The 144,179-nt window shown below is 43.7% G+C and overlaps 1 protein-coding gene across 1 annotated transcript; it reads left to right on the top strand.

The window, feature by feature from the left end:
- The first annotated feature begins 71,929 nt into the window (after window positions 1-71,929).
- Window positions 71,930-120,608, top strand: LOC134566026 (vomeronasal type-2 receptor 26-like). The gene is made up of 3 exons (XM_063425739.1): window positions 71,930-72,046; window positions 101,552-101,675; window positions 119,686-120,608. Exons 1-3 carry the CDS (start codon window positions 71,930-71,932, stop codon window positions 120,606-120,608), a joined length of 1,164 nt encoding a protein of 387 aa, XP_063281809.1.
- The last annotated feature ends 23,571 nt before the right edge of the window (window positions 120,609-144,179 follow it).

Genomic DNA, 144,179 nt, shown 5'->3' with positions numbered 1-144,179 from the left:
CCATAGACTTCAATAGGCAGGCGGATTTTAAAACCCACAGGGACTCTTTCTGGCCACAATAGTGATTGAAGGGGGGGGGGAGACCTACTCTCCTTCCGCCCCCGGCCCCCACCCCTGGGCGGCGGGTGGGGGCCATAGAGATAATGAGGGGAGGGACACCTACTGTCCTACCCCCAGGCCCCCACCCCTGTGCGGCGGGTGGGGGCCATAAAGATAATGAGGGGGGGACCTACTGTCCTCCCCCCAGGCCCCCACCCCTGTGCGGTGGGTGGGGGCCATAATGATAATGATGGGGGGTTGACCTACCGTCCTGCCCACGGCCCCCATCCCTGGGTGGCGGGTGGGGGCCATAAAGATAATGAGGGGGGGACCTACTGTACTCCCCCTCTCCAGCCCCCACCCCTGGGCGGCGGGTGGGGGCCATAAAGATAATGAGGGGTGGACCTACTGTCCTCCCCCTCTCTGGCCGCCACCCGTGGGCGGCGGGTGGGGGCCATAATGATAATGATAATGAGGGGGGGGGTACTGTCCTCCCACCCTGGCCCCAACCCTGGGCGGCGGGAAGGGGCCATAAAGATAATGAGGGGGGACCTAATGTCCTTCCCCCTGGCCCCACCCCTGGGCGGCGGGTGGGGGCCATAAAGATAATGAGGGGGGGACCTAATGTCCTCCCCCTCTCCGGCCCCCAACCTTTGGCGGCGTTTGGGGGCCATAATGATAATGAGGGGGGGCCTACTGTCTTGTGCGGCAGGTGGGGGCCCTAAAAAACAATAAGGGGGGGACCCCTTGAGGCCACAACCTCTGAGCGGTGGATGGGGGCCTTAAAAAAACAATAAGGGGGGGACCTACTGCCCCCCCGGCCCCCACCCCTAAGCGGAGGGTGGGGGCCCTAAATAAAAATGGGGGGACCCTAGTCACCTACTGTCCTCCCCCTCTCCGGCCCCCACCCGTGGGCGGCGGGTGGGGGCCATAATGATAATGAGGGAGGGAACCAACTGTCCCCCCCCCTGGCCCCACCCCTGGGCGGCGGGTGGGGGCCATAAAGATAATGAGGGGGGACCTACTGTCTTCCCCCTCTCCGGCCCCCACCCCTTGGCGGCGGGTGGGGGCCATAATGATAATGAGGGGGGGACCTACTTTCCTCCCCACCTGCCCCCACCCCTGGGCGGCGGGTGGGGGCCATAAAGATAATGAGGGGGGACCTACTGTCCTGTGTGGCAGGTGGGGGCCCTAAAAAAACAATAAGGGGGGACCTACTTTCCCCCCAGACCCCAACCCCTGAGCGGTGGGTGGGGGCCCTAAAAAAAAAATAAGGGTGGACCTACTGTCCCCCCCGGCCCCCACCCCTGAGCTGTGAGTGGGGGCCCTAAAAAAACCAATAAGGGGGGGACCTACTGTCCCCCCCTGGCCCCCACCCCTGGGCGGCGGGTGGGTGCCCTAAATACAAATGGGGGGACCCTAGTCACCCCCTCCCCCCAAAAATAATTATCCCCCTACCTACCCCCCTCACCCTAAAAATAATGAGGGGGGGACAACTTTAACTAAAAACAACTTACCATTCGATGTTTTCTTTCTTCTAAAATCTTCTTTTTTCAGCCCCAAAAAAGGGCTCCGCGCAGACTGAGCTCTGCAGGGCGGGGGAAGGCTTATAAAGCCTTGCCATGCCCTGCAATTAGGCTAAGAACACTCTGATTGACCGGTTTTAGACAATCAGTGTGCTCTTTGTCATTTTACACAGCGTGGGAAAATTCCAAAGATCTTTCCCACGCTGTGTAAAATGACACAGAGCACTGTGATTGGATGGCTTGAAATCCATCCAATCACAGTGCTCTGTGACATTTTACACAGTGTGGGAAAGTTCTTTGGAATTTTCCCACGCTGTGTAAAATGACAGAGAGCACTGTGATTGGATGGATTTCAAGCCCAACAATCAGAGTGCTCTTTGTTATTTTACACAGCGTGGGAACATTCCAAATAACTTTCCCACGCTGTGTAAAATGACACAGAGCACTGTGATTGGATGGATTTCAAGCCATCCAATCACAGTGCTCTGTGTCATTTTACACAGCGTGGGAAAGTTCTTTGGAATTTTCCCACACTGTGTAAAATGACACAGAGCACTGTGATTGGATGGATTTCAAGCCCAAAATCAGAGTGCTCTTTGTTATTTTACACAGCGTGGGAAAATTCCAAATAACTTTCCCACGCTGTGTAAAATGACAAAGAGCACTGTGATTGGATGGATTTCAAGCCATCCAATCACAGTGCTCTGTGTCATTTTACACAGCGTGGGAAAGTTCTTTGGAATTTTCCCACGCTGTGTAAAATGACACAGAGCACTGTGATTGGATGGATTTCAAGCCCAACAATCAGAGTGCTCTTTGTTATTTTACACAGCGTGGGAAAATTCCAAAGAACTTTCCCACGCTGTGTAAAATGACACAGAGCACTGTGATTGGATGGATTTCAAGCCATCCAATCACAGTGCTCTGTGTCATTTTACACAGCGTGGGAAAGTTCTTTGGAATTTTCCCACGCTGTGTAAAATGACAAAGAGCACTCTGATTGGCTTAAACCAGCCAATAAGAGTGTTCTTAGCCTAATTGCAGGGCGTGACAAGGCTTTATAATATAGACTAATTATCAGTCTGTGCAGAGCCCTCCATGGGTGAAGATGGATTATTTTTTTTTGCGCTTTTTTTAATTTTTTTTTTTATTGCGTCAGTTATTATGGTTTTTTATTTGCCCTTTTTAGGTATTTAGGGCCCCCACCCACCGCTCAGGGGTGGGGGCCAGGGGGTACCGTAGGTCCCCCTTATTGTTTTTTTAGGGCCCCCACCCACCGCTCAGGGGTGGGGGCTGGTGGGGACAGTAGGTCCACCCTTATTGTTTTTTTAGGGCCCCCACCCACCGCTCAGGGGTGGGGGCTGGGGGGGACAGTAGGTCACCCCCTTATTGTTTTTTTAGGGCCCCCACCCACCGCTCAGGGGTTGGGGCCGGGGGGGGCAGTAGGTCCCCCCCATTGTGATGTATGGCCCCCACCCACCGCGCAGGGGTGGGGGCCGGGGGGAGGACAGTAGGTCCCCCCTCATTATTTTTATGGCCCCCACCCACCGCGCAGGGGTGGGGTGGGGGGGAGGACAGTAGGTCCCCCCTCATTATTTTTATGGCCCCACCCTACGCTCACGGGTGGGGGCCGGGGGGAGGACAGTAGGTCCCCTCTTATTGTTTTTTTGATGACGAATAGGGGGCGGATCGAACATCGCATGTGTTCGCCCGCGGTGGCGAATGCGAACATGCTATGTTGGCCAGGAGCTATTCACCAGTGAATAGTTCGGGACATCACTATTTGTTAACCATGGACGATGATGGCAGATTTCCAATTCAATAAAACTATTTACATCGACTTGTTTAAAAAAAGTTTTGGTCATTAAAATATTATTTTGAATAAAAATATTTAAATCTAAAAAATCCACATTGTCTTGACTCACATTTTTTGTAAGTGTAATGCCCCAATCGTTCTGATTCAAATGTGTAAAACATTGGAGGAAAGTTTCTTCAGATCCTTTCCAAACAATAAAGATATCATCAATATATCTCCTATAAAGGACCAAGTTTGCGCCATAGTCATGCCCCTGGAAGACAAAGAATTGTTCCCAGAAGGACATGAAGAGGTTGGCATAACTTGGCGCAAACTTGGTCCCCATAGCTGTACCTCTGGTCTGCAGACAGAATTCCTCCTCAAACCAGAAGTAGTTATTTTGCAGAATCATACGTATCCCCTACAAGATAAAATTCCTTTGTAATTCTCCAAATGTCTTAGATGCTTCAAGATAAAAATTCACAGCTTCACACCCTTTCTCGTGTTGGATAATGGTGTACAAGCTGGACACGTCACATGTGGCAAGAAGATAGCCATCATGCCACGCAAAATCTTTTAAAATGTTAAGTAAACTCATCGAATCCTGCAGGAAAGCCGGGGTATTCCTTACTAAGGGTTGGAGATGATAGTCAATATATTGGGATAATAAAGACAGTACATAATTAATCCCAGATACTATAGGACGACCTAGAGGGTTCATAGGGTCTTTATGGACCTTTGGCAATATATATATATAACTGGAATCCTAGGGTGTTCTGGGTTTAAAAAAAATTCCCTTTTATCGAGAATCCCGTCCTTAAGACCTTTTTCTAAAAATATTCTAAGCTTATTTGTTATTTCTTCAGTGGGGTCTTTCTTTAATTTAAGATATGTAGTTGTATCTGTCAGCTGTCTATTAATCTCTTGTAGATACATATCTCTATCCAAAACGACTACCCCGCCCCCCTTATCTACAGGTTTAACAATAATAGATGTATCTTTTTTTAATAGCATCTATAGTTTTTTTCTCTTGGATAGTTAAATTGTGTCCAAACTTAGGAAGGGGTTTAATATTGTGAATATCGTTCAGACACAGTTTTTCAAAGACCTTAACCCCTTAAGGACCGGACTTTTTTTGCGATGTTGTACATTTGCGACCAGGCATCTTTTTGACACTTTTGTGGTGTTTGTGTTTAGCTGTAATTTTCCGCTCTCTCATTTACTGTTCCCATACAAATTATATATTGTTTTTTTCAGGACAAAAGGGGCTTTCTTTACATACCATTATTTATATAATCTCATGTAATTTTTTTGAATTTTATGTGAAAAATCTTTTACTCATCTACAAAAGCGAATGAAAAAAACTGCTAAATAGATTCAAAATGTTGTCCTGAGTTCAAAAATACCCAGTGTTTACATGCTTTTTGCTATTTTTTTGCATGTTATAGGGCTATAAGTACAAGTAGGATATTGCGGTTTCAAAACATACATTTTTAAAATGTATCAATAGTGACATTGTAACACTATTATCTGTCATAAATTGCTAAATAACACCCCACATGTACATATTTTTTTAAAAGTAGACAACCCAGGGTATTCAATATGGGGTATGTCCAGACTTTTTTATTAGCCACTTAGTCGCAAACACTGGCCAAAGTTAACATTCATATTTGTTTGTGTGTGAAAAAAGTAAAAAACTAAATTGAACGCTAATTTTGGCCAGTGTTTGTGACTAAGTGGTTACTAAAAAAGACTGGACATACCCCATTTGCAATACCTTGGGTTGTCTTCTTTTGCAAATGGTATGCCATCATGGGGGTAATTCTCATTCCTGGGCTACCATACGCTCTCAAAGGCAACGTAACCAACCTGGCCATTTTCAATGTAAAAATATTTGACCCATATATTTGACCCTGTAACTTTCAAAAACGCTATAAAACCTGCACATGGGGGGTCCTGTTCTTCTCAGGAGACTTTGCTGAACACAAATATTAGTGTTTAAAAACTGGAAAATGTATCACAACAATTATATCATCAGTAAAAGTGCTGTTTGTGTGTGAAAAATGCAAAAAAAGTCACTTTCACTGACAATATCATCGCTGTGATATGTTTTACTGTTTTGAATCACTAATATTTGTATTCAGCGAAGTCTCCCGAGTAAAACAGTACCCCCCATGTACAGGTTTTAGGGTGTCGTGGAACGTTACAGGGTAAAATACAGTGATAGCAAATTAAATTCTCTGTACTTTCGGCCTGGGTTGGCAGGCAGGTCCCTTAAATTGCAATCAATAAAAAAACTTAATTATGTAAAAATATTACATAAATACGCACGTAGAATTTAAATATATATGCATATTTATATATTTGAAGTCTACGTGTATATTTATATAATTATTTATGTAATTTTGTATATGGACATATGAATAGTTCGCATTCTTTTTATTTATTTATATATACATAGATATATATACAATTTCATTCTAAGTGTATTTTGATATAAATATATATATATTAATATCAAAATACAGTTAGAATAACATTTCGTATAGATATATAATTTTTTTTAATTTTTATTATTATTTTTAATTTTTTAAATTTAATTTAAATTATTTATTATTCGTATTTTATAATAATATATATATACACAATATATATAGTTATTATATATATATTATATATATATACGTGTGTAAATTAATTATAAGTGTATTTTTATATTAATATATGTACATATTAATATAAAAATACACTTAGCATGACATTATATATATGATATATAGACATATATTATAAAGGTATAATATATGTCTATATATCATATATATACACATATATAATAATATTTTTTTTATAACTTTATATATTTTTTTGATTTTACACTGATTTTACAGTTGCAGGGAGACTGCCTGTCAGCACAGACAGTCCCCCTGCAGGCAGAGACTAGGACACCTATTGTGACCATGTGGTCGCCCTGTTGGGCGATCACATGGCCACAGGGGTCCTAAACCGCCATGGGGAGACTGTCTGGGCTGCAGGCAGTCTCCCCACACCGGGAGCACCGCCGATAGCCGCCGGGGGAACGACGGCGATCGGGTAAGTACATTGGACGGTTAGGACGGTTCAGGACCGTCACCGGTCGGCAACGCAAAAATGCCGATGACGGTCCTGAACCGTCCTCCGTCCTTAAGGGGTTAATATTGTCTGTTTTCAAAAAAGTGGGGCAAAAATCTGATTTTTTTCTTTAAATTGGAGTGTATAATCCTTTTAATTGGAGTGTATGATACCAGATTTATGAGGAATCTGGGATCGTACACTCCAATTTAAAGAAAAAATCTGATTTTTATTAGGTACCGTATTTATCGGCGTATAACACGCACAGGCGTATAACACGCACCTCATTTTTAGAAAGAAATTCCAGGAAATTTCCCCCCTCATCCCATAGTATCCCCCCCCCTCATCCCATAGTATTCCCCCCTCATCCCATAGTGTCCCCCCTTTCCATAGTATTCTCCCCCCTTTCCATAGTATTCTCCCCCCTCCCATAGTATTCCCCCCTCCTCCCATAGTATTCCCCCCCTCCTCCCATAGTATTCTCCCCCCTCCCCTCCCATAGTATTCTCCCCCCCTCCCATAGTATTCTCCCCTCTCCCCTCCCATAGTATTCTCCCCCCTCCCCTCCCATAGTGTACTTTCCTCCCCCTCCCCTCCCATAGTGTACTTTCCTCCTCCTCCCCTCCCATAGTGTACTTCCCCTCCTCCCCTCCCATAGTGTACTTTCCTCCCCCTCCCCTCCCATAGTGTACTTTCCTCCCCCTCCCCTCCCATAGTGTACTTTCCTCCCCCTCCCCTCCCCTCCCATAGTGTACTTTCCTCCCCTCCCATAATTACTTACCTGTCCTGAAGCGTGGGCCGGCTTCACAGCGTGCACCACGGAACAGGAACTTTAATTTAAGGTTCCGGTTTCCGGCGGGACTGAAAGGAAGTGTGCACACTATTGTGCACACTTCCTTTCAGTCCCGCCGGAAACCGGAACCTTAAATTAAAGTTCCTGTACCGCGGTGCGCGCTGTGAAGCCGGCCCACGCTTCAGGACAGGTAAGTAATTATGGGATATCGGCGTATAACACGCACCCACGATTTTCCCCCTATTTTCAGGGGAAAAAAGTGCGTGTTATACGCCGATAAATACGGTATTTCATATTAAGTTTTGCTGCTGGGCTTATATATATAGTTTGTATAAATGCATATTTTTCATATGTTTTATATATATTTTTTTATAATACTCATTTTATATATTGTTTATACTGTGTTTTTTTTCCATATATGTCTTTATTATATGATAAGAGTAGAATGTTTTTTTATACCTTTTTTCTGTATTTGTTCTTTTTATATATATCCCTCCTATTATTATATGGGACTACTTACCACTTAAAAAAATGCCTCTTTGGCATCACGAGGGAATAATAAGAACTCTAAAGGAGTATGGAAAGAATGAAGGGACACACTGCCGCTACACAATGAAACCGGAAGTGACGCGACGGTCTGGAATTTGAAACAAGCGCGTCACAGGAAGTGACGCGATAGACTTGAATCGCACGTCACAGGAAGTGACGCGACGGACTGGCAAAGCAGATTTTCAGTATCCCCATTCACCGAGACACCTACGAGTGAATTATCTTGTGATGGATGTCTCGGGTAGAGAGGGAAAAGCTTTGTTTGTTTTTTACTTGTTTGCTCGATTTTATTGATTATTTATTTCTTTTCATTGCAAATAAGTTGGAGGCATTAATATAGCACTAGAGATGTCCGGACCGGATGTGTAGCCATATTGGAGGTAGCATTACACATCCGGTTTGTACCATATAAGGAAATGGGTGTGATTTTTGCTACATGTGTAGCAAATAATACAATTAAGTATCCAGGGCTCGAGTCCTGCAGGAACGCGTGGGAATGGCGTTCCTGCACTTTTTTTAGTGCAGGAACGCCGTTCCCGTTTATGGTCCTGCAGGCACTCAGGGGCGGCAAAAAATGCCGCCCCCAAATGTCCCCCTGTTCCCCCTGTCATGGGGGTCCCAAGAGGTGGCCGATCCCCCCCGGCCGGCTCTTGTCTTGCTGTCAGACGCGGCGAGGGAGCTGTGTCCTCTCTGCTCCCTCTCGCCGTGCCGTTTGCTGATGTTGGGAGCCGAAATATGACGTCATTTCTGGCTCCCGGCATCAGCAGACAGCCCGCGCGCAAGAGGGAGCAGAGAGGACACAGCTCCCTCACCGCGTCTGACAGCAAGACAAGAGCCGGCTGCACTGAGCCCCACTGGACCCCAGGGACAGGTCCACGCCAGCTCTCCAGGTAGGGAGGCTGGGTGGACATTTTTAAATTAAAAAAAATATATACAAATAATTTTTGTGTATGTGTGTGTGTGTGTGTCTGTGGGGTGTGTGTATGTGTCTGTGAGTGTATGTGTGTGTGTCTGTGTATGTGTCTGGGAGTGTGTATGTGTGTGTGTGTGTCTGTGAGTGTATGTGTGTATGTCTGTGAGTGTGTGTGTGTATGTGTCTGTGTGTGTCTGTGAGTGTGTGTGTGTGTCTGGGCGTGTGTGTGTCTGTGAGTGGATGTGTGTGTGTGAGTGTGTGTGTGTGTATGTGTCTGGGAGTGTGTGTGTGTGTATGTATCTGTGAGTGTATGTGTGTGTGTTTGTGTATGTGTCTGGGAGTGTGTGTGTGTGTGTATGTGTCTGGGAGTGTGTGTGTGTCTGGGAGTGTGTGTCTGTGAGTGTATGTGTGTGTGTGTGTGTGTGTGTGTGTACGTGTGTGTCTGCGAGTATGTGTGTCTGTCTGTGAGTCAGTGTGTGTGTGTCTGTGAGTATGTGTGTCTGTCTGGGAGTCTATATTTGTGTGTGTGTGTGAGTGTGTGTGTGTGTCTGAGTGTATGTGTGCACCTGAGTGTGTGTGTACGTGTTTATATATGCATGCAAGTTTAGTTTTTTTCTGGTGGTGGGGTGAGGGTGGAACTTGAGTGAGTTCCCACACTTTATTCCCCAGGACTTGACCCCTATAAGTATCCATGTTAAAACATATATAAATGACACTAGGCTCATTGTACAGCACCTGAGGAAGACCATATGTAAATGGTTGAAACGCATTGTGCATCTTTTATTTTATTTTATATGTAATAAAGATTTGTTAATACATCTTCTACTCCTGACTCCTGACTCCAACTTTCCACCAAATGGTTAATGCAACAATTGGATCCATTTGAGAGGAGGAAGAGTTTCTTAATGTCCTTGAAAGTGATATAAAGGCGATTTAAGTTCTGAGCCAACTTCCAAACAGCTCGAAAAAGTGTGAGTGGTTTCAGCTCATAAATTTTCATATCATTGTGACTATATACAGATTACACTATGTTCTGTTTTAGATATTTTCTCCATAGGAGATTTGTACCATGTATCACATCTAAACGCAGGTAACTAATTCTTTACCCTTTGGTGTGCGCTTTTACCTTTTTTGGAATTTCTTTCGCTGTATCCTCATGTAGAGTGGTCAGTAAATCTGTATTTTATTTGGTAGTTTGTTTGGCACTTCAAAGGTGAACAAGGTTAATAAGTGTGAAACTGCAGTTTCGGGGTCGTTAATAAGCAGCACACGCCAAATGCCGGGTGGTCGTCATTCGTGTATACATGTACATGAATGACCTAGGGAAGGTTTTCATGGATTTATAGCAACACAACAGTATCAAAGTAGAAAAAGGTACAGAACAGGTTGTTGTATATAGAAAATGAATATGGTGATTGCGCACACAGTAGATGATATTCTCGTATTAAGAAGATAATCCCTAGATTCTGTATGTATAAAAAAACATCATAGGGTAATATATCTTAACACAGATACCAATAAAAAATTCTTGGAAAAACTCACAATATTTAGAGCCTTTCTGAGTTGTCTCTAAACTGTAGTAGCAAGTACATCAATCAGATGTGGATGTAAGGATTCAGGTTCCTCAGAAAGTGTCAAAAGTCTTTTGTATTGGAAATCAGGAACCAGGTCACCAAAATAAATCAAAGATGGGTATATTTGTTTAAACAATTATGAAATAAAATAGAAAAAAAGCACAACGCGTTTCGACCCAGTGCAATGGGTCTTCCTCAGGTGCATATCTTGTAACATATACAGCAACATTTTTATATATGGCACAAATAACTAATATCAGTAAATCACAAACATTAACAGCTGTGTGTTGGTAGTCCATCCCATTCACCATATAAGGAGTGTTTCTGGCCATAATTCCTGTGTTTTCGCCTCTACCAAGATGTCCACCGTGTGGTTACCTCCTATGGAGGTACCTCCCAAGATGGCCGCGCGTTCATGCCGTCTTGCGGCTAATCACAGGATATTACCACTTCCGGTTTCGTCCGACTCCGATCATGTGATTCCGGGAGGCGTGGACGTACTGACTTGTCAATCATTACTGCGATATCGGAACAGTCTCATAGTCCCATATAGAGACAAAGTCCATATAAAAACCATGTGGAAAATAGGACATAAGGGGAGAAAAAAAGGGCATAAGGAAAAATACAAAAAATAATAACAATACACATCAAGAAAGCCATATTAACTTAACCAGCATAAGAAATATAAAATCAATATATAAATATTGGGATTCCCAATTGATAATATACAGAATATAAGATCAAGATATTTTTCTAAAACCTTTAACAGACAGAAAGGTAAGGGGAAAGATTTACAGAATTGTAAATATATTTATATATTTAACCCCTTGGGGCATAGGGTTTGGAGTTCAAATATTTACTCAAATTAAGAGCACTATTACCTCCTCTCCAATGTGTTTGTATTTGTTGAATAGCTGTAAATTGTAATTCTCTAGGATTATAATTATGTCTTTCTAAGAAATGGTGTGATACGCTGTGATTAATAAAACCAATTTTAATATTTCTGATATGTTCGTATATTCTCGTTTTTAGTGGCCTCGAGGTTTTACCTATATATTGTAAACCACATGTACACTGTACACGCTAGACTCGCAAGTGATAAAAGAGGTGATAATAAAATTATTTTTGGTTATATTGGACACAAAATTATCTTTCTTTTTTTTTACAGTTACATGGGTATTTTTACAGGCATAACAGTTACCACAATGATATAAACCTTTTTGGGTTTTTGACCATTTGGTTAGAAAGTTGGTATTCTTCTCTTCTTATTTTACATAATTTGAGGTTAAAATTTGCTTAAAATGTTTTGCCCCCCTAAAAATATATTTAGGCTTGGCTCCTATAAAAACATACATTTCATGTTCTTGTTGTAAAATATGCCAGTTTGTATTTACAATTCTTTTTATTGTGCCAATGTTACTGCAGTAGTGATGTCGCGAACATGAAATTTTCTGTTTGCGAACGGCGAACGCGAACTTCCGCAAATGTTCGCGAACAGGCGAACTGGGCGAACCGCCATAGACTTCAACAGGCAGACAAATTTTAAAACCCACAGGAACTCTTTCTGGCCCAATAGTGATGGGAAAGTTGTTTCAAGGGGACTAGCACCTGGACTGTGGCATGCCGGAGGGGGATCCATGGCAAAACTCCCATGGAAAATTACATAGTTGATGCAGAGTCTGGTTTTAATCCATAAAGGGCATAAATCACCTAACATTCCTAAATTGTTTGGAATAACGTGCTTTAAAACATCAGGTATATGATGCTATATTGATCAGGTAGTGTAAGGGTTATGCCCGCTTCACAGTGACAGACCAAACTCCCCGTTTAACGCACCGCAAACAACCGCAAACAGTCCATTTGCACAACCACAAACTCCACTTTTGCACAAGGTTGGATGCCAAGCTAGCCATGTCCCGTTCCTTGTCATCACTGATGTCATTGAAGGTCTCTTCCTCCACCCAGCCACGTACAACACCAAGGGTCACCGAAAGGTGACAACAAGCCCCCTGTATTTTTTTTTTTAAATGTACACTACTGTTACACCAGATATGAGTTACACTGGTGTGACACTGTGCCCTGGCAGGCCCTGAAATGCACACATGTGAAGGAAACTGACTGCTATTATTTCACAGTCAAATTTATAGGTTTTTTTTTAATGTACACTACTGTTACACCAGATATGAGTTGCACTGGTGTGACACTGTGCCCTGGCAGGCCCTGAAACGCAGACGTGTGAAGGAAACTGACTGCTATTATATTACAGTCAAAAAAGTTTAAATTTTTTTTTAAATGCAAGCTATTGTGACACCAGATATGAGTGGTGGCACTGGGACCACCTTAAAAATATTGGATATCGCTAAAAATCATGATCACTATATACTAGACATGTGCACTTCTACCTACCCCCTTCACCCTAAAAATAATGAGGGGGGACCATTTAACTAAGTACCTTTAAAAATAAAAATACACTTACCATTCAATGTTTTCTTTCTTCTAAAATCTTCTTTTTTCAGCCCCAAAAAAGGGCAAATAAAAATCCATAATAACCGACACAATAAAAAAAAAAAAATGAGCGCAAAAAAAAATAATCCATCTTCACCCGGCGAGGGCTACGCACAGACTGACCTCTGCAGGGCGGGGGAAGGCTTACAAAGCCTTGCCCCGCCCTGCAATAAGGCTCAAAGCACTCTGATTGGTGGGTTTAAGCCATCCAATCAGAATGCTCTGACAGGTAAATGAAGAGACTGACAGGTAAGTCTCTACATTTACACCGGCCCACGCTTCAAGACAGGTAAGTAATTATGGGATATCGGCATATAACACGCACCCACGATTTTCCCCCTATTTTCAGGGGAAAAAAGTGCGTGTTATACGCCGATAAATACGGTAAGTCATACAATTCACCACCCTCATTTTCTAAAAGGGTAAAAATTACTATGGGTCACTTTACCACCAGTGAAGTTCAGCCCACCCCCGGCTCCAACCAAGTGACTGAAATCCTCCAAGATGGCCCCAATATACCAGTGGTCTAAGCATCTTCCCACCTTGGCCTAAAAAGGGGAGATGATTCCACAATTAAAAATCGCTGCCATATACACGTCCACTGATAGGAGACGCGGAAGGTATTAAACTGATCAGAACAATACTAAACTCACCACTCCTATCTGGTGGCACATTAGCTTGCCCGCGCAGTGCCCCAAATTTCAAGTAAGAGGACCGACCAAGCATCTTCTTCCATCTCCCTGTTACAGAAATCACTGCCATATCCATAGAAATTGTACATAATATCCATATTGACAGGTGTCAATCCATACCTGCCAAGTGACCCTATGTAGGGGTAACAGTCTCTATTCTGCTCTGTGTCAGTGTGTATCATGGTCTCTGTGGACGGGGAACAGTCTCTATTCTGCTCTGTGTCAGTGTGTATCATGGGCTTTGAGGACAGGTGTCAATCCATACCTGCCAAGTGACCCTATGTAGGGGTAACAGTCTCTATTCTGCTCTGTGTCAGTGTGTATCATGGGCTTTGAGGACAGGTGTCAATCCATACCTGCCAAGTGACCCTATGTAGGGGTAAACGTCTCTATTCTGCTCTGTGTCAGTGTGTATCATGGTCTCTGTGGACGGGGAACAGTCTCTATTCTGCTCTGTGTCAGTGTGTATCAGGGGCTTTGAGGACAGGTGTCTATCAATATCTGCCAAGTGACCCTATGTAGGGGTAACAGTCTCTATTCTGCTCTGTATCAGTGTGTATCATGGTCTCTGTGGACGGGGAACAGTCTCTATTCTGCTCTGTGTCAGTGTGTATCATGGGCTTTGAGGACAGGTGTCAATCCATACCTGCCAAGTGACCCTATGTAGGGGTAACAGTCTCTATTCTGCTCTGTGTCAGTGTGTATCATGGGCTTTGAGGACAGGTGTCAATCCATACCTGCCAAGTGACCCTATGTAGGGGTAACAGTCTCTATTCTGCTCTGTGTCAGTGTGTATTATGGTCTCTGTGGACGGGGAACAGTCTCTATTCTGCTCTGTGTCAGTGTGTATCATGGGCTCTGTGGACGGGGAACAGTCTCTATTCTGCTCTGTGTCAGTGTGTATCAGAGGTTTTGAGGACAGGTGTCAATGCATATCTGCCAAGTGACCCTATGTAGGAGGAATAGTCCCTATTCTGCTCTGTGTCAGTGTGTATCAGGGGTTTTGAGGACAGGTGTAAATCCATATCTGCCAAGTGACCCTATGTAGGAGGAACAGTCCGTATTCTGCTCTGTGTCAGTGTGTATCAGGAGTTTTGAGGACAGGTGTCAATCCATATCTGCCAAGTGACACTATGTAGGGGGAACAGTCTCTATTCTGCTCTGTGTGAGGAGGAGGAACGGGAAATGAGTAGCTCGGCATCCAACCTGGTGCAATTGGGGTCTCTCATGCTGTCGTGCCTGTTGAGGGACCCTCATATAAAAAGGCTGAAGGAGAACGACCTGTGCTGGGTGTCCACGCTACTAGACCCCGGTCTCTATTCTGCTCTGTGTCAGTGTGTATCATGGTCTCTGAGGACGGGGAACAGTCTCTATTCTGCTCTGTGTCAGTGTGTATCATGGTCTCTGTGGACGGAGAACAGTCTCTATTCTGCTCTGTGTCAGTGTGTATCAGGGGCTTTGAGGACAGGTGTCAATCCATATCTGCCAAGTGACCCTATGTAGGGGTAACAGTCTCTATTCTGCTCTGTGTCAGTGTGTATCATGGTCTCTGTGGACGGGGGACAGTCTCTATTTTGCTCTGTGTCAGTGTGTATCATAGGCTTTGAGGACAGGTGTCAATCCATACCTGCCAAGTGACCCTATGTAGGGGTAACAGTCTCTATTCTGCTCTGTGTCAGTGTGTATCATGGGCTTTGAGGACAAGTGTCAATCCATACCTGCCAAGTGACCCTATGTAGGGGTAACAGTCTCTATTCTGCTCTGTGTCAGTGTGTATCATGGGCTTTGAGGACAGGTTTCAATCCATATCTGCCAAGTGACCCTATGTAGGGGGAACAGTCCCTATTCTGCTCTGTGTCAGTGTGTATCAGGGGTTTTGAGGACAGGTGTCAATCCATATCTGCCAAGTGACCCTATGTAGGGGGAACAGTCTCTATTCTGCTCTGTGTGAGGAGGAGGAACGGGAAATGAGTAGCTCGGCATCCAACCTTGTGCAAATGGGGTATTTCATGCTGTCGTGCCTGTTGAGGGACCCTCGTATAAAAAGGCTGAAGGAGAACGACCTGTTCTGGGTGTCCACGCTACTAGACCCCCGGTATAAGCAGACAGTGGCGGAAATGTTATCGAATTACAAGTCGGAAAGGATGCAGCATTTGCTAAATAAATTAAAAAGTATGGTTTACACAGCTTATAAGGGTGATGTCACAGCACAACGGGAATCTAACAGGGGAAGAGGTGAAAGTGATCCTCCTCCTCCTCCCACGACCACGCCATATCTGCCAAGTGACCCTATGTAGGGGGAACAGTCCCTATTCTGCTCTGTGTCCGTGTGCATCAGGGTGTCAATCCATATGTCAAGGTGTCAATATGTCATATGTCAGGTGTCAATCCATATCCATTGTGATTTAGGAATGTTAGGTGATTTCTGCCCTTTATGGATTAAAAGCAGACTCTGCATCAACTGTGTAATTTTCCATGGGAGTTTTGCCATGGATCCCCCTCCGGCATGCCACAGTCCAGGTGTTAGTCCCCTTGAAACAACTTTTCCATCACTTTTGTGGCCATAAAGAGTCCCTGTTGGTTTTAAAATTCGCCTGCCCATTGAAGTCAATGGCGGTTCGCGCGGTTCGCGAACAGTTGAGGAAGTTCGCGTTCGCCGTTCGCGAACCGAAAATGTCGGGTTCGCGACATCACTAGTTACTGGCTATGGGGGGATAAAGTATAATAAACACAGGTTACTGGCTATGGGGGATAATGTATAATAAAGACAGGTTACTGGCTATGGAGGATAATGTATGATAAACACAAAAATAAATAATACAAAAATAAATGAATGCAGAATTAATCTAAATTGTTTGTTGTCTAGGAAGTGGAGGGTCTGGGAGGGAGGGTCTGCTGCTGATTGGCTGGAATGTGTCTGCTGACGGTGAGGTACAGGGTCAAAGTTTACTCAATGATGACGAATAGGGTGCGGACCGAACATCGCATATGTTCGCCATCCACGGCGACCGCGAACACGCTATGTTCGCCAGGAACTATTCGCCAGCGAACCGTTCGGGACATCACTATACTGCAGTAATTAAAAATGAGTGGGATTTGTTTGTCTTGGTTAATCTGTTCCTTCTTTTTATAGTTTAATAACTGGGGTCTATCGAGATCTTTATCAATATGTGTTTGGAGATTATTTTCATCATACCCCTTCTCCAAAAATTGTTTCTTTAAAAAAGATGACTGTGAAATAAAATCTGTTTGGTCCGTACAATTTCTTCTCATTTGCAAAAATGTACCTCTTGGAATATTCTGTCACGGTAATATACCCCAACACGCAGGAATAGTCCAGATAGTCAAGAGACAAGAAAACAGGATTCGTCTTACCGGACCTTAGAATGGCCGGACTTAGACGAGTACAAGAAAAGACAGAGTCTAGAACAAGCCGAGGTCAAGGGGACGGAGAGACAGCGTAAAGTAGAACAAGCCGGGGACAGGTACACAGGAGGACAAACCGGCGGATAAACAAGCAAGGATAAAGAGAGAACGAGTCAAGAACAAAGCCAAGGTCAAGCACCAAAAAAACAAATGAACGCAACAAGCACTAAAGGGAACTGAACAGAAACCACGATAGGGCAAGGTGCAAAGGAAACAGGTGAGTATAAATACCCTAAATACCACTTTGATTGGCCCCTGTCATATCCACGCCCCCAAAACGTGAGTGTATGGGGAATGTGGCATGACATGGGCCAATGGGAGACTGATTCTAATTTTGTCTCCCACTGTCCCTTTAAGAGCGCGCCCGAGATGCGCGGTGCACTCTTAGTGTCAGACGGGACACGTGACCGCTTCTCGCGGTCACTGCCCGCCTGACTGATCTCGTCGTTGGATGAGCCGCGCGCGGCTTGTGCAGGAGCAGGACCGCGCACGGCGAGAAGAGAGGACCCCGGCCGGCCCCTGGAGAGGGTAAGTACTGCCACATATTCAAAAGCCAAGGGTCATGATGGCAGCGACTGGTTTCAATAAAACTGTTTACGTCCACTTGTTTAAAAAAATTATGGGTTTTAAGTTGTTGCTCAGAAACATAAATATTAAGATCTAAGAAATCAATAGTGGTTGGACTAACATTTTTGGTTAGTTGAATTCCCCAATTATTGGCATTAAGATAATTAAAAAATAAATTAAAATCCGCCTCAGATCCCTTCCAGATAATAAAAATGTCACCTATGCATTGCCTGTATAGGGCCAGGTTTGCACCCCAGTTATGCCCCTGGTAAATAAGTAGTCGTTCCCAATTGGACATTGAAAGGTTGGCATAACTGGGGGAAAACCTGCTCCCCATTGCAATACCACGAGTCTGGATATAAAAGTCGCCATCAAACCAGAAAAAAATGTTGTTTAAAATCATCTGTATTCCCTGAGTGATAAAATCTATTTGTAAGTCTATAAAATCTTTGAATTGTTGTAAAAGGAAAGTAACTGCCTCAATTCCTTTAGAATGTTCAATTATAGTATAAAGACTAGTAACGTTGCATGTAACTAGTAGATAATCATTATCCCATTTTTGTGTTTCTAAAATCTTTAAAAGGCTCATAGAGTCTTGTAGGTAAGAGGGGCATAGTTTGACTAGTGGCTGAAGAAAATAATCTATAAATTGGGATAAAGTAGATAAAATATTGTCTATCCCAGAGACTATTGGTCTACCCGGTGGGTTTTCTAAACTTTTGTGTATTTTGGGTAAAATGTATAAAACTGGTATTTTGGGGTATTTAGTCTGTAAAAAAGAAAATTCATTTTTATCTAACACTGTATTTGTAAACCTTTTTTCAGGAAACTTTCATATTTTATTTTTATTTCTGTGGTAGGGTTTTTATCTAATTTCTTATAGGTTGTCGTCTAATTTCTTATAGGTTGTCGTCTAATTTAATTTAAAAGTCTTCTTTACCTAAAATGACTATCCCCCCCCCCCCCCCCCCTTGTCAGCAGGTTTTATTACAATAGAAGAATAATTCTTAAGTTCCCATAGAGCTTCTTTTTCTCTAAATAACATATTTTGTTCATATTTTGATAAGGGCTTTATTTTATAAATTTCCTCCAGGCATGCCTTTTCAAATACTCTCATATTTCGCAACTTCAAATAGTGTGGATTAAAAAGAAACTTTCTCTTAAAATTAGTGTGTACAATTGTATCAATATTGCTAGTTTGTTCTGCACTTGTGTTTGTTTCTATATTCTGTAGTGATATATTGTCTTTATTAAAAAAAAAAAAAATCAAACATAATTTCCGGGTAAAACTGTTAATATCAACGAATGCTTCAAACTTATTCACAGGACAGCTAGGAGCATATTTAAAACCCTTTCTTAAAATGTTTTCTTTTGTTGGAGATAGGATAATGGTAGATAGATGAAAGATTCTTATTTCATTACCGTCACTTTTTTCTTTCCTGGTTTACTTCTCCCTCCTCTAGTTCCTCTTCTGACGTCTTTTTATAGGAGTTTTGTAATATTCTTTCCTCCTCCTCCATCCCGGCTCTAAAAACCTCCTCTTTTCTATCATCTCTCAAGCTCTCAAACCTATTTTTAATGGGAATTTGAAAAAAAATCCATCGTCATTTGGTCTTACTCTTGTTCTTTGGAGCTCTCTTCTAGGTTTAGGAGAGGTTGGTGGATATGTTCTCTCAACATGTTTGGGTCTAATTTGTCTTTTTTTTAGTGGGCTTTTAATTTTTTGTGGACTTCCGATCTTTGTTAGGGATGGTCTTTTTTCTGGTGTTGTTCCGTATTTGGACAGGTGTTCTAGGCATATTACTATAATTAGTGTTAGATCTCCTCTGGTACACATATATGTCTTCCTCATGTCTGGTTCTATATGGTTTGTTGGGAGGTCTTGATTTATGCTGATCTGTCGTTTTATTTCCTGGCATCTTTCTTACTCTATTATTAGCATAATCCTCTATATCGCTTTTATATTTCTTTTTCTTATTTCCAATAATAGAGTTTTCTAGTTTATCCAGGTTATTTTTTACTCGTTCAGAGAGCATATCGAAATCTTTAGTACCTACAAATGGTTCTAATTGTGTGTGTAGTTTTTTTTATTAATTTATCCAAATCATGTAGGTCTTTTTTTTTTTCTTTTTTTTTTAGTTTATGGTATATATCTGGAGTATGCAAAGTACTTCCACCATTCCAATGTCTTAATGATATGTACTGGTATATTTTTGCTGGAGGCTGTGGTAGCAGGTCCTATATGAAAGGAGTGACCAGAGTAATTAGCTGGATTAAGAATTTACCTTACCGTAACATCGTGACATAAAGTATAAATCTACTGGTTGTCAGAGTATTGCCCTGTAGCGCTAGCAAAGGTTGATCTGGAACCCTGAATAAAGGTAGGTATGAATCCAAAACGTTGATGGGGCACCATTGATTTGGAACTATTTACACTAGTTTTTGTTTGGTTTAGGGATAACACATTATAGTCTTGAGTCTTTATAAGGTAAGCTCTCTTAATGTAGTCGGGAGTGTAAGAGTTTGTGACAGTGAATTCTCCTGGCCTGAGAAACACAGATAAATGTTGGTTTTGATGAAGTGATTTGTTTGTGTTTAGAAAGGTGAGGTATCTATAAGATCAGAAAGTGACTGGAACAGATGACTGCGTATGGGTAATCTAGAGGGTGGAGGAATAGAACTCAGAGTCTTCGATACCTTTTTAATATTGTTTTAATCTGATAGGATTAAAGGAAACTGTGTTTGTTAGGCCATAACGTGAATATATGTTGTTGTATGGTGGTTAAGTATGATTTAGTTGTATTTAAAGACTATTTTAAGTGAAGGTGGCAAAAAGAAATAAAAGCAACCATTGTTTCCATAGAAAATGTGTCAACAATAGTAAACTCTAGCAAGAACTGATTTTTTTTTTTTTTTTAATACGTATTTTATTATTTTCATTTTGGGGAAATGGGGATACAGAAAGGAAAAAGGGGTGGATTAGTTAGGGTACACACTTTTCTGTATTTCCGCAATGGTTAACAATTGGTATAACATAAGACATTCCTTTTACAGTGGTTCGCATCAGTACAATGGTGTTCAGGTGTAAACATAGTATATTCTCAGTTGTATGATTTTGTTTAATATTATGCGGTGGGGTTTCTAAGTAGCTGTCTAAGCAGGTATTCTCACTTTCTGTTATATATAGCTCTTTCAATGGGTTGTTAGGGCGTTATTGTCGGTGAGCTTTTCAGAATGTCAGTGTTTTGTTTGTTATTCACAAGATGAAGTACAACTGAGTATGCAGATCAATAGCGTAAATTGTTTTGCCTCTTATCACTAGCGGATTGAGTGGTCCCTCAGATTAGGGTTAAAAACTTTGTGTGGGAGGGGAGAGGTATGAGTTAACTGGTAGGGTCGTAGGAGGGGGGTATCAGAATGTCATGTGATTGTACTAGTTCTGCAATTGCCGGAGTTTGGGTCTTGAGTATGATCACATGGTGTGCGGCTCCACTTTTTTCTATTTGTCCGTTGAATGGATCGCTAATGGTTTGGACCTAGTCCCTTCCCGCTCTCCGTCCAAACTCCCTTTCCCAACTCCTCCAGTTTATGTCAAATTCTTGCTTATTTTGTGAAGTCATTATTGCCATCTTTTCATATATTTTAAATTGATTAAGTTTAATCAGTAGCTGGGTCAGGGAAGGGCAGTCTGAAGATTTCCACCGTAGTGCTATTAGGTTTCTTGTGGCTAGCATAGTTAGGGCTGTAATTAGTTTCTGCCCTGGGGTTAAGTGATTAGGGAGTATGAGTAGCAGGCAGGTAGTTTTTGTTAGTGGAAATCTAGGGATGTCTAGTTTTTCAATACTTTGTACACATCGGTCCAGAGGAGTCGGATGTCGCTGCAGGACTACCACAAGGTTCCGATAGAAGTGTTGCACCTCCAGAAAGTCTGGGGTGTACTGGGATAGATACGATGAAGCCTTTGTGGGGTCATATACCAGTGGTATAGGAGTTTTTTGTGGGCCTCAATGTGCGTATAGCACTTGGTCCACTTGGACAGGTCATTGAGAGCACGTAGCCAGTCATTATCTGTCAGTTTCGCCTCACAATCTGCCTCCCATTGACTTTTATGTGGGTTTTTTTCATGGCTATAAATTCTTGCCATGATTTTTGGCATAGCGTGAGTGCCTTTGGTTTGGTGGGTGATGCCCAACACCTTTCTAGAATCAGATAAGAGGTGGCCCGGGTTGAGCTGTGTGTCTTTTGTGAGAGTGATGTGTGTGCCTGTAAAACACTTTTTAATTGTAGATAGGAAAAAATTGCTCGGCTCGGGATCTGCCACTGGGTTTGTAAGGCTGGGAATGGGATTATTCCTTTGACATCTATTAGTTCAGATATTTTGGTTATGCCTGCGTCATTCCAGTATTTGAGTGGGATGTCTGAAACAACCGCCTTGAGAGCTGAAATTGATTTGATTTAGGGGGGAAATGTATTTCTGTGACCCATTGTCTCCACAAAGACGTCCCACAGAGATATTGCAAGTTGTGTAGTTAGAAATAGGTCGTGCCGTCTGGCTCTAAATTGTCTGGGTGTCCATAAGTAGTCAGTTAGGGATTGTTCTTTGAATTGTGCTCTCTCAATTGGATTGTGCTGGGTTTGGCATGAAGAAGAATTCCTGTCGATAGTATCTGCTCTGTGGTATTGTTTGATATTTGGGAGACCTACCCCCATAATCGAGGTGCAGTTTGTAGGAGTGCTAAAGACATCCTGGGTCTCTTGCTGCCCCAAATAAAAGTGCCGCACAGTTTCTGCAGTGAGTTGTAGTACTGTGTAAAGATCCCAAGAGGCAGCATCCTAAAGATGTAGAGGATATGTGAAAGAATCATCATTTTATAAGTGTTGATTTTCCCTAGCCAGGAAAGCATTATATGCTTCCATTTGTTCATTTCTGTTTTGCATAGCATTAGAAGGGGGTTATAGTTTAGTTGTGAAGTGGTGGTATCTTCACCCCTAAGTATGTTAGGGAAGTTGATTTCCAATCAAACGGATAGGAGGCGTGAAGTGAATCTAGTAGTGTTTTTGGCAGGTTAATGGGCAGAGCTTGGGTCTTGTCCTGATTTAGGCGGTAATATGAAATACTACCAAATTCTTGCAGGAGGTCTAGCAAGTGAGGGAGGGAATGTGCTGGGTCTAATAGTGCTATAAAAATGTCGTCTGTGAATAGTGCTAGACTGTATGTCCTGTCATGGAAGAATGAGACAGCGCTTACTTAACTTATAGGCAGCAACCTTAAAAGGAATCCCTCAAACCCTTTAAAATAAGACAAGAAAAACAATAAAAAAGGCTGCACCACAATCAGTAATAAAAAGTCCAGTTAAAAGGCAAAAGTCCAAATATATTATCCTTAGAATTGGTCTTTAGTGATGAGGTCTTCTACTATTGCAGTGGATCCACTTTATATGAAAGATAAAAAGAGAGAAGGACAACCAATGGTGCAGTATGTAAAATTCAAATATAGACGTAAAGGAGTAATAATATAAAACTCACATTTGCCAGAGCTAATAACCAGCTCTGGGGTGAAGCGCATACAGCGGTTTAATCCCCGCTTGTGGGATATAAATGGATTCCTCTCCGTCACTGTTGTCCAATTCTCTGATAAAAAGAGACAACCAATAGTGCTCACTGTATGGTAATATTGATAAAAGAATAAAAGAACATACTTACAAGACAAGAGCAGACCAACTGCTCTGTGATGACAGCGTGGGTGGATTTATCCCCACCTAAGGATTTCTTTAGGTACAGGAAACTTCCAAAGATGTATTTCAGAGGTTGTACATAAAACCAATAAAAGGTGAATAAGATAATACTAAAAAGCCAGGGTAAAATAGATTATGTGTCTATAAAAAAGGTAATTGGCACAATAAAATGACCAAAAATACTTTAATATATATATAAAAGGACACAATATTAGATATCCATAACGCGTTTCGTCAAAAATACTTTTTCAAATGGAATAGCAGTGATACCTGGCTAGTAGGTGTTAAATAAGAACAGAATTAATTTGAATTTGGCACCAAAAATTGGAACATCCAATCAGAAATGAGAACAGAATTAAAACAGAATTAAAACATAAAATACATAAATAACTCAATGGATACATAGATAATACTACTATTAGATGATTCTGATACATAGAAATCTAAAACGAGGGTGAGAAAGTGTGTTTTGGAGTGATTTAAAATAGTTTACTTCAGAAGTAAACCGCAATGCAGCATGGGAGTTGTAGTAAAAATAGCCGTGAATTGCAGTAACTCAAAACATATCAAATTTATATGTATGTAAGAGCCTAAGAACTGTGTTTAATCATAGAATAATTGGGATACAAAAACGAGCAGGGGAAATAGAATAAAATATAACTTTGAATAGGTCACATGATGATCGGCACTTCCTCAATTCGGAAGTTAGAGCCGAAATGCATGAGGGAAATGTAGTTAACCACAAATCCACAATAGCAGCTAAATGTAATACAGCAAATCTAGCTGAATTAATCTCAAACCAATTAGAAGAAGGGGGTACTTACTATAAAACAAATATCAAACTAAAAAATCCTTTTTAGCAATTAAAAATCCATATTTAAAGGAAAAAATAGGGGGGAGTAAAAAGTCCATAATAAGAGAAAACAGAAGGGATCATCTTAAACATATAATAAATAAATAAATAAATGGATAAGACAATATAATAATAAAAATAATAAAATACCAGTATAAAATGCATATATATTAAATAACCACACAAATATATTTAAAGGTGCAGGCATCAAATGTCATAAAAAGTTGTGCAGATCAAAATCTGCATTCAAACCATGGGGTATAAGAGTCTGGAGTTTATACACCCATTCCATCTCTGTTTTTCCAAGCATCTTTTTTATGTCACCTCCACGCCAAGGTATAGAACATTTTGTTATACCAATACATTTTAATAGACGTGGATCTCTATTATGCATAATAAAATGTTTGGATACTGTATGGTTCAAGTATCCATTTTTAATATTTCTGCAATGTTCGCTCAGTCTTATTTTTAAGCACCTAGTGGTCATCCCCACATATTGGAGGCCACGTGGGCACTCGAGCAGATACATAACATTTTTCGTATTACAGCATATAAAATCATATATATTATACACTTCTTTAGTCCTATTTGACATGAAATTTATAACTTTAGATGGGTTAGAATGATCTGTAGTTTTACATACAATGCATTGTTTGCATCTATAAAAACCTTTCGTTTGGGGGAAAAAAGATAGATTTTTGGAAGGGGATTTTTTAGTAAAATTTGTGGTTAAGATAGATTTAAAATTAGGTGCTCCTCTAAAAACAATTTGTGGGTGAGTGAATATGATAGGGTTAAGTATCTCATCATGTTTGAGTATATGCCAATGTTTTCTTATTATTTTTTTAACATCATTACTTTTATTATTAAAATTAAAAATAACTGGAAGTGAAATTGATTCGTTGTTTTCTTTATTTTTGTACATCAGAAGTTCTTTTCGTTCTTTTTGTTTAACTATACTAATTGTGGTGTTTAGATCGGGTTCTAAGTACTTTTTTTCCATGAATTTATTTTTTAAAACTTCTGCTTGTTCGTTAAAATCTGGGAGTTCTGAACAATTTCTGCGGAGGCGCAAAAATTGACTCTTTGGAGCACTCTCAAGCCTGGGCTTATAATGGCAACTGGATCTATCTATAGCTGTGTTTACACATACTTGTTTAAAAAAGGTTTTTGTATGAAGTAGTCCCTTATTGATAAAAATGTTAAGATCTAAAAAATGAATAGATTCCTTACTGTATTCGTGAGTGAGAATAATACCCCTATTATTAGTATTTAAATGATTAATAAAATCAATAAGGTGGTTTTCTGGTCCATCCCAAATAAAAAAGAGGTCATCTATATATCTGAAGTAAGAGACTAGGTTTGCCCGCCATGTGTGATTTCCCCAAATCGCTTCGTTTTCCCAGTCTGCCATAAACAAATTGGCGTAGCTGGGGGCAAACCTAGTCCCCATGGCAGTACCTCTCTTTTGCAGATAAAATGAGTCTAAAAACCAAAAGTAATTATTATTTAAAATAATCTTAATACCTTCTATTATAAAATCAATTTGGATGTCTGGGATCCTAGCTTCTTTAGTTAAAATTTATTTTATAGCTTGGCAGCCGATATCGTGGGGTATAATGGTATAGAGAGACTGGACATCACATGTGACTAATATAAAATTGGTTTTCCAGGTAAAATCGTTTAAAAATTTTGAAAGCAACATGGAGTCTTTTAAATAAGATGGCATAAGTTTAACCGAGGGCTGAAGGAGGGTATCAATATATTGGGATAGGTTACATAAAAGTGAGCCTATCCCAGAGACGATTGGTCTACCTGGAGGTAGTGTTGTCGCGAACCCGAAATTTTCGGTTCGCGAACGGCGAACGCGAACTTCCGCAAATGTTCGCGAACCGGCAAACCGCGCGAACCGCCATTGACTTCAATGGGCAGGCGAATTTTAAAAACAACAGGGACTCTTTCTGGCCACAATAGTGATGGAAAAGTTGTTTCAAGGGGACTAACACCTGGACTGTGGCATGCCAGAGGGGGATCCATGGCAAAACTCCCATGGAAAATTGCACAGTTGATGCAGAGTCTGCTTTTAATCCATAAAGGGCAGAAATCACCTAACATTGACACCTGTCCTCAAAGCCCAGCCCTGATACACACTGACACAGAGCAGAATAGAGACTGTTACCCCTACATAGGGTCACTTGGCAGATATGGATTGACACCTGTCCTCAAAACCCCTGATACACACTGACACAGAGCAGAATAGGGACTGTTCCCCCTACATAGGGTCACTTGGCAGATATGGATTGACACCTATCTTAATGATCCCTAATACACACTGACACAGAGCAGAATAGAGACTGTTCCCCCTACATAGGGTCACTTGGCAGATATGGATTGACACCTGTCCTCAAAACCCCTGATACACACTGACACAGAGCAGAATAGGGACTGTTACCCCTACATAGGGTCACTTGGCAGATATGGATTGACACCTGTCCTCAAAACCCCTGATACACACTGACACAGAGCAGAATAGGAACTGTTCCCCCTACATAGGGTCACTTGGCAGATATGGATTGACACCTGTCCTCAAAACCCCTGATACACACTGACACAGAGCAGAATAGAGACTGTTCCCCCTACATAGGGTCACTTGGCAGATATGGATTGACACCTGTCCTCAAAACCCCTGATACACACTGACACAGAGCAGAATAGGGACTGTTACCCCTACATAGGGTCACTTGGCAGATATGGATTGACTCCTGTCCTCAAAACCCCTGATACACACTGACACAGAGCAGAATAGGGACTGTTCCCCCTACATAGGGTCACTTGGCAGATATGGATTGACACCTATCCTAATGATCCCTGATACACACTGACACAGAGCAGAATAGAGACTGTTCCCCCTACATAGGATCACTTGGCAGATATGGATTGACACCTGTCCTCAAAACCCCTGATACACACTGACACAGAGCAGAATAGAGACTGTTACCCCTACATAGGGTCACTTGGCAGATATGGATTGACACCTGTCCTCAAAACCCCTGATACACACTGACACAGAGCAGAATAGGGACTGTTCCCCCTACATAGGGTCACTTGGCAGATATGGATTGACACCTATCTTAATGATCCCTAATACACACTGACACAGAGCAGAATAGAGACTGTTCCCCCTACATAGGGTCACTTGGCAGATATGGATTGACACCTGTCCTCAAAACCCCTGATACACACTGACACAGAGCAGAATAGAGACTGTTACCCCTACATAGGGTCACTTGGCAGATATGGATTGACACCTGTCCTCAAAACCCCTGATACACACTGACACAGAGCAGAATAGGGACTGTTCCCCCTACATAGGGTCACTTGGCAGATATGGATTGACACCTATCTTAATGATCCCTAATACACACTGACACAGAGCAGAATAGAGACTGTTCCCCCTACATAGGGTCACTTGGCAGATATGGATTGACACCTGTCCTCAAAACCCCTGATACACACTGACACAGAGCAGAATAGGGACTGTTACCCCTACATAGGGTCACTTGGCAGATATGGATTGACACCTGTCCTCAAAACCCCTGATACACACTGACACAGAGCAGAATAGGGACTGTTCCCCCTACATAGGGTCACTTGGCAGATATGGATTGACACCTGTCCTCAAAACCCCTGATACACACTGACACAGAGCAGAATAGAGACTGTTCCCCCTACATAGTGTCACTTGGCAGATATGGATTGACACCTGTCCTCAAAACCCCTGATACACACTGACACAGAGCAGAATAGGGACTGTTACCCCTACATAGGGTCACTTGGCAGATATGGATTGACACCTGTCCTCAAAACCCCTGATACACACTGACACAGAGCAGAATAGGGACTGTTCCCCCTACATAGGGTCACTTGGCAGATATGGATTGACACCTATCCTAATGATCCCTGATACACACTGACACAGAGCAGAATAGAGACTGTTCCCCCTACATAGGGTCACTTGGCAGATATGGATTGACACCTGTCCTCAAAACCCCTGATACACACTGACACAGAGCAGAATATGGACTGTTACCCCTACATAGGGTCACTTGGCAGATATGGATTGACACCTGTCCTCAAAACCCCTGATACACACTGACACAGAGCAGAATAGGGACTGTTCCCCCTACATAGGGTCACTTGGCAGATATGGATTGACACCTGTCCTCAAAACCCCTGATACACACTGACACAGAGCAGAATAGGGACTGTTCCCCCTACATAGGGTCACTTTGCAGATATGGATTGACACCTATCCTAATGATCCCTGATACACACTGACACAGAGCAGAATAGAGACTGTTCCCCCTACATAGGGTCACTTGGCAGATATGGATTGACACCTGTCCTCAAAACCCCTGATACACACTGACACAGAGCAGAATAGGGACTGTTCCCCCTACATAGGGTCACTTGGCAGATATGGATTGACACCTGTCCTCAAACCCCTGATACACACTGACACAGAGCAGAATAGGGACTGTTCCCCCTACATAGGGTCACTTGGTAGATATGGATTGACACCTATCCTAATGATCCCTGATACACACTGACACAGAGCAGAATAGAGACTGTTCCCCCTACATAGGGTCACTTGGCAGATATGGATTGACACCTGTCCTCAAAACCCCTGATACACACTGACACAGAGCAGAATAGAGACTGTTCACGGTCCACAGAGACCATGACACACACTGACACAGAGCAGAATAGAGACTGTTCACCGTCCACAGAGACCATGATACACACTGACACAGAGCAGAATAGAGACTGTTCCTTGTCCACAGACACCATGATACACACTGACACAGAGTGTCCGCGTGAAATAGGGCCGTGAGTAATGACGTCACGGGTAGCCTGCCCATAGTATCGCATAGGGTGGAAGAACTGATAGGACATCTGAAACGTATTGGGATGGAGATGCTTAATTGTTCTCCAAAATGCTTGACACCACCCCATAGTGAATCTCTGCAAACTTTAATACCATCAGAGGAGGAAGAATGTGGCAGCCCACTGGGATTATTCGAAAAATTTCAAATTGATGATTTTCCAGACCCTGGGGTTGACATTAGTCCAGATTTACATCTTGTGACCCATGAGGATGTTCCAGGCACTACTTGTGAAATAAAGACAGATAATAAAGTGAATGATCCTTCTCCTTGGGACTTGCACCCTGTCGTTGAAGGTGGAGTAGGCAATGGCAAGAGCATGCTGTGGGTAGTCAGTGCAAACACTCTCTTCCCGGTGAATAATGAGGAGACTAACTATGATGACGTTATTTGCGTTGAAAGTAATGATGCCAGAGATCTTTTGAAACCATATGGAAGGAACGAATTGGTTAAAAGAAAGGCAAGAGACCACCTGCATATAGACAAGAATACGCATAAGAGAAAGAAGAGAACAGGTGAAAAAGAGAAGCTGCAGACTGCCTATCTGCAAATAGTTGAGTTATGTCCTGAAGATGTCCGTGTTACCACAGTGCAGACTCTGTTTGATACACTACTGAGGAGAGTCAGAGAAACCCCAGATCTTCACGTATTGGATGAGTCGGTGCGTGGAGTTGCAGAGAACGTAGAACAAGAAATATTTAAACTTTTCCTGTGTACTGACAGCAGATATACATAGGGTCACTTGGCAGATATGGATTGACACCTGTCCTCAAAACCCCTGATACACACTGACACAGAGCAGAATAGAGACTGTTCCCTGTCCACAGAGACCATGATACACACTGACACAGAGCAGAATAGGGACTGTTACCCCTACATAGGGTCACTTGGCAGATATGGATTGACAAATCCCTGACAAACAGCTACCACATGCAAGGAAGGCAGCAGGGGCGCAAATGACCCACTCCCGACGCGGGAAGGTAGTGACGACAAATAACAATACAGGACTCTTTAGAGGCCCTGTAATTGTAATCAGTCCACTTGAAATCCTTTAACTTTGATCAATTGGAGGGAAGTCTGGTGCAGAGCCACTGACCCTTGCGCAGGGCCAGCCTTAGGCCTTTGGGCGCCCTGTGCAAGAAATCTTCACCCTGTCACACCCATGTGCAAGAAATCTTCACCCTGTCACACACACACACACAGGCAGACAGCCATACACACGCACACACACAACTGCGACTGACTAGGTTTGTCACCTCCTCAAAAGGACGCATGAGCCTACAGGCATTGCGCATGAGCGTCCAGTAACGTGGCAAAAAAATTCCCAGCTCCCCAGAGGCTGTCCTAGCACCCCGGTCATACAAATATTCATTAATAGCTTTTTCTTGTTGGAGCAGGCGGTCGAACATTAGGAGTGTTGAATTCCAACGTGTAGGGCTGTCGCAAATCAAGCGCCTCACTGGCATGTTGTTTCTTCGCTGGATATCGGCAAAGTGAGCCATGGCCATGTAGGAACGCCTGAAATGGCCACACACCTTCCTGGCCTGCTTCAGGACGTCCTGTAAGCCTGTGTACTTATGCACAAAGCGTTGTACGATCAGATTACACACATGTGCCATGCACGGCACATGTGTCAACTTGCCCAACTTCAATGCCGCTATCAAATTTTTTCCGTTGTCACACACCACTTTGCCGATATCCAGTTGCTGCGGAGTCAGCCACTTTTCCACCTGTGCGTTCAGGGCGGACAGGAGTGCTTGTCCGGTGTGACTCTCTGCTTTCAAGCAAGTCAAACCCAAGACGGCGTGACACTGCCGTATCCGGGATGTGGAATAGTACCTGGGGAGCTGGGGGGGTGCCGTTGATGTGGAGCAAGAAGCAGCGGCACAAGAGGACTCAGCCAAGGAGGTTATGGAAGAGGATGGAGTAGGAGGAGTAGAGGAGGTGGCAGCAGGACTGCCTGCAATTCGTGGCGGTGTCACCAACTCCTCTGCAATGCCACGCATTCCTTGCTTGTCAGCCGTCAGCAGGTTTACCCAATGCGCAGTGTAGGTGATATACCTGCCCTGACCATGCTTTGCAGACCAGGTATCAGTGGTCAGATGGACCCTTGCCCCAACACTGTGTGCCAGACATGCCATGACTTCCTTTTGCACAATCGAGTACAAGTTGGGGATTGCCTTTTGTGAAAAAAAATTCCGGCCGGGTACCTTCCACTGCGGTGTCCCAATAGCTACAAATTTTTTGAACGCCTCAGACTCAACCAGATTGTATGGTAAAAGCTGGCGGGCTAATAGTTCGGACAAGCCAGCTGTCAGACGCTGGGCAAGGGGGTGACTTGGTGACATTGGCTTCTTACGCTCAAACATTTCCTTGACAGACACATGACTGTGGGCAGATGAGCGGGAACTTCTCAAGGCGGGAGACGGAGTGGCGGATGGTTGAGAGGGGGCAAGAAGGACAGCAGTGGTTGACGTGGCTGAAGATGCTGGACCAGGAGGAGGATGGCGGCTTAGAGTAGGCGTGCTGCTTGTACTCATGTGTTGATCCCATAGGCGTTTGTGATGTGAGATCATGTGCCTACGCAAAGCAGTTGTACCTAGGTGGGTGTTGGACCTCCCACGACTCAGTTTCCTTTGGCACAGGTTGCAAATGGCATCGCTGTTGTCAGAGGCAGACACACAAAAAAAATGCCACACTGCTGAGCTCTGCAATGACGGCATTCTGGTGGTGGACACAGCATGCGTTGATTGGCGTGCTGTCGGGCTGACCCCGGGTGCCGATGCATGCTGTCTGACTGTGCCACTAGCTCCTTGCGACGACCCCCCCCTGCTTCCAACTTGTCTCCTCCTCCTCTCTGTCTCCCCATCTGAACTTTCGCCCTGTTCTTCTTCTTGCCGAGCGGGCACCCACGTGACATCCATGGACGCATCGTCATCATCAACCGCTTCGCTTGTAAGTGACAACTCAGAAAAGGAAGCAGCAGCGGGTACAACATCATCATCATCACACCGTACCTCCATGTGTTTAATGCTGCCTGCCTGAGACATATCCCTGTTATCTACATCCTCTAGCAATAATGGTTGCGCATCACTCATTTCTTCAAACGGGTGTGTGAATAACTCCTCTGACATTATAAGTAAAGTGGCTGTGGTGCTAGTTTTGGTGGTGGCGGCAGGCGGGTGAGTGCTATCTTGAGAGTTGCCTGAAGCTAAGCTGGAGGAGGATGGTGCATCAAGGTTCCGAGCGGAGGCTGTACAAGATTGGGTGTCCTGTGTTAGCCAGTCAACTAAGTCCTCAGAACTTTTCAAGTTCAGGGTACGTGGCTTCTGAAAACTGGGCATTATTCTAGGGCAAAAGGGAATCACAGCACCACGACCACGACGGCCCCTGCGGGGTGGCCTGCCTCTGCCTGTCATTTTTTGGGGGATTAGTGGTACTATGCATGCAAGCTACTGTGAGACCAGATATGATTGGCAATGTGCACTGGAACAGTTCTGCAGAGCACACGCTGAAGGAAGGACTGACAGAGCCGCTTGAAGACAAGTAACTGCTATTCAATCTATAACAGTGAAAAACAAATTTTGGTTTTAAAAGCACGCTATAGAGACACCAGATATGATTGGCAATGTGCACTGGAACAGTTCTGCAGAGCACACACTGTAGGCCTGAGACACCCGCTTGAAGACAAGTAACTGCTATTCAATCTATAACAGTGAAAAACAAATGTTGGTTTTAAAAGCACGCTATAGAGACACCAAATATGATTGGCAACTGTCAAAGCACGCTGGAACAGGTCTACAGAGCACACGCTGAAGTAGGCCTGACACCCAGACGCTTGCAGACAACTAACTGATCTTCTATTACAGTGAAAAAAAATGATTTCTTTAAAATCTAAAGCTTAAGCTATTGTTAAAACAGATATGAGTGGTGGCACTGACTGTGCAAATGGGCAAGGCATCCAACCTGACACAGAAGCTGGCAGGCAGGCAACTGCTCTTCTATTACAGTGAAAAAAAAACAATATTTTAAATGTAAAGCTTAACCAATTGTTAAAACAGATATGAGTGGTGGCACTGGGCAAGTAGGCACAGTATCCAATGTGAACCTCACACAGAAGCTGGCAGGCAGGCAACTGCTCTTCTATTACAGTGGAAACAAAATTTTGGTTGTAAAAGCACGCTATAGAGACACCAGATATGAGTGGCAACTGTCAAAGCACGCTGGCACAGGTCTGCAGAGCACACGCTGAAGTAGGCCTGACACCCAGATGCTTGCAGACAACTAACTGCTCTTCTATTACAGTGAAAAAAAATATTTATTTTAAATGTAAAACTTAACCAATTGTTAAAACAGATATGAGTAGTGGCACTGGGCAAGTAGGCACAGTATCCAATGTGAACCTCACACAGAAGCTGGCAGGCAGGCAACTGCTCTTCTATTACAGTGGAAACAAAATTTTGGTTGTAAAAGCACGCTATAGAGACACCAGATATGAGTGGCAACTGTCAAAGCACGCTGGCACAGGTCTGCAGAGCACACGCTGAAGTAGGCCTGACACCCAGATGCTTGCAGACAACTAACTGATCTTCTATTACAGTGAAAAAAAATGATTTCTTTAAAATCTAAAGCTTAAGCTATTGTTAAAACAGATATGAGTGGTGGCACTGACTGTGCAAATGGGCAAGGCATCCAACCTGACACAGAAGCTGGCAGGCAGGCAACTGCTCTTCTATTACAGTGAAAAAAAAATATTTATTTTAAATCTAAAGCTTAACCAATTGTTAAAACAGATATGAGTGGTGGCACTGGGCAAGTGGGCACAGTATCCAATGTGAACCTCACACAGAAGCTGGCAGGCAGGCAACTGCTCTTCTATTACAGTGAAAAAAAAAAATTATTTTAAATGTAAAGCTTAACCAATTGTTAAAACAGATATGAGTGGTGGCACTGGGCAAGTAGGCACAGTATCCAATGTGAACCTCACACAGAAGCTGGCAGGCAGGCAACTGCTCTTCTATTACAGTGGAAACAAAATTTTGGTTGTAAAAGCACGCTATAGAGACACCAGATATGAGTGTCAACTGTCAAAGCACGCTGGCACAGGTCTGCAGAGCACACGCTGAAGTAGGCCTGACACCCAGACGCTTGCAGACAACTAACTGCTCTTCTATTACAGTGAAAAAAAAATATTTATTTTAAATGTAAAGCTTAACCAATTGTTAAAACAGATATGAGTGGTGGCACTGGGCAAGTAGGCACAGTATCCAATGTGAACCTCACACAGAAGCTGGCAGGCAGGCAACTGCTCTTCTATTACAGTGGAAACAAAATTTTGGTTGTAAAAGCACGCTATAGAGACACCAGATATGAGTGGCAACTGTCAAAGCACGCTGGCACAGGTCTGCAGAGCACACGCTGAAGTAGGCCTGACACCCAGATGCTTGCAGACAACTAACTGATCTTCTATTACAGTGAAAAAAATGATTTCTTTAAAATCTAAAGCTTAAGCTATTGTTAAAACAGATATGAGTGGTGGCACTGACTGTGCAAATGGGCAAGGCATCCAACCTGACACAGAAGCTGGCAGGCAGGCAACTGCTCTTCTATTACAGTGAAAAAAAATTATTTATTTTAAATCTAAAGCTTAACCAATTGTTAAAACAGATATGAGTGGTGGCACTGGGCAAGTGGGCACAGTATCCAATGTGAACCTCACACAGAAGCTGGCAGGCAGGCAACTGCTCTTCTATTACAGTGAAAAAAAATATTTATTTTAAATGTAAAGCTTAACCTATTGTTAAAACAGATATGAGTGGTGGCACTGGGCAAGTAGGCACAGTATCCAATGTGAACCTCACACAGAAGCTGGCAGGCAGGCACCTGCAATTACATTACACAGGAAAAAAAAAAAAGCAGCCTGATGTTATAGCCCTAAAAAGGGCTTTTTGGGGTGCTGTCCTTACAGCAGAGATCAGATGAGTCCTTCAGGATTGTAGTGGACACTGAATACCCTAGCCTAGCTATCAATTTCCCTATCTAATCAGCAGCAGCTAAACTTTCCCTCCTCTCACTAAGCATGCATCTTCCGAATGAATCGAAAATGGATGCTGGGAGGGAGGTTGGAGGGTGTGGAAGGGAGGGAGTGCTGCTTATTGGCTGGAATGTGTCTGCTGACCGAGAGGCACAGGGTCAAAGTTTGCCCAATGATGACGAATAGGGGGCGGATCGAACTGCGCATGTGTCCGCCCGCCGTGGCGAACGCGAACACGCTAATTTCGCAGGGAACTGTTCGCCGGCGGACAGTTCGGTTCATCACTACCTGGAGGATGTTGCTCATTTTTGTGAATTTTGGGTAGGAAATAAATGACAGGGGTGATCGGGAATTTTTTATTTAAAAAATTATATTCATGTTTGTTTAAAATATTTAAATTAGAACCTTTATTTAAAAAAGTGGATAAAATAATTTGTATATTTTTAGTAGGATCAGATAAAAGTTGTTCATATACATTTTTGTCTTTTAATTGCCTATGAGCTTCATCTATATACATTTTACTAGACTGAATAACCACTCCACCACCTTTATCGGCTGGTTTGATGACAATATCCCTATCTTTTTGAAGTTCTTTGATTGTCTGTCTTTCAGCATTTGTGAGGTTTTGGGAATCATATTTTTTATATTTGATTTTTTCTAAATCTTTTTGGACAAGTTTCTCAAATAGGGTAAGAGGAGCCGATTTAAAATGAGATGGGTAAAACTTAGATTTTTCTCTAAGATGTGTATTTATAAAGGAAGTGTTCTCTATCTTTGGAGAGGGGGGTGGGATAGATGGGATGAGTTCTTCATTATTTTTGTTTATAAAGAATCTTTTAAGTATGGCTTTTCTAACGAATTTATTAACGTCAAGAAAAGCTTGGAATGAGTTAAAAGAAGAGGTAGGGGCAAATTTAAGACCTTTACTTAAAACAGACAATTGTGCAGCTGATAAAACTTTTTGAGAGAGATTAAAAATACCACTACAGGATTTAGTAGAAGGTATTAATGTCTTTCCAATCTTTCTCTTTTGTTCCCGTCTTCCACTTTGTCTTCCTCTAAGCTTAAAATTCTTTTTTGGGAACGTGAAGGGTGCGGTGTCTGGGCTAGTGAGGGCTGGTGGGTGCATATCTCTAAAAAATGGTCCTCATTATCAAAGTCTGAATCGACTGATAACAATTGGTACCTGTTAGGGTGATTTGGGATAGTGGGTGATTTGGAGTAGTTAGAATACTCATTATGGTCATTCATGTACCTTGATCTTTGTGGTTTAGGTGAAAAATTCCTACCCAAAATTCACAAAAATGAGCAACATCCTGCAGGTAGACCAATCGTCTCTGGGATAGGCTCACTTTTATGTAACCTATCCCAATATATTGATACCCTCCTTCAGCCCTCGGTTAAACTTATGCCATCTTATTTAAAAGACTCCATGTCGCTTTTAAAATTTTTAAGCGATTTTACCTGGAAAACCAATTTTATATTAGTCACATGTGATGTCCAGTCTCTCTATACCATTATACCCCACGATATCGGCTGCCAAGCTATAAAATAAATTTTAACTAAAGAAGCTAGGATCCCAGACATCCAAATTGATTTTATAATAGAAGGTATTAAGATTATTTAAATAATAATTACTTTTGGTTTTTAGACTCATTTTATCTGCAAAAGAGAGGTACTGCCATGGGGACTAGGTTTGCCCCCAGCTACGCCAATTTGTTTATGGCGGACTGGGAAAACGAAGCGATTTGGGGAAATCACACATGGCGGGCAAACCTAGTCTCTTACTTCAGATATATAGATGACCTCTTTTTTATTTGGGATGGACCAGAAAACCACCTTATTGATTTTATTAATCATTTAAATACTAATAATAGGGGTATTATTCTCACTCACGAATACAGTAAGGAATCTATTAATTTTTTAGATCTTAACATTTTTATCAATAAGGGACTACTTCATACAAAAACCTTTTTTAAACAAGTATGTGTAAACACAGCTATAGATAGATCCAGTTGCCATTATAAGCCCTAACTTGAGAGTGCTCCAAAGAGTCAATTTTTGCGCCTCCGCAGAAATTGTTCAGAACTCCCAGATTTTAACGAACAAGCAGAGGTTTTAAAAAATAAATTCATGGAAAAAAAGTACTTAGAACCCGATCTAAACACCACAATTAGTATAGTTAAACAAAAAGAACGAAAAGAACTCTGATGTACAAAAATAAAGAAAACAAAGAATCAATTTCACTTCCAGCTATTTTTAATTTTAATAATAAAAGTAATGATGTTAAAAAAATAATAAGAAAACATTGGCATATACTCAAACATGATGAGATACTTAACCCTATCATATCCACTCACCCACAAATTGTTTTTAGAGGAGCACCTAATTTTAAATCTATCTTAACCACAAATTTTACTAAAAAATCCCCTTCCAAAAAAGGTTTTTATAGATGCAAACAATGCATTGTATGTAAAACTACAGATCATTCTAACCCATCTAAAGTTATAAATTTCATGTCAAATAGGACTAAAGAAGTGTATAATATATATGATTTTATATGCTGTAATACGAAAAATGTTATTTATCTGCTCGAGTGCCCATGTGGCCTCCAATATGTGGGGATGACCACTAGGTGCTTAAAGATAAGACTGAGCGAACATTGCAGAAATATTAAAAATGGATACTTGAACCATACAGTATCCAAAATTTTATTATGCATAATAGAGATCCACGTCTATTAAAATGTATTGGTATAACAAAATGTTCTATACCTTGGCGTGGAGGTGACATACAAAAGATGCTTGGAAAAACAGAGATGGAATGGGTGTATAAACTCCAGACTCTTATACCCCATGGTTTGAATGCAGATTTTGATCTGCACAACTTTTTATGAAATTTGATGCCTGCACCTTTAAACATGTTTGTATGGTTATTTAATATATATGCATTTTATACTGGTATTTTATTATTTTTAGTATTATATTGTCTTATCCATTTATTTATTTATTTATTATATGTTTAAGATGATCCCTTCTGTTTTCTCTTATTATGGACTTTTTACTCCCCCCTATTTTTTCCTTTAAATATGGATTTTTAATTGCTAAAAAGGATTTTTTAGTTTGATATTTGTTTTATAGTAAGTACCCCCCTCTTCTAATTGGTTTGAGATTAACCCGTTAACGCCGTTACGGCGTTCCATGCCGTCCCCATTATAATGGGCTTTAAAGCCGTTGCGGCGGCATGGAACGCCGTAACGGCTTTGAGCCCCAGGAGGTGAGATTTACTTACCTCCGCCGTGATCCTCTTCTGGGGGGCTGCCTGACAGCCCAGGCAGCCCTCCCACGGCAAATGAGGCCCCCGGGGGCCATGTGATCGCTCTCAAAGAGCGATCACATGGCCCTCTATAGCTGGCTGTGGATCTGCCAGCATGGGGACTGTCTGAAATATCAGACAGTCCCCCTGCTGGTGGGAAAGTATACAAAAATAAATTAAACAAGTGTAAAAATAAATTTAAAATATTTTTATATATATATAATATGTATATATATTATATATATAATATATATACATATTATATATATGTAACGTCATCCAAAGTGTATTTTAATATTAATATAAGTATATATATTAGCATTAAAATACACTTAGAATGACGTTACATATATATAATATGTATATATATTATATATATAATAGATCTACATATATATATTATATATACGTATAATTAAAATAATAAATAAATAAAATAATAAAATAAATAAATAAAATATTGAAACAAAATTTAATATAAATTATATATTCATATGTAATTTCATTCTAACTGTATTTTGTTATTAATATATATATATTGGTAACAAAATACACTTAGAATGACATTCTATATATATCTATCTATATATAAAATACAAATAACCGCAAATATATATATATATATAAATACATATAATTACATAAAAGATTACATTAGTATATACATAGAATTTAAATACATATATATGTATATATATTAAAATTCTACATGTATATTTAAGTAATCTTTTAACATAATTATGTGATTTGATGAATTAAAATTTGATTGACATGCCTGACAACACAGGGAGAAAGTGCAGATAATTTAATTCGCAAGCACTATATTTGACCCTGTAACTCTCCACGACACCATAAAACCTGTACATAGGGGGTACTGTTTTCCTCGGGAGACTTCGCTGAACTCAAATATTAGTGTTTCAAACTGGTAAATTGTATTACAACTATGATATTTTAAGTAAAAGTGACGTTTTTTGCATTTTTTACAAATGAACGGCACTTTTATGGACTATATTATTGCTGTAATATGTTTTACTGTTTTTAAACACTAATATTTGTGTTTAGGGAAGTCTCCCGAGAATAACAGTACCCCCCATGTACAGGTTTTATGGTGTTTTGGAAAGTTAGAGAGTCACATATAAGGCTTGCATTTCATTTTTTTCACATTGAAATTTGCCAGATTGGTTATGTTGCCTTTGAGAGCGTATGGTAGCCCAGGAATGATTATTACCCCCATGATGGCATACCATTTGCAAAAGTAGACAACCCGAGGTATTGCAAGTGGGGTATGTCCAGTCTTTCTTAGTAGCCACTTAGTCACAAACACTGGCCAAATATTAGTTTTTTGCTTTTTTCACACAAAAACAAATATGAACGCTAACTTTGGCCAGTGTTTGTGACTAAGTGGCTACTAAAAAAGACTAAACATACCCCACTTTCAATACATTGGCTTGTCTACTTTTTCAAATGGTATGCCATTATGGGGGTAATTCTCATTCCTGAGCTACCACACCGTCTCAAAGGTAACATTACTAATCTGGCAAATTTCAATTTGAAAATGGAACGTTCTATATTTGACCCTGTAACTTTCAAAAACACCATAAAACCTGTTAATGGGGGGTACTGTTGTACTCGTGAGACATCGCTGATTACAAATATGTGCCTTTTGTTGCAGTAAAACCTAACAGTATTATGACATTTACAGCTAAAATGTGAGGCGGAACTACACATTAAAAAAAAAAAAAAATTCACAGTTTTTTTTATTTTATTCATAATAAATTATGTTCCATATATGAATAGTTAATGGTAAATTAAAGCCCTGTTTCTCCTGAACAAAATGATATATAATAAGTGTGGGTGCATATAATATGAAAGAGGGGAACTACGGGTGAACAGACATTTAGCGCAAATTCTAGTTTTTGTTTACGTTTTGTTTTGATCAGAACGTGCACTTTTGACTCCGTCCTGAAGGGGTTAATTCAGCTAGATTTGCTGTATTACATTTAGCTGCTATTGTGGATTTGTGGTTAACTACATTTCCCACCATGCATTTCGGCTCTAACTTCCGAATTGAGGAAGTGGCGATCATCATGTGACCTATTCAAAGTTATATTTTATTCTATTTCCCCTGCTCGTTTTTGTATCCCAATTATTCTATGATTAAACACAGTTCTTAGCCTCTTACATACATATAAATTTGATATGTTTTGAGTTACTGCAATTCACGGCTATTTTTACTACAACCCCCATGCTGCATTGCGGTTTACATCTGAAGTAAACTATTTTAAATCACTCCAAAACACACTTTCTCACCCTCGTTTTAGATTTCTATGTATCAGAATCATCTAATAGTAGTATTATCTATGTATCCATTGAGTTATTTATGTATTTTATGTTTTAATTCTGTTTTAATTCTGTTCTCATTTCTGATTGGATGTTCCAATTTTTGGCGCCAAATTCGAATTAATTCTGTTCTTATTTAACACCTACTAGCCAGGTATCACTGCTATTCCATTTGAAAAAGTCTTTTTGACGAAACGCGTTATGGATATCTAATATTGTGTTCTTTTATATATATATTAAAGTATTTTTGGTCATTTTATTGTGCCAATTACCTTTTTTATAGACACATAATCTATTTTACCCTGGCTTTTTAGTATTATCTTCTTCACCTTTTATTGGTTTTATGTAAAACCTCTGAAATACATATTTGGAAGTTTCCTGTACCTAAAGAAATCCTTAGGTGGGGATAAATCCACCCACGCTGTCATCACAGAGCAGTTGGTCTGCTCTTGTCTTGTAAGTACATTATTTTATTCTTTTATCAATATTACCATACAGTGAGCACTATTGGTTGTCTCTTTTTATCAGAGAATTGGACAACAGTGACGGAGAGGAATCCATTTATATCCCACAAGCGGGGATTAAACCGCTGTATGCGCTTCACCCCAGAGCTGGTTATTAGCTCTGGCAAATGTGAGTTTTATATTATTACTCCTTTACTAATATTTGAATTTTAAATACTGCACCATTGGTTGTCCTTCTCTCTTTTTATCTTTCATATAAAGTGGATCCACTGCAATAGTAGAAGACCTCATCACTAAAGACCATTTGTAAGGATAATATATTTGGACTTTTGCCTTTTAACTGGACTTTTTATTACTGATTGTGGCGCAGCCTTTTTTATTGTTTTTCTTGTATGTCCTGTCATGTATATTGATGCCTTGTATCTCGGGGTCTGAACAGATCTTGCAAGCCAGAGGTTCGAGAGCAAGTATATACAAAAATGAGTGATAGAGGACATCTCTGGTGGGTCCCATTTGTGATGGGAAAAGGTGAGGATAGAAACCCACCATGGAAGACCCTCGCTGCTGGGTGGTGATACAGTGCCATAATGCTTCTTATAGTGCATGCAGGAAAGTTAAATTTTGACAAGACCCTGGTCATGTAAGCCCAATTTAGGCGGTCAAAGGCTTTTTCCGCATCTAACGCGAGAAAAAGGCCTGGCTACTTTCTGGATTCCAGTGTGCCCCATCGGGGCCTGGTGATTTGTGAGCAGGGAGTTGTGAGATCCCTGTCATGAGCTCATTAAGAGAGAAGGGTTATTTTAGGGGTGTTAAGTCTTCCTCAGTTAGTTTGGGCAAGTTGAGGTTCATTAGGAATTTGTCTATTTTGTCTGGGGCGGGTGTTGTTACACTAGGGTCATCTTTGAGGTTATATAACTCACTATAGTAGAGTGCAAATTGGTCCACAATGTTCTGGGGATTTGTTATTTTCTTACCCTTAGAGTCAGTTAGGAAGGCAATCCTGGAGGCGACACTTTTGCATTTTAGTTGCGATGCCAAAATAGCACCTGCCGTATTACCATTTGCAAAAAAGTTATGTTTGACTTTTCAGAGTAGGTATGTTGTTTTGGCTAGCTCAATGTTTTGGAGAGTCAGCAGTTTTGCGTACGTGGTAGGTTTCGGCTCCTTTTTATTGGAGTGCGTTAGATTTTTAATTTCCGCTAGGAGAGTATTGTATTCCGCTGTTCTTTGTTTTTTTGTGTGTAACTGGCATGTTTTATAAAATTGCCTCGTATGACTGCCATATGGACTAGCCATATTTGTTCAATGGTGGAGTCATCGGTCGAGTTTTCAGCAACGTAATTTTGTAGGACTGTGGTTATCTGTGAGACTATGGAAAGGTCTGTAAGAAGAGACTAGTTAAGTCTCCATGTGCCCAACCCTTTGTTGGCGAATGTTTCTTCAATACTGATAGTGATGGGAGCATGGTCATACCACGTCATTACCCCAATGGTAGACTCGACCGTGTGAGGCATTGATGTATGAGGATCTTGTCTATACGTGAGTAGCTGTTGTGAGCAGCTGTATGGCAGGTGTGGTCTATTTCTGTTGGGTGCAGGATGCGCCATGGGTTTACCATGTGGTGGGAGGCTAAGATGGCGCATATTTTTGCAGTTAATGCTGTTCTATGCTTGAACGTGCCACTCGAAATTTCTGCAGTGGTGGATGAGTCCGTTCTGCTATCCAATAAGAAATGTGTGTTGTCCCAAATGATTACCTCCCCATATTTATACATATCAGTTATTGCTAGTATCCTACTTAAAAACTGATTTTCATTAGGACCGCCCACATTGACTGAGGTGTATGGAGCATTGTTAAGCATACATTGCAATATTAAGTATCACCCTTTGTTATCACTTATTTTTCTGACTAATGAGAATGCTACGGCTTTGCTTATTTTTTTTGCTAAATAACGTGTGGAAGTCATGGGGGAACCATTTGGAGATAAATTTAGGCCTGGCATTCCATTTAAAATGTGTCTCCTGAAAAAACGCCACTAGAGCCCCACATTTCCTTGCCTCTTGTATAGCCAACCTTCTCTTGTTTGGGGAGTTAAGCGCCTTGGCATTGAGGGACATAATCTTAATTACCATTAGACTATTGTGATTTTTGCTGTGTTATTTGTACGGGATCACTATCTATATGAATACTGATCTCTGTATGAAAATGTTGTGGTTGTGGGTGTCACAAGCCTTGGGTATTGCATAGTATGGGTAGTGGACATACTCAGCAAAGGGGTAAGGGAATTAACTGGAGAAAAACTATGTACAATTTTCCGTGTGTCACTCTGTAGTGACATTAGGTTGCCCTAAGCAACTGAGAATTAAGGCTATGTCTGAGCCTTGGGGGTGTTTACTCAGAGTAAGGGTATCGAGATTGCGACAAATTAAGAGATATTATCTGAGCCTGAGCATGGTGTGTCTGGGCACTACTAACCCGTCACAGCTTAGGTTTGGGGTCTTCTGACTGACCATCCTAAGATGTCATGTGGTAACCAGGCAATTATAAACATAAAATGAAAAATGAAACCCGTACGTTTAGTCCATTTTGATGGTGGAGGTATGGTATAATGCGTTAGTCTTCTCAAGATGGTGAAGCCTCTTGATCGGATGTCATGTTTGGAGCTCGGGGCACTTGGGTCCTTTCTTTGTAGAGCGACTTTGGTGCGTAGGCTGTCGCTTGCTTCTTCCGAGGACTGCTGGTCGGTAATGGTATGTTTCTGGAGCATTCTTTTGTCGTCTTCTGGATTCATAATAGATTTATCCACGCCATTTCTTTTAATTAGTCATTTTGCGAGGAAACCCCATATTTGCGTCTCTCAGCGCCTCTGTTATCGGTGCAAACTTGCAGCGTTTGAACATGGTGGCTGAGGAGAGGTCTGTAAATAGTTTGATGTTTGTGTATGTTTCCGGCCACTTGCTTGTGGTTCTAGCCGCTTGCATAATTCGGTCTTTGACCATAAAGTGGTGAACCCTGGTGATGGTGTCTTTTGTGGTGTCAGGGGGAAGGTGTTTAGGCTTGGGGAGCCGATGCGTTCTATCTAGGATCAGGTCGAATTCAGACAGGGAAGGAATCAGGGCTTTGAATAGGTCTTTGACATACCCAGGCAGGTCTGCTTGTGTTATGGCTTCTGGAATGCCCCTTATGTGGATGTTATTCCTCCTGCTCCTGTCATCTTGATCCGCCACTTTTTCCTCTAGTAGTATTTTGTGTTCCAGGGATGTGTAGGCCTCCACCATAGAAAGGTGCTTCCGCCATCTCCTTGTTCTATCTTCCAGGCGTGCCGTGCATTCCCCCATGCTGTGGATGTCTGCTTTAATTTCGGCAGTCATTTGTAGAAGGTCTGCTTTGAATGAAGCTTGTAGCTCCTGCATTATCAGCCTGATTGATGTATTTGTCGCTGGGCTGTGCCAGTCGTAGCTGCTGTCTCCCGCGTCTGAGCTGCACGCTGGTGAGGCCCATCTGCGCCATTTTGTTTTTTGGGCTCCGTGTTTTGGTTCCTCTCCATGTGGGAATTCAGTGTTTTCTGTTTTAATTTCTTCAGCGATTTCATCGCCATTGGCTGCCGGATTATTTACCCCTTTGATGTGGTGATTTTCTGGTCGGTCTGTTGATTTTATCTCGCTGTAAAAGCCGCATTGCGGGAGAGCAACCATTTTGCACGTCTGCTCACATATGCGGTTAGGACACGCCCAACGGAGCTATAACCACTGTTTACACCCCTACCTGGGAGCTATGAGTCTAGGCTCATAGCTGCCCAGGAAAAGGCTCTCTCAGATAGATACCAGCATGGGAATATTCACCCGAGAGAGGGACATATGCCAACAGGGATTCCCTGGGGCTGTGAGTCGGTCGCACAGCCACAGGGCCCAGTGGCCACATGTAAGCCTGTGCTGATCAATGGGAGAAGGAGCACCCATTCAAACTGGGTTTGCACCATTCTCCTGGTTGGTCGGCACGAGGGAGCACTGATTGGTTGCTGCAAGGAGCTGGCGACCAATCAGAGCAGGAGCGCTTGTTCAAATTGGGTTTTGCGGCCTTTCTTATGATTGGGCGGCGAAAACCCTCTCCTCCCTAAGCCCGATTGGTGCAACCAGGATTCATGGCCTTTCTTTTGATTGGGTGGCGAAACTCCTCTCCTCCCTGGGCGCTGATTGGCGCAAATTTGTTTTGTGCCTTTCAGAGGATAGGCTATTGCTTGATTTAGGCACGAAGTTCACCGGACCAAACTGTCAGGATCGGGACAGGGATCCAACACGCAGAATACAAACAGGAGATAGGTACGTATACCGGACCTTAGAATGGCCGGACTAACGTAAGGAGAAAGCAAAGAATGGTCATAGACAAGCCGAGGTCGAGGGAACGAGAGAGCAGGTAAGCGAGAGACGAACCGAGGTCAAAGGACATGAGAGATAAACAGGAACAAAAGTACAAGCCGAGTCAAAACCAAATAGACAATTGAAATAAGAGCACTGAGGGCAGGGGTCAAGTCCTGGGGAAAAAAGTGTGGGAACTCTCCCCCACCAAAAAAAAACCCACTCGTATGCATATATAAACGCGTGCACACACATACACTCACAGACACACACATGCACTCATACACTCACAGACGCACACACATACTCAGACACTCACACAGTGGTGTATTTTAATTTTGTGCTGCCCTAGGCATGACTATACCGGAGCACCCCCTAATCTAAATTTACCACCCCTTCCTGTCAAGGGTGCACCGCTTCCTGATTAAGAACCCACCCCTTCCTCTTTAGACTCCACCTTTTCCTGCTCCTTTTAAAGAAATACTATAGTGCCAGGAAAACAAAGCTGTTTTCCTGGCACTATAATTCCCTGTAGTGCCCCCCCTCCCTCATTCGACACTGATGGGGTTAAAATCCTATGGGTATTTAGCAGATGCTGGATGTCCTCATGCACAGGGGTGAGGACGTCCAGCATCAGTTAGGCGACTTTTGGTCACCTAACCACCCGAAAGTCCCTCTAGTGTCTGATAGACAGCCACTAGAGGTGGAGTTACCCCTAAAGGTAATTATTGCAGTTTCTGAGAAACCGCAATAATTACACTTGCAGGTTTAAGGGGACTGGGACACTGCACCCAGACCACTTCAATGAGCTGAAATTGTCTGGGTGCCTATAGTGTCCCTCTAAGCACACTCTCTGACAGACACCCACACTGGCAGATACACACTGACAGTAACACACACACTACGTGACAAACACACAGACGTCACTGATTTGACACACACACACATTCACTGACACACACTCATTCATTGACAGAGAGACACACAAACACACTGACAGACACACACTAATAGTCACACACACACTAAATGACAAACAGACTCTCACTGATTTGACAGACACTTACAAACATACACTAACAGAAGCACATACAGGCAAACATGTGCATACACTAACAGAAGCACATACACTCATACGCACACACACATGCATACACTAACAGAAGCACATACACGCAAACATGCATACACTAACAGAAGCACATACACTCATACGCACACACACATGCATACACTAACAGAAGCACATACACGCAAACATGCATACACTAACAGAAGCACATACACTCACACACACGTACATATGATAACAGACGTAAATACACTCATACACACACACACATACATACACCAACAGACATGAACTAACATACACACACATAGACTAACAGACATACATACACACACAAACAGACATACACACACACACGCACACACTAACAGACATACACACATACACTAACAGACATACACACACACACTAACAGACACACACACACACACACTAACAGACATACACACACACACTAACAGACATACACACACACACACACACACACTAACAGACATACACACACACACACACACTAACAGACATACACACACACACATACACTAACAGACATACACTAACAGACATACACACATACATACACATACACTAACAGACATACACACACACATACATAGACTAACACACATACACTAACAGACATACACATACACTAACAGACATACACACACACATACATACACATACACTAACAGACATACATACACATACACTAACAGACATACACACAGACATACATACATACACTAAGACACATACACACATACACACAGACACTAACAGACATACACACAGACATACACTAACAGACATACACACACATACACTAACAGACATACACACAGATACATACACATACACTAACAGACATACACACAGATACATACACATACACTAACAGACATACACACAGACATACATACACATACACTAACAGACATACACACAGACATACATACACATACACTAACGGACATACACACAGACATACATACATACACATACACTAACAGACATACACACAGACATACATACAAATACACTAACAGACATACACACAGACATACATACACATACACTAACAGACATACACACAGACATACATACACATACACTAACAGACATACACACACATACACTAACAGACATACACACAGACATACATACACATACACACAGACATACATACACATACACTAACAGACATACACACAGACATACATACACATACACTAACAGACATACACACAGACATACATACACATACACTAACAGACATACACACAGACATACATACACATACACTAACAGACATACACACAGACATACATACACATACACTAACAGACATACACACAGGCATACATACACATACACTAACAGACATACACACAGGCATACATACACATACACTAACAGACATACACACAGGCATACATACACATACACTAACAGACATACACACAGACATACATACACATACACTAACAGACATACACACACATACACTAACAGACATACACACACATACACTAACAGACATACACACAGACATACATACACATACACACACATACACTAACAGACATACATACACATACACACACATACACTAACAGACATACATACACATACACTAACAGACATACATACACATACACTAACAGACATACATATATTCAAATTATTCAAATAAACATTGCCCACCCACCCAGCCTCCCTACCTTTCAGGAAAGCTGGCATGGATGGGTCCCTGGGGTCCAGTGGGGCTGCAGTGAGGCTGGCATGGGGGGGCCACCTGATTGCCCCCCTCCTCCCCCCCGGCGGGCGGCTCTCTCCCTGTCACACGAGGCGAGGGAGCTGTGTCCTCTCTGCTCCCTCTCGCCGCGCGCCGTTTTCTGATGCAGGGAGCCGGAATATGACGTCATATTCCGGCTCCCGGCATCAGCAGACAACCCACGCGGCGAGAGGGAGCAGAGAGGACACAGCTCCCTCGCCGCGTGTGACAGGGAGAGAGCCGCCCGCCGGGGGGGAGGAGGGGGTTGCCCCCCCATGACAGGGGGAACAGAGGGCATTTGGGGGCGGCATTTTTTGCCGCCCCCTGAGTGCCTGCAGGGGGAACGGCGTTCCTGCTGTGAAAAAAGTGCAGGAACGCCGTTCCCACGCGTTCCTGCAGGACTCGAGCCCTGACTGAGGGACCAGACAAGCTAGAACCACGACAGGGCAATGAACCATTACACACATCCCTCTTTTATACCTTGGTTCTTTAATTGATGACTCCGCCCTTGCCGAGCCCTGATTCGTTGTTCAGAACTAGATTGACAGGTCGGGATGTGATTGCCGTCATGACGTCGGCTCCTGAGCGCCGTGTCATAAAAGGAAGCGGGGCTATCGTGGCCGGCGTGAGAACGACTATGAGAGCTGTGAGGATTGGGTGAATCAGCCCCCCTGAGAGGACGGCCGTTGGGAAGTCTAACCTCCTCCGAGGTAGAGACTTCAGGTACCCTGACAGTACCCCCCCTCTCAGAAACGCCCACCGGGCGGAAGGAACCGGGGCGAGACGGAAAACGAGCATGAAAAGCCCTGAGGAGGCGAGGGGCATGCACATCTTCCTGGACCACCCAAGACCTTTCCTCAGGACCATAACCTTTCCAGTCAACAAGATATTGCACCCTCCCCCGAGAAATTCGAGAATCGAGGATGGACTTGATCTCATACTCCTCCTGACCCTCAACCTGGACACAACGAGGGGACGGCACAGTGGAGGAAAATCTGTTACACACCAAAGGTTTCAATAAAGAAACATGAAAGGAGTTCGGGATGCGCAGGGCAGGCGGAAGAGCCAGACGATACGCAACCGGGTTTATACGAGACAGAACCCTGTAAGGACCTATGTAACAAGGAGCAAATTTCATGGAAGGAACCTTCAAGCGTATGTTTCTGGTACTCAGCCATACCCTATCACCCGGGGAGAACATTGGAGCCACCCGTCTGCGTTTGTCAGCGTGTCGTTTGGACACCATGGAATTATGAAGAAGAATTTGTCGAGTCTGATCCCACAACTTTCTCAGATTGGCAACATGAATATCAACTGACGGTATCCCTTGGGAGGGGGAGACCGACGGAAGAACGGAAGGATGGAAGCCATAATTCATGAAAAAGGGTCTAGAACGAGTAGAATCGCAAACAAGGTTGTTGTGCGCAAACTCCGCCCAAGGAATCAGACCGACCCAATCGTCCTGGAGTTCAGAAACAAAACAACGCAAAAACTGTTCAACCTTTTGGTTGGTGCGTTCGGCAGCTCCGTTGGACTGGGGATGATAGGCAGAGGAAAAATTTAATTTGATGCCAAGTTGAGAACAGAAGGACCTCCAAAACCGGGAAACAAATTGGGACCCTCTATCAGAAACAATTTCAGAAGGAATACCATGTAAACGAAAAATCTCCCTCGCGAAAATCTCAGCCAATTCGGGAGAAGAGGGCAATTTAGGCAGAGGTACAAAATGAGCCATTTTGGTAAACCTGTCAATTACTGTAAGGATAACAGTATGTTTCTTAGAAACAGGCAAATCAACAATGAAGTCCATAGCCAGACAAGACCATGGTTTCTCAGGAATTTCTAGGGGGTGCAAAAGCCCACATGGAAGCGTATGAGGTTGTTTAGTCCTCATACAGACATCACATGCCCCGACGAAGTCCTTTACATCCTTACGTAACGAAGGCCACCAGAAATCTTTAGAAATCAGAGATCATGACTTGCGTATGCCAGGGTGTCCGGCAAATTTACTGTTATGAAAACACTGCATAAGTTCCAGTTGGAGTTTAGGAGGAACGAAGTACCGATCCCCAGGAATAAGTCCGGGTGCCAGATGCTGTAACTTCTTGATCTCATCCAGCAACCGAGAGTGAATCTTGATGCTAGTGCTGGCAATAATATTACACTTGGGAACTATAGAAGAAAAGACCATATCAGACATAGTAGAAGGTTCATGTTGGCGGGACAATGCATCAGCCTTAGAATTCTTAGAACCAGGTCTATAAGTGAGCACGTAGTTGAAATGAGTAAGGAACAAAGACCAATGAGCCTGCCTGGCGGACAAGCGTTTGGCTTCCCCTATATATGACAAATTCTTGTGATCCGTCAAAATAGTAACCGGGTGTAAAGTCCCTTCCAACAAATGTCTCCACTCCTTTAAAGCCATAATGACCGCTAATAGTTCCCTGTCACCAATATCATATCTGCTCTCAGGCCCAGACAATTTCCTGGAAAAAAAAAACACATGGATGCAGTGGTTTATTCAAACCTAGCCTTTCGGACAGAATAGCGCCTACACCTGTCTCTGAGGCGTCTACCTCGAGTAAAAATGGCAAAGATGTGTCAGGATGAACTAATAGCGGTGCTGAGGCAAACTGTTCTTTGAGAGTACTGAAAGCAACAAGCACCTCCGGAGACCAGGTCTTAGTATCAGCACCCTGTCTAGTCATGTTGGTAATAGGAGCAATAATAGACGAGTACCCCTTAATGAAGCGCCTATAGTAATTTGAGAATCCGATAAACCTCTGAATGGCCTTGAGTCCCTTGGGCAATGGCCAATCCAGGATTGATTGGAGTTTAACCGGGTCCATCTTAAACTCCTCTCCAGAAATAACGTAACCAAGAAAGTTTACCTGAGATTGGTCAAAGCTACACTTCTCCAATTTGCAGTACAAACCATGTTGTAGGAGCTTATGCAATACCCTTCTGACTTGTTTGTGGTGAATCTCAGGCTCTCTAGATTGTATTAGTATATCATCCAAATAAACTATAACACATTCATGTTGAAATTCCCTAAGAAACTCATTAATTAAGTCCTGGAATACAGCAGGAGCATTGCAAAGCCCGAAGGGCATTACCGTATACTCATAGTGGCCATACCGGGTATTGAAAGTCGTTTTCCATTCATCACCCTGCTGAATTCTCACCAAGTTATAAGCTCCCCTCAGATCTAACTTGGTAAAAATCTTGGAGCCTTTCAGGCGATCAAATAGCTCAGTAATCAGGGGAATCGGATAAGCATTTCTGATCGTTATCTTGTTCAAGCCCCGATAATCAATGCAAGGCCGTAGTGTGCCGTCTTTCTTATCTACAAAAAAGAAACCGGCCCCGGCTGGAGAAGAGGATCTCCTAATAAACCCTTTGTCTAGATTCTCCTGGATGTATTCCTCTAAGACTAAGTTCTCCTTAGTGGATAGAGGATATACATTACCCCTCGGAGGCATAGTACCAGGTAGGAGTCTAATCTTACAGTCAAAGGACCTGTGTGGGGGTAAAGTATCAGCCTTCCTTTTATCAAAGACTGCCTTTAAATCCAGGTACTGAGAGGGTATCTGTAAATCTGTGGGCTGGTCAGAGTTACTAGGTGTGTCCACTACGCAAACCGGTGAGATTTTCTGTACACAACCTTTCTGGCAACCCTGACCCCAAGAGACTATCTCACCTTGTTCCCAATCAATAATAGGGTTATGCTTTTTAAGCCAGGGGTACCCCAAGACTATAGGAACTGAAGGAGATGAGATAAGCATGAGAGAAATATCCTCCTCATGTAAAATACCAATGGTTAACTTAACTGGTATAGTCTCACGAGAAATAACAGGATCTGATAATGGTCTACCATCTATGGCCTCAACGGCCAAGGGTGTCTCCCTTAGCTGAGATGGGATAGAGTGGTTCTTGACAAAGGCTTGATGAATAAAGCTTTCAGCTGCTCCGGAATCTATCAATGCCATAGCATTAAGTACTCCCTTTTCCCAAGTTAAAGAAACATGTAACAGTAGCCTATGATCCTTGTAATCATATGTAGAGGACAAAATAGAAACACCCAAGGCCTGTCCTCTTGAGAAACTTAGGTGCGAGCGTTTCCCGGACGGTTAGGGCAATTTGGGCGTAGGTGACCTCCTACTCCACAATACATACACAGACCCTCCCTTCTCCTATATTGTCTTTCATTTTCTGAGAGGCGAGTGTTACCAATCTGCATAGGTTCTGGGAGAGCTAGAGTAGTAGATTCAGAATTCTGAAATGCGGGACCTAGTCTTAAGGAAGGTCTATAACTACTATCACGAGTGTTCTGCCTCTGTCTCATGCGTTCATCTATACGAGAGATAAATTAAATTAATTCTTCCAAATTTTCAGGAAGATCCCTTGTGGCAACCTCGTCTAAGATCGTATCTGATAATCCGTTCAGAAATAGGTCCATATAGGCTTGTTCATTCCATTTGACCTCTGCCGCCAAGGATCTGAACTCTAACGCATAATCCACAAGGGTTAGACTATGCTGTCTAAGACGTAATAGTAATCTAGCTGCACTGGCCTTTCTCCCTGGAGGATCAAAAGTCCTCCTAAAAGTAGTAATAAATGCATTATAATTATAGACTACTGGATTATCATTTTCCCACAGAGGGTTAGCCTATCTAAGAGCTTTGTCAATGAGTAGCGAGATTATGAATCCAACCTTCGCCCTGTCTGTAGGGTAGGCGCGGGGTTGTAATTCAAAATTAATCCCTATCTGGTTTAGGAAACCTCGACAGGTATCCGGAGAACCGCCATACCGTAAAGGGGAAGTAACACGGGAAGAGGCTCCCACTGTGGCTACCTCTAGGCCTGTGTTAGCAAGAGAGATGGGTGGTGTACGCATCTCCTCTGCTTTATTACTCGGATGGGATAGCAATGCTTGCAGCGCTAGAGCCATTTGGTCCATTCTATGGTCCATGGCTTCAAACCTCGAGTCAGGAGAACCAATCTGAGCGTTTGTACCTGCGGGATCCATGGCCCTGTCGTAATGTCAGGATCGGGACAGGGATCCAACACGCAGAATACAAACAGGAGATAGGTACGTATACCGGACCTTAGAATGGCCGGACTAACGTAAGGAGAAAGCAAAGAATGGTCATAGACAAGCCGAGGTCGAGGGAACAGGAGAGCAGGTAAGCGAGAGACGAGCCGAGGTCAAAGGACACGAGAGATAAACAGGAACGAAAGTACAAGCCGAGTCAAGTCCAAATAGACAATAGAAATAAGAGCACTGAGGGACCAGACAAGCTAGAACCACGACAGGGCAATGAACCATTACACACATCCCTCTTTTATACCTTGGTTCTTTAATTGATGACTCCACCCTTGCCGAGCCCTGATTCGTTGTTCAGAACTAGATTGACAGGTCGGGATGTGATTGCCGTCATGACGTCGGCTCCTGAGCGCCGTGTCATAAAAGGCAGCGGGGCTATCGCGGCCGGCGTGAGAACGACTATGAGAGCTGTGAGGATTGGGTGAATCAGCCCCCCTGAGAGGACGGCCGTTGGGAAGTCTAACCTCCTCCGAGGTAGAGACTTCAGGTACCCTGACACAAACCAAGCGACACTGTGGAACAGATTTTGGGGATGTACAGAGCCTCAAGCCTTAGATGCTGGTATCTCGGGCTCTGTACACCCAATAGTCCTGCTATTTACAGGGATCTAACGATACATGGTTTATCTGTGGGACCCCTTCCCTTCCCAGGGCGCCGAGCCCCAAAGTTTACCTCCCCCTGTATGTAATGTTTTGAAGATGTAAGCCTGTGTGCTGTTGGTATCTCCCAGAGCGGGAGATTGTTATTTGGAACCCAGCCCCCTCCTGCCTGTGACTATGTTATGTTGAATGGAGAACCCCTGAGTGGGTCTGTGCTTAAAAGAAGCCTGTTTCTTGATAAGGTAGTCGGTGCTTAAACCTCCGAAACTGTGTGTCATCCAGTTACTGGCAGAAATGGGTCTCTTAATACATGAATAGCGGGGGTAACCAGCCGGGTTACCCAGGTCCCGCTACAAACACCTTCCGTTTTACCTGACCAAGACACGCCCCATGTTACTGCAGCTGTCACTATTGGGTAAAACTCAAATAAGAAAAAACTGAAAATGGAGTCAGCGCTAATATATCAAAAGAAATACACAAGGCAGCAATCCTAAACAAGGACTCCCTCATGTGTCCTTGAAGTAAATGGAGAAGGCAAACTCAAATAAGGAAGATGTGGTTGTGAATTCTGGGATGTACTTAACTTCCTCTGGCCAATTGCCCCATAACCGCTCATTGCCAAAAATTGCTGCGAACTCAGAAGTGGCAGTAGCGTCTGTCGAAATTGAAAGGAACTTGTCTGTTAATAAGGGAATAAACATGCTTTCCCCATTCCATTTTAGCAGAATTTCTCTCCACATGCTCAAATCTGAGATGGCATGTTGGTCAAGTATCTGACTGAAATTGGGGATAAAAAAAAGCGAGCTGGATATGAACGCCCGACCTTGCAGAATCATTTTCATTGCAAAGTTGAGGGAGTCCAACAATATGCGTTCTATTTTTTCCATGGAAAGGCTGGCCTGCATATTAACTAAGTCTAAAATCACCCCCAGTAAGTTTATCACTGTATCGGGTCCCTCTGTCTCATTTGGTGAAACTGGAACACCGCTTTGAGGCTACTAGGTGGTAGTAGATTGCTCTCTATTGTCAGGAAATCATTCAGATAATGAATTACCAAGGGGCATCTACAGATGTTAAGTAGCAGCCAGCACAACTTCTCAGCGAATATATAAAAATTCCTGGGGCTGCTTTTTGAACTGACCGTGAGACGTGAGAAGAAGTAGTATGACCCCTGCCACTTAACACTGTGTATATGCCATAGTTAAGGATGAATAGGGAGAAGCTTGAAGGCATTCACTATGTTGGTCTTACTGAGCCAAGCTCCAACCCCTGCTGACAGGGTGGCATCTATGGCATTATCAATTGTAGCATACTAGAATGAGAATTCCTCTGATGGAATAAGTGAGTTGAGACTAGGTGTTGTAGATTGGGGAGCAGAGCAATCGATGATCAACCTTTGCTTTGATGAATGCTTCCCTGAGACCACAGCTATGGGGTTAGTTCTCGATACCACAAAAGGTGAAGAGCAGAATGGACCTAGCAAGAATCCCTAGTCCTATTCTTTCTTAAGTAGATCATCCACCGTGCCTGGATTGGCTAAAGCCGACTGTACATTCTAATACCCCTGATGGCATATAAAGGATGCCTGTGTGAAACCCTTCCTTGAACCTTGATACCAGGAATTCCACCAAATGGGGTGAGGGTTGGTTGTGTAACAATTATTGTAGGAGTGACACATTAATAGATGAAAGATAAGGTTTTGGGTGCATTTTATAGGGGCACATGTGCCCTGAAACAATGGGAAGACATGTGCAATAATCTGCAGGCACTGAATCCGCAAGTGCCTGCATTGAAATTATTACAAATTTGGAATTTACCCAAAGAAAACAATATTCTGTCCCAACTTATCTGGCTTAGAAGTAGTTGTTAGTGTTGGATAATTAGCACTCATAGGTTGTAGGTATGGGAGGTTGATAGCACAGGCTTTTGTCAAGGCCTGCAAAGTGCCTTCAGAAGAGCTCAGGATCCAGCTGACTCCAGTCTAACTGGTAGTTGAACTGTGTCATCATTTCAGACACCTTTACAGAAAATTAATGGTGGTAATTATGAAAGGATGTACCACCATACTGATGCCCGAAGTCCACCAGCTTGTGCAGATAGAGATCAAATTCCTCCCTATGGTTTGTGTATACCAAACAGACCACATCCATGTATATCCCAAATGCAAGAACAAACTCTGGTATTGACAATTTTCGATTCAACCTAGGGTCCCTGGCTTTCAATACTACAGACACATCTCCATATGCACACATTTTATTCTCTAGGATATCTTGGGAGGCAAACAGGAGTGTAACCAAATTAACATCATTGCCTTCCAAGATATAATTTTTAACGTTTGCTGGAACCATATGCGCTGGTTTGACAACATTTGGGTTTTTAGTGTAAACAGGGGTATTATCAGATTAAACACTGGGGAGGTATACAGAATCAGGAGTAACCAGAGCAGAAGGTGAAATAGGGTGGCTTCCTGACTCTAATCGATCCTGCCTGTCGTTGATCTGCCCCAATGAAGACAGGACCAATCATAATACTGCCTGTACATCAGATGACTGGCAGGGCCGGACTGGGGATTCCAAAGCAGCCCTGGAAAACAAATCTATGCCAGCCCCATAAGTCATTGCGCCATATATTGTCGCATGTAATATGTAAGGCTATGTCTTGCCACCCTAGATGATTTATATATATATATATATATATATATATATATATTGCTTTTTCCAATATAAAATATTGGTCCTTTCAGAGTACATTTTTTAATTATACAGTAAGCATACTCACATGCAGACACAGACAATCTCACTGACACAAGTTGATTGATACACAGCCTCACATACAAACAATCTCACTGACATACATAAGGTCATTGACATAAAAACACAAGCTCACTCAGTAGAAGGCACACACACACACACACACACACACAAGCAAGCCCACTCACTAGCAGGCGCGCACACACACACACACACACACACACACACACACACACACACACACAGAGCTTAATGTAGTGGTTCTGGTGTCTATAGCCTGTCCCTGCAGGCTTTTCAATATAAACACTGACTTTTTATAGAAAAGGCAGTGTTTACATTGCTTCCTAGTGACAGACACTCAGACGGTCACTAGAGGTGCTTCCTGTGTCAGTGCGGATTGGCTGAAATCATCAACCTTGATGATCTCAGCCATAGAGGCAGGGTCAGTCGAGGGGAGACCAGCGCGACGTGGGGGAAAAAAAGGTGAGTAAAAACACACATACATACACACATACCATGACAGACACACAACATGGCACAGACAGAAACACACACACACCGTGACACAGACAGAAACACAGACATACCATGACAGACAGACACACCATGACACAGACAGACACACACACCATGACAGAGACACACATACCATGACAGACACACACCTTAAAAAAGACACACACACACACACCATAACACAGACAGACCGTGACACAAACACACACACACTGTGACACAGACACACGTTACATGACACAGACACACACACCATGACACACAGACACACACGCACCGCGACACAGAGAGACCGTGACACAGACACACACACACCGTGACACAGACACACGTTACATGACACAGACACACACACCATGACACACAGACACACACACACACCGCGACACAGAGAGACCGTGACACATACACACACACACCGTGACACAGACAGACACACATTACATGACACAGACAGACACACACACACCATGACACAGGCAGACCGTGACACAGACAGACATACACACAATGGCACAGACACACATTGCATGACACAGACAGGCACACACACCATGACAGAGACACACACACACACCATGACAGACAGACAGACACAGACACACACACACACCATGACACAGAGACACACACACACTATGACAGACAGAGACACACACACCATGACACAGACAGACACACACACACACCATGACACAGACAGGCACTCACCATGACACAGACAGACACTCACCATGACGCAGACAGACACTCACACCATGACGCAGACAGACACACACACACAATGATACAGACAGACACACACACACACCATGACACAGACAGACACACACAATGACACAGACAGACACACACAATGACACAGACAGACACACACACACACACACACCATGACACAGACACTCACACTGAAACACAATTTCTACCTGTGTGCTGGCGGCCGCATGGGGGAGCTCAGTCTGATGGTGGCCATGGGGGAGCTGTTTTTTCTGGCCGATGCAGAGGGAGCCCTTCTGGCGGCCACTGGCTGGGGAAGCTATTCTGGTGGTCGCTGGGGGAGCAGGCTGTTCTGTCTCTGCTCCCCCTCCCTCGCATGCAGCTTAATGAGACCGGGGCCGGAATATGACGTCATATTCCGGCCCCGGTCTCTTTCTAGTGCGCGAGGGAGGGGAAGCAGAGACAGAACAGCCTGCTCCCCCAGCGGCCGCCAGAAGAGCTTCCCCAGCCAGCGGCCGCCAGAAGGGCTCCCTCTGCGGCCGCAGGTGAGCAAGCTGCCTGCCGGCCCCAGGTGCCGACGGCCCACCGGGAAATTTCCCAGTATCCCGGTGGGCCAGTCCGGCCCTGATGACTGGCCACTACTGGATCCCTCTCCTGTTCCAGTGTTGTCAGTAGTTGTATTTAAGAGTCTATATAGTTCTGCCTTCCTGGCTGTGGCAGGGTAAGGAATATTTATTCTGTATAATTCCGCCGTAATTCTTGGAATCGTCCAAGATCTGATGGACTTGCGTTGTTGCCTCCGCGTGAAGGAGTTGCAGATCTAGCTGGAGTGCTATGGACAGACAATTCCTCCCCACCTTCTGGTAGTTGCAACATACTAAAATTAAAGGGTAATATGTCATGAAGGAGAACTTTCTGTACTGGCTGTCTAACTATTGTCACGTGGCGAAGAAATTACCTAGTTTTGGTGACAGGTGAGGCCCTGTAATTGCCAAGCGGCTTGAAAGGCTAGGTCCTTTTGAGCTGCTTGGCAATTACAGGGCCTCACCTGTCATGAAACATAGGTTATTTCTTCCCAAAGGGGTCTTGTGGCCACCGAATGATGTGGCGGGGTGTCGGCTTCTCGTTAACTTGTTAGGCATAAGACAGAATGAGAGTGACAGGTGGAAGAGTGGAGTCCTCGTGTTCAGAGGGAACATTGTCACCATGAGGTGTATCAGGTGATTTTGTGCAGTCAGCCAGGGCGGACCTGAACCATTGGATGAAGCTCTCTTGAATAATGCTGAATAATGAGATAAGTCTAAGGGACAAAATCGTGGACCACATTAGGTCCAAATAACCCTTTCAGAAATAGAAATAACAAACCCACACACAGTATAACAGAATCATACAATATCATATATAAACTCCAGAGCTTGGGCAGGAGAAGGCCGAGATACGTGGAGGGATTTGCGAGGAAGGTCTCACGAGAGAGAAAATGGCTGACGTAAATTTTCAAAGGAGAGAATAGGGGTTTTTCAACTAACTAATTTTGAACTGTGAATGATACAGCTCTAACTAAAACATCCGGGCATCGCAAAACGATACTTGAACTGTGAATTACAGGGAAAAACAGGACAGGTGCCATAATGGTGTTCAAGTGGAAGAAAGAAAAGGTGGGCGGGAGAGACCCCACCGGAGTACCCAGTCTATGTTGGAAGAAAATAGATTAGGTAGTAAAGACAGCTGCAAACAGAAGGAAAATATATAGAATGAGGGGCAATAAATATCCAAAGCAGAGTATAGAGAAAACACAAAGAGTCTAGAATATAAGCAAACATGGAAAAAAAAGACATTACAAAAATACAGAATTTTAATATAGATAACCAAAATGTAAAAGTAGAAAATATACTAAATATACATTATGAAATACATTGATCAGTTAAGACTCACTTGGAAGGCAGCAGCAAAGAAAGAGGATATAGGAGGGGCTTGTTATGGTTTTAATATACTATGCTGTTTTTTTCATTGGTTCTTTGTTTCTTGAAACATAACTCCTTGTTTGCTGCTAGGAGGTTTTAATAAAGAAAGGTAAAGCAAATATGAAGCTGTTACCGGAGAAACTGACGGAAGCCAAGCACAGAGAGATGGACACAGGTTTCTTCAGGAAGGAAGAGATTCTTTATTCGGTTCACCGATCAGGACTCAGAGGGACTAATGTCACCAAAATACAGCAAGTTCTGAGCCCCGGACAATAGTGCATGCTCCTTATATAGGCACATAACTCCTCCCATATTAAGCTCCACCCGCACATTCTCTTGACCAATCAATACAAATAAGAATTAACTTCCTGCTTGACCGCATGGCCTGTCCAGCACAATGGAGGAGGGGAATACTACATCCTGTATTCTCGCACATGCTCCGTACACTACTGATCGTATCTTGCCTCGTGCAACCAACTGATCGATACGTCAGCATATGCACGTACACATGCCACGTGGTAATCTCGGCCTACTAAATTTATTTTTACCGAGATTCCACCACATTCCCCCCTTTGATGCCTCTTGATATTTCACAATTACTTGAGGCATCACTTAACCTTGGTTTGCATACACCGCAAGTTACCATGAACCAGACCAGACTTGTCTATGATGTGAATATTTCAACACTCATCTTCCTGCATTGGTTCTCCCTGATCTAGAGCCTTATATTTATAAATTGCCATTATCTGTGCAGCAGCCTTCCTCTCTGCTATATTTTCTATCAGGCTTTGCACAGACAACTACTAAGGGGATAAGACATGGCAGGAGTAGACACAACATTAAAATCAGTAGGACTCCACCTACCAATGCCTTAAGCCCTCCAAACTGCTCATACCAGCTACCAAACCAACTACTTGGATTATACCCTTTCCATACCTGAGTAGGCACATGTGCCAGTTTAACCATATGGCTAGTAAGCTCAGCTATTGCTTGCCCTTTGTCATCTATTTGAAGACAGCAATTGCTCAGGTTAAACTTCCCACATACACCTCCCTCTACTGCCAATAGGTAATCCAAGGCTAATCTATTTTGGTATACTGCTGTCCTCATCCTGGTATTATGCTTCGCTAGAAGATTGAGCGCTTGTGAGGTCTCATTAGTAATAATCTCAACCACCGCCTGTAATCTTATAATACGGTTGAGCATATAAATTGGGGTTCTATAACCAAAGGTACCATCCTCTGCCCACGTGGCTGGCCCATAGTAATCTATAATACGCTGGGGAGGCCATTCATCATCTTCCCAGGCGCCTATCTCTATGGGTCCCCTTTTCTTCCTATGATTCACATCATACACTTTAACACCTAAAGTCTCACCTGTTTCAATAGGTAACAAGAAGAAGGATGGTTTGAGCATACCCAACACACATGCCCCTTCCCAGTCCTGTGGCAACTCCGAATAGGCTTTCTTACCACAGATCCAGTTCAAATTTGCTGGGGCTCTCCAACTAGATGTGATGGATAAATCAAACCATACGTCCTTTAAATTGGCATATCTTGCAAACGGGTTAGATGGTTCTGAGACATTTGAAGCCGACCACCAAGTTGTATTCTTTGTATCATCATCATAAGCTTTTTGCCCTAGACAAGTTAACTCTCCTACAGAAGTATTATACATCATTCCTTTCCTCGCTATGCAAACATAACCTATGATGGAGGTCTTTAATCTCCACTCAGATTTACCTCTAACACTCATCTGATAATCGGCTTGTGAAGATATTAATTGTTCAACTGCCTCAGAACCGGACATTACCTTCTTTGCTTCCCAAGGCCATTGGTCTCCCATGTTAGTACCTCCACACACATAGCAGTTGGTAACATTAAGACTACCGGCAATACTTTCAGCTAAATCAATGAACAGGTTTTTAGCGTTATGGGGGATCTTATTATCTATACTCATTTCTTCATAGAAGGAATGGTATACCTGATGAGTTTGGGAGGTTACCGTATCGGTCTCTATCCCTATAAACAATACTGTCCCAGGGTCTAAACCCGTCCCGTATATTTGAAACCCAAATAAATTACCATATTTATCTAAGAACTTGTCGGGGTTATTTATAAGAATATGGACCGGATTGCATTCCATAGACTTACAGTATGGATTGGTAGGCAACTTAGTCACAATCATGTCCTTGTCTGCTGTCTGTCCCCAAGTTGCCCACCCCACACAAGACCAATATGGGCAAAAGTTATAATCTCTATTTGGGCATCTAGGACTCACATACTTATTTTTACTGCTGGGACAAATATATTTATCGTTAGACCCATACGTTCTCTCCCATCTAAGATCCCCACATACATTCCACGGCTTTCTACCACTTGATATCGCCTTACATGCATCAAATAGCAGAACACCCGAAGAATGTACGGATTCTAATACCGTTTTGTTAATTAGGGTCCCCTGAGGATCTCCATTCCTGAGAGTCAACCAAATTGTACGGGGTTGATACTCTGGACTGAAGCACTTAGGTTCTCCTACTCCTAAATGGTACACACTATATTCTATATTCTATATTTAAGTACCATTCCTTCTATGAAGAAATGAGTATAGATAATAAGATCCCCCAAAACGCTAAAAACCTGTTCATTGATTTAGCTGAAAGTATTGCCGGTAGTCTTAATGTTACCAACTGCTATGTGTGTGGAGGTACTAACATGGGAGACCAATGGCCTTGGGAAGCAAAGGAGGTAATGTCCGGTTCTGAGGCAGTTGAACAATTAACATCTTGATACATCTCCTTTACACTCGTATTGCGAATGCCAAATTAGGGTCTGGGAAATATGGTTACCTGTTCTTGTAGTCTTAATGCATACCTCACAGCTAGGAGTGTCGGTACCTCTACCTTCCTGAATATAAAAATACACATATAAAAACATTATCAGAAACACATCTTTCGTCGTCATCCTCAGTCTTCGTCCGTGCGATGGCACCTCAGCTTCCAGGATGTAAGGGCTGCAGGGAATGGAGTTCTGCTCGTCTTCACAGGGGTCTCTTCGAGACTTTTCCTGACTTATACACTACACGTCGGTGAGCGGACAGGCTTTATTATGGCCTTCTCACTCACTTACCAATCTCTGAAACAATAAAATTTGTAATCCACAAGGTTCCTCGTCACTCCGACTGAGTCGTGCGCTTTAACCGGATCTTGCAGGGATTCTCTGGATCTGCTGTAGCTTGCCAAGAATTGACCGCTGCTGGTTTAACCCTGGAGTGATGTATGCACGGAGTCACTTTGGCCACTTTTATCGCTGTAGGGGTAGACAAAAGAACAATATAAGGACCTCTCCACTTGGGCCCTAACGGTACATTATTCCACTCTTTAATCCACACTTGGTCTCCTGGGTGGTAACTATGAACTGGGGGATAAATATTCACAGGTAATCTATCTTGTACCCATTTCTGTACCTCCTCCATAGTCTTACCCAACTCTACAACCTGCTGCCGGGTAATTCCTTCTCCCAACTGACTCAAATCCCCCCTTAAGTTACCAAGTACGGGAGGTGGTCGCCCATACATGATTTCAAAAGGAGAGAGGCCCATTCTTCTGGTAGGTGTACTGCGGATTCGCAATAGAGCTATGGGCAAAAGAACGTTCCACTTAAGTTGGGTTTCCTGACACATTTTAGCCAACTGGTTCTTAATAGTTCTATTCATTCTCTCTACTTTACCAGAACTCTGGGGTCTATATGCCGTATGAAGCCTCCACTTTATACCAAGCATATGAGTCAGTTGTTGTAGGCACTGATGAACAAAAGCTGGACCATTGTCCGATCCTATAGAGCAGGGTAGTCCATATCGGGGTATTATTTCTCGTAACAGGAACCTCACAACTTCTCCTGCTTTCTCTGTACGAGTAGGACATGCTTCTACCCAGCCTGAATAGGTGCACACAACTACCAGTAGGTAGCGATGTCCACCAGATTTAGGCATTACTGTATAGTCAATTTGTAAATCGGACATGGGGAGTCCCCCCATAAACTGGACTCCTGGTGGCTTTACTGGTCCTTGCCTTGCATTATTTTTAGCACACGTTACACATCTCCGCACAATGGCCTGAGTCAAGTTGGACAATCTTGGTATGTAGAAATGTTTTCTGAGAGATTCTTCTGTACTGTCTCTCCCGGAATGTGTCCCGTTGTGATAGTTTTGGACAATTTCTACCGCTAGTGATGCTGGAATAACTATTCTCCCATCTTCTAACTGATACCATTTGTTCTCCAAATACTTTCCAGGTTCAGTCTTTAACCACTCCTATTCTTGAGCTGTATAAACTGGAGTCCATTGAGACAGTGGAGTTGGTATAAGAGCAGCTATATGCTCCACATATTCCTGTCTTTCTGATTCAGCGGCACGCTTAGCTGCATTATCTGCCATCCGATTTCCTTTGGTTACATCACCATCTCCTCTCAGATGCGCTCGACAATGTATGATACCGACTTCTTTCGGTTCCCATACTGCTTCCAATAGTTGTAGGATTTCAGCTGCGTACTTGATTTCTTTGCCTTCTGAATTCAATAGTCCTCTTTCTTTATACAAAGCTCCGTGGGCATGAGTGGTTAAAAACGCATACTTGGAGTCCGTGTAGATGTTCACTCTTAAACCTTCAGCCAATTGTAACGCTTGTGTCAGTGCTATCAATTCTGCATTTTGTGCTGATATTCCTTTTGCCAGTGGCCGAGCTTCTATCACCTTGTCTATTGTTGTTACTGCATATCCTGCATAGCGGATCCCTTCTTTCACATAACTACTGCCGTCGGTGTAATATTGAACATCGGGGTTCTGGATGGGAAAATCACGAAGATCTGGTCTACTTGAAAATACTTCATCCATCACTTCCAAACAATCATGTTGACTTTCAGTAGCTTGTGGCAAAAGGGTAGCTGGATTTACGGTGTTTACAGTCTCTAAATGCACTCTTGGGTTTTCACACAACATTGCTTGATACTTGGTCATACGGCTGTTACTAAACCAATGATTTCCTTTGTAATCCAACAACGTCTGTACTGCATGTGGGACTCGTACATAAAGTTCTTGACCCAGAGTGAGTTTATCAGCTTCAGCTACTAGCAGGGCGGCTGCAGCTACGGCTCTTAGACAAGGTGGAAGTCCGCTGGCCACTGCATCCAATTGCTTAGACATGTAGGCAACAGGTCTTTGCCATGATCCCAAGTACTGTGTCAATACTCCCACAGCCATTCTTCTTTGCTCATGTACATACAGGTAGAATGGTCGTGTGTGATCAGGTAGACCTAATGCTGGGGCACTCATCAAAGCCTTCTTCACATCTTCAAATGCCGTTTGCTGTTCTTGGGTCCATAAGAAGGGGTCGTGCTCTGTACCTTTGATAGCTGCATACAGAGGTTTTGCCAGTATCGCGTAGCTGGGAATCCATATCCTACAGAAGCCTGCTGCCCCCAAGAATTCTCGCACTTGTCTTCTATTCTTGGGTATCGGTATTTGGCACACAGCTTCTTTTCTCTCTGGCCCTATAATTCTTTGACCTTCAGAGATATGGAATCCCAGATATTTGACAGTTGGCAAACACAACTGAGCCTTCTTTCTAGACACCTTGTATCCTGCCTTCCAGAGAATGTGTAGTAGATCGTGCGTTGCTTGCTGACATATTTCCTTTGTAACTGCTGCTATCAACAAATCGTCTACATATTGTAATAGTACACACTCTCCTGGGATGGACTCGAAATCCAGTAGATCTTGACTTAGGGCTGAACCAAACAGGGTAGGTGAATTTTTAAACCCTTGGGGCAGTCTTGTCCAAGTCATTTGGCGTTTTGAGCCCGTTACAGCGTTTTCCCATTGGAAAGCAAAGATACATAGGCTTTCTGCGGCAATTCGGAGGCAAAAGAAGGCATCTTTGAGGTCTAAGACTGTAAAATAGGTTGCCCCGCCCAGAATTAAAGCAAGCAGGTTATACGGATTGGGTACAACTGGATGTATACTAACAACCGCATCATTGACTGCTCTCAAGTCCTGCACAGGTCGATACTCATCTGTACCGGGCTTTTGAACAGGCAGCAATGGGGTGTTCCAGGGGGAAGTACAGAATTTTAGGATACCATACCGTATGAACTTATACATCGACCATAGGCTCCGCTCGACCAAGGGGGATGGAGCCCGGTCGGTATCAATAGTCCTCCATGACCGTGTCAGCCAATCCTACGAAGTCCCTACCTTCTCTATCGCGGGACCTTTGCGCTGCGGGATAGTACCTATCTTCTCTTACACTTCCTCTGTTTCCATTACTTCCTCTATTACCATTGCTCCCTCTGGGGCCTCCTCTACCTCTCGCTCTGCCTCTCAAGTTTCCATAACCTGCCCTGGGTGGGTCTCTCTCGTACTGTTCTCTTTGCGGACACTCGCTTCTCCAATGCCCTTCTTCCCTGCAATACGCGCACTGATTCCTACTCAGGGGCTCCCTATTCCACCTACTATTGCCTCTATCTGGGCCCCGTCTATCTACGCCTGCGATCGCTACCGCTAGCATATCAGCCTTTTTACGCATCTTGTGCTCTTCCTCTTTCTTACTTTCTGACTCCCTATTCATGTACACCTTAATGCTACCTCCATTAGTTGGGTGATGGACATTCCTGCAAACCCTTCTAACTTTTGTAGCTTGTGCTTAATATCTCCGTAAGCTTGGCTGACAAAGGCAGAGTTTACCATTCGGGAATTATCAGCGTCTTCCGGATTAAAGGGGGTATACAAGCGGTATGCCTCCAATAATCGGTCATAAAAGACACTGGGCGCTTCATCACTTTTCTGAATCACCTCAACTGTCTTCGACATATTAATGGCTTTCTTCCCTCCGGCTTTCATGCCAGCAATTATAGCGTCTCTATAGGCTTTTAGTTGACGCATGTCTGCGCCATTAACGTTCCATTCGGGATCGGTATTAGGATAATGCGTTGCGGCCCATGCTGCTGGATTGGCTTGATTTACAGTACGGGCTTCTTCCTCTAGTGCTTTAATGGCCGCTTGATTAATCCTAGTCCTTTCCTCATTATTGAACAATGTCATTAATAACTGCTGGCAATCAGCCCATGTCGGATTATGTGTCTGAACTATCGAGGTGAACAGATCAGTCATAGCTTGTGGTTTCTCAGTGTACGAGGAATTGTGGGTCTTCCAATTCAAGAGATCGGTAGTCGTGAACAGGACATATACGAAGACTGGGTCAGCATATACCATTTGACCTGCGGCATCGAGATAGGCTGACCCAGGATTCAAACGAAGAGGCATCTGATAATGTTTGGGTTGTTGGGTACCAGTCAGTTGTCGGGTTAGTATAGGGCTACGTGGAGGGGCGTCGGTTATGGGTTCCGGTCGGGGGGTAGTAAGGCGTGGGGATGTAGAGGCTCTATTGTGGGGAAGGCCGGTGAATAAAATATTCCGAGCCGAGCTAGAAGAAGCTTGACCGGAAACTTGAAGTGGCGCCAAATCAGGATAATCGGATCTAACGGGGGTTGGTTCCGGAAGGGGAGGTTTAGTACGGCGGAAGGTGGATTCTGAACTGGAGGAGGAAGCGGAAGCGGATGGGGACAATGGGCGAGTGGGGTGGAACTTCCTGTACTTGTATCACTTCCTTCTACAGGGAAGTAAGGGGACGGCATAGGGATCTCGGACTCAGGGGGCGTGTCCAAAATGGGCCTAACCATAGTCCTAGTGGGCAAACAAGTCCTGGCCACCATGAGGCGACATTGCTCCTCGTGGCATATCCGAATCCATCTTGGCGAGTCGTTTACGGCCTGTCTCCAACAATCAATATATGGAAACTGGCCGTAAAGTTCAGGCCTACCTGATACAGCCACGTGTACACGCTGTACCAGAGTTGGATCCAAACTGCCACGTGGCGGCCATGCCGCAACCAAAGTAGGCCACTCCCTAGTGCACAAAGTGACCAAACGTACAGGAGACATTTTAACCCCAAAATCACATGTTGTAAATCCCTTTTTAAAATTCTTTACCATACAACCTAAGGGATCCAAAATCGTCGACTCCGACGCGCCCATACTTATCAATGGAGCGTCGTTGACAACGAATACTATGCACACGTTCTATTCAACAGTCACACCCGTTTCTTCCGGCAACAGCACCACGTGGTACAGTTACCAAGTGAAACGTACACAATAACACAATAAACACTCAGGGAATTCCCGTACACACACAGCTGTTACACCAGTCACTAAATAATCGATATTATGCCCTTTGGCGAAACTCTACAGTCACCCACGCTATAATTCTCTATATATGAATTACCCGTCTATAACACACCCCAGTAACATCGTCTTTTACAAACAGCGGTTACAGTACGGTTAGCATAGGTCAAAGCACAATTTAAGGTCACAATACAATTATTAGTGGTTTTGGTGTTAAACATGCAATAGACGACAATGATTAGTACTTATATACAGTGTCAGTAAATATACAGGGTTATGGTACCGTGCACTATAATACAGAAACACACTATTAACACTCTTGCTAGACGGCTGAGCTTGCGCTATCTAACAAGATATACACTTTACTAACAATCTTTAACACATATACAATCCCAACTAAACTATTGGCCAGTACCTTGATGGACTACCTAAAACTATCTACATCCGTTTTGGTTAGCCACACTGCCCAAGCACCACATATAGCGAACTAGAGGGCGGAATTTACAACAGAACCCTTTTAGTCTTTCTACTCTATCAATAGTCTAGTGGGTTCCAAATTTACACGCCTTCCCACTTAGCCAAGATAGGTTGAGATCTAGCAAACGATAATGTACATCAGAGTCTGCTTAGTCTCCCGGTCCCTCCGACCTAGCGAACAAATTGTACACCCTAGAACGCTAGTCTAGACAAGACACCGGTGTCCAGCTAGGGCTATTTACACAGAACCCCGCCTGACTCCAAACCAAATCAAACGGTCTTACTAAAGAGCGTTCGATTGAGCGGTGCGCCTTCGCTCCTTCCCTCCGACAGAGGGGGCAGATTCCATACACAGATTTAAACCCCTTATGGGCCTACCGCACAATCGGTATACCCCTAGTGGGTCCGCCGTCTAAAACAGCGGTCGTCTTACCTTCTCGTTCCTGAACCTGAGTTCACACTCATCGACGGGGACACCCCAGCACTTCTTACGCAGAGGCCGATGATCTCCTGGACAACAGACCAGTGGCGCCGAGACGAAGGGAGGTCTACGCAGAAGTTCAGGGGTGCAGCCGTAGAGAACGTGGGCAAAGATAGACCGTCTCACGCCTCTGCTTCTCAGCTACCGTTGAACGATGAGCTTCCCGGCCAATGCACCAAATGTTACCGGAGAAACTGACGGAAGCCAAGCACAGAGAGATGGACACAGGTTTCTTCAGGAAGGAAGAGATTCTTCATTCGGTTCACCGATCGGGACTCAGAGGGACTAATGTCACCAAAATACAGCAAGTTCTGAGCCCCGGACAATAGTGCAGGCTCCTTATATAGGCACATAACTCCTCCCATATTAAGCTCCACCCGCACATTCTCTTGACCAATCAATACAAATAAGAATTAACTTCCTGCTTGACCGCATGGCCTGTCCAGCACAATGGAGGAGGGGAATACTACATCCTGTATTCTCGCACATGCTCCGTACACTACTGATCGTATCTTGCCTCGTGCAACCAACTGATCGATACGTCAGCATATGCACGTACACATGCCACGTGGTAATCTCGGCCTACTAAATTTATTTTTACCGAGATTCCACCACAAAGCCTCTTGTCTTGTGCTAAAATTGGGGATGTGCCAGTTCCTCTTGAATTTAGTTTTCTTTCATACTTTATAGAAATATTCAGAGGATAAATACCGTATTTTTCGCTCCATAAGACGCACTTTTTTCCCCTCAAAAGTGAGGGGAAATGTCTGTGCGTCTTATGGAGCGAATATGAAGTTTTACTTACCTGTCTTGCAGCGTTGGCCGGCAGCACAGGGCGCACCGCGGTAGTGGAACTTGAATTTTATGTTCCGGTTTCCGGCGGGACTGAAAGGAAGTGTGCACAAGCTGAGTGCGCACTTCCTTTCAGTCCCGCTGGAAACCGGAACATGAAATTCAAGTTCCACTACCGCGGTGCGCCCTGTGCTGCCGGCCAACGCTACAAGACAGGTAAGTAATTATGGGACAAGGGGAGGGGGACAGTATGGGAGAGAAGAATATGGGGAGGGGGATGAAGTCTATGGGGAGGAGGATGAAGTCTATGGGGAGGGGGTGGATGAAGTCTATGGGGAGGGGGTGGATGAAGTCTATGGGGAGGGGGTGGATGAAGACTATGGGGAGGGGGTGGGTGAAGACTATGGGGAGGGGGTGGGTGAAGACTATGGGGAGGGGGTGGGTGAAGACTATGGGGAGGGGGTGATTGAAGACTATGGGGAGGGGGTGAGTGAAGACTATGGGAGGGGGGGACACTATGGGACAGGGGAGAAAAAAAATATTCTGTACAAACTGTCCCATAGTAAGAAACACTATGGGACAGTTTGTTCAGAATATTTTTTTTCTGGGTTTCTTCCTCTAAAAACTAGGTGCGTCTTATGGTGAGGTGCGTCTTATGGAGCGAAAAATACGGTAATTGTTTATACAGAATCACTAAGCCTTTGCTACCAACAAATAATCTGTTAACGTGTTGTCTACAAAGTTAGAACCCCACATGTGTCAGAACTACATTTTTTTATGATGCTTTGCTATTCTAAAATCCGTCAGTGCACCATGGAAATTGTAGTGCTATCCGTTCATTTTGTCATAAAGGTTTCTCAACAGTGTGGGAAGAGAATTGTTTCTCTGTCAGTTAAAGACCTGTGTGTGAGTGTAAGAGAAGCTAAGGTATGAACATGGGTGGGTGAGAAGGAATCTGCAGTAGAAAAATAGAATATTCTGATAAATTAATTAATGAAAGCCTTTCTTTTTATTAACAGTTACATCACTACATAAACAAGGTGAAATGTGAATCAACACATCGGAGGAGTACTATCTTCAATGAATATGGAGAATTCCAATATTATTATTCAATAATAAACAGGATAAAACCATCTAACGGGGATATGTTTCTAAACAATGTGGGTAACTTCACAGAGGATGAGCAGCTGGTCATTGATACAAAATTAATAAAATGGAGAACCAAGGAGAATCAAGTGAGATTTCTCAATAACCTTTTGTAGTCTTGTATTATTTTTAATTTATACTATTAAAGATGTGTAATTAATATGGGTAACCCTTTTTTGCCCTGCTCCTGGCAACAAGCTAGCTAACAGCAGCTACATCTTCTTCTGTCGCTGACAGGGATCCTGAGCCTCCACTATAGTTGGGAGACTGGGACATCTTGTTCTGACACAGTGCCTCCACTCAGTGCAACTTTAATTTATGGGGAACCCACCCCACTGAGTAGATGAGTACCCTCACTTAATGACATGAAATAACTACAGACGTGTAAATACTCACTGTATTGTGGTTAAAGAGATATGCATATAACAGCAGAAATAACAATGCAGTTCCTGGCTAATGTTAAATGATGATAAAGTCCCTGATGTAGGAATAATACAGTCACAAGAGTCTTTAGCAGCAGGAATGCAGACAACAAACTTCCCTTAAAGGGACACTATAGTCACCTGAACAACTTTAGCTTAATGAGGTTGTTCAGGTGAGTGCTACAGCTCCCTGCAGCCTTTTTTTGTAAGCCCTGTATTTTCATAGAAAATACAGTGTTTACATTCTAAGCTTGGAACACCTCCAGTTGCAGTCAATCAGACAGCCACCAGAGGGACTTCCGAGTTCAGAAGCCCTAAAAAGGCCTCACGTCTGACGTATTCACGCATGGGTGAATACTTCAGACTGTGCACGAGCTTTGTATCCTGTGTCAGCACTGTGTGGGAGTGGCTTGAGCTGACAGGTCTGAAAAGGCTGAAGACCGAGGAGGGGAGCATTCAAACAGTAAGTACATTTATTTAGTGAGTGTGGGTGGCTGACTGAGGGTGAGGATGGATGATGGGAGTGGATGGATGATATGGATGATGGGAGTGGATGGATTTGGGGATGGATTTGGATGATGTGAGTGGATGGATGATATGGATGATGGGAGTGGATGGATGATGGGGGTGGATGGATTTGGGTGATGGGAGTGGATGGGTGATGGGAGTGGGTGGATTTGGATGATGGGCGTGGATGGATGATATGGATGATGGGAGTGGATGGATTTGGATGATGGGAGTGGGTGGATGATATGGATGATGGGAGTGGATGGATGATGGGAGTGGATGGATTTGGGGATGGATTTGGATGATGGGAGTGGATGGATGATGGGAGTGGATGGATTTGGGGATGGATTTGGATGATGGGAGTGGATGGATGATATGGATGATGGGAGTGGATGGATTTGGATGATGGGAGTGGATGGATGGTATGGATGATGGGAGTGGATGGATGATATGGATGATGGGAGTGGATGGATTTGGATGATGGGAGTGGATGGATGATATGGATGATGGGAGTGGATGGATGGTGGGATTGGATGGATTTGGATGATGGGAGTGGATGCATTTGGGGATGGATTTGGATGATGGGAGTGGATGGATGATATGGATGATGGGAGTGGATGGATTTGGATGATGGGAGTGGATGATGGGAGTGGATGGATGATATGGATGATGGGAGTGGATGGATGATGGGATTGGATGGATTTGGATGATGGGAGTGGGTGGGTTTGGGGATGGATTTGGATGATGGGAGTGGATGGATGATGGGATTGGATGGATTTGGGGATGTATTTGGATAAACCTAATATACTGTTTTTTAAACATGTGTGCAATATTATATATAGTGTGTATACACAGTAAATACACTTTATGTGCATTATATATATCAATTTTGTTATTGTAATTTTTTTCCTACTTTAATGTTTAATTGTATGTAATTTTAGGGGCATATTAACTAAATGCTTTTTTATGTCTGTATTAAAAGTGCGTAAATATATATATATATATATATATATATATATATATATATATATATATATATATATGTGGAAGGCATATGCCTGAATTTGTGGGAGGGGTTATTTTCCCTATTTAAATCTACAGTAACCCCAGCTTACCTATCGTCGCCGTCTGGAAGTTCTCGTCAGCACAACTTCCGGGTCCTCAACAGCGCGCTTCCGGTCCCGTCATTCCTCGCGGCTTCCCGCCAACTTCTGTTCGGAAAGAAGCTCGCAAACTCACAAACTAACGAACACCAGGTAACCGGCGGGAATGGCCGCCTTCGGGCTATTCCCGCTGTTCGACTTTTCTTTACGGTATATTCCACATTCGGCTTTTGTACTAACAAACGCCGAGCCCACAACCTCACGCAAACGTATAGCTTTCCTTCCACTTAACCCTTTCCATGCTGTCCTGTAAACTCTGAGAATTGTTCAGGAGATCTAACGAAGATTTCGAGCTGCTAAGCATTTGCTCGTTTTAGACGCTCGTACCAAGATCACACTACATTACACAATGTAGTCTGGGGGGCTATTCTCGCGGTTTGACTTTTCTTTAAACTACCTCCATTCACTTTATACTCTCCTACACCTGCTATTTAGATATACACTGGGCTATATGCACTAATAGTTAGATATACACTGTACTATATGCAATGATAGTTAGATATACATGGTACTATATACACTGATAGTTAGATATACACTGTACTATATACACTGATAGTTAGTGTGACGAACCCTACTGCATAGACCTGTATTGCGGGTTCATCTGTTTCCATGGGATTCGTGGATTTCCTGTCCGTACGCTATTGGTTTTTCGTTTCCTAAAGTACCGAGTAAAACTACCGAACATCGGCCACCCAGGAGAGGAGTGTGCGGCTCATTAACACCTTGACCACAAATTAGAACGCTGTGGTTAACCGCAAACCCCTCTCCATTCCATTTCATACGGGTGGTCGTCGTTCGTATGCCGACCACGAGGCGGCGGCCATTTTGGACACGAGGCGAATCAGCGGTGTTCGGTGCAAAACCCATGGATCTAAAAACGGACTCTTTATCTACCGAACACCGCTGGAGACGGCCGTCCCTCCTTCTATTCCCTTGGAGGCATACGAACCCTGTTCCGTTCGGGGGTTTTCTTCATCCGTATGGACTTACCCAGATAGCCGGCCCATGGAGTCATTCGTACACCGAAAGACTTATGAGAGACTTTGACTCCATGGCGATTGGACTGTGTACTTCGGATCTGAGCGCTATTCGTCAGGAATATGCCCTCAGATTCAGGCTATCTGGGGATACGTTGCACGAACACTATATCTTCGGTACTTCGGATTTTATGTATTTTATTGCATTTTGTGTGTTTGTGTTTAAAATGGCGATGGTCCCTATCCTCGGAGTTAATTAGGTTTCTCCCTAATTATCTCCGGGATAGGAAGAAATGTCTTATGGGTAAAATGGGGAGGGCTTGTGTTATAGCCACTGCGATTGGCTACTGCTTAATATATTTTACAGTCTTCCATCAGGTCCCCTAGGGGAGTGTCTACCTGGTGGAGACCTGCATAAATACTGGGCAGGTAGCCCCCATTAAACACATTCTGCTTGACCTTCAAAACGGAGCTTTGTCTCGTTTGTGGAGGGATTGACTATTGGGACAGCGTTTTCGTTTATTTCTAGCTGTGGAAGGATTTCGGATGGATTGCTGATCGGGAGTTACCGCATTCGTATGCTCCGATCGGGAGTCTTATGATCGGTTATGCTGGAACTGCATTTCTGGAGAAAGGGGATTATCGGCTAAACGGCGGCTTCACTCTCCAGGCGGCGAGTGTCGTAACAACTGGTGGCAAGCGACGGGATGAATCCCACCGCCCTGAAGGCCAGCTACACACCCCGGATTGGAAATGCAATATGAGGAGTTAAGGCGTGCTACCCTTAAAGACATTTTGGAGCGCAGAGGACGATCAGCGAGCAATCTCAAGAAAAGAGAGATTATTGCTATATTGGTAGAGATGGATACAGCACAGGGAAGGGAGATAGCTAATGTGCCTGGCCTGCTGGATCTAACACCCGAGGAAATAGCGTTTAACCGGGCAGTTCAGATCAGGCTGGCACACTTTGGCCCCAACCCTGCAGCGGATATTGTAGTGCAAGTACAAGCCGCAGTAACAGCACAACAGGCGCTCCAGAGAAGCGGAGCTGCAGCAGCAGAGGTACCCCATAATAACAATGGGAAGAAAAAGGTACCATTTGCTGCTTTTAAAAACTTTATTGAGACCGAAGGAGAGATAGACGGGTTCCTGGCGGACTTTGAACGACAGTGTGCTTTACACCAGGTACCCGCAGAAGAATGGGTTCCTATCCTCTCTGGGAAATTATCCGGCCGGGCTAGTGAAGCTTTTCGGGCCATCCCAGAGGAGGAACTCACTAGCTACCGGACAGTAAAAGATGCTCTTTTGACCCGGTACGCTGTTACCCCTGAGGCGTACCGGAGGCGATTCCGGGACAATAATAAACAGGCTGGTGATTCCTATGTGGAATGGGCATGCCGGGTACACCGCACGGCAGCCCACTGGATGACAGGATGTCGAGCGGTAACTGGGGAAGAGGTGCTGCAAGTGTTCCTGCTAGAACACTGCTTTGACAAATTACCTGCAGGAGTTCGAGAGTGGGTCAGGGACCGTAAACCCGCTACCTTCCATGAAGCTGCTCGTCTGGCTGACGAATACACTGATGCCCGTAAGCTCGATCAGACAGCAGCCAAGGTCCCTGCCCGAGTGGAATACAAACCGGCAGCACCTCCAACCACCAACCTATATCACCCCCCAGCACAACGTACCCCCGCTATACCGCCAGCAACCAACCATGGGCAGTCAGCCCGATTCAACAAACGGGGTTACTCCAACCAGGTCCAGTGCTTTGGGTGCAAGCAGATGGGACATAAAAAACCAGAATGCCCTTTAAACCACGCCAACCAAGCACCATCCTGGAGAAACCCAGCCGGCGGAGCCCAACAACCACCTCAGCCTTCTGCTCACTGCCTGGAGCAGGAGGAGTTTTGGGGTTTCCTGCACGAAGCAGACCCAGTTCACGCAGCTCAGCAGGACAACCGCCAACACCACAGACAGACCGTTAAGTTGAACGGGAAAGAGGTCACTGGTCTAAGAGACACCGGGGCTACGATGACCTTGCTTCAAAAGAACCTGGTTTCGGAACACCAACACACCGGGAACACTGTGGCAGTAAGGGTGGCAGGAGGCGCCGTGTTCCGTCTGCCTGTTGCCCGGGTTCATTTGGACTGGGGAGCGGGAGCTGGACATGTGAATGTGGGGGTTATGAAGGACTTACCTGCCGATGTTTTGCTGGGAAATGATTTGGCCCCTTTGATTTCCGCCTATGCTACTATGGGACCTGGCGAAGCCAACCCAGTGACTACCCGTGCTCAGACCCGTGCTGCTGGAACCGGCCCACCTGCTGCTGAGACCCAGGTAAGGACCGATTCCCCGACTGACACCCCAGGGCCGACGTTAGCTAGTTGGGATTCCCCGGAGGAGTTCGGGAGGGAAACCCAGACAGACCCATCTCTCCAGAGGTATAGAGGCAGAGCAGATACTGGAGAGGAGGGAGCAGAGGGGGAGCGGTATGAGTGGGTGGGGGACAGATTATATCGGATCCCTAAGCCATCCCAGAAAAGTGTTGCCCCTCCGCCGAATCGACAGCTGGTAGTGCCCGCGAAATACCGGCGAGAGATTCTGCGGATAGGGCATGATGTCCCGCTAGCCGGACATCTAGGGTCCCGCCGCACAGGCCATAGGATTACGCAGAATTTCTTTTGGCCAGGAATTAACCAGGCTGTGCGGATATATTGTAGCACGTGTGACACTTGTCAACGGGTAGGGAAGCGGGGGGACCACCCAAAAGGTAGGCTTATGTCGATGCCTATTATTGGGGAGCCCTTTGCCCGCATAGCCGTTGATATTGTGGGTCCACTGGCCAGGGCTAGTCCATCTGGTAAGAAATACATTCTCACCGTGGTGGACTATGCCACTCGCTATCCAGAGGCAGTGGCGCTGTCTAACATAGAGGCAGAGACAGTTGCTGATGCCCTGGTTAGGATTTTTACCAGGGTCGGGTTCCCTCAAGAGATTCTCTCTGACCAGGGAACCCAATTTACCGCTGTGCTCACCCAGCAGCTGTGGAGGGTATGCGGCATTAAACCGATACTTAGTTCCCCATACCATCCACAGACTAACGGTCTCTGCGAGCGATTTAATGGCACCCTCAAACAGATGCTGAGGACCTTTTCTGACACTTGCCGAGACTGGGAGCGATTCCTGCCTCATCTGTTGTTTGCCTACAGAGAGGTGCCCCAGGAATCTACTGGGTTCTCCCCCTTTGAGCTGCTTTATGGGAGAAGGGTCCGCGGACCTCTAGATCTCATTAGAGGCCACTGGGAGGGGGAGACAGAGCAGGAAGGTACCCCCATAGTACCGTATGTTCTGGAACTTCGGGACCGCATGGAGAAACTGTCTCTGATGGCAAGAGAGAATCTCCGGGTGGCCCAGGGGAGACAGAAGGAATGGTATGATCGGGGTGCCCGACAGCGAGTATTCCAGGTTGGGCAGAAGGTACTAGTGCTCAAACCTGTGAAGGCGAACAAGATGCAGGCATCTTGGCAGGGCCCGTATAAAGTATTAGCCCAGGTGTGCGATACTACGTACCTTATAGCCAGCTGTTCAGATGACAGGATCCAGCGATCCTTTCATGTGAACATGCTAAAGGAATATCAGGAACGACCGGAGGATGTAGCCGCAGTGTGTGCCCCCGCTACAGACGATACCGAAAGCTTACCCCTACCCGACCTATTAGCCAGAGGTGCCCAGACGGATCTGACTGAGCTCGTACAGCTAGGGGACAGGTTAAGCCCCGCGGAGAAGGAACAGGCGAAACAGCTTCTGTGGGAGAAGCAGGCGACGTTCTCCCAAGAACCCGGCTACACTACCCTAGCTGTACATAAGGTAGAGACCCCTGGACAGAACCCCTTACGACAGCCCCCTTACCGTATCCCTGAAGCAGTCCGAGAAGGAATGCGGAAGGAGATAGAGGAGATGACCCAGCTTGGGGTCATCGAGCACTCCGATAGCCCTTGGGCCTCCCCTGTAGTCCTGGTGCCTAAGAAGGATGGGACCACCCGGTTCTGTGTGGACTACAGGAGGCTCAACGAGCGGACCACCACTGACGCCTACCCGATGCCACGGGTAGACGAGTTATTAGACCGCATTGCCAGGGGACGCTACCTGACCACCATAGACCTGTGTAAGGGCTACTGGCAGATTCCCCTGGCCAAGGACGCCATCCCCAAGTCGGCCTTCGTCACCCCCTTTGGCTTATACCAATTTAAGGTTATGCCATTTGGGATGAAGAACGCCCCAGCTACCTTCCAACGAATGGTGGATAGGCTCCTTGATGGCTTCCAGGACTTTGCTTGTGCATACCTGGATGATATTGCGGTCTACAGTGAGTCCTGGGAGGAACACCTGGTGCACGTAGGGGTAGTACTGGATAAAATTCGGGCCGCTGGCCTGACGTTGAAGCCAGAGAAGTGTCATCTAGGTATGGCTGAGGTACAATACTTGGGTCACAGGGTGGGGTGTGGGAGCCAGAGACCAGAGCCGGCCAAGATAGAGGCAGTAGCGAACTGGCCCACACCTATAACCAAGACCCAAGTATTGGCCTTCCTAGGGACTGCAGGGTATTACAGACGCTTTGTCCCCGACTATAGCTCGATAGCTAAACCCCTGACAGACCTGACTAAGAAGAACCTCCCTAAGCAGGTCCTGTGGTCTCCAGCTTGTGAAGCTGCGTTTCAAGCACTTAAGCAGGCCCTCGTGAATGCCCCTGTCCTGGCTGCCCCACTTCCTAACAAACGTTTTCTCGTCCATACAGATGCTTCCATGTATGGACTGGGGGCTGTGCTAAGCCAGGTCGGGGAAGATGGAGGAGAACACCCTGTCGCATACCTCAGTCGAAAGCTGTTACCCCGGGAAGTGAGCTATGCGGCAGTAGAGAAAGAGTGTTTGGCCCTGGTCTGGGCATTGAAGAAATTGAGCCCCTATTTGTATGGGCAGGAATTTTCCCTTATCACGGACCACAATCCCCTTGTTTGGCTTATGGTAGAGACAATGGTAGACTGCTGCGGTGGAGTTTAGCATTACAGCCATATAACTTCACCATCAGCTACCGACCCGGTAAGCAGAATGGGAATGCAGATGGGTTATCCTGGCAAACCGACGTCCTTGCTACTTCCTAGTCCGGTCATCCCCACGTTGACCCGCTAAAGGGCCAAGCCGGGTCTGCCGGAGTGTTCCACAAGGGGGGAGCCGTGTGACGAACCCTACTGCATAGACCTGTATTGCGGGTTCATCTGTTTCCATGGGATTCGTGGATTTCCTGTCCGTACGCTATTGGTTTTTCGTTTCCTAAAGTACCGAGTAAAACTACCGAACATCGGCCACCCAGGAGAGGAGTGTGCGGCTCATTAACACCTTGACCACAAATTAGAACGCTGTGGTTAACCGCAAACCCCTCTCCATTCCATTTCATACGGGTGGTCGTCGTTCGTATGCCGACCACGAGGCGGCGGCCATTTTGGACACGAGGCGAATCAGCGGTGTTCGGTGCAAAACCCATGGATCTAAAAACGGACTCTTTATCTACCGAACACCGCTGGAGACGGCCGTCCCTCCTTCTATTCCCTTGGAGGCATACGAACCCTGTTCCGTTCGGGGGTTTTCTTCATCCGTATGGACTTACCCAGATAGCCGGCCCATGGAGTCATTCGTACACCGAAAGACTTATGAGAGACTTTGACTCCATGGCGATTGGACTGTGTACTTCGGATCTGAGCGCTATTCGGCAGGAATATGCCCTCAGATTCAGGCTATCTGGGGATACGTTGCACGAACACTATATCTTCGGTACTTCGGATTTTATGTATTTTATTGCATTTTGTGTGTTTGTGTTTAAAATGGCGATGGTCCCTATCCTCGGAGTTAATTAGGTTTCTCCCTAATTATCTCCGGGATAGGAAGAAATGTCTTATGGGTAAAATGGGGAGGGCTTGTGTTATAGCCACTGCGATTGGCTACTGCTTAATATATTTTACAGTCTTCCATCAGGTCCCCTAGGGGAGTGTCTACCTGGTGGAGACCTGCATAAATACTGGGCAGGTAGCCCCCATTAAACACATTCTGCTTGACCTTCAAAACGGAGCTTTGTCTCGTTTGTGGAGGGATTGACTATTGGGACAGCGTTTTCGTTTATTTCTAGCTGTGGAAGGATTTCGGATGGATTGCTGATCGGGAGTTACCGCATTCGTATGCTCCGATCGGGAGTCTTATGATCGGTTATGCTGGAACTGCATTTCTGGAGAAAGGGGATTATCGGCTAAACGGCGGCTTCACTCTCCAGGCGGCGAGTGTCGTAACAGTTAGATATACTCTAAGCCCCGCACCTAGCTCAGCACATCCGCAGCGGGTTGCAACAATTCACCTCTTGTGCCGAATTCCCCTCGATAAATAGCTAACCTACCATACACCCGAGCGAAGGGAACATACAGTTACTGCTACAGAGGCGCTACAAGGTCAATACTTTAGTGAACAATTGTGCTTACAGAAACAAAGTATATAAACACATCAAGCACATTAAAAGTCCTACGCATTTCATCATTCCTACGCATTATCCTCAATCAATGCACACTCGAGCAGCGCAAATTCTGTTAGATCACCAGTACAAACGCCATATGCTTGAAGTAGTGATTGTTCTCATGTAACCATATTGTATGTTACTACACACAGTCAGGACATACACACTATATATACTCTAGTTTTTTGTTGTTGTCCTGTTTGTGGCCAGCTATGGCTAGGACCGCCTACAAACCACTACCACTACTACACTACATGTAAGTGCTGTAAAACATATGGCTGTGATTGTTTCAGTAGCTGCCAAATCATCAGACCGCATCGTCCTCAGTGTGATCTGTAGTTCACTCCATTGTAGTTTTCTGGACTTACTGTCCAGATCTGTACTATTGTATAGAAAATGCTTTGCATTGGGGACTGAGTCCCATTCATATGCTCCTCCTAGAGTTTCTAGCTGTACTTCCCCAGGTTATTTTATTCATCCATCCTTTATTCATTTTTAGTTCATGACATGTTTTCCCTTCAGCCGGATCCTCTACACGTAGAGCTTCTCTTACAGCCTCACGGCTTAGTTCGGCTCAGAGAAAACAATAACTATCCCTTACTGAGATAGTGAGTGATATACTAAAGTGCCTGAATAAAAGCAGCTCAACACAAAAATTGGAATACCTTAATCCACAATAAAGTGCAAAATATAAGAATAAAAAGGTATAAACAATATACCAGCAAGTGGAGCGCTATAATGAATATTAATATAAATAATGAGGGGGTATACTCACCCCTCCAACATAGTGATACAATGTGTCCAAATGTACATACAAAGTAAAACAACAAAAAGAGAGAATATAGTGCAGATGGTTTGCAAAAATAAAAAATGAATAATAGTAGCAATTGGTTGAAACCACTCACGTGGGTTGGAGCCTATAAGCTATTGGCTCCGTAAGTGACTCCTTTTTGCTCTTGAGGCAGCAACACACCCCTTTATCCCAAACGATGTTCTCCCGAAGATATGGAACAAGCAGAGAGAGAGAACCTCATAGGTGGTATTGTACAGATAGTGTATACAAAATAGTGAGATAGTAATTGTTATGCTCACCTTAGACAGAGCCTTGAATTCCTGGCTCTGAGGTTTGTTGGCAATATGCTAATTTATTGGGATAGCATTCCCCACATAGTGTTCCTGGAGGCTAGAAAGGACTATATGGACTGATATAAAAAAATAACGATTTATTGTAGAGATAAAAAATAATAAAAACAATATTAAGACTTCTCAAAAGCATATAAGCTAAAAGGTAGAAAGTCCAAGTATAAAAGTCCAAAACTCCAGCTAAACGCGTTTCACTCTTGTATGAGCTTCCTCAGTAGCTGTTCGCTAAGACTGTGTACCACTCCCCCTTGCGTTCCACATGGTCTCTATGACTACCAGTGGAACGCATACAATGCATTCCAGCTCACCTCTAAGACAACGTTTTCACAGACTGGGTCGAATTTACCCGCAAGTTTTTCACAATAGCTGTCAATGTTTTGTATTAGAAGCTGTGAGTAGAACTTGCAAACCGCTATTGAATTTCTTACTTTGTCCACCGAAGTCCAGAACGTTAAATTAGTGCTTTCTAAAAAAAAAAATTCCAAGTACTTTATGTATATATATTTTCGAAGACGTGTGGCTTAGTTAAATAATTAGCGGCAACAGGTATGGTCCAAACTGTTTGCACAGTTCATACAGTCAGTCAGGGTAACATTTTACATGCCTTCTCCCAGTACATGCTAAACTTAAACATTCGCGCAAGGTCAGTATCGTAAAATAATTAATCCACAAACTGCGCTCTTAAAACAGTATTTGGCTCTCTAAATGTTATTTGCTTGGCTCTGTCAAACAATAGAAGGTTTCTTTGCTATGGTATGTTTGCACTTTTGTTCTACCTAAGATATGAAACAAGTCTAGTAATATTGCCGGCAGTCCTAAATTTATGGAAATGTTGCAGTCTGCGCGAACAAGCACATACCATTGGCTTTGAAACATTTGAAGCAGAGCATTTAGTAATATCATCTCAGACTGTTTTGTTTGTGTAAAAAACAAAAAAAACCTTACGAGGGCCATTCATACATACTGACCATCTGGACCCAACTCGCTCACAGGGCGTACCAGTTACTGTCAGCCTTACAATTCTACTTCATTATCCCACATGTTTTCTCTCTAACTAACCTTCCCTCTTAGTTAGCAGTGGCTGGCTGTCAGGTTCATAGGTGTCCAATAGTTATCCTTCCCTCCGGCTTCTTTGCCTTAGGTTAGTGGTCCCGCGAGGCCAACACCCATCCTCATACTCGGAGGTACTACGCCCCTCGGGCCAAATCATAGCTAGTCGCCTCGCATCGTGGCATAGAAAGGGCCTCACCTGTCACTCCCATTCTATCTTATGTTTAATGGTCACCGAGAGGCCGACACCCCGCCATAACGCTCAGTGGCCACGCTATCCCCTCGCGCCAATACATAGATAGAGCCTCTCAAGCCGCTTGGCAATTAGAAGGGCCTCACCTGTCACCAACCAAGAGTAATCGTTTCACCGCTTTGCTGCACTAGCTAGTCAGCCAGCGCATGCACACACACACACCCACACACACTACTTGGGGGGCAGCACCTGCAGACCCCGTCATGCATACCCACTATGTCTCAGATCCAATAATCAGATCAGGTGTCTTAGCGGATTATTCCCGCCTCATCATAGCTCTAGTTTCAATGGTGAGTTTATATACTCTCGCAGTAATACAACACTATGTCACAACTATCATACAGGGCTGTAACGGAGCTCCGTGTACCCCGACCGAGTACCCTCCGTTGATGGATGCTCCTAACGCTCTCAGAGGACTCCAAGCACTGCAGACGACACCACAACCACCGCAGGCTCCACAACCGCCGTAGCTTAACTGGAGCCGCGCCGTCTTCCTTCCACCCTGGATCGGCTTCTGTCCTCCAGGACCGTGTGGGGAAGACCTCTCCTCCAGGAGAGCGTAACAGGAACAAGCTCTTAAAAGAGCTAAGTGATTGAAAGCTCAGGGGAATATGCAGAGCATAGCAATCCCCAGTGTGATATAGCAGTTCCCTCCAATAACGAGACAAGGCTACGTATTGAGGGTCAGAAGAGATCTGAGATGCTGGAACACCCAGCCTGGCTTTTATTGAGGTTACATACAAATAGGACACTCCCAGGGGGAGGCATAAAATCACCAATCACACATCTGGTGCAACCCACACATTCCCTCCCCTCAGATAAACAGTTAAACCAATTATTACATACAATAAAAATACAGTTTTTACACACACACTGTAACTTTAAAACCATACATCCAATTTCAATATAAGTTGCATATTCAGACTCAGCATACATCAAACATAAACACTTCCAAAAATCAGCCAAATCCCTCCAGTGGATCAAAAGTTAGCTGGAAGTCCTTTATGACCGACCGCAAGCACAATTTCCTGCCCAAAACAGTTCCATAGATTTGGGCTGTGCGGCCGGTCAATTTCATGCGGAAAAACGATTTCGAACGGGACTTAGTCTCTGGAGCTGCAAGTTCAGTATGGGGAAGGCTGACCGCATTCGAATGACTAAAATGGCTGCCGCCACGTGTTCGGCTGCCGAATGGCGGCCACCCAGCGCTCGGCAATTAACCTGCAGTAACCTCACAGCCTGGGAGGTAAATTGCCTGCACACTTTAACTTCTGGGTGGTCCGCCTGTGTGGTACTTGGTTCAGTAAGCCCTATTTACTGAACCAAGTGGGGGAAAGCCAGGGGCAAGTTATTTTAAAGGTCTGGGGACATAGTCTTAAAGGGGCATTGTTCAGCAAAGTCACAATATGTCCCCAGACGGTTCTTAAAGGGCCATACACACCCAATAAAAGTTAATACATTTTCAGGGGCACAATCTTCCAGGGGCCATAGTCATGAGGCAGGAGGCTGGCAAACATGCTTCTCCACAATCCGGGGAAGCAGGGCAATTTCTCATTTAAAGGGCCAGTTACAAAAAGCGATTTGTAACAAGGGCTAATCCAAGCTTTCAATACGTCAATCACTTACGCACTAAGGATCTACTAGAGAATTAGATATAGCAGTACAAGGTTGATACCAAATATACATATTTCTCCAACTTGTCACTCACGTTGTGATACTATCATATCACATACACTAGGTGCCCATATCGATTGAGTAGATACCAAGTTCAGCGGTTTCCTCCAACAATTTGTTTCAGGCATTTCGTTTCCTACATATATTTTCAGTTAAATAAGTATATTGGGCCTCACGCTGCCTTTTACGGTTACACGTTGCTCATTTTAGGCCATGTAACGGACCATCGTCAGGTCCTCAATACGCTTACGTACATATCGTGTACGTACAAAGCATTAGCAATCTAATAAAGACAGGATAAACCAGAATTCCCACTTGTTTCATATCACACATTGAGGCATCACTCTGCCTTTATTACGAACAAACGAATACAATTCAAATCCTTAACAGCTAATATGGGCTTGTCTAGGCACGCCTCACATTCGCAAGGTTCTCCATCCGCAATCGTTTTGTTACGTTATTAATATTACATACATCCCACTATGTTGTTTAGGTTCAAGATGTCAATCAGGTTCGACTGTCGGTCATGCTATCTATTTCTATCCTAGAAGTTACACCTATAGGCATCTTATAATACAGATAATTACGATCCCAAGCCTGTCAAGTAAACCATTAGAGGGTATTTATTATACGTCTTATTATCTTTGAGCTTATACCACAATCAAAGTTCCTTTTCAGGTTCCTCTCTTAAGAACACATTTCCCTACTGTTAGTCTTGGTGTTTCATTTATTCTTCGGTCTGCATTACGTCAGATAGTTTGTCAGATGTTTTTTTTTCCCCCCCCAGTCCTTTTTCTCTAGTTCTGTCCAGTTATTCACACATGTAAGGTTGTGTTAACGCTCATCTACAAGAAACAAGATGGCCAAGGGTCCCCGCAGTATCTCCCGCCCCGGAAAAGAAAGAAACTCTCCTAAAGTCCTGAGGTCAGGCCTTGCTTAAACGTAACTGTTGAGCTTAAGAACATTCAGTCCAGAGATCCTCAGCAGTTCATAAGGTCTAATCACGCCTTAAGTTAGAGTTTTAAGCAGGTAAATTTATCTACTAACACTGAGGAAACTTACTCTAAAGCTTACGATATGTGTAAGTATTGTGAATGATTCAAGATAATACTGTGTTCCAATTTTAAATGGCTGCTTGCACAATTTTTGCCACATCTCTCTGAAACCAGCCTACAATACAATTAAACTATACCTACAGGAATTCTTAACGTTACGTGTAGTTCATATACTCAAATGAGTCTCCCTTTAATAACCCTAATTTAAGCTAGCAGCTAACTTGTCTTTCTATGATTTCTGGAAGCCAAAAGAGAGAATCCTGCTATCGGAAACATTCGGCCTTCAACTATGTGTATAGGTTCAGGAATCAACAATTGTTACATTATCTACTCCTCATACCAAAACGTATCAGTTGGGCATTTTAAATTATGCCAGGTTTAAAATCTGCACTCGTACTGAAAGACCAGGTTAGCCAGGTCACTAACTTAACCTAACTATCTTTAATAACTGTAATATTTGGTACTTTAATTCGCAGTCCAGGCCTTATTCCTTCCGTCCTCTAATGGGCTTGTCACGACACACATAAGTAGAATATGGTAAGTTGTTTACAATAGGAACATTCCTAACCAAGGATAGAAATCAGACTGACTTGTCAATAATGTGACTAAATGTGCTAATTTATGAATTAATCTTGTCTTTTATTTTTGCCCTCTTTTGCAGGCCTGACCTCTCGTCGGTTTCGGCACACCTCAACCGACTTTAGTCCTTATCAAACTACATATTTTAATCGTACGTCCTCGAATGACCCCGTACACAAATATATATATATATATATATATATATATATATATAAAAGAAACCAAGAGGGCTGCACTCACCTGAACATGCATACATTATAGTGTGCTGCTGGGGCCAAAATATACAAAATACAGAATCCAGCGCACTCGCTTATTAACTAAACAGTGATTTCAAATCTTAGAGATTGTAATAGTTTTATTTAAAAACACCTCACCTAGGCAAAAATTGATGGAGGTTTAGTTACATTATATAATCATACATTGCATAAGCCTGCCAACTGCATCAAAGTACCCCAAATTTGGCAGGTCTATCAGCAGCCTAATGCTTGCTCTTATGAGATTAATCCACTTACTTGGGAAATACTTCCTTACTGGGACTCTCTGCAAGTCAAGGCTAAATAGGATCCTGGAATCAGGCACCTGTAACATTGATGGTGCAAAACCAAGGAGTTGGCCTCGGACTCCCAAATATGTAATAAGAAACCAAGAGGGCTGCACTCACCTGAACATGCCTCATTCCAGGACCCTATTTAGCCTTGACTTGCAGAGAGTCCTAGTAAGGAAGTATTTCCCAAGTAAGTGGATTCATCTCATAAGAGCAAGCATTAGGCTGCTACTAGTAGGACCTGACGAATATGGGGTACTTTGATGCAGTTGGCAGGCTTATGCAATGTATGATCATATAATGTAACTAAACCTCCATCAATGTTTGCCTAGGTGAGGTGTTTTTAAATAAAACTATTACAATCTCTAAGATTTGAAATCACTGTTTAGTTAATAAGGGAGTGCGCTGGATTCTGTATTTAATATGTGTGTGTGTATATATATATATATATATATATATATATATATATATACAAAAATTGGTAGCTTGGCACTCACCCTTTCTCCAGTTAGCTATTTAGATGCCTTGGTGCAATCCCACGTTATGAACTATATACAGCAATAAGAGATGCACTCTCCGGTCTTTGTAAATAATCCAATTGTATTTATTCAAACATTTTTTACATCATCCGATAAAATCCCATCTGATCGGATAATGTAAAATTTTTTTGAATAAATACAATTGGATTATTTACAAAGACCGGAGAGTGCATCTCTTATTGCTCTGTGTGTGTGTGTGTGTGTATATATATATATATATATATATATATATATATATATATATAAAATAGGAAAAGCACCCCAGGGAAAACATAAACTTAACTTTTATTCAGCAACTGCCATGAGTGATCACTCATGGCAGTTGCTGAATAAAAGTTAAGTTTATTTTTCCACCCTCTAAATGAAGTCCCTGGAGTGCTTTTCCTATTCTATATCTATCATTATTGCTGACAAGCACCGGGCTATACTAATACTTTTACTGGAGTGCAAGCATCGGACTATACTATATATATATATATATATATATATATATATATATATCAAAATGAAAAGTGACTGAGTGTAGGTTAGTGAGTGATTGTGAGTGTGGGCTGGCGAGTAAGTGTGGGCAGGTGAGTGAGTGATTGTGAGTGTGGGTTGTGACTGAGTGATTGTTAGTGTGGGTTGGCGAGTGAGTGTGGGTTGGTGACTGAGTGATTGTGAGTGTGGGTTGTGACTGAGTGATTGTGAGTGTGGGCAGGTGACTGAGTGTGGGTTGGTGACTGAGTGATTGTGAGTGTGGGTTGGTGACTGAGTGTGAGTGGGTGGGTGACGGAGTGTGAGTGAGTGACTGTGGGTGGGTGACTACAAAAATTGAATTTTATAAATGCATTCTTTACAAACTTATCAGATGTTAAATTTCCCATGCTATTAAACTGTTCCATATTATATTATTTGGGAGTGAGAGAGTGGGAGTGAGAGAGTGGGAGTGAGAGAGTGGGAGTGAGAGAGTGGGAGTGAGAGAGTGGGAGTGAGAGAGTGGGGGTGAGAGAGTGGGGGTGAGAGAGTGGGGGTGAGAGAGTGGGAGTGAGAGAGTGGGAGTGAGAGAGTGGGAGTGAGAGAGTGGGAGTGAGAGAGTGGGGGTGAGAGAGAGAGTGAGAGAGTGAGAGTGAGAGTGAGAGAGTGAGAGAGTGGGAGAGTGGGAGTGAGAGAGTGGGAGTGAGAGAGTGGGAGTGAGAGAGTGGGAGTGAGGGATAGATAGATAGATAGATAAATAGAAAGATATAGATAGATAGATAGATAGATATATAGATAGATAGAAAGAAAGAGATAGTGATAGATAGAAAGAAAGAGATAGTGATATATAGAAAGAAAGAGATAGTGATAGATAGAAAGAAAGAGAGTGATAGAAAGAAAGATATATATATATATATATATATATATATATATATATATATATATATATATATATATATATATATATATAGATAGATAGAAAGAAAGAGATATATATAGATAGAAAGAAAGAGATATATATAGATAGAAAGAAAGAGATAGATATAGATAGAAAGAAAGAGATAGATATAGATAGAAAGAAAGAGATAGATATAGGTAGAAAGAAAGAGATAGATATAGGTAGAAAGAAAGAGATAGATATAGGTAGAAAGAAAGATATGGATATAGATAGATAGAAAGAAAGAGATAGATATAGATCGAAAGAAAGAGATAGATATAGATAGAAAGAAAGAGATAGATAGATAGAAAGAAAGAGATAGATATAGATAGAAAGAAAGAAAGAAAGAAAGAGATGGATATAGATAGAAAGAAAGAAAGAAAGAGATGGATATAGATAGAAAGAAAGAAAGAAAGAGATGGATATAGATAGAAAGAAAGAAAGAAAGAGATGGATATAGATAGAAAGAAAGAAAGAAAGAAAGAGATGGATATAGATAGAAAGAAAGAAAGAAAGAGATGGATATAGATAGAAAGAAAGAAAGAAAGAAAGAGATGGATATAGAAAGAAAGAAAGAGATGGATATAGAAAGAAAGAAAGAGATGGATATAGATAGAAAGAGATGGATATAGATAGAAAGAAAGAGATGGATATAGATAGATAGATAGATAGATATAGATAGAAATAGATATAGATATATACAGAAATAAATATAGATAAATATATAGATAGATAGAAATAGATAGATATAGATAGATAGATAGAAATAAAGAAAGAGATAGATAGAAAGAGATAGATATAGCTAGATAGATAGAAAGAGATAGATATAGCTAGATAGATAGAAATAGATAGATATAGCTAGATAGATAGAAATATATAGATATAGCTAGATAGATAGAAAGAGATATATATAGCTAGATAGATAGAAAGAGATATATATAGCTAGATAGATAGAAAGAGATAGATATAGCTAGATAGATAGAAAGAGATAGATATAGCTAGATAGATAGAAAGAGATAGATATAGCTAGATAGATAGAAAGAGATAGATATAGCTAGAAAGAAAGAAAGAGATAGATAGATAGATGAGATAGATAGAGAGATAGATAGAGAGATAGATAGATAGATAGATAGATAGAGATAGATAGAGAGATAGATAGATAGAAAGAAATAGATAGAGATAGATAGATTGATAGAAAGAAATAGATAGATATAGATAGATAGAAAGAAAGAGATATAGATAGACATAGATAGATAGAAAGAAAGAAAAAGATAGATAGAATTAGATAGAAATATATTGATAGAAAGAGAAATAGAAATAGATAGATATAGATAGAAAGAAGTAGATAGGTAGTTAGAAATAGATAGATAGAAAGAGATAGAAAGAAATAGATAAAAAATAGAGATAGATAGAAAGGAATAGAGAAAAATAGAAAGAATTAGATAGATATAGATAGAAAGAAATAGATAAATAGAAAGAAGTAGATAGATATAGATAGAAAGAAATAGATAAATAGAAAGAAGTAGAAATAGAGTGTGTATGTGTTTAACAATATTTATTTAAAGTGTGTGTGTATGATTAACAATATGTGTGTGTTTGTATGCAAACACTATATATAGAGAAATCTCTATATATAGTGTTTGCATGCAAAGTTTGGAGGAGGAGAGTTGCCGTAGGAGGGGGGAGGGCACACAGCGAGCTGAGCTGTCACTCAGCTCAGCTCGCGAACGCGCATACCGCGCACATGCGCGGTATAGCGCTGAGTGTCTTCATAGGGCGGCATTCAATGCCGCTCTATGAAGAACGTGATTGGTGCAGCGCGAAGCCGCGCATGTGCACCACATTGCGATGATGCTTCTTTGAGAGAAGCGTCTGATTGAGCCCCGCGATTTCGTCATTTTGACTAAAAAGGGGGCGTGGCCTTGCGGGGAGCTCGGCGCTGGAACGGAGGTAAGATTTTAATATAAAAATGCTTTGAAAATAATTTTTAATAAATGAAAGTACATATAGAAGCAAATAGGAAGGCTGGGGGACCTGTCTTTCTTGCTTTTATATGTTGACTATAGAGTCCCTTTAATAATATCAATAATACATCTGAACAGTTAAACTCCTAGGTACCTGCAGGTAAATTATGTGCACAACGTTGGGGCCCTTAGGTGTAGGTCGCGCTACCCAGATACAGTTATTAGGGAGAATCCTGAAGCAATCTCTGGAGACAGTACCTTTGAGTGACTTCTATAACTGCAGATATCTCCAGAGAGATCCAGCAGAATGTAGGACAGCAGCAGAACAGCAATGGCAATACTTTCTCTTCCTTCTGCAGACAGGATGTAAGAGCTCATTCACACTCCTGCAGAAAGTTCCAGAATCTGCAGGGAGCTGAACATTAACCCCTTCAGGACGGAGTCAATGGTACACGTTCTGATCAAAACAAAACGTAAACAAAAACTAGAATTTGCACTATATGTCTGTTCACCCGTAGTTCCCCTCTTTCAAATTATATGCACCCACACTTATTATATATCATTTTGTTCAGGAGAAACAGGGCTTTAATCTATCATTAATTATTCATATATGGAACATAATTTATTATGAATAAATTTTAAAAAAATGTGAGAAAATAAGATTATTTTTTAAATTTGCATTTCGGTCTGACATTTTAACTGTGAATGTCATAACACTGTTAGCTTTTACTGCAAAAAAATGCACATATTTGTAATCAGCGATGTCTCACGAGTACAACAGTACCCCCCATTAACAGGTTTTATGTTGTTTTGGAAAGTTACAGGGTCAAATATAGAACATTCCATTTTTAAATTGAAATTTTCCAGATTAGTAATGTTACCTTTGAGACGGTGTGGTAGCCCAGGGATGAGAATTACCCCCATAATGGCATAGCATTTGAAAAAGTAGACAAGCCAAGGTATTGAAAGGGGGGTATGTTTAGTCTTTTTTTAGTAGCCACTTAGTCACAAACACTGTCCAAAGTTAGCGTTCATATTTGTTTTTGTGTGAAAAAAGCAAAAAACGAATATTTGGCCAGTGTTTGTGAGTAAGTGGCTACTAAGAAAGACTGGACATACCCCACTTGCAATACCTTGGGTTGTCTACTTTTGCAAATGGTATGCCATCATGGGGGTAATTCTCATTCCTGGGCTACCATACGCTCTCAAAGGCAACATAACCAATCTGGCAAATTTCAATGTGAAAAAAATGAAATGCAAGCCTTATATGTGACTCTCTAACTTTCCAAAACACCATAAAACCTGTACATGGGGGGTACTTTTATTCTCGGGAGACTTCACTAAACACAAATATTAGTGTAGAACATATTACAACAATAATATAGACCATAAAAGTGCAGTTCGTTTGTAAAAAATGCGAAAAACGTCACTTTTACTTAAAATATCATCGTTGCAATACAATTTACCAGTTTGAATCACTAATATTTGAGTTCAGCGAAGTCTCCCGAGTAAAACAGTACCCCCTATGTATAGGTTTTATGGTGTCTTGGAGAGTTACAGGGTCAAATATAGTGCATGCGAATTAAATTCTCTGCACTTTCTCCCTGTGTTGTCAGGCATGTCAATCAAATTTTAATTAATCAAATCACATAATTATGTTAAAAGATTATTGAAATATACACATAGAATTGTAATATATATGCATTTATAGGTATTTAAATTCTACGTGTATACTAATATAATCTTTTATGTAATTATATGTATTTATCCATATGTATATATTTGCGGTTATTTGTATTTTATATATAGATAGATATATATAGAATGTCATTCTAAGTGTATTTTGTTACCGATATATATATATTAATAACAAAATACGGTTAGAATGAAATTACATATGCATATATAATTTATATTACATTTTGTTTCAATATTTTATTTATTTATTTAATTATTTTATTTATTTATTATTTTAATTATACGTATTTATATATAATATATATATGTACATCTATTATTCTATTATATATATATATATATATATATATATAATATATATACATATTATATATATGTAACGTCATTCTAAGTGTATTTTAATATTAATATATATACTTATATTAGTATTAAAATACACTTTGTAAGACGTTACATATATATAATATCTATGTACACTTGTTTAATTTTATTTTTTTTTTACTTTCCCACCAGCAGTGGGACTGTCTGATATTTCAGACAGTCCCCCTGCTGGCAGATCCATAGCCAGCTATAGGGGGCCATGTGATCGCTCTTTGAGAGCAATCACATGGCCCCCGGGGGCCTCATTTGCCAGAGGGGGGCTGTCAGGCAGCCCCCCAGAAGAGGATCGCGGTGGAGGTGAGTACAACTCATCTCCTGGGGCTCAAAGCCGTTACGGCGTTCCATGCCGTCGCAACGGCTTTAAAACCCATTTAATGCGGGACGGCATGGAACGTCGTAACGGCGTTAAGGGGTTAAGGATGTGAAATTCACTGAAGAGGTAGTGTTATCAGAGTCCATACAGATGTTTCAACAGAAATTGGATAATTACTTGCAAAAACATAATATGCGGGAATACTATTTCTAATTAGTGGGGTAATAACTTCTTGATCCAAGACTTTCATTCTAGGTTCAAGAAGGAATTTGTTCCAAGTTTATTGCAAAATTGTAAGCGTTTCAGACTGAATTTTTGTTGCCTTCTTTTGGATCAACAGCAAAAACATATGTGAGAAAGGCTGAACTTGATGGATGCAAGTCTCTTTTCAGCTATGTAGCTTTGTAACTATGCAATAGGATGAATACACATCTAATAAAATGTATATACACATTTTATACATGTTCAATATTTTGAAGTACTAACAAGCCTAAAAAATACAAATAAAGACACAGTCCACCACCCACATAATACTGTCAATATACCTTACAGAATCATTTTTAATGAGCATGCACTTAATTAATTGGCAAAGGAATGCATATTTTCAAACAGTTTAAACACCTATATTCCATTTTGCGATATGAGTGATTTTTGTAAATATTCAGTCTTTGTTTCTTTATTATTGTTTCTTTATTTGTAGTGGGATTTTTTAAAATCAATTCATTAAAATAAATATCACAGTTGATGAATATAATAGGTTTATCTGAGTCCCACAATTATTAAAAAATCTATGATAGCTTTATTTATGGATTTATGAGTGGCCCTTTAAATGGTGAGTTTCAGTTAATGTAGCATAACAACTTGCAGGTATCAATTGAAGCAACTCTTGTGTGTCTATCTTCCTCCTTGACCGGTGTATAGTCGCCATATGGGCTGGCGGAACCTTGGACAAAACCCCCCCACATACCTAACCCAATAACACACTGACACCTGGTATATGGGAAAATTTGTCCACAGCTTTATTAAATAATTTATATAATATATAACGATAATATTGCTTTAAATAAATTAACATATAAACATGGGTCATTGCCCCCACCTTCCGCCCCTCTCATCCGTATCCTTCTTTTTAATAGAGGGCAATGACCCCCAACATAACAAATACAAATATATAACGACATTTTCCAACCTCGCCAACTTGAACCGAACAAGTGCCAACCATAAGTAACCATGGCAGGGGTATACCCGGATACCCCTGCCCCACCAGGTTCTGAGCCACCTCCAGGACTCGAAACCACCATTGACCATAATTCCAATTTCTCCATGTTCCTCACGTTCCTCATAGGGAGCCTATGTCCTCTCTCTCAGCTCCCTATCCCGCCGCTGTGAAAAAATGGGATAACTCCTATCTAAACATAAATATACGGGGAGGGTGGGCGGGACAAACTAAACCGGGTAGGAAATTAGAAGTGAACCTCACAAAATGGCTCCTCCCTTAAATAGCCAAACCCACATAACCCATAACCCACCTGTCCTGTCTGTTCCTCCTGGGCCCGCCTCCTAACCCCTGTCAAGGCCCTGTTCCGCTTAAGCTGTGCTTTTGGCTACATGGGGCTACATGACCGGTGTATAGTCGCCATATGGGCTGGCGGAACCTTGGACAAAACCCCCCCACATACCTAACCCAATAACACACTGACACCTGGTATATGGGAAAATTTGTCCACAGCTTTATTAAATAATTTATATAATATATAACGATAATATTGCTTTAAATAAATTAACATATAAACATGGGTCATTGCCCCCACCTTCCGCCCCTCTCATCCGTATCCTTCTTTTTAATAGAGGGCAATGACCCCCAACATAACAAATACAAATATATAACGACATTTTCCAACCTCGCCAACTTGAACCGAACAAGTGCCAACCATAAGTAACCATGGCAGGGGTATACCCGGATACCCCTGCCCCACCAGGTTCTGAGCCACCTCCAGGACTCGAAACCACCATTGACCATAATTCCAATTTCTCCATGTTCCTCACGTTCCTCATAGGGAGCCTATGTCCTCTCTCTCAGCTCCCTATCCCGCCACAAGCTCAGACCTTGACCCCTTAAGCTGTCTGAGCTCCGCCACCCCGAAGAAGGAACGCCCTCTGCATCCCTTCCTGCAGACCCAAGTTCAGCAGGTCGTAACCCACTGCCGAAAGGTGTACACCGTCCGAGCGGTAATACCCATCCAACCCCTCCTCCAGCTCCTGGTGCCTTACCACCACTCCCCCCAGTTTTCTGACAAAACTCGCCATCAGGCTGTTCACCTTACCCCTGCATCTGTCAATGGCTACCGGGTCCCGTGCGTACCGCCACCGCCGCCTCGGAACAATCTCAGACCATACCAGCATCACCCCGGGAAGCAGATCAACCAACCGGTTAAGATCCTGCTTCATCCATTTAACCAGCCTCCGCTGCGGGGTGAGGCCCAGGTCATTACCGCCTGCATGTAAGACTAGCATATCCGGCCGCGCCCCACCTGCGACCATACCAAATATTGCCCTGCAGACGTCCCCCCAGCAAAAGCCCCGATACCCCCACCAGCGCACTACGAGCTGACCCTCCGGAAAGCCCAGCTGCTGGCCTCGTGCTCGAGCTGCAGCCCTCCGTCCAGCCCAGAAAACGAAGGAATGACCCACGATCCAAGCGACCCGGCCTGGGGAAGAAAGAAAACACAGGATAAAAAAAACCACCCGTACCCCCAAGGCCGCCCCAATGCCCCTTAGTGTTCCAACAAACCCAAGCGTACATATGAGCGGAACCTAACAGATTCCCATCTCCCAATCCGCTTGACTACCTCATCCCCCAGACCTAGACGTGTGGCCTCCGTGGCCGCCCCAATACGAAAGGAGTGGGTACCGTATGTGCCGGCATCCAGTCCCATCCGACCCAGACCCAGACTGAAGACTTTCTGAAATTGGAAGCGAGAGAGCGACGAGCCATCCGCGTGGACCAACAGGGACCCGCCAACCGCGGGCCTCTGATCCAAATACTCCGACACCGCAGCTACTGGGCACAGTGCCGAGCCCGGCAGAGCCCCCAGCGTAACGTCCGGCCCTTACCTTCCACATCCGTCTTGGACCTAGCCAAGTGTACCACCAGCTTCCCATCCAGTATACGTACCCCGGACACCTGTAGGCCCCCCGTGGCCGCCCGGGTGTTGCTCACCAACTCCCCGACGCGGAACGCCCCAAAGAAAGCCAAAAGAAATGCCACACGGAATAGCGACACCTCAAATGCGTTGAAACAAATGGTGGGCAGCACCTGAACAAGCCCTTCCAGCACATGCACCGACACCGGGCGCCTAGCGTCGGGGGCCCTCCGAGCCCTCCGATACCCTTTGAGTGCTTGCCGGACAATAAACGCCTTGGTAAGGTCCGCTCCCCCATGGAGCTTGAACCAGAACGCCATTGCAGCCATGTTCCTGTCAATCACCGCCGGGGAGGCGCCCCCCGCCAGTAATTGAAAGGTAAACCACAAGAAGGCATCCAGAGGCGGCTCCCCTCGTACCCCTCGGCCCAGCCCGCCCCAGGAACGTTCCCATGAACTCCAGACCTTACTGTATGCGGCCCATGTGGCCGGTGCCAGCGAAGCCTTCACGAGTCCGCCAAGCAGGACGCTCCTAGTTGCCACATCTCGATCGGGCACGGCTGACCCCTGTCCTGGGCCTCCGGGGCCATCATTCGAAACCGGGACCACTGAAAACGAGACAGAGCGTCAGCCACCTCGTTCAAGTACCCTGGCACATGGCGCGCGCGAAAGACCACATTCAGGGACATGCACAACAAAACAAAGCGACGCAGCAGAGTCACCACCGGCCTCGATGCCGCAGACTGATTATTAACCGCGCGCACCACGGACATGTTGTCCGAGAAGAAAACTACCTTCCTGTCCCTCAGCCGGTCCCCCCACAGAGCCAACGCCACCACCAGTGGGAACAGCTCTAGAAACGCCAGGTTACGCATGAGGGGGCTCCGCCCCCATGCCTCCGGCCACTTTTCTGCACACCAGCTCCCGCTGAAGTAGGCCCCAAAACCCACGCTACCCGACGCGTCGGTATACAGCTCCAGCTCGGCTGTCGACACGCCCCCTTGCCGAAAGAACACCGTCCCGTTAAAGTCCCTGAGGAAGGTATCCCACACCCCCAAGTCTGCCCGCATGGACGAAGATACCCGTATGAAATGGTGAGGGGAACGAATCCCCGCGGTAGCCGCCGATAAGCTGCGGCTAAACACCCTACCCATGGGTATCACCCTACAGGCGAAATTGAGCATACCGACCAGCGACTGCAGTCGGCGCAGGGTCACCTTCCGTGCCCGACGCACCTCTGCCACCACGCCGCGCAACCCTTCTAGCTTTGCCCGCGGCAGCCGACATTCCCCCCGCACTGAATCGATCTCCAGACCCAGGAAACTAAGGCACTCAGTCGGGCCCTCAGTTTTATCCGCCGCCAGCGGCACCCCAAAGCAGCCCGCCACCCATTGAATAGTACCTAACAAGTGCTGGCACGCGGGAGAGCCGGCCGGCCCCACACACAGGAAATCATCCAGATAGTGCACCACCGCTTTATCTCCCGCTTCCATCCGCACCACCCACTCGAGAAATGAACTAAACTTCTCAAAGTAAGAGCACGAAATGGAACACCCCATGGGAAGGCACAAATCCACAAAGTAGCCCCCCTCAAAGAAGCACCCTAACAGGTGGTGACACGCCGGGTGTACCGGGAGCAATCTAAAAGCAGCCTCGATATCCACCTTGGCCATCAACGCACCACGCCCGGCTCTCTTCACCAGCTCGACCGCCTGGTCAAATGATGCATAAGAGACCGAGCATAGGTCCCTGTCAATGTCGTCGTTCACCGACCCCCCTTTAGGATAGGAAAGATGGTGAATGAGCCGAAACTTCCCTGTTTCTTTCTTGGGGACCACTCCGAGGGGAGAGACCCGAAGGCCCTCCAGCGGCGGGGCCGAGAAAGGCCCCGCCATCCTACCCAACCGCACCTCCTTGTCCAGCTTCTCCCGAACCACCTCTGGAAACTCCACCACCGACTTGAGATTATGAGGGCACGCAGTGCCACCCCTCTCCCGAAAAGGAATAACAAACCCTTGCCCAAACCCCGCCCGAAGCAGCTCCGCGTCTGCCCTGTTACCGTAGCGGTTTAGCCAGGGCTCCATCGCGTCTAGTTTCACCGGGGTTAGCCCCCGAGGTAGTGGGAGACCCTCCGCCGCCAACCACGGCAGAGGCTCCCGTCCCCCCGGACTTTCCTTTCTTGAAACATCGTTGGAGCCCATGAGCCCCACCGCAGCCCGAGCACTCGTGCTTGAAGCGGCAGGCTGCGCCCCACTTGCACTGGCCCTCATTAAAGAGCCAGCATAAGCCCTTCTGCGAGGCGGCCGACGAGGAGGACTGACCCTTAGCGCCAGCCGCGTGCTGAAAGGGCTGCGCCTTCTGCGCCATCATGAGCTTCATCCAGAGAGGCAGGTCCATCTGGTCCCACCGCATGCCCGGATTCGCCGCCAGCCGCTGCCGGAACTGCTCATCATACCGCCACCATGCCAATCCGCCATAGGTGCGGTATGCCTCCCATATGCCGTCCAAGTAGCAAAACAGGGACGAGCAGGAGCCCGGCGATTTTTCCCCGATTACGCTGGCCAGGATACAGAATGCCCGTAGCCAGTTACCAAAAGACTTCGGTATCTTGCGATACCTCCGCCGTTTCTCCTCCTCCTCCTTCTTTTCGTCCTTCTTGTCCTCCTCCTTGAGGTCAAGAAAGTCCTCCAAGGGAAGAAGAGAGAAGATCTCGCAAAATTCCCCTTTCCAGATTTTATCTTTCACCTCCTGCTTGAGGTGCACCCCCAGCGGGCCCGCGAAGGACACATACGCATGCTGCCTCGCCGCTTCCGTCACCCCACCCGTCAACTCCGCCCGTTCGCTTCCCGCCTCACCCGCGCTGGAAGCCGACACAGCTTCCCCGCCCGCAACTGCCGCCGGGGTCCCTAGACCGGACCCCGCCTCACCTCCCCCTTGCGTCCACACCTGCCCTACGCTACCTTGTGTGCCACCCCCCGCTCCCAGTGAGTGGAGTAGTGACTGCAGTGTTTGTACTAGTGCACTGGACTGTAGCGATTCCGTAGACTCACCGGCCAAGCCCCTGGAGCCGAGGATACCCGGGGCTGCACAGTCCGTCACTGCCCGTCCAGGATGAACGCCATCCGCCGATGTCCCGCCAACCAGGGAGCCCACCCGGTGCCTGGAAAACTCAGATGAGGAGCGACTCCGGGACCTGGAAAGAGGAGAAGAAGTCCTGGGCAAGGCGTACTGTTCCCCCATTACCTTCCCGTCCCGAACCGGGGAGCGCCTGCCAACCGCCAAAGCCTCCCGCCGGGTATCCTCCCGCCGTCGCGCCCCAAAGGCCCTGAGAGCCCTGCCACGTGGACTACGACTCCTACCGTCACCTTTGGATGCCAACCCCCGTCGGTGCAACCTGGGGGACCCGGACCCTGCCGAACTCCCTGACGTAGCGCGCCTGCGCCGGGGCCTCCGTCTGCGCGTCCTGGGGGCCCTAACCGGCGAGGGGCTAGCACTACCAGACTCCGAACTAGACCCGCCCCCCCCGCTTCCTGCCCCGCGCCCCAACCCCGCTGCAGCCCGACCTACCCCTGCTCCTACAGAACCCAGACCAGGGACACCTCCCCCGGGGCCCTCTACGGACGCGGACGGTGACACCCCGCTCCCTAAAACAGCTATCCCCGACCGACCGGACCTGGGAGCCTTTCCTTTCCCCTTACCCTCTACCGCCCTCCTAACATCCACCGAACCCGCAGGCACTACCCTCCGCCCCGCAAGCAAACTACCGAGGGACCCCCCACCCTCCCCCACTGAAGCCTGCCCAGGCTGCACTCCGCGAGACCCCTTTGCAGCATCCCGCACCCCCCCCAGGGGCCCTCCGCCCGACCCCTGCTCCCCTTGGGCCGCTCGCCTACCCGCCCCCCCGTCCGCCCGCTCCCTGGAATCGGGCCTCACTCCCCGCCTGCCCACCACGCCAAGGGGACCCCCGGAAGGGGTACCTGCACTTGCCTGCTGTACGTTGGGCCCGTCGCGGACCGTCCCAGTCCGCGTGCTGCTGTCCACTGCCAAGACCGATGGGGGTGCCCTCCTGGGCCGAGACCCCGCCCCGCCAGGCCCCGCACCAGGCCGTCCGGCCGCCATTTTGGATCCTGCTCCGCGCACGGCCCCATCCGTGTTAGGGGGTGGTGCAGCGACGTCCAGGGCAGCCGCCCGTCTAGACTCACCACGCCGAAGCCCCGGCCGCACACTGGGAGGCAGAGCCTCGACCAGGCAGCTCCTGGGCCTGCTGCGACTTCCACTGGCTGTCTCCTGCACTCCCGTGCCACTGACCTCCGGTTCTCCTCCCGGGCTCAAACGCCTCGGGGGCCTCCTGGCCCGCGCCGGGCGCGAGTCTCCGGCCTCATGTCCTGCCGCCGCAGCAAGGACCGGGCCCAGCTGGGCCTGCACCCATTCCGCTCCTTGTTGCCGCGCCGCTGTCCTGATTCCCTCCAGAAGCTTCTCCACGACATCCATGGCCCTGCAGAGGAGACAAAGAGAGAAACCCTACCCAGCAAGTATAGAGAGCACCGGGATGCACACAAACTAAACCGGGTAGGAAATTAGAAGTGAACCTCACAAAATGGCTCCTCCCTTAAATAGCCAAACCCACATAACCCATAACCCACCTGTCCTGTTTGTTCCTCCTGGGCCCGCCTCCTAACCCCTGTCAAGGCCCTGTTCCGCTTAAGCTGTGCTTTTGGCTACATGGGGCTACATGTCATTTGTCTCTGATGCAATTTTCTCTGCTTGTTTGTGAATTGGAAAGTGCAGCTGTGTGGGTACATGAACATAAGAAAACAGAAGGACATCTGGATGGCTAGGAGCACAAACTGTAGGATTTAAAAGTGTTAATAAACTATTGGTTTTCCTAAATCTTTTGTTTGTTACGTAACTTTCCATGTTGGCTCTAAAATGGAAAATAAATATGAACCTGTAACATTTTCAAATGAGTAAGATTTTTAAATCAATGTGCCATGGAATAAGAGGTTTATTTGACATTTCACTTTGTATCTACTTTAGATTCCAAAATCTGTATGTTCTGAAAACTGTTTACCTGGAACCAGAAAAGTCCTGAGACAAGGAACACAAACCTGCTGTTATGACTGTGTCCAATGTTCAGAGGGAGAAATGACCAACAGAACTGGTATGCTAAAATACTAAAGAATATTACGGAAGCATCAATTAAATGTGGACTTATGATTCACTTAACCACTCTACTACAAGTGGTTTGCAAAAAGAACAACCTAGAGAATCCAATTTTGGGTGTCCTGGAAAGTAAAGTTTAAATGTAATTTTCATTTCAGTGCACATTGCAGCCATGTGCTAATATACACTCAGGCACCCACACACACATTGATACACACACTAATACATGGACACACATACACGCAAACACACTAATGCCCAGAAATACATACACACAATAGCAGATGTGTCTGTGTGTCTGACAGTGTGAATTTGCTTGTTTGTATATCTAACTCAGTATGTCTGGCAGTGTGTATTGGTAAATTTGTGTGCATGTTTGGCATTTTATATTTGTGTATGTGCCTGAGATGTGTATGTGCCTGTTTCTCTTCTACAAGAGTATATCTTTGTGTATGTGTGCACTGTGAATATGAAAAGTCTGTTTATACTTTTAATGTGTGTGTAGTATTTATAACAAAGCTGTGTTGTGTAAGACTGTATTAGGGGTGGGGTGACTGTGTGTATGGGAGTGACTGTCCGTAAGGGCTGGTGGGGTGGGGGTGGGGGGGGGGGTTGTGAATGTGTATGAGGGTGACATTATGGGAGGAGAAGATGACTGTGAGGGAGTGAATAAACAAGCAATGTCAGGTACAGTCAGGAGTTACCTAAAAACCTCTTCTCAGCCATCAGTGCTCCAAACCTAGGGTTCCAAAAATTACTCAAAATATAATTATGATAGATATAAGTGTGCTACATTATGTGCCAAAGAAAAATTTATTTATTGCAGAATAACACACCACAGATGCAAGGTAACAGTCGATAAGCCGTAATCACATATAGCATAGACCCACATCATGTGCATAGAAATAGTTAAAGCGATCCTATAGTACCAGTTTTGCTGGCACTATAGGTGTAAAAGGTCCTCCCATCCCTCGCGCACCCCTTCCTGCGGTGCTGAAGGGGTTAAAACTCCTTCAGCCACTAACCTGACTGTCTCTCAGCGCTGGGTCAGGCTCCGCCTACCCTCCTCAGCCGGCAGGGGAGACCTAATGTGCATGCGCGGCAATGGCAATGAGCACATTAGACCTCGCCATAGGAAAGCATTATTCAATGCTTTCCTATCTCGAAAATCTGGTGCTGGAGGTCCTCATGCAGAGCGGTAGACAGTCACTGAGGACAGACTTAGAGCTCCAATGTTTTACATTGCAGCACTACGTGAAATAGGGACACAGCATCCAAATCACTTCAATGAGCTGAAGTGGTCTTGGGTGCCATCTTGTCCCTTTAAAGTGCTGGAAATATCTGGCCACATGACATCATCATACATCTAAAAGCCTAATTCAAATATAGCTATATATAGAGATTTTATATATTGAATTAGGCTTTTAAATGTGTATATATATATATATATATATAGCAGTCCAGACTCTGGCACTCAACCCCAAAAAGAGATAATGTATGGAAGTATATTACCCGGGTGCCTCCAGGCCAGTAAATATGAAGGTAAAAACAGGAGCACTCACTTGGATTTTCAAAAGTGTATTTAAAGCATCAATACGGATGTAGATTCGTGTTGATGCTTTAAATACACTTTTGAAAATCCAAGTGAGTGCTCCTGTTTTTACCTTCATATATATATATATATATAAAAACCATAAAAAATCCTTGCACTCATGCTGTCCTGGTAAATGTCGGGTGCCAAACCTTGCTGGCTGATTAACATAGAAAATCCAAAGATGCTCGAGGATTGCTATTGGGGCACCACGAGCTTGTATGTCTCTATCACCATGCACACTAAAAATAAAGATTTTAAAAAAAAAAAATGATCGACGTTTCAGCCCCACATTGGGCTTTCTTCAGGATCAAAAAAACAAACATCTTTAATTCAAATATAACTATATATATATATAAAGTTTATATATTGAATTGGGCTTTTAAATGTGTATACAGGGAGTGCAGAATTATTAGGCAAATGAGTATTTTGACCACATCATCCTCTTTATGCATGTTGTCTTACTCCAAGCTGTATAGGCTCGAAAGCCTACTACCAATTAAGCATATTAGGTGATGTGCATCTCTGTAATGAGAAGGGGTGTGGTCTAATGACATCAACACCCTATATCAGGTGTGCATAATTATTAGGCAACTTCCTTTCCTTTGGCAAAATGGGTCAAAAGAAGGACTTGACAGGCTCAGAAAAGTCAAAAATAGTGAGATATCTTGCAGAGGGATGCAGCACTCTTAAAATTGCAAAGCTTCTGAAGCGTGATCATCGAACAATCAAGCATTTCATTCAAAATAGTCAACAGGGTCGCAAGAAGCGTGTGGAAAGATCAAGGCGCAAAATAACTGCCCATGAACTGAGAAAAGTCAAGCGTGCAGCTGCCAAGATGCCACTTGCCACCAGTTTGGCCATATTTCAGAGCTGCAACATCACTGGAGTGCCCAAAAGCACAAGGTGTGCAATACTCAGAGACATGGCCAAGGTAAGAAAGGCTGAAAGATGACCACCACTGAACAAGACACACAAGCTGAAACGTCAACACTGGGCCAAGAAATATCTCAAGACTGATTTTTCTAAGGTTTTATGGACTGATGAAATGAGAGTGAGTCTTGATGGGCCAGATGGATGGGCCCATGGCTGGATTGGTAAAGGGCAAAGAGCTCCAGTCCGACTCAGACGCCAGCAAGGTGGAGGTGGAGTACTGGTTTGGGCTGGTATCATCAAAGATGAGCTTGTGGGGCCTTTTCGGGTTGAGGATGGAGTCAAGCTCAACTCCCAGTCCTACTGCCAGTTTCTGGAAGACACCTTCTTCAAGCAGTGGTACAGGAAGAAGTCTGCATCCTTCAAGAAAAACATGATTTTCATGCAGGACAATGCTCCATTACACGCGTCCAAGTACTCCACAGCGTGGCTGGCAAGAAAGGGTATAAAAGAAGAATCTAATGACATGGCCTCCTTGTTCACCTGATCTGAACCCCATTGAGAACCTGTGGTCCATCATCAAATGTGAGATTTACAAGGAGGGAAAACAGTACACCTCTCTGAACAGTGTCTGGTAGGCTGTGGTTGCTGCTGCACGCAATGTTGATGGTGAACAGATCAAAACACTGACAGAATCCATGGATGGCAGGCTTTTGAGTGTCCTTGCAAAGAAAGGTGGCTATATTGGTCACTGATTTGTTTTTGTTTTGTTTTTGAATGTCAGAAATGTATATTTGTGAATGTTGAGATGTTATATTGGTTTCACTGGTAAAAATAAATAATTGAAATGGGTATATATTTGTTTTTTGTTAAGTTGTCTAATAATTATGCACAGTAATAGTCACCTGCACACACAGATATCCCCCTAAAATAGCTAAAACTAAAAACAAACTAAAAACTACTTCCAAAAATATTCAGCTTTGATATTAATGAGTGTTTTGGGTTCATTGAGAACATGGTTGTTGTTCAATAATAAAATTAATCCTCAAAAATACAACTTGCCTAATAATTCTGCACTACCTGTATATGTGTATGTATTTTGGTGACTGTGTGAGTTTGAATTAGGCTTTTAAATGTATGTATGTATATATATATATATATATATATATATATATATATATATACATACATTTAAAAGCCTAATTCAATATATAAACTCTCTCTCTCTCTCTCTCTCTCTCTCTCTCTCTCTCTCTCTCTCTCTCTCTCTCTCTCTCTCTCTCTCTCTCTCTCTCTCTCTCTCTCTCTCTCTCTCTCTCTATATATATATATATATATATATATATATATATATATATATACATATAGTTATATTTGAATTAGGCTTTTAAATGTATGATGATGTCATGTGACCAGATATTTCCAAAGGGACAAGATGGCACCCAGACCACTTCAACTCTTTATGGGGGTTTAGTTACATTACATGATCATATATTGCATAAGCCTGCCAAAGATGGGGTACATAGACGTTGTGGCAGGCTTATGCAATGTAAGATCATATAATGTAACTAAACCCCCATTATTTTTGACTAGATTAGGTGTTTTAAAAAAAACAAAAAAAAACTAATAAATCTGTCAATATTGAAGTTGCTGTTTAGTGGATAGGTGAGTGCACTGGATCTTGTGTATTGTATAAATTGGCCCCCAGTAGCAGCACCCCATTTATGCATGTTCAGTTATATGTGTATGTATGTATGTATGTAAAGGCTTGCCTGTAGTTGTGGGAGGGGCTTGTTGATCCTACTTAAGCACTCCCCACTTTAGCTACATCACCGTGGATTCAGACGTTTGGCAGGCGATCACTTCCAGTTCACTACGGTCCACGGTCGGCAACAAGCTGCTGCTTTGCCACGCGCTCGGGTGCTCTGTAAACCGTAAGTTTAACATTTTGTTCTGGTCCCTTCACCCCTCCTCCACACGCTTGTGGTCCGCTTCGGGGGGGAGGGGGCGGGGTGCGGAATTCACACACATACGGACGCAGGCTTATATGGGGTGTGTTTACACTGGGAGGCAGATTATGACAATACAGGTTTCAAAACACTATACTGATAGACTGTTTTTCCTCTCTATCTCTCCCCTTGTTCCCCTTCTGTATATATATATATATATATATATATATATATATATATATATATATATATATATTGTGGTTATTATTGCTGATAATATTATATGAATTTTCATGTTGGGAGGCTTTTTACAGCAATTAAGGACACATATGGTTTGTCTATGTAGATATATGGCTCAGCTTCCATATTATAAGGAGATTGTACTTATTGAAGCTCTTATCTTCTACAGCATGAAGCCTTTTTTTCCCCCTTATAGTTAATCGCCAGGAACAACACGCGTCAGTACTAATATAAAACTATTTGAGCTGGTTACGGTCATACTCACGTATATTTATCATTAATATATAAGTTGGTTAAAATGGTTATTCTGGTCAGTATCATATTACGCTACTGTATTATAGGCTAGTATTGGCTAGTATCGGAACTGTATTATAGTCTAGTATTTTCAGAGATTCCCCTACTTATTACTCTATGCTTACTTTTCAGGTTCAGGTTGGCTTATATCACCTGTGTTTTGTTCAATCAAACCTCTAAATATTACTTTCCAGTGAGTAAGGTGTTGGGTTACGGGTTTTCTCTTAGCACTTAAAGGGGGAGTCCTTCGTTACTCTATATAACATATACTCCTCTTGTGCTATCATTAGGTTAAACCTCTCTTCCACTATAGTAGTGGTGGAAGTCTCTGGTTCCGTATGGGTTGTGACCAATTTCTGACCTAACCAAACACGCAAGTGGGTCTCAGGTACGTTTTGCCTGCCCCCTCTCCCCCCCTCCCTTTAAGATTGTGATTTGAGTGTTTCTGGCTTATCTAATCTAGGCTGCCACTAGTATAAAAATGATGGCCTCTTCGCTTTAGTCTCAGTGGTCCCGTGAGGCCTCCCATTTCCTCCACGCTTACTGATCCTTCCTCCAGGATACTCGCCCCTCGGGCCAAATCATAGTTAGCCTCTTCCCACTGTCGCATAGAGAGGGCTTCCTTTGTCACTCTCTTTCGATGTTATGCTTTTAGTTGTCATTGAGAGGCCAACACCCCGCCACAACGTTTCGGTGGCAGCAATTCCCTTGCACAAATCAATAGATAGAACCTCACCTGTCACCACACTTAGGAAATTGTTTCACCACTTGGCATTAGTTAGCCAGCCAGTAACCAATATGGCACAGTTGCTGATTATGTTTTGACTATTTTCTTTTAGTATGTCCCAGCTATCTGAAGATACAGACAATTTGTCTCTCCCCAGTTCTCCGGTCAGATCCTTGTCATCTTCACGAAAAGGCGACATCGGTAGTCCAACTTCTATAAGATCATGGATCATCCCTCGTATTACTGCGGAGCTTCGTAGACATAGTATTCCTTTTCCTGCCACAGCCAGGAAAGCTGAGCTGTTCAAGCCAATGCGGACTAACACCGATAACTCAGGCGCGGGAGAGGGGACAAGTGGTCCAGGCAACTCAGACCTTCATGCCATGGTTGCCTTACTAGAAGCATCTATGGGCAAGGTCAACGATAGATTTGATAGGATCGAGGCTCGGAGCCCTCCTGTTATGTCATCTATGCCCTCAGCTACTGTACTCCCCGATGCTCCATGATTGCAAACGGGTAATTACCTTCAGGTTCCAAAACCCACATTATTAATTTGGTGCATATGGTTCCAGCAAACATTAAGAAAGACATCTTGGAGGGGAAGGATGTTAATCTTGTTGCATTTCTTATTGCATCACACAATGTTATTGAGAACCACACTTATGCTTATGGTGATCTTTCGGTGGTGTTAAAGGCCAGGGACCCTAGACTTAATAAGAAACTGTCTATACCCGATTTTGTCATTGCATTTGGTATCTATCGGGATGTAATTTATTTGGTATACCCGCATAGACGAGAGGAACTCAACCTCTATTTGCACAAGCTGGTAGACTTGGGAAATAAATATGATGGGTCATCATTTTATGATTACCACCAGTCCTTTTTGGCAAGGGCGTATGCAATTTTGGTTCAGTACAACGTTAAAACTGACTGGAGCCATATGGATACTGAGCTATTTTGCAAACACTTTGCTAGTCTGAAGAAACCGGCTTGTGCAATTTGTGCTTCCACCTCACATGCCTCGAACTATTCTCCCATCATGCCAGAGTCCACGCCTGGGACTTTCCAGGAGACACAGACTAGGATGGACAGATCAGGCAAGGACAAACTCGGTCATCCTATTGTTTACCTTGGGAAGTCACAGGTGTATAACAACTTTAATGTAGGTACATGCGGATATAGTGCATGCAGATTGTTACATGTGTGTTCACATTGTTTTAGGGCTCATGCCAAAACAGCTGGTGTAGGGGCTTGGCTGAGTAAGACAGACATCATCAATGCGTTTAAATTACTACCCATACGCCCATCGCTATGGCATATGCATGGTCTGAAATGGAAAGGTTTATATTATTTTTTTTACAAGGCTCACCTTTGGGTCGAAAAGCAGCCCAAAAATATTTGATACCTTTGCCGAAACGTTATGTTGGCTCCTGTTGAATGTGTATGTATTTTGGTGTCTGTGTGAGTTTGTAAATATTCCTGATATTGTGAATCTGTGTGTGCCTGTGAATGTGGGTCTGTGTGTGGAATATATGTGTAAATTTGTTTGCTCATAAACACGTGTATATGTGCATGTATCAGAGGTTGCATATACGTTCATGTGTGTGTATATATATGTGTGTGTGTGTGTGTGCATGTATTAGTATGTATAGATTCTTGTTGAAGTGCACTCAAAGGACTCAATAATATTTCTAATCGTGCTGTTTATTCAAGCATCAAGTAATACAAAGAAGTGTCGAAGTTTCAGTCCTTGCCAGACTTGTTTCAATGCACACACATATTGACAGTTACAAATTCCCCACCAATACTTTTAATGGATAGAAGTGAATACAGATTGCTGTATTGGTGCAGATGTGTGCAAAGACTTCTTTGTGTTATTTTCAGATGGTGTGTATGTTTGAATAAACATACATTTTTGGCTGCAAGACAATCTGATATTGGAACTCTGATATGGCAAACAAACATCTCAGGAACAGCTAATTTCCTACATTTTGCTGACCCAAATAATAGCATTTGTATTCCTAAAATTATAGTTTTCCTTTAAGTTTGATTTAGCTGTGGGGCATGTGTAAATACACTGTATTTAAAAAAGTGTTTAAAATAATCATTACATTTTCATATTTTTATTTTTTTTACAATTTATGTATTTTTACTACATTTAAAATTTATATTATTTTAAAAGATTAAAAGATTTTTTTTTGTAACAATCTCTGGAAACCAATGAAGCCAATGGTAAACTCTACATCCCTTTAAAACGTTAATGAATAATAAGAATAATAATCAGAGACTGGGTACTCAGTTTTCATTGTTTCGTGGATACTCTAGAAATTTTATGTTTTTACTCAGATCATATAATGCTGGCGGTTGATGTGCTTTCATCTTAGCTTTTCTTTTTAATCTTTGCAATCATTAAATAATACAGTAATAGTTTGGACAGTAATAGTCATAGTGGTGTTGTGGAGACAGGCTTGGAGACTATGGTGAGGCCTAATAGAAAGCAGTTGTTGTTGGGGGATTCCATCATAAGAGGTGTGGAGATGGACAATGGTGGTCTTGTGAGGTGTCTTCCCAGAGCTACTGCTCACAGAGACAGGAGACACATTTGTAAAATTGTTAAGCGAGCAAAGCAGGATGGGACAAGGGACACATGACTGGGCTTGCAATGAGGTTTCAGAGGTTAAAGAAGTTTTTAGTGTTTTTGCCATTGATATACAGCAGGTTGCTTCCACACTGTCATTCTCTGAAGTTCTGCCTGTGCATAACACTATGAATGACAGGCGGATGCGTATTAGGGACTTTAACTTGTGGCTTGGTGAATGTTGTCGGGAGCAAGGATTTGGCTTTATTTCTCATGGTAGCTCTGTTTGGAATGGAAATAAACTGTACAAAAAAGATGGTTTGCATCTTTCTCAAAAGGGAACAAGTGTTCTCAGTGAGCAGTTCAGAGGTTTTGCTAGGATGTATTAAAACTAGGAGAGGGGGGCAAAAGGGTGATACAACATCAATCCAATTGTCCCCCAAAACAAGGACAGAAGGTGCCTGTAGCAAGTGTGTTAAAAAATTATACGCTTAGAGTCATGTCTACAAATGCTCGCAGTTTAGGAAATAAGATCCATGAACTTGTGGCAATAATGACAACTGATAATGTATATTTAGTTGCTGTTACTGAGACATGGTATAATGAGAAAAACGACTGGGACATAGCAAACCAGGGTACTCTTTATATAGAAAAGACAGGGAAGGCAAGAAAGGGGGAGGGGTGACCCTGTATGTGAAGGATAGCATACAATCTAGCCTTATAAAAGTTAGTGAGGTGAACATAGAGTCCATTTGGGTTACGTTAGAATTTGGTAATCACACAGTAACTCGTGTAGGTCTGATTTATCGGCCCCCAGGACAAATAGAGGAGTTGGATAATCCACTAATTGAGGAAATAGCTAAAATGACAATGAAGGGGGAAGTTATCACCATGGGTGACTTTAATCTTCCTGATGTGAATTGAAAAACAAAAATAGCTACTTGTGCCAGGAGCACACATATTCTAAACTCCCTACTAGGATTGTCTCTAGAACAAGTCATTGAGGAGCCAACTCGTAAAGAGGCCATACTAGATTTAGTGTTAACAAATGGAGATTTGGTATCAGATATTACTGTTGGTTGAATATAGATGTCCCGAATAGTTCGCAGGCGAATAGTTCCCGGCGAACATAGCTTGTTCGCGTTCGCCACGTTCGCCACGGATTCGTCATCATTGAGTAAACTTTGACCCTGTACCTCATAGTCAGCAGACACATTCCAGCCAATCAGCAGCAGAACCTCCCTCCCAGACCCTCCCACCTCCTGGACAGCATCCATTTTAGATTCATTCGGAAGCTGCATTCTTTTTTTTTTTTTTTTTAAGAGAGAAGTGTGTTATATTTGAGCATGCTAGGCTAAACGTGCGTATATCATGGCTAGTTGCACTGAGGGTATGAGTATATAGCAGTACATTGTTGTGAAAGATGGCTGTCATGTTTAGGGTGTAGCTTGCACGTTATCAACTATGTATTTATATCAGCAGCTCCACCACTAGTTATAAATCAAGTGTGAGTCGCCCCATGAGATGAGACTAGTGAATAACATAATACATGAACGGTTACGGTAAAGGCATGTAAGGGACTACGACAATAAACTCTTTAGGAGGTGAAATAATGACATGTTTAAACGCTTGCTACTTTACGATTAGTTAATGTGCAGAGAGTAGTTCATGTGATCAATGGCATGGTGTGGAGGATTGGCTATAGTGGGACATGCTTGGCAGGCTGCTGTTTACTGCTTGTGCTCATCCGATCCCTTCTGGGCGCCAGGTGCAGACCCTGGGAGTCCCTGATACCTGGAACAACAAAGGCAAGTCTCTGGAGTGCCGGGTTCGCGGCTTGAGGTGGTGGAAGCTTGTTTTGTCAGGTGGTCGGATCTGTCCCGGTGGTGTTTCACGTCCGGTGTGGGATTGTGGTGGCTTAAGGTGAAGGCGAGTGCTTGACATGGGGCAGGCTCTGCATTTCTGTTTGTGCCTCCGGTCCCGTCTTCTACGCCTTTTGCGTTGGTGGATTTTAATGGGGACTGCTTCACTTAGCTGTGGTGGAGCTTGTTGGGGCTGTGGTGGAGCTTGTTGGGGCTTCCTGCTTGTTATTTGCTTCCAAAATTGATTAAAGAGTCTGTCCAACTCAGACTCAATATCCTGCCATGCCTTGCTGGTACCAGGAGGACACGCGGCTGCCGACATATTGGGAGAGTCGCAGATGAGTATGTCAGCCTGGGCGGCTCTGCTCTGTGCATCCATTAGCTCCAGACATCCTCTCAGGGGTGGACCGGGATAATCCCCACCGGTCCGAGGGGGGGGGGGGTAATGGAGCTCCTGCCGGGAAGTAGCTGCTCCTGGGCATCCCAGGATCGGGAGATCGTCCGCCTCTCCCGCCCAGTGAGCACCAGCCAGACTTGCCACGCGGAGGTAAGTAAGACTCTGTCGAGTTGCTGACCGCTATTAAGCATGTCGGGTCGGTCAGGTAGGAGCAACATTGCTGGGTCCTCCCCTTCTGGGGTGAAATTCGCTTGTTGATAGCTGCTTAAAGTGAGATATTGGGGGAGCTCACATGAAGTGCATCTTTCCTCCATGACAGCTAGGCCCCGCCCCACGGAAGCTGCATTCTTAGTGAGAGGAGGGACAGTGTAGCTGCTGCTGATTTAATAGGGAAATCGATAGCTAGACTAATGTATTCAGTGTCCACTACAGTCCTGAAGGACTCATCTGATCTCTGCTGTAAGGACAGCACCCCAAAAAGCCCTTTTTAGGGCTAGAACATCAGTCTGCTTTTTTTTTTTTTTCTGTGTAATCTAATTGCAGTTGCCTGCTTGCCAGCGTGTGTGTCAGACTCACAGCGTATACTGTGCCCACTTGCCCAGTGCCACCACTCCTATCTGGTGGCACATTAGATTACATGCGCAGTGCCCCAAATTTGAAGTAGGAGGACCAACCAAGCATCTTTTTCCATCTCCTGGTTCCTAAAATCGATGCCATATACACGTCCCCTGATAGGGGACTGTTACAAATCGCTATTTGTAACTGGCCCTTTAAATGGAAAATTGCCCTGCTTCCCTGGATTGTGGAGAAGCCTATTTGCCAGCCTCCTTCCTTATGACTATGGCCCTGTGTGAGCGGTGATACCCCAGATAGCTATGCCATGGAGCCTATTCATATAATGAAAGACTATGGGAAATACTTTAGCTCCATGGCAATTGAACTGTGTGAATAGGATCTGCGCGCTATTCGATAGTTTTGTGCGCTCAGATCCCAGCTATCTGGGGATATGTGAAATGTCTGTGTGTTTTGTGTAAAAGGTGACTTTCTGTATTTTAAAGTGTTTTATGTCTTTTTGCAACCATGTGCTCAATGGAGTCTGCCTCTAGCCCTGGATGATTGGATTACTTTCCCCTTTGTCTCCAGGATAGAGGCCCCTGTAAAACCTGTTTGAGCCAGATTGCTATGCTGACAGCCAGGGGAACAAAATATACTTTTACTAACTTTTGAACCCCTGGTCTGATTCATTCCATTTTTTAATATGTTGTTCCCCTGAATGGATTGATTGTGGATATGTATTTTTATGTGAATGTGATGTATGGTTTTAAAGTTACAGAGTATGTGTGTAAACTGTATTTTTACTGTATGTAATAATTATGTTAACTGCTTATCTGAGGGGAGGGGATGTGTGGGTTGTACTGTTACTTGATTGGCTATTTAATGCCTCCCCCTGGGTGTGTCCTGTATGTGCACAACCGTAATAAAAACCAGGCTGGGTGTGCCAGCACCTCAGACCTCTTCTGACCCTCTAACTTGCAGCCCTGACTCAAGTTTGTAGGGGACAGCTATAATCACTACAGGGATTGCTATGCTCTTCATACTCCCTTAGCTACTGAGCTCTTGTAAGAGCTCTTGTTCCTGATCCTGCTTCGCTCTACAGAAGGAAGAGGTTCACCTACTGGAACCTGGAGCCTGGTCGTAGGTGCAGGGCGCAGAGCAGACGGCGAGATACCAGCCCAGCAGCGGTGGTTTGTGGAGTCTGCAGTGCTTATGGTGGCTACGGTGCTGATGGTCCTTTGGTGAGCGCTAGGAGCATCCTTTCCTACGGTCCAACTTCCAGCCAGCCTGAAGGCATACCGTAACATTTGGTGGCAAGCGGTGGGATGGCGTCCTAGCGCAAGGAGCAGCACCCCAACAGCACTGGTATCGTATGAGAGAGTATTGAGGGCAACGCTAGCCACTGCGCAGCGTCCCTACCTAGAGCAGCTTGGAGCCAGCCAGTCCGTGCACAGCAGCCGAAATGGAGGAGAGGTTCCTCGACAGATTGCATGGCTTCCTATCCTGGAGATATGGGGCAGTCTCAGAAGAGGAGATGTGTGGGTACAGACATGAGGCCAGAGCCGAGCTGTGGGAGGAAGCCCTACAGGAAGTTCAGCGTTGGCAAGGTGATCGTAGTATCAGCCAAGGGCAGCAAATCCAGGCTCGAATGGCAGAGTGGATGTCCCTCCTGGGCAAACAACCCCCTCCAGCGTGGGTGACTAAACTAGAGGATCTAGTATATAGCGAACTGTGGCTCGACAACACATACCAGGCACTACAGTGGTACGCGGCTCAGCTTGTTCCAGAGATGGCTGAGTATGAATTCCCTGAGAGTGGGAATTACAATGGCCCTGGTCCATTCTGGGATAACATGGACGATGACGACTTCGGAAAGGCTACAGACTCACGCTTCTGGGACCTGTATGATGACTGGGAAGACATGCTGGGTCTCCCTAGAGCCATTGACCTAGAGGCAGATCTGCGGTACCTAGTCACCAACGAATGCGACCTGGAGTGGAAGTACCAGCACCTCATCAATGGGTCCCAGGAAGAGACAACCGGTCTCCTATCTCCACAGCATCCAGAGGTACCCCAGGAGAGCACAGCAGCAGAGCCAGGTCGAGAGCCCTTCAGCTGGAAGGATATCGTAGAGGTATACTGGGAGGAACCTCTGATGGCAGGTGGAGATGGGACCGAAGCCTCTCTACTGGCCCTACAGGGATGCTGGGCAGTCGGCCCAGATCCCCAACCCCTGGGTGAGTCACAGGGAGCGGAGAGCAGCAACCTCCCTCCCCAGCGGCAGCCTGAGTTACAGGGAGAGGAGAGCATCGACCTCCCTCCCCAGCGGCAGTGCACCGTACAGAGGGAAGAGACAACCGGTCTCCTTCCCCCACCACAACCAGAGGTACCCGAGGTAGCGGGCCTCATAGACTGGTCCTGGGAGGACCCCCAGCAGGCAGGTGGAGATGGGACCACAGTCTCTCTACCGGCCCTAGAGGGATGCTGGGCAGTCGGCCCAGATCCCCAACCCCTGGGTGAGTTACAGGGAGCAAAGAGCAGCGACCTCCCTCCTCAGCGGCAGCCTGAGTTGCAGGGAGAGGAGAGCAGCGACCTCCCTCCCCAGCGGCAGTGCACCGTACAGAGGGAAGAGACAACCGGTCTCCTTCCCCAACCACACCCAGGGGTACCCGAGGCAGCAGGCCTCATAGAATGGTCCTGGGAGGACCCCCAGCAGGCAGGTGGAGATGGGACCGCAGTCTCTCTACCGGCCCTACAGGGATGCTGGGCAGGCGGCCCAGATCCCCCGCGACAGACCCAGCTACAGGGAGGGGAGGGGAGAGCATCGACCTCCCTCCCCATCCGGAGTGTGCCTTCCAGGGAGAGGAGACAACCGGTCTCTCTCCCCAGCCGCAGCTTGTTCCACAGGGAGTGGAGAGCATCGACCTCCCTTCCCAACGGCCGCAGGAGTATCAGGAGGTAAGCCAATCCCCCCCTCCCCAGCTAACTCCTAACTTGGGCCCAGGGTTAACAGTGGAGATGTTAACCCCCACTGACCCCCACGTTCCCTTTGCCACCGGGCAGGACTATGCCGCTGGCCTCTGCCCCCCAAGTACCACCAGCTATTTGCCCAGCTGCACCAGGAAGGCAGCGGGTGCTGCATTTTTACCCTACAACCTGGGACCTACAGGCCAGTACTATTTATTGTGGGGGGGCTTCTCTGCCAATGTTTATTTGTGGGTGGGCTGCGAGACTAACTTAGGCACTGACCGACAGAAGGTCAGGTGCCTGGTTAGTCTCCCTCCAAAAGGGGAGATGTTACAAATCGCTATTTGTAACTGGCCCTTTAAATGGAAAATTACCCTGCTTCCCTGGATTGTGGAGAAGCCTATTTGCCAACTTCCTTCCTTATGACTATGGCCCTGTGTGAGCGGTGATACCCCAGATAGCTATGCCATGGAGCCTATTCATATAATGAAAGATTATGGGAAAGACTTTAGCTCCATGGCAATTGAACTGTGTGAATAGGATCTGCGCGCTATTCGGTAGTTTTGTGCGCTCAGATCCCAGCTATCTGGGGATATGTGAAATGTCTGTGTGTTATGTGTAAAAGGTGACTTTCTGTATTTTAAAGTGTTTTATGTCTTTTTGCAACCATGTGCTCAATGGAGTCTGCCTCTAGCCCTGGATAATTGGATTACTTTCCCCTTTGTCTCCAGGATAGAGGCCCCTGTAAAACCTGTTTGAGCCAGATTGCTATGCTGACAGCCAGGGCCCTCTAACTTGCCGCCCTGACTCATGTTTGTAGGGGACAGCTATAATCACTACAGGGATTGCTATGCTCTTCATACTCCCTTAGCTACTGAGCTCTTGTAAGAGCTCTTGTTCCTGATCCTGCTTCGCTCTACAGAAGGAAGAGGTTCACCTACTGGAACCTGGAGCCTGGTCGTAGGTCCAGGGCGAAACATCATACCTGATGTTTTAAATCACGTTATTCCAAATAATTTAGGAATGTTAGATGATTTATGCCCTTTATGGATTAAAACCAGACTCTGCATCAACTATGTAATTTTCCATGGGAGTTTTGCCATGGATCCCCCTCCGGCGTGCCACAGTCCAGGTGTTAGTCCCCTTGAAACAACTTGTTCCATTACTATTGTGGCCAGAAAGAGTCCCTGTGGGTTTTAAAATTCGCCTGCCTTTTGAAAGTCTATGGCGGTTCGCCCGTTTGCGAACATTTGCCGAAATTCGCGTTCGCCATTCGCGAACGGAAAATTTTATGTTCGCGACATCTCTATAGGTGAAAGTTTTAGGATCCAGCGATCACCAGTCAGTGTGGTTTAATATAAGAACTGTGACTGAGTCACACCACACAAAAACAAAAGTTTTAGACTTTAAAAAAACAGACTTTTCTAAAATTAGAATATGTGTACAGGAGTCATTATCAGACTGGAGCAATTTAAAGGGAGACCAAGAGAAATGGGATAATTTAAAAGTTGCACTGCTGAAGGAAACAGAAAATTGCATTAGGCTTGTCAGTAAAAGCAAAAAAGTTCAAGAAGCCACTGTGGTACTCCGCAGATGTGGCCAAAATAGTAAAAAAACAAAAAGTTAGCATTTAGTAATTATAAAAAAAAAACAGAGTGAGGAAGACAAAATGATCTATAAGATTAGGCAGAAAGAGGCTAAGCAAGTTATAAGAGCTTCCAAATCACACACAGAAGAGAAAATAGCACAGTCAGTAAAAAAAAGGAGAAATAACATTTTTTAGATACATAGATGAGAAAATGAAAGTCAAACAAGGATTACTTACATTAAAAACCAAAGAAAGAAGGTATGTAGAAGAGGATACAGGTCTAGATGACTGGCTCAATGAATATGTTTGTTCAGTATTTACAGATGAAAATGAAGGAAAGGGACCTCAGTTAGGAAAAAGGACAAATGAGTAATTTATTACATGTGAGTTTACGGAGGAAGAGGTTCTATGTCAACTGTCAAAAGTAAAGACAAATAAGTCAATGGGACCTGATGGAATACACCCAAAGCTATTAAAAGAGCTTAGTGTGTACTAGCAAAACCATTAACATATTTATTTAACCAATCATTGTTAACAGGTGTTGTCCCAGAAGATTGGAAGTTAGCGAATGTTGTGTCCATTCACAAGAAAGGTAGTAGGGAGGAGTTGGGCAGCTATAGGCCAGTAAGCCTTACTTCAGTAGTGGGGAAAGTAATGGAAACCATGTTAAAGGATAGGATTGCGGAACATCTAAAAACACATGGATTTCAAGATCAGAGACAACATGGGTTTACTTCAGGGAGATCCTGCCAAACTAAACTTATAGATTTTTTTGATTGGGTAACTAAAATAATAGACCAAGGTGGTGCAGTAGACATTGCTTACCTAGATTTCAGTAAGGCTTTTGACACTGTTGCACATAGAAGGCTTATCAATAAATTGCAATCTTTAAGTGTGGATTCCAATGTTGTTGAATGGGTAAAGCAGTGGCTGAGTGACAGGCAAAAAGGGGTTGTAGTCAATGGAGTACATTTGAAGCTTGGGCTTGTCACCAGTGGGGTACCTCAGGGATCTGTACTTGGACCCATTCTCTTTAATATTTTTATTAGTGATATTGCAGAAGGTCTTGATGGTAAGGTATGTCTTTTTGCTGATGATACTAAGAAATGTAACAGGGTTGATGTTCCAGGAGGGATAAGCCAAATTGCAAATGATTTAGGTAAACTAGAAAAATTGTCAGAGTTGTGGCAACTGATATTTAATGTGGATAAATGCAAGATAATGCGTCTTGGACGTAAAAACCCAAGGGCAGAGTACAGAATATGTGATAGAGTCCTAACCTGAACATCTGAGGAAAGGGATTTAGGGGTGATTATTTCTGATGACTTAAAGGTAGGCAGACAATGTAATAGAGCAGCAGGACATGCTAGCAGAATGTGTTGTTGTATAGGGAGAGGTATTAGCAGTAGAAAGAGGGAAGTGCTCATGCCATAGTACAGAACACTGGTGAGACCTCACTTGGAGTATTGTACGCAGTACTGGAGACCGTATCTTCAGAAGGATATTGATACTTTAGAGAGAGTTCAGAGAAGGGCTACTAAACTGGTTCATGGATTGCAGGATAAAACTTACCAGGAGAGGTTAAAGGATCTTAACATGTATAGCTTGGAGGAAAGACGAGACAGGGGGGATATGATAGAAACATTTAAATACATAAAGGGAATCAACACAGTAAAGGAGGAGACTATATTTAAAAGAAGAAAAACTACCACAACAAGAGGACATAGTCTTAAATTAGAGGGACAAAGGTTTAAAAACAATATCAGGAAGTATTACTTTACTGAGAGCGTAGTGGATGCATGGAATAGCCTTCCAGCTGAAGTGGTAGAGGTTAACACAGTAAATGAGTTTAAGCATGCGTGGGATAGGCATAAAGCTAACTATAAGATAAGGTATTTAGAAAATTGGGCAGACTAGATGGGCCGAATTGTTCTAGATGGGCCGAATCTGCCGTCACATTTTATGTTTCTATGTAATTTGAATACAAACGAAATATTTTAGCATTATATTCAAGAATAGCAAGAAGAAAGTGCATGTATACAGGACAGCAGTATTTTAAGAGACTAGAACCCTCTCAAAACAGCATAGAAATAAAAAAGTATAAAACAAGGTTACAGCCCAATAATATATTTCAGTATTGAAAAGTTGTAATGTATGTTAAAAAACAATACGTATGAAAAATGTACAGTTCACATAAACAAACTACATATTGTTCTTACTTATTGCTTTTATATAAATTACCACTTTTCAATGCTGATATATTTTATTGGTCACACCTTTGAACCTTGTGTTAGACTTTTTTTTTTTTTTTTATAAATGAATGTTTAATGTATTTTATAATGCTATATTTGTTACATAATAAAAATACTTCATTTGCTATTTTACAGATAGTGAAAACTGTGAGAAATGTTTAAGCAATGAATGGCCCAATGAGAGGAAAGATCGGTGTATTCCAAAACTGGAAGAATTTCTATCGTACAGAAATGATACCATTGCTGTTGTTTTGTCCATACTTTCAGTTTTATGTTTCCTTATAACATTTATTGTATTAGTCATTTTTATTTGCTTCCAAGACACGCCTATTGTAAAAGCCAATAACAAGTATCTCAGCTTTGTCCTCCTGGTCTCCATCATGCTGAGCTTTCTCTGTGTGTTTCTGTTCCTCGGTCGTCCTGTGGATATAAGCTGCATGCTGCGTCAAACTGCTTTTGGAACCCTCTTCTCAATAGCAATCTCTTGCATTTTGGGTAAAACTATAACTATCTATATTGTTTTTAAAGCCACCCAACCCGGCAGTGTCTGGAAAAGTTTTGTTAGTTTAAAAGTCTCCAATTGTTTTGTATTCTGCTGTTCTGCTGTTCAAGTTATAATTAATGTAATATGGTTGGCTATTTCACCCCCCTTTATGGAACTTGACACACATTCTCATCATGGAACGATCATCATTCAATGTAATGAAGGTTCAGTTATAGCCTTCTACTCTGTTCTGGGTTATATGGGTTTTTTGGCAGCTCTTAGTTTCATTATAGCTTTTTTAGCCAGGACATTACCGGACAGTTTTAATGAAGCCAAGTACATCACCTTCAGCATGCTGGTATTCTGCAGTGTTTGGATTGCAATGATCCCTGCCTATCTGAGCACCAAAGGGAAATACATGGTGGCTGTAGAGATATTTGCCATATTGACCTCAAGTGCTGGTCTTGTAGCATGTATATTTTTCCCCAAATGTTTCAATATTATATTCAGACCTGAAATAAATACAAAATCCCATTTATATGGGAATATAAATAAAATCGGGGACCATAAATAAAACCCAGTTTATGTTTATAGTTTAATATTTTCATAAGTTTTCTTTTGGTAAAACATTACCTGCACCCAATCCCCACCGGTTTTATATGTATTTTACATTGGATAAAGCTTGTTAAAATATTATGTGTAAGTATTCATTGAATATGCAAACATTAACTCTGCATTTATATTCTTGTGAATATGAATATATGTGAATATCTATGAATGGGACAGATTTGATTGACATTAACATAGTACTATAAAAGTGTAGCATTCAATATTTACAAAGTTACTGTTAGTACTGCAGTGGTTCCCAACCCATAACCCAATGCCCACCAACAGTGCAGTATATAGGCACTTTACAATTCTGTTCTGATGGAGATATTGATGGATGCATAAAAAAATTATAGTGAGCACTCAAACTGTATATATAGGTTGATGTAATAAAGTGTTACCAGGTGCTCAAAAAGGAAATCTGATCCCCCACCATATCCATAAACTACTAGATCTAAGAAACCCTAAGCATACCAGATTACATTTGTACATACAAAAATCTGTTTTATTTGTTTACAAAGTGTATAAACATAGACAATATAATACAAGTGCAGATAATAGTACAGGCATGTATCTATTAATTAGTATACCACTTAATCACTAAATATGCAATAGAAGGTGCTCAAGATAGAAATCCTAAACCCCATAATAAAACAGGCATACTGACCAAAGAGCAGGAGACAATAATAATAAAAAAAAATAAAAATTTAGGCGAAACTGCCTTACTTAGGGGGATTGTTTAACCAACTGGCTCCTGTTCCTATTTTTATACCGTCGCCCAACTAGGAAACAATTACCTTAATTAAGAACCTGTGTAGATGAGGAGAAATCCCACCAGTATACTGCTACAATTCGGACAATAACTTGTGTCTGACTTCATCGCATGTGACGTTAGAATCAATCATGTGCATGAATCAGTCCTAAGCACATATTTCAAAGGAATTAAAGGTTCAGTATGTCGGCAATGTAATAAACTAACCATTTACGTGCATATTACAAGTATTATGGACAACTCTTACAGACAGGGCCGGCCTTAGGGGTGTGCGAGCTGTGCGGCCGTCTGTGTGACTGTCTGTGTGTGTGACTGTCTGCCTGTGTGTGTGACTGCCTGCCTGTGTGTGTGTGACTGACTGCCTGTGTGTATGACTGCCTGCCTCTGTGTGTGTGTGTGACTGTCCGCCTGTGTGTGTGTGACTGTCCGCCTGTGTGTGACTCCAATTGTGTGTGTCGCTGTAGCTGTGCCATTGTGTGTGCCTGTGCCTGTATGTGTGACTATCTGCCTTTAACTGAGTGTGTGTGTTCCTATCATAGTGTGTGAGTGTCTGCATGCTTGTAATGGAGTATGTGTGACTGTCTTCTTGTGACGGTGTGCTTGTCTGCCTTTAACTGTGTGTTTGCTGTGACTGTCTGCCTGTAACTGAGCATGTGTGACTGTCTGCCTGTAACTGCCTGTGTCTGATTCTGCTTGTAACTGTTTGTGTGACTGTCTGCTTGTGCCTGTGTGTGTTACTATATACAGACATCTTGGTGGGGGGTGGGGGGCGCCATGAAGACTTTTCACACAGGGCGCTAAATGGCCTAAGGCCGGCCCTGCTTACAGACAACCTTATGTGGAGTCCATAGTAGCCAATTTAAGTATCCAGATATAAGGACAGTCTAGTGACTGCATATTATTATACTCATCTGAATAACTATCCCCATACTCTATCATATATCATAAACAAACAAATGTAATATAAAAAAATCAAAGCAATATATGATGTACAATAAGCACAATTTGATCATATATATTTTATACAGTCTAATAGATACCCAGATACAAAATTAATGCATTAATAAATCGAAATACATACACTGTGATACAGCCATTGTGCCGAATCCACACACACTCCTGTCACTGTTACCTCCTACAGCAATATTCTTCACTGTAATTGATCTAGCAAATGCCTTTTTCAGCATGCCTCTGGATCCTTGGTGCCAATTTCTGTTTGCATTCACACATGTATACTTGGACTGTTATGCCTCAAGGTGCACAAAACTCACCCACTCAATTTGCTAAAGCTATGTCTACTGTATTGGAACCATATCAGAAATCCCATCCAGATGTGGTTCTCCTCCAGTACGTGGATGACCTACTCCTTTGTGCAGATGATCTTCCAACTGCTGAACGCCAGCTTTCAGAAAGAAGTTGCAATGGTGCCGGCCCTCTGTGGTCTTCTTGGGACATTGCCTCTCCCATGGCAACCATCACTTAACCAGAGACAGGGTCCGAGGCATCACTGCTATTAGCCCCCCAGCTTCCCCTCAAACTCTCCATGCCTTCCTAAGCCTCATAACCTACTGTAGGGCCTGGATTCCTGAGGCCTCTCGGCTCATGCAGCCTCTCTACGATGTCCTGAAGACTGAACCTTTCACACTATACGCAGAAGCTAGTACCTGCTTCTATGCTCTACAGAGAGCTATCTCCTCAGCCCCTGCTTTGGGCCTCCCAAACTACCTGAAGCCCTTTAAACTTTTCGTCTCAGAACGAATGGGTCATGCTTCAGGAGTCCTAATGCAATCTCATGGTTTCCGTCAACGACCCATTGGTTACTTCTCCTGCCAATTGGATCCTGTGGCTAGAGGAGGGCCATCCTGCCTACGTGCTGTGTTTGCAGTCAGTGCTCTTCTGGACAAAACTAATGACTTTGTTCTTGGACACAAACTCACTGTCCTTGCCCCTCATGATATCACTGCCATCCTTAATCAAGTTCAACCAAAACATCTCATGTCTCAGCGGCATCTTCACCGTCAACTCTCCTTTTGCCTGACAATGTCACTCTACAAAGATGTTACTCATTAATTCCGGCCACTCTTCTGTCACTTCCCAAGGGGGGAGTGCCACACTACTGGTACAGTTTAGACATAAACCCTGACCTTGCCTTTGAACTACAGGTAACCAAACCACCAGTTCCACATGATGAACAACCTGAAAGCTACTTACACTGCACTTTATGGTTCAGAAATGCCCTGGGACCGGATCCACACTATGAGGAAGAACTATTCAGACTTGTGGAGGTACGCATCATCCTGACAGACCTGTTCTGTGACTCTAAGGGAAACAGTGTGATCCTAGTCCATTTACCCATGGAAGTAACGCACATGTATCATCATTGGGAGGTGGCTGTTCCTCATGTCTCCTTCACCAAGGCTCCAGATAGTTCATGGAAGGAACTTGGCCCTCTGCAAGTCCAGAGCAACTCACGATGGAAGGAGTCACAAAGAGAACTGTAAACTGCAAGACAGTCAGTTATCATACAGAGATAAGCGAAGAAACCCCTCCTACAGAGAAGGACCCAGATGCTCCTCATGATTGCTTCGAACAAATGAAAATGGAGACCACACATCTCCCATGAAGTGGATGAAGTGGCCTTGCCAGATCCTGACTTCACCCTGTTTGTGGATGGCTCCAGATTTGCAGACGCACAGGGAAAATACCATACTGGATTTGCTGTCACAACAGAAGATCAAATACTTCAAGCATCCTCACTTCCCGCATCCAAGTCTGCTCAAGAGGCTGAATTAATAACCCTCACAGTAGCATGCAAAATGTCCAAAGGAAAGCGTGCTAATATTTATACTGACTCAATATATGCCCTGGGAGTGGCACATGATTTTGGATTAATCTGGAAAGCAAGATGTTTCCTTACAGCAACTGGTACGCCAGTCAAACATGGCACAGCTATCAAAGAACTGATGGATTCCCTACTACTCCCTGAAGAGGTGGCCATACTGAAGGTGAAGGCCCACGGAAGATTAAATTCAGAAGAAGCACATGGCAATCATTTAGCTGACCAGGCTGCTAAGGATGCTGCACGAGGTTCAAGGGAAGTGGACAGAAGAGTATCCACAAAAGAAACTCATATCTACACTATGCAAACCTTACCTACAGACCTTCAGCTTCTGAGAGAACAGCAAGCAGCTGCCACCCTAGAGGAAAGACAAAGCTGGAAAGACAAAGGGGCAACTCTGCAGAACGGTGTTCACCATCAATCTCAAATTTTGTCTACCCAAGAATATGTATGCAGCAGTAGTTCAATGTGCCCATGGAATGGTACATCTGTTCAAACACCTCATGAACTCCCTAACTGACAAATACTTTGAAGCGCCTAGCATTACTACTCTGACCAGGAATTACTGCAGATCTTGTATCATTTGTGCCAAATGAAATCCAGGGAAAATAATTAAGGCCCTTCCGAAACACCTGGCAAAGCCACATTATCCCTTCCAGAGAATCCAAATTGATCATATTCAAATGCCAAAAAGTGGTCGGTATGAATATGCACTAGTCATAGTGGACTTGTTCTCTGGATGGCCAGAAGCCTTCCCCGTTGCCAACCTTACAGCCAAGACCACAGCAAAACATCTACTCCAAGAGATTGTCTGCAGATACGGAGTTCCTGAGGTGATAGAAAGTGACCAGGGCACATCCTTTACTGCATTACTGACCAAAGAAATCTGGGCAACACTGGGGGTGACCCTTGCATTCCATACACCCTATTACCCACAGAGTAGTGGTAAGGTAGAACGCATGAATGGCACTCTGAAAGCCTGAATGCTTAAGATGGCCCAAGAAACTAACCTACCCTGGCCAGAGAGTCTTCCCATAGCACTGTTTAGTGTGAGGTACACTCCAAGAGTGAAATTTAGTCTGTCCTCATATGAGATTCTATTTGGTTCAGCTCCCAGGCTAGGCTGTTACTTTCCCCAGCAACTCCAAATTCATTCAGATGCAATGGTAGATTAGATAACCGCGCTCTCTCATGCCTTGACCAAAATCCATGCACAGATCCAGAGTCCGATACAAGCACCCATAAGTTGCTCCCTGGTGATTGGGTTCTGGTTAAGAAGTTCTTGAGGAAACATACTCTTGAGCCAAGATTTGATGGTCCATTCCAAGTCCTTCTGACTACATCTACCTCAGTAAAGTTAGCCGGGAAGAATACCTGGATACACACTTCACATTGTAAAAAAGTTCCAACTCCAGAGGAAGCAGATCTCATTAAGCCATGAGCTTCCTGTACCTTTCTCTGCTGTTAGGCCTGTTAAAGGCCCAACAAGTTGCAATTACCAAAGATAATCATGTTTACGCATTTTAGTATAATTCCTCTAACACACATGTTGCCACTTTCACATTTGATTACTGTGATATTGTCGCTTGAACTTTCCCACAATCACAACATTCGACTATATACAAAGACATACCTAATAAAAAGGACCCATACATTTGTGTGACCAGGGACCATTGGAGACATCACTGTAGCTCATGGAAAGCAGCGGGTTGGAACACGGGCCGCCCATGGGGCTACAGACCACAGAGTGCCTTAGATAGGGTGAATAGAAATGGGAAATCTCTGTTACACAGAATGGCATTATGTAAACCAGCAGGGTCAACCCCCATGAAACTTACCTTAAATATAGAACACCCTAGTCCAGGAGACCCTGGTGTGTATGTAATGGGAATGTACTAGAGAGGGGGTGGTTCATACAACAAATTGGTAACTTTCTATTTACAAGACATGTAATCATCACCCGAGTGGGTAGATACAAAACACATGACCATCAACCCTCTCAAACCTCACATCAATACTCTTAAGGACATGGTGGCCATAGCTAACCCTACTTTCGAAGACACTATGGCAGTGGAGACTGGGTTCTCAGATACTAACCTGTGGCTTGAGTGGATAACATACAATCCTAATTCTCATAATAAAACCAACTGCTATGTTTGTGGAGGAGCCAGACCCCATCTAGGTACAGTGCCTCTAAATCTACCCCCCGATGTTGAGATATGTTTCTTAAGTCTCTATGTGCAGTCAGTTACAAACTCATCAGCATGTGAATCATGGAAGAAGATATACCCTCTAACCCAAAGGAATATCAAGCCACCTGATGGAGTCACAGAATATCCAGGTAATTATACTTGCTACACTACACTCAGTACCACATGAAAGTTTATAGGAAAATTTCCTTCTGGGTATTGTGCTACATACCGGGAGCCTCCTACTGCCTTGTTAATGAATCAAGTTAAATCCTTGGGAGACATTTATTGGTTATGTGGGGACATGCAACTCAGATCCAAATTGACAGGCTTATGGTGGGGGGAATGTGTTCTGACTAAAGTTATCATGCCCATACACATAATATCAGACAACCACCAAGGCCCTCTTGATTCACCCCACACATACTTTAGAGCGAAAAGAAAGACTCCTGAACAAGGCAGTTTCAACCCTCACATATACATAGATGCCATAGGGGTGCCGGGGGGGGGGGGGGGGGGGGGTGCCAAACGAATTTAAAGCTAGGGATGAGGTTGCGGCTGGATTTGAATCCTTAATTCCACTTATCACAGCCAATAAGAATGTAAATTGGATTAACTATATCTATTATAATCAGCAACGCTTTGTCAACTATACCAGAGATGCCCTTCAGGGCCTGGCCGAACAATTACAAGCCACCTCCCAGATGACATTCCAGAATAGGATGGCTCTAGATATGATTTTGGCTGAAAAGGGAGGCATGTGTAAAATACTCCCAGACACGATGACATGTTGTACTTTTATCCCAGATAACAGAGGCCCTAATGGGAAGGTAACAATAGCCATCGAGAAGCTCGAAAGCCTCTCAGAGGAGTTAAAAAGAAACTTAGGGAGCTCAATTCATGGGATAGATGGTTTGGATGGATGAATGGATGGCAGAAGGTACTTTCCAAGTGGGAATGGCTGTCCTGATTGTGATGATTATTTTCCTTTTCTTTGTCAGCTGTATTATGCCTTGTGTACAGAGATATTTGCAGAAGACTGTAGATAAAACCATTGACCGTACCACTCCAACCTTCCTACACCAAGACATTGATGACGAAACTTGTGACACACCACATACACCTCTGCAGTCCTACCACACTAAATGTACAATTACCCCTCTCTAGGGAAATTACAGGGACAGCATCTTGTCTTACGGGTAAAAAGTCTGTTGCGGAGATGTAGTGGACTAGCCACTATGGGTTCTAGCGCAGTGAAGAGTTCGAGAAAGCTGGTTTGACAAGATGAGTAGCAGCCTATTAGGGATATTATTTTGGATAGTTGGTAGTTGTATACATCGTAAATAGTCATTTTAACCCTTTAAGTCCGGAGGGCGTACATTTACATCCTTTTTAAAGCGGCTCTAAACGCCGCAGGACGTAAATGTACGCCCTCCGGTTTTTATTTACTTACCCGGTCGCCGGCGATCGCGGTTGGAGGGACTCCCAGGGAGCCCCCCGCGGCACGTCTGCCCTCTTCAGCCCCCCCGGGCCATGTGAGAGTGAGGTCCTTGCGAGAACCTCACAATCACATGGCCGGGATAGCTGCCTGGTGCATTGCCAGCAGGGGGACTAACTGTAATGACAGTTAGTCCCCCTGCTGGCTGGAAATCAAATTCAAATTAATTAAAATAAGTGTAAAAAAAATATATACTTAGATCATATATATATATATTATGGCGAATTTTAATTTCAAATGTAACACGCTATATTTGACCCTGTATAAATAATATTCCCAAAACACCATAAAACCTGTACATAGGGGGTACTGTTTTACACGTGAGACTTTGCTGAATACAAATATGTGTATTTTATTGCAGTAAAAGCAAACAGTATTATGACATTGACAGTTAAAATGTCATGTAGAACTAAAAAAATAATATGAAAGCCCTGTTTCCCCTGAATAAAATTATATATAATAAGGGGGGTGCATTTAATATGAAAGAGGTGAATTACGGTTGGACAGACATATAGCGCAAATGCCAGATTTTGTTTACATTTTGTTTCATTCACAACTTGTACATTTGGCTGTGGTCTTAAGGGGTTAAGGGGGGACTGTTGCGGACAGAATATTAACTCTACTAATTTTTAGTATAATGCCTATTTACTCTGCATAACTATAATCAATAGTATTCATAAGTTACTCAAAATGGCCACTAGGGAGTTTTCCCCGTTATCAAGTAACACCCTCGAATTAACAAGATGGCGCTGGAATCTGGAGGAGAGCTCCACGATGCCAGTGACATCACACCCGGTTGGATGAGCAATTGATGAACCACTTAACACTTAACCAATTATCAATGTATTCTCCCCTGTTATCTATAATTATGCATATGATGTATTTCTGCTTTATAAGGGGCCCTGGAATAATTGTTCCTGAGTTTTTCATTAACCTGGAAACTTGTGTCTTGGTGTGAATTAATTCAGGAAGCGTGCACGCAACAAATAATCAATTTGGACAGGGGCAGATACACTAAATTATCAAATACTTGATTTGATCCACGACAGCAAACAATAGCTAATTAACCAGCAATCAAAAGCAAGTATTTAGCTAATCGAATCAAATGCCTTACCAAATTACCAACAGGAAATCAAACCTTGTTCAATCGTTTACCTTTTCCTACAGATGAATCTTACCTGTAACAGTAGAAAAGAAAACTCTTAGCAAACTCTTAGACAGTTGAAGCTTCTTTAAAACTCTCCAGAATGTCTCCAACCACACACTTAGAAACAGCACTTAGATGAAGCAACCAAGCTATATTAGCTATACATATACATATAATACACTTTATTAGCAGATAAAAAAAACAATAAAAACATCTAAGTGCTAGTGATACCAGTCCAAAGGTGTGAAGTTTTGAGTGGTCTTTTTCTTTATCTGAGATACATTTTGACAGATGGCTTTATCAATCAGGATCCCTTGTAGCTGGGCCCACTGGTGTAGAGTCAGTGTCGTACTACTGAATAGATAGATGATTTAGGTCGTAGATGTTTGGGTGTCCACAATATGTCCACCATAGAGCCACCCTGTGCTCAGGCGTTTTCCATGTCTTCCCATTTTATCCTGCCCTTTGGTGTGTGGAGTTTAATGGCAGATTCCAAATATGATGCTTTGTGGTAGATCATGAGGTTGAGGAACTCTACGCCTCCTTGATTTGAGTGTTTTTGGAGAAGAGATAGGGAGAGTCTCGGTTTGTGTGTATCCCAACATAAATACATTTTAAATGCCAATGTAGGACGTGAAAGTGAAACCTTCATTCAAACTGTTTAGTGCTAACGTATTTAATTTATAATCCCAATAGCATTCTCTTCTTCTGAGGATTCCATCAATGCATGCAAATTTTAGACCTCTTGGAGCGTCTTTATGATATGCCCTCATGTGACGGGCAATAGGTGTGTCTTTCAAAGATGTTACAGAGTAAATGTGTTCCATAATTCTTCTTTTAAGTGGTCGGAACATTTTACTGACCTTTTTCAAGCCACACTCACAGGTAAGTAGGTAAATCACTCCAGTGATATTGCAGTAGAAGAAAATACTTCAGCAAAATGTCCCAAAAAGGATATAATTCTTGTAATTACAATCAATTATGAATAAATGTAAGTAGATATTGAAAAACATAATTCCAAGATGTGCATATTATAGCACACAGTATCTAACTTCAAATCTCTTTATGCTGCTCCCTTATATTACTCATTATATGAATAATAAAATTGAGACCCATACTATTGACATTCTTCTTCCATTTGGGGTATACTATCTCTGCAGAACCCTGGTCATAAAAAAAAAAAATTTAAAAAATGTAATTGGATGGGGGGGTGTTCTATACCTATGTAGTTGAGCCCTAGCCCTGTCCTGGGCTTTCCTCTGCTGGATCACCAATAGTAGAACTCAAGAACAAGATACTGCCAATTCAACTGGACGAAACACAGTTCTGGGAGTACAACTGAACTTTATTCTTCCACATATGGCTTTTATGTATTGGGCTTTACACATCAAGAATATTGTTTTTTTTTCCCAAGAGCCTTTGTGTTTGAGACACAATTAAGCTTAAATTAGGATAACTCAATTATCTCTAAAATAAAGAAACTTATACAATATTTCTGCAATATCCCAAACATGCATGAAAATAGTACAGTAACCCCACAATAATCATATCCCCGAATAGCTCTGATCTGAGCGTCCAACATATACATAAAGCACTCAGATCGGTATGGTACAACAGAACTACTATTCAAGTAAAGTTCTGACTGACCGGCCATGGGGTGAAAGCCCAAAACAGTTCCAGAGAATTGGTCAGGACAGATGGTTGGCTTTCGGGGGTTCCTGTGTGAACACCGACGAATGCTCTCCCTGGCTTTAAGGTGGTGAATGCTCCCCCCCCCAGTTAGTGGATAATATATCCTGAATGTCATTTGTCTAGGTGGTCAGGAAGTTGAACAGGCAGCAGTACGAATTCCGCCCGGGTTCACGGACTTGCGTGGCTGGAGACAAAATGTCCGCTATGCACTGGATCAAGTGCGTTCGGTTGTACGAATGACAGCCACCCAGGAAAGCATAGACTATAGACTGGTGATGTGGCTCTAGCTGCACGGTTTTGTTCTTCTGGCATGCCTCCAAATATTGTTTGGAATGATTATAATCAGCTCTAGAGGGTGGGGTGCAGGCATCACTGGCATCACTGGTGACTGAAAATGTCCATAATGGGGGAACCTACTTGGAAAAGGGGTTCATCTGCCCACTAAAGAGGAATTTCAGCCTGACATCAAGCACATCAGGATGAATGATAGCTTCTCTGGATAACCTATAACACAGACGACCATGCAGAGAGAACTGCAAATGTACTCTTATTATGGTCTTAGTGCCCACTGCGTTTTAAACTGTCCCCAGGCATCAGCTCACATTAGACTCACTTGCACTCTGCTTCCTGGGGACATTTCTCTGGAGTCTTCAGATGCTAAAACCCAGGGAACAAAATTGAGATGGTGCGACAGGACCTTAAAACAGGTTCTGGTTGTGAGGTTTGGTCTAGATCGCTGTGTGCCAGAGTTCAGTAGACATCTTTGTGAATGAGAATTACTTCAATTTCCTCTTGCAGTTGTACTCCAAAAAGTGTCATCAGTAGGGGCTGAAAATGAGGGGGTTGTGGATTTTCCTAATCAGGTTTAGAACATGAGACTGTCACGTCCTGCTCTGTTCTGTGGAAATGTCTGGCCTTGGCTTCTGGTAGCCAGTACTCTTGTTACAATTCTTGTTTAGTTTTTCTTGCTTTTTTGGTTTTCAAGTCTATGTCTGGTTTTATTTATGCTGGGATTTCTAGGTTCATTCCAATAGTTCGTCCCTGGATTTCCCAGTCTCCAGGTTTCCTTTAAATGTTTGTTTTATTTGCCACACCCGTTTGTTTCCATCTTTCATTATGTTTCAGTGTTCCTGCAGGCAGCTTCTCACTGCTTCTGTCCTTTCTTGCAGGTAAGTGCTATATGTGTGTTCTGAATCTGTGGTTGTTTTAGCATACATTAGGCAGTGTAGGACCTGCCAGATATGGTGTACATTGGCGTTGTTGGCAGGCTTAAGCAATGTATAATCATATAGTGTGACTAAATCCCCATGATTTGTATATGTAGTACTTATGTTATTTCTCCTCTTGTTTTGCCTATGTAATCCTGTCTTGTTTTAGTTTGTATCCCAGTCCATGTACAGTCCTGTCTAGTCATGCCCATGTTATGTTCATGTTTTCCTCATGTCTTGTGTATATGTTCTGGGTTTAGCTTACTATCCTTCTCTGGTTCTGGGTTCTCCTAGTTTTGTCTTGCTTCCTTGTTTGGTGCCTATCTCTAGTCTTGCCTTGTTTCTAGTACTGGATACAATCTTGCTGCAGAGCCTCCCTATTAAGCTCCTGGGAGGTCTGCTTAATTTCCAAGCTCCTAGTTCCTGTTATCCGCTTAAGCTGATTCAGGGTCTTGGTATGTGGCTGCACAAACGCTGGTGCTCAACACCAGGGGGCGTGCGGTTACCCTGCACCAGACCCTGCTAATCCTCCTCCACACAGTGACTCCTACTCTGAACATCAGGCCTACTGGGTCCCGGTCCTGCACCGCCGCCCGGACAGTGTCTTGGTCCCGGGCATCGGACCGCCACCGTGACAGAGACTCAAAGAGAATGCATCTTCTCACACTGGTGTCCAGATCAGACATTTTTAAAAACATTATTCATTTAGTCTCTAGTTCTCCAAACTCTGGCCCTCCAGATGTTGTTGAACTATAACTCCCATGATTTATTGAATAAAATAGATAGCCAGGGAATAATGGGAGCTGTAGTTCGACAACATCTGGAAGCCCAGAATAAATAGTTGCTATATTACATTACTCAAATAAAAATACATTGGTATTTGTTTTAGTTTGTTTCAGTCTGTTACTAATTTGTAACCTGCCATACATTTAATATATTTTAAGAGCTGGCCAGAATAGTGCTCCCAAAGCACACAAAGCCGTAATGAATTTCAGGATCCATTGAAATATATTATCCCATGCAGCATAAAAGCAGACGAGATGATTAATCAGAGCAATACATATGTTTCAGGTGTTCTGTATTCTCTCTGTGACATACATGTATGCTGCACTGCACTAGTGTACATCGTGCTGTATGGGGGAATAATGTTAAGACCTACCTCCCTTCCTTATAAATGTCTAGTGCTTGTGTTAATACTGTGTGTGACACCCTGCATATCTGAGACCCACAGCTCAGCCCAGGCTTGTACCCTTCACCTGATGGAGGCTTTTGAGGATTTTGAGTATTTACGAGATGGAGACATTGTAATAGGAGGAGTATTCACTGTGAATAAGGATTCATTTGAATTTATAACAAGTCAATCCAAAGTCAGACCAATTATCTGCTTTGCGTGAGTATTATATTTCACTTAAAGTTATCACTGAGATGTAGATCTGGGGGGAATAGATTGAGTATATTGTTATCTGAATACGTGTGTTGCTTGTGTCCTGTGCTAAACTGTGACATGAAAATACCAATAAAAGCTACACGCAGAAATGATATATGTCAATACCACAATTTTGAAACTGAGCCCTGAGTTTATCTTGCTTTCTTGTTATTCTCCAAACACTGATTTATAGTGCATTCATAATCAAATAGCAAACATTAGTCAATAATGTCGACATACTGACATTATAATATACTAGCATAAAGGTGTTTATTCACTAAACTATAAATTGTATTGATATGACATTTGAATGGCAAAATTGATGGGAAAATAGCTGACCTGAAAAATATCCTCAAACTCAGTTATAGTCACAACTTGCATAATTTAGCCCAAATTTTACTATCCACAGTTCAATTCACTGCAATTCTGAATTGCTAGTTACATTTATGTCATTAGTCATTTAATACATTAGTTAACACATGTATTTGTAAGATTATGAAAGTTATGGAATGGAATATTAGAAACAGAAAAAAGAAACGTTGTATATAAACAATTCCATAGACTCTGTATTTATAAAAATGTGGTAACATTTATTATTATTATTATTATTATTTTTATTTTTATTTTCCCCTTAAGGACACATCTTCACCCTTATTGTGCATTGGTTGCTGTTTGTGTTCAACCTCAATTTGCTTTTTTATTATTTATTGCACCAACACATATTTTATATATATAAAAAAAATTGAAGGACAAAAGGGGCTTGAATTTGATGTGACAAATTACATATATAAATTCTAATTTTTTATAAATAAAAATGCAAAATGAAGATGCATGTAGCACTGCACCAAAACGTGCGTCGGGCGTTGGGTTTCGTTCACTGGGCACTTTATTATTTGTATCACTAGGTTAGCATGTTGCTCTGAGTGTTCATTCATTTGTATTTCTTATCTATCCGCCTATGTCTATTTAGTAAGTTTTAAAGGGAGAGAGGCTTTGAACAGTTTTAATTGTGCCAGTCTTTTACTGGCCCCAGCAACTTTATTTTCCTATCTTCCCTCATACTGTCTATATCTAATTGGCTCTCTGGCAATCAATTTTGATTTATTAAATACCTACTTCAGACGTCTGTAGGATATACGGTACCTTTTATATTGATAATAATACTATTTGGTGGGACCTAGAATTTGATTGATCCTGTTGGATTACAGTTAGACACATACCTTGGATCTCCTCTCCCATATACACAGGCCTAGCTCATATTGAAGGGAGATCATTGTTTATAATTGTATTTCTCTCTGCTCACCAAGACAGTTACACCTTCATTTGTATATTGATCCTGTTTCTGATTATTGCCTAGCCTTTCTATGTCAAGGTTAAGCTCCCCGACACGCAAACTAAAGGACTCAAATAGGCACACAAATCCAGACGTATTACTGGTCCTTCGAATGGCCGGACTTAACGTGAAAAGGTACAAGGATGAGAATAGAAAGGTCAGACAAGCCAAGGTCAGGATAGGAGGCGGAGGAAAAATCGAATAACAAAGCCAAGGGTCAAGGATGCCAGAAGTATGGATAACCAGAATACAAGCCGAAGTCAGAAACCAAAAACAGACAAACCAACAGAACGCACTCTGGGGCTACAAGAGACCACGACAGGGCACGGAAATGATGAAAGAGGGAGGTATAAATAGGGCTAAGTGAGAGCTGATAGGCTAGGGAACATAATAAGGAAGTAATTCAATAGAGTGCCATTTCAAAGGTAAAAAATGGTACTTCCTCTTTAACCCCATAAGGACCAAACTTCTGGAATAAAATGGAATCATGACATGTCACACGTCATGTGTCCTTAAGGGGTTAAGAAGCTGGAGACAAGTTGCACGCCCCCTAGCTAGTAATAGCACGTGCATGCGCGCACAATGTCGGCTGGGCGTCTGTACAGCGTGGTAGGACAGGACAGACGGCGGGACCGGAGCAGCGTGGGCCGGGAGGAGGTATGACATTAAGTATGGTTTTGAGTCCGCCATACTTAATAAAGCTCTTTTTATCATTTATATACTAGTGTCAGGATCGTGACAGGGATCCAACACGCAGAATGCAAACAGGAGATAGGTACGTATACCGGACCTTAAAATGGCCGGACTAACGTAAGGAGTAGGCAAAGAATGGTCAGAGACAAGCCGAGGTCGAGGGAACGAGAGAGCAGGTAAGCGAGAGACAAGCCGAGACAAAAGGATAAGAGAGGTAAGCAGGGACGAAAATGCAAAGCCGAATCAAAAACCAAAAGACAATAGAAATAAGAGCACTGAGTGACCAGACTAGCTAGAACCACGACAGGGCAATGAATCATTTCAAATAACACTCTTTTATACCTTGGCTCTTTAATTGTGTGCCCCGCCTCCAACAAGTCCTGATTTGTGGTTTATGGCGGGTCGGGACGTGATTGACGTCATGACGTCGGTTAATGAGCGCCGCGTCATAAAAGGTGGCGGAGCTATCGCGGCCGGCGTGTAATCGGCCGGGGAGACTGAGGAGATCGGGCTTGCCAGACCCCCTTTGAGGACGGACGTCTAGGTGTCCAGCCTCCTCTGAGGTAGACACCATAGGTAACATGACAACTAGTAATGATTGATGTAGGTTTGGTTTAAAGACTTTACTTGGACATAGGAGTTAACCCAATTGGGTCGTTATTTCATTCACTTTATAGCACTTTACCACAGTATCTCTAAGTATAGTCACTCCACTACAGGCTTATTATCCATTATTATATTACATATTACTACCATTCATACTTCTAGGTAGTATTGTAGGTTTACTTTAGGTTTACTTTAGGTTAGGTTTACTTCTGTTTTTCATAGAACTGAAGATAATTGTCCCCATCTAACAACCATATTTTAGCACTCTCTCTTCTTTAGAGTCAAAGTACTGTTAACCAAAACCACTTCTCAGGGAGGACACGTGTTCATCCTTGAGTTTATTTTCCTCATTAGAACCTATTCTCATCATCTTAAATATCTATTGAATATCCTAAATGTCTTACCACACAATGTTTTCTGACTGATTAAATGAACACTCCACTGCCCCACCCAAATATACCCCAAATGCAAACATGTGCATTTAAGTATGGATTTATTTAGTTATTATTTTGATTGGGGGTAAATCTAAAAACCATCACCAGTAAGCCATGTGCTCAAACTCTCACTACTCCAGGGTGACAGTAATGACAATTGTACAAATAATCCCCCATACGTATAATAAAAACCAAAGCAAAAAACTTGTGCACTATCCTAAATTCCTATGCACATTTAAATAACTGGAGTTTTTTTAGTACTACTCCAATGGTCATTCAAATGTAAGCTCACCTGCCATCTAAAAACAGATTGCTAAACTGAAATTCTTTTGGGGTCTGGAGTGTTCCTTTAAACATTATCCTCAGGTAGGAAATTTACAAACTACTTTGCTGGCAGATTGTAAATATCAGACACAAAAGTGGTAGCTCACATCTCACATGCCACGTCAAGGAAAAACCTCTTAAGTGAGTCCCACGCTAACAATTCACCTTGCTGTTTTCAGCTAAAAGGTTTCTAATGAATAAAAATAATAAATACCCACGTATCTGTTTATCTGTGTCTGTTTATCTGCATGTGTATCAGTGTTTCTGTACATCTTTGTGTGTCAGTGTTTGATACACATGCAGATGCACAGACACACATTTAGTTCCACAGGCACGTTGATACACATTCAGATATACACATACAGGCACTGAAACATACAGATGTACAGATACACAGAGACAAATATTGCCACACATGCAGGTACACACACACATGCAGACACATAGACACACATATACAATCACTGACACGCATGCACATACAGACACACAGATACAAACACTGACACATGCTGATAGTCATACTGACTCACAAACTGACACGTATGCAGGTACACAGACACAGTGTATAGGTAAGTGTATTGACTGCAGTGCACACACTACATTCCCAGCACACAAAAAAACACACTACATACCCAGCACACACACAAACACACACTTCATCCCTAGCACACACAGACACATACTTCACCTCTAGCACACACTAAGGCACACACTTTTCTCACAGTGGACACACACTTCACCCCATCAAACACATAGATAAACAGTTCACCCACAGCACACACACACACTTCATTCCCAGAACACACAGACACACATTTATGTGGGAGGGAAACCTGGGAGGATCCGACCCTTTAAAAGTATAGGGCTAGGGCAGACGCTGGGGAAGAGGGGGTAGATGGGGAACATTATGAGTGTTACGGGGGATAGGCTGTATAGGATCCCTAAACCTTCCCAGAAAGGGGCTACCCCTCCGCAGAATCAGCAGCTGGTGGTACCTGCGAAATACCGGAAAGAGATTCTGCGGATTGGGCATGATGTACAATTAGCTGGACATCTAGGGTCCCGCCGCACAGCTCATAGAATCACCCAAAATTTCTTCTGGCCCAATTTTAACTGAGATGTGTGGGTTTATTGTAATACTTGTGACACCTGTCAACGGGTAGGTAAGGATCACCCAAAAGCTAGGCTTATGTCTATGCCTATCATTGGGGAACCCTTTTCCCGCATAGCTGTTGACATTGTGGGTCCACTGGCAAGGGCTAGTCCATCCGGTAAGAAATATATTCTCACCATGGTGGACTACGCCACTCGTTATCCAGAGGCAGTAGCGCTGTCTAATAAAGAGGCAGAGACGGTTGCTGATGCCCTGGTTAAGATTTTTACTAGGGTAGGATTCCCTAACGAGATTCTCTCAGACCAGGGAACCCAATTTACCGCTGTGCTCACCCAGCAGCTGTGGAAGATGTGCGGCATTAAACCGCTGCTCAGTTCACCTTGTCACCCACAGACTAACGGTCTCTGCAAGCGCTTTAACCGCACCCTCAAGCAGATGCTGAGGACCTTTACTGACACTTGCAGAGACTGGGAGTGATTCCTGCCTCATCTGCTATTTGCATATTTGCTATTTGCATGAGAGGTGCCCCAGGAATCCACTGGGTTCTGTCCCTTTGAGTTACTCTATGGGAGAAGGGTCCGTGGACCCCTAGATCTCATTAGAGGACACTGGGAGGGAGAGACAGAGCAGGAGGGAACCCCCATAGTACCACATGTCCTGGAACTCCAGGACCACATGGAGAAACTGTCCCTGATGCGAAGGGAAAATCTCCAGGCGGCCCAGGGGAGACAGAAGAGGTGGTACGATCGGGGTGCCCGGCAGCGGGTCTTCCAGGTTGGGCAGAAAGTGTTGGTGCTCAAGCCTGTGAAGACCAACAAGATGCAAGCATCTTGGCATGGCCCGTATAAGATATTAGCTCAGGTGTGTGATACTACCTACCTTATAGCCAGCTGTGCAGATGAGAGGATTCAGCGATCCTTTCATGTGAACATGCTGAAGGAGTATCAGGAGAGACCAGAGGATGTCGCTGCAGTGTGTGCCCCTGCTGCAGATGACCCAGAGAATTTACCCCTGCCCAATTTATTAGAGAAGGACCCCCAGACTGACCTCACTAGTCTTGTGCAGCTAGGGGACCCGTTAAGCCCCACAGAGAAGGTACAGGCAAGGCAGCTTCTGTGGGAGAAGCAGGCAACGTTCTCCCAAGAGCCCAGCTACACTACCTTAGCTGTACATAAGGTAGAGACCCCTGGACAGAACCCCCTGCAACAGCCCCCCCTACCATATCCCTGAAGCAGTCTGCGAAGGAATGCGGAAGGAGATACAGGAGATGACTCGGCTTGGAGTCATCGAACACTCTGACAAACCTTGGGCCACGCCTGTAGTCCTAGTGCCTAAAAAAGATGGGACCACCTGGTTCCGTGTGGACTACAGGTGGCTCAACAAGAGGACCACCACTGATGCCTACCCGATGCCCCAGGTAGAAGAATTAGACCGTATTGCCAGGGGATGCTATTGACCACCATAGACCTGTGTAAGGGCTATTGGCAGATCCCCCTGGCCAAGGATGCTATCCCCAAGTCGGCATTCGTCACCCCATTTGGCCTGTACCAGTTTAAGGTCATGCCATTCAGGATGAAGAATGCTCCGGCTACCTTCCAGCGTATGGTGGATAGACTCCGCGATGGCTTCCAGGAATTTGCTTGTGCATACCTGGACGACATTGCGGTCTACAGTGAGTCCTAGGAGGAACACCTGGTCCATGTAGGGGTGGGGGCTGTGCTGAGCCAGGTCGGGGAAGATGGAGGAGAGCACCGTGTCGCATATCTCAGCAGAAAGTTACTACCTCGGGAAGTGAGCTATGCGACAGTGGAGAAGGAGTGTTTAGCCCTGGTCTGGGCTTTGAAGAAGTTGAGCCCTTATTTATACGGGCAGGAATTCTCCCTTATAATGGACCACAATCCCCTTGTCTGGCTTAACCGGGTCTCAGGAGACAATGGTAGATTGCTGCGGTTGAGTTTAGCACTCCAACCTTATAACTTCACCATCAGCTACCGACCCGGAAAGCAGAACGGGAATGCTGATGGGAATGCTGTCCCGGCAAACTGACCTCCCCACCACCTCTTAGTCCGGTCATCCCCAAGTTGACCCGCCAAAGGGTCAAGCCGGGTCTGCCGGAGTGTCCCACAAGGAGGGAGCCATGTGACAGATCCATCTGTCTAAGTACTATCTGCTGGTTCGTCTATTTTGTTATACATTCGTGGAATTACCTGCCCGTACGTCCCTGTGCGTTTATATTGGTTTATACCGAATAAAACTACTGAACGGCCGGCCACCCAGAAGAGAAGTGTGCTGCTGGTTAACCTATTGGCCTCAATTAGAATGTTGTGGTTAACCGCAGACACCTCTTAATTGGAACCGTATGCTGGGTGGTCGTCGAGGCGGCGGCCTTAAACACACGAATGAGCAGCGGTGTTCGACGATGAACTTATGGAACTCAAAACGGACACTTTTTCTACTGAACACCGCTGAAACCGCCGACCTCCCTTCTTATCATCGGGCATACGAACGCCTGTCCGTCCGGGACTTTTTATTGTACGAATGGACTTAACCCAGATAGCCATCCCATGGAGTCATTTTGATACCGGAGAAACTGATGGAAGCCAAGCACAGAGAGATGGACACAGGTTTCTTCAGGAAGGAAGAGATTCTTTATTCGGTTCACCGATCGGGACTCAGAGGGACTAAAGTCACCAAAATACAACAAGTTCTGAGCCCCGGACAATAGTGCAGGCTCCTTATATAGGCACATAACTCCTCCCATATTAAGCTCCACCCGCACATTCTCTTGACCAATCAATACGAACAAGAACTAACTTCCTGCTTGACCGCATGGCTTGTCCAGCACAGTGGAGGAGGGGAATACTACATCCGGTATTACTGCACATGCTCCGTACACTACTGATCGTATCTTGCCACGTGCAACCAACCAACCGATACGTCAGCATATGCACGTACACATGCCACGTGGTAATCTCGGCCTACTAAATTTATTTCTACTGAGATTCCACCACATTCCCCTCTTTGAGGCCTCTGATATTTCATAATTACTTGAGGCATCACTTAACCTTGGTTTGCATACACCTCAGGTTACCATGAACCAGACCAGACTTTTCTATGATGTGAATCCCTCAACACTCCTCTTCCTGCATTGCTTCTCCCTGATCTAGAGCCTCATATTTATATATAGCCATTATCTGTGCTGCAGCCTTCCTTTCTGCTATATTTTCTATCAGGCTTTGCACAGGCCTAACTACTAAGGGAATAAGACATGGCAGGAGCAGACACAACATTAAAATCAGTATGACTCCGCCTACCAATGCCTTAAGCCCTCCAAACTGCTCATACCAGTTACCAAACCAACTACTTGGATTGTATCCTTTCCATACCTGAGTAGGCACATGCGCTAGTTTAACCATATGGCTAGTAAGCTCAGCTATTGCTTGCCCTTCGTCATCTATTTGAAGACCGCAATTGCTCAGGTTAAATTTCCCACATACACCTCCCTCTACTGCCAATAGGTAATCCAAGGCTAATCTATTTTGGTACACTGCTGTCCTCATCCTGGTATTATGCTTTGCTGGAAGATTGAGCGCTTGTGAGGTCTCATTAGTAATTATCTCAACCACTGCCTGTAACCTTATAATGCGGTTGAGCATATATATTGGGGTTCTATATCCGAAAGTACCATCCTCTGCCCATGTGGCTGGCCCATAATAATCTATTATACGCTGGGCAGGCCATTCATTTGGGGAGGCCATTTGAAGCCGACCACCAAGTTGTATTCTTTGTATCATCATCATAAGCTTTTTGCCCTAGACAAGTTAACTCTCCTACAGAAGTATTAAACATCATTCCTTTCCTTGCTATGCAAAAATAACCTATGATGGAGGTCTTTAATCTCCACTCAGATTTACCTCTAACACTCATCTGATAATCGGCTTGTGAGGATATTAATTGTTCAACTGCCTCAGAACCGGACATTACCTCCTTTGCTTCCCAAGGCCATTGGTCTCCCATGTTAGTACCTCCACACACATAGCAGTTGGTTACATTAAGACTACCGGCAATACTCTCAGCTAAATCTATGAACAGGTTTTTAGCGTTATGGGGGATCTTATTATCTATACTCATCTCTTCATAAAACGATGAGTTTGGGAGGTTACCGTATCGGTCTCTATCCCTATAAACAATACTGTCCCAGGGTCTAAACCGGTCCCGTATATTTGAAACCCAAATAAATTACCATATCTATCTAAGAATTGGTCAGGATTATTTATAAGAATATGGACTGGATTGCATTCCATAGACTTACAGTATGGATTGGTAGGCAACTTAGTCACAATCATGTCCTTGTCTGCTGTCTGTCCCCAAGTTGCCCACCCCACACAAGACCAATATGGGCAAAAATTATATTCTCTATTTGGGCATCTAGGACTCACATACTTATTTTTACTACTGGGACATATGTATTTATCATTAGACCCATACGTTCTCTCCCATCTAAGATCCCCACATACATTCCACGGCTTTCTACCACTTGATATTGCTTTACATGCATCAAATAGCAGAACACCCGAAGAATGTATGGATTCTAACACCGTTTTATTCATTAGGGTCCCCTGAGGATCTCCATTCCTGAGAGTCAACCAAATTGTACGGGGTTGATACTCCGGATTGAAGCACTTAGGTTCTCCTACTCCTAAATGGCATACACTATACTCTACATTTAAGTATCTACACCTAGACACATCTCCTTTACATTCATATTGCGAATGCCAAATTAGGGTCTGGGAAATATGGTTACCTGTTCTTGTAGTCTTAATGCACTCACTTACGTCTAAACACTCACTTACCAATCTCTGAAACAATAAAATTTGTAATCCACAAGTTTCCTCGTCACTCCGACTGAGTCGTGCGCTTTAACCGGATCTTGCAGGGATTCTCTGGATCTGATGTAGCTTGCCAAGAATCTACCGCTGCTGGTTTAACCCTGGAGTGATGAATCCACGGAGTCACTTCAGCCACTTTTATCACTGTAGGGGTAGACAAAAGAACAACATAAGGACCTCTCCACTTGGGCCCTAACAGTACATTATTCCACTCTTTAATCCACACTTGGTCTCCTGGGTGGTAACTATGAACAGGGGGATAAATATTCACAGATAATCTATCTTGTACCCATTTCTGTACCTCCTCCATAGTCTTACCCAACTCTACAACCTGCTGCCGGGTAATTCCTTCTCCCAACTGACTCAAATCCCCCCTTAAGTTACCAAGTACGGGAGGTGGATGCCCATACATGATTTCAAAAGGAGAGAGACCCATCCTTCTGGTAGGTGTACTGCGAATTCGCGACAGAGCTATGGGCAAAAGAACGTTCCACTTAAGTTGGGTTTCCTGACACATCTTTGCCAACTGGTTCTTAATAGTTCTATTCATTCTCTCTACTTTACCAGAACTCTGAGGTCTATATGCCGTATGAAGTCTCCACTTTATACCAAGCATATGAGTTAGTTGTTGTAGGCACTGATGAACAAAAGCTGGACCATTGTCCGATCCTATAGAGCAGGGTAGTCCATATCGGGGTATTATTTCTCGTAGCAGGAATCTCACAACTTCTCCTGCTTTCTCTGTACGAGTAGGACATGCTTCTACCCAGCCTGAATAGGTGCACACAACTACTAGTAGGTAGCGATGTCCACCAGATTTAGGCATTACTGTATAGTCAATTTGTAGATCGGACATAGGGAGTCCCCCCATATACTGAACTCCTGGTGACTTTACTGGTCCTTGCCTTGCATTATTTTTAGCACACGTTACACATCTTCGTACAATGGCTTGAGTCAAGTTGGACAATCTTGGTATGTAGAAATGTTTTCTGAGAGATTCTTCTGTACTATCTCTTCCAGAATGCGTCCCGTTATGATAGTTTTGGATGATTTCTACCGCTAGTGATGCTGGAATAACTATCCTCCCATCTTCTAACTGATACCATTTGTTCTCCAAATACTTTCCTGGTTCAGTCTTTAACCACTCCTCTTCTTGAGCTGTATAAACTGGAGTCCATTGAGACAGTGGAGTTGGAATAAGAGCAGCTATATGTTCCACATATTCCTGTCTTCCTGATTCAGCGGCATGCTTAGCTGCACTATCTGCCATCCGATTTCCTTTGGTTACATCACCATCTCCTCTCAGATGCGCTCGACAATGTATAATACCGACATCTTTCGGTTCCCATACTGCTTCCAATAGTTGTAGTAT

Source organism: Pelobates fuscus, chromosome 6 (genome assembly GCF_036172605.1).
Source record: "Pelobates fuscus isolate aPelFus1 chromosome 6, aPelFus1.pri, whole genome shotgun sequence".
NCBI classification, from domain to species: Eukaryota; Metazoa; Chordata; class Amphibia; order Anura; family Pelobatidae; genus Pelobates; species Pelobates fuscus.
The sequence above is the reverse complement of the archived record's forward strand: the minus strand, read 5'-3'. Positions and strand labels throughout refer to the sequence as shown.

Excerpts from the sequence above, each read along its gene's own strand:
- LOC134566026 (XM_063425739.1), top strand. The coding sequence starts at position 71,930 with ATGGGTGAATACTTCAGACTGTGCACGAGCTTTGTATCCTGTGTCAGC. Across the intron at positions 72,047-101,551 it reads AGGAGGGGAGCATTCAAACA|ATTCCAAAATCTGTATGTTC; the intron begins GTAAGTACATTT and ends TATCTACTTTAG. Across the intron at positions 101,676-119,685 it reads AGAAATGACCAACAGAACTG|ATAGTGAAAACTGTGAGAAA; the intron begins GTATGCTAAAAT and ends GCTATTTTACAG.